The sequence below is a fragment of the Syzygium oleosum genome, unplaced genomic scaffold (assembly GCF_021117445.2).
Source record: "Syzygium oleosum isolate NSW1041296 unplaced genomic scaffold, Sole_v2.1 Sole_v2.01, whole genome shotgun sequence".
Lineage (NCBI taxonomy): Eukaryota > Viridiplantae > Streptophyta > Magnoliopsida > Myrtales > Myrtaceae > Syzygium > Syzygium oleosum.
This window is the reverse complement of record NW_026607485.1, coordinates 24295908-24432249: the sequence shown is the minus strand read 5'-3', so window position 1 is coordinate 24432249 and position 136342 is coordinate 24295908. Positions and strand designations below refer to the sequence as shown.

At 40.8% G+C, this 136342-nt stretch overlaps 11 protein-coding genes, 2 non-coding genes and 2 pseudogenes across 15 annotated transcripts; 8 read left to right on the top strand and 7 right to left on the bottom strand.

The window, feature by feature from the left end:
* Positions 1-1700: 1700 nt before the first annotated feature.
* On the bottom strand, positions 1701-1806 carry LOC115676276 (U6 spliceosomal RNA). Its single transcript, XR_004005132.1, has one exon. It is a non-coding gene; the product is annotated as a U6 spliceosomal RNA (small nuclear RNA).
* A 3080-nt stretch (positions 1807-4886) lies between these two features.
* LOC115676168 (uncharacterized) lies at positions 4887-23197 on the top strand. The gene is made up of 6 exons (XM_056309700.1): positions 4887-4975; positions 21201-21372; positions 21474-21605; positions 21757-21816; positions 22082-22289; positions 22828-23197. The coding sequence occupies exons 2-6, from the start codon at positions 21202-21204 to the stop codon at positions 23106-23108; spliced, it is 852 nt and encodes a 283-aa protein (XP_056165675.1). The 5' UTR covers positions 4887-4975; position 21201; the 3' UTR covers positions 23109-23197.
* Positions 14261-14366, bottom strand: LOC115664839 (U6 spliceosomal RNA). Its single transcript, XR_004003645.1, has one exon. It is a non-coding gene; the product is annotated as a U6 spliceosomal RNA (small nuclear RNA).
* Positions 23075-25966, bottom strand: LOC130137732 (arabinosyltransferase RRA2-like; annotated as a pseudogene).
* A 198-nt stretch (positions 25967-26164) lies between these two features.
* LOC115676217 (pentatricopeptide repeat-containing protein At4g21300-like) lies at positions 26165-27812 on the bottom strand (annotated as a pseudogene).
* A 12225-nt stretch (positions 27813-40037) lies between these two features.
* Positions 40038-42673, top strand: LOC115676016 (GDSL esterase/lipase At4g28780-like). Its single transcript, XM_030598857.2, has 5 exons — positions 40038-40346; positions 40828-40955; positions 41528-41770; positions 41906-42161; positions 42273-42673. The coding sequence occupies exons 1-5, from the start codon at positions 40097-40099 to the stop codon at positions 42503-42505; spliced, it is 1110 nt and encodes a 369-aa protein (XP_030454717.1). The 5' UTR covers positions 40038-40096; the 3' UTR covers positions 42506-42673.
* A 1957-nt stretch (positions 42674-44630) lies between these two features.
* Positions 44631-52345, top strand: LOC115676272 (uncharacterized). 2 transcript variants are annotated; one of them, XM_030599154.2, is made up of 17 exons: positions 44631-44834; positions 44955-45057; positions 45307-45372; positions 45478-45594; positions 45684-45757; positions 45949-46051; positions 46208-46250; positions 46686-46748; positions 48840-49066; positions 49986-50106; positions 50192-50295; positions 50461-50574; positions 50651-50821; positions 50907-51050; positions 51139-51284; positions 51640-51900; positions 52010-52345. In XM_030599154.2, the coding sequence occupies exons 1-16, from the start codon at positions 44771-44773 to the stop codon at positions 51789-51791; spliced, it is 1812 nt and encodes a 603-aa protein (XP_030455014.1). In that variant the 5' UTR covers positions 44631-44770; the 3' UTR covers positions 51792-51900; positions 52010-52345. The 2 variants fall into 2 exon arrangements, with proteins under 2 accessions (XP_030455014.1, XP_030455013.1); XM_030599153.2 differs by having other exon boundaries at positions 51994-52345.
* A 2081-nt stretch (positions 52346-54426) lies between these two features.
* On the top strand, positions 54427-66773 carry LOC115676271 (CLIP-associated protein-like). The gene is made up of 21 exons (XM_056313301.1): positions 54427-54949; positions 56247-56402; positions 56489-56551; positions 57610-57678; positions 57863-58028; positions 58380-58541; positions 59353-59450; positions 60321-60395; positions 60473-60541; positions 60636-60721; positions 60858-60975; positions 61056-61154; positions 61244-61598; positions 61718-63480; positions 63606-63707; positions 64286-64390; positions 64531-64605; positions 64689-64757; positions 64874-64942; positions 65653-65754; positions 66365-66773. The coding sequence occupies exons 1-21, from the start codon at positions 54617-54619 to the stop codon at positions 66524-66526; spliced, it is 4296 nt and encodes a 1431-aa protein (XP_056169276.1). The 5' UTR covers positions 54427-54616; the 3' UTR covers positions 66527-66773.
* A 19723-nt stretch (positions 66774-86496) lies between these two features.
* LOC115676220 (two-component response regulator 24-like) lies at positions 86497-86999 on the top strand. The gene is made up of 2 exons (XM_030599100.2): positions 86497-86727; positions 86823-86999. Exons 1-2 carry the CDS (start codon positions 86497-86499, stop codon positions 86997-86999), a joined length of 408 nt encoding a protein of 135 aa, XP_030454960.1.
* A 4279-nt stretch (positions 87000-91278) lies between these two features.
* LOC115675978 (transcription factor PIF1-like) lies at positions 91279-95265 on the top strand. Of its 2 annotated transcripts, none has more exons than XM_056309060.1 (9): positions 91279-91528; positions 91658-91735; positions 91830-92532; positions 92741-92842; positions 92933-92998; positions 93133-93198; positions 93754-94122; positions 94486-94583; positions 95131-95265. In XM_056309060.1, the coding sequence occupies exons 2-7, from the start codon at positions 91680-91682 to the stop codon at positions 94120-94122; spliced, it is 1362 nt and encodes a 453-aa protein (XP_056165035.1). In that variant the 5' UTR covers positions 91279-91528; positions 91658-91679; the 3' UTR covers positions 94486-94583; positions 95131-95265. The 2 variants fall into 2 exon arrangements, with proteins under 2 accessions (XP_056165035.1, XP_056165057.1); XM_056309082.1 differs by having other exon boundaries at positions 94697-95224.
* Positions 95266-99395: 4130 nt separating this feature from the next.
* LOC115676221 (transcription factor PIF1-like) lies at positions 99396-101794 on the top strand. Its single transcript, XM_056308215.1, has 7 exons — positions 99396-99487; positions 99621-99885; positions 100248-100346; positions 100482-100565; positions 100668-100733; positions 100868-100954; positions 101510-101794. The coding sequence occupies exons 1-7, from the start codon at positions 99396-99398 to the stop codon at positions 101792-101794; spliced, it is 978 nt and encodes a 325-aa protein (XP_056164190.1).
* Positions 101795-103602: 1808 nt separating this feature from the next.
* Positions 103603-108813, bottom strand: LOC115676063 (26S proteasome regulatory subunit 4 homolog A). The gene is made up of 6 exons (XM_030598922.2): positions 108249-108813; positions 107284-107529; positions 106315-106484; positions 106006-106222; positions 105749-105889; positions 103603-103866 (listed from the first exon to the last, which is right to left on the bottom strand). Exons 1-6 carry the CDS (start codon positions 108723-108725, stop codon positions 103783-103785), a joined length of 1335 nt encoding a protein of 444 aa, XP_030454782.1. The 5' UTR covers positions 108726-108813; the 3' UTR covers positions 103603-103782.
* A 5649-nt stretch (positions 108814-114462) lies between these two features.
* On the bottom strand, positions 114463-115232 carry LOC115676029 (glycine-rich protein 5-like). The gene has a single exon (XM_030598877.2). It carries the CDS (start codon positions 115175-115177, stop codon positions 114728-114730), a length of 450 nt encoding a protein of 149 aa, XP_030454737.1. The 5' UTR covers positions 115178-115232; the 3' UTR covers positions 114463-114727.
* An 11704-nt stretch (positions 115233-126936) lies between these two features.
* Positions 126937-130031, top strand: LOC115676222 (B3 domain-containing transcription factor ABI3). The gene is made up of 6 exons (XM_056315131.1): positions 126937-128789; positions 128873-128965; positions 129171-129271; positions 129390-129436; positions 129645-129721; positions 129859-130031. Exons 1-6 carry the CDS (start codon positions 126972-126974, stop codon positions 129967-129969), a joined length of 2247 nt encoding a protein of 748 aa, XP_056171106.1. The 5' UTR covers positions 126937-126971; the 3' UTR covers positions 129970-130031.
* Positions 130032-131888: 1857 nt separating this feature from the next.
* Positions 131889-136030, bottom strand: LOC115675987 (LRR receptor-like serine/threonine-protein kinase RGI2). Its single transcript, XM_030598817.2, has 2 exons — positions 132925-136030; positions 131889-132592 (listed from the first exon to the last, which is right to left on the bottom strand). The coding sequence occupies exons 1-2, from the start codon at positions 135869-135871 to the stop codon at positions 132063-132065; spliced, it is 3477 nt and encodes a 1158-aa protein (XP_030454677.1). The 5' UTR covers positions 135872-136030; the 3' UTR covers positions 131889-132062.
* Between the last annotated feature and the right edge of the window lie 312 nt (positions 136031-136342).

Sequence of the window (136342 nt, the reverse complement as noted above, 5' to 3'; positions counted from 1 at the left end):
TTTCGAAGTTTATCAGCGTGATCCTTTAAGATATGGGAGTGTTGATCCCATTGAAGGAACTTAAACACACTTCAATGAAATGGACTTGTTCATGAGGAGACAAGATGTGTTTTCTGTAAGAAGCATGCAGCAGAAGCCCGATAGCTTCACTCGGGGAGATCACCAAGGAGGAGCCCAAGTTCAAGCCCATCAACGTATCCAGTTGTATTCACCTTCACTCAAAAACTTAAACTAATGAATTATAGGCCAACTAAGATTTTTATTAACTGCTCAACACCACACCAATTCTCCGATATGGGACTTTAGACTCGTGTATTTCAACAATCTCCTACTCACGTGTGAGCTCAGTGTTAGGTATGCTCCCTCTTCAACCGATAGTTTTTATCTCGCGTCAGACCATCTCGCATCACCAGACCAACTGTCCATAGTTTCTTCTCGTCAAACCAACCGTGATGGCAATTTTCACTCGAAACAAGCATCGATCGTGAAATTTCTTTCGAAACAAGAATCGATCGTGAAATTTCTTTCTTGAAATATTCACCAATCAACCATTGGCTCTAATACCATTTGTAGGGAGCACGCAACAGAAGCCCGATACCTCCCAATACCTTCACCTAGGGAAATCGCCATGAAAGAGCTCAAGTCCGAGCCCGTCAACGTATCCAGTTGGACTTACCTTCACTCAAAAGCTTAATCCAATGAGTTGTGGGCCAATTAGGATATATTAACAGCTCAACACCACACCAATTCTCCGATGTGGCACTTCTCTATCACAACTTACACGTGTATTTCAACATTTTCAATGCTGAATGGGCTTCTAAAGAGGACCAAACCGGCTACTTTCACCATCATCAGTATGGCGTTTGTGACTAGACTAAAGAGTTTCAAAGCCACCTCATAGACACAGAAGACGAACAGACATCTCAGTTCGATTAGCATCTAATAACTTTCTTCAAAAACGAACCACAATTTCGTCATGTGGGTCAACACTAGCCCCCTTTGAAGATATAGTCACGTCTCTTCTAATAAGCAAGTCATCTCAAGCATACCCTAACTAAAACCATCCTTAAACCCTAACACAAACGAAATAAGCAAATATCATCCTCCACTTATTTTTTCGTGCTAACTGCTACAACAAAGCAGGTGAACTAATCTAATTGGATTAGATCAGAAAATTATTGAAACGAAGTATAAAGATTTAAAGAAAAAGGATTTTCATTAAAATCACCTTTTCAAACATGTTAATCTATAAAGATATGACAGGAAAATAAACGCCAATTCTAGATCTCCAGGGAGTAGAATCGAAGTTTCTTTAGAAGGTCAACTCCAATAATCCCACGTTTCTCTTCAGCTAAACAAGTCATATTTTATAACCGCCTCAAATATTAAGACCTATAAATAAGTAAAACAACAAAATTATTAAACCATGATAATATCTTCTAAATTTTGGTGGCATGTATCACGATCATGCAAGGGAAACAATGGATACACAAACAAAAATAAAACAAGAACGATTAAATCCAATTCCGTGATATTGAATAATCTTTGATATTCATTGAAGCATAATAAAAAAGAATAATCTATATAACTGATTACTTATACATAAGGTGAAAGGGGTGGCAAAGAGGTAAATTTTGTGAAATTCAGAATAACTCTAAACATATGAAATTTTACAAAAAATACACCGGGAAAGTATAAAAAAAAATTTAGACCATTTCTCAATTTGTGTGTGTCATCCTTGCGTAGGGCAACGTGAATCTTCTTTATATCGTTCCAATTTTATCGGATGTCTACGAAGAAATGGCCTCTCTCTCGCCTCGCTTGGGGATATAAACTGAGGTGTATGCATGTTCTTGGTCGACGTGGGACTCATCCTAGCTTCTGCATGTAGAAAGCTGGGCCATAGAAGCTTTCATGAATTTTTTATTCATATAGGGCCCACATTAATACACCCAAAGTTAGGACATGTGGTCCAAGCAGCTTTCACATTTAAAAAAGATTTGACTACGGCGTTGGGCTTAGCACAACAAATAATCAACTTAAAAAATAGGATGATTCTTTGCTATCTACTTAAATTAAAAGGCTAGCGAGGATATTTTGCTTGCAAAGAGAGATATGTAATCGCTTGGATAAGTTTATCTTTTTGGTAGATTTGGATTTTAAGTTTTTGATTTATTGCCATAAATGCGTGGACACTTAGACATGCATGTTAGGAAATAAAGTCAACAAGATGTCGCATGAATAGCTTTCTTCAAAGAAAAGAGGCACTGATTGATGGGTAATCGGCTTTTATCGAGTGTAATCAAGTCTCCAAACTCAATTATGTGGTTTGCAAAAGTAAGGCAACCTCTTACGCCTTACTTGGCTCCCGACCGACTTAGTAGAGGTGTAATAATTAATGAATGAGAGGAACGGTCATCTTACCTGTGATGGAAACACATTGACCATTGATTTCAAATGGATGAATACAAATAAGGTGACTAGGTAATAACTACTAAGGTAAATGGGTGGGATAATTGTCCAAAAAGTGCTAAACCTTTTGTCCGGCAGTCAATTCAGTTATAAATATTTCAATTGTGCTAATTAATTATAAATCTTTTGACGATTTGTTAATTTAGTCCTAAACATTTTTTGTGTCAATTTAGTCCTAAACCTTTTGAAGATTTACCAATTTTGTTATAAACCTATTATTTGGATATTTGGCCATAAGGACTGCATTGACAAATCATCAACAAGTTTAGGATCAAATTAGCATTGTTGAAAATTTTGGACTGAATTGATATACGTACAATAAATTTATGGCTTTTTGAACAATTTTCCCGTAAATGTATGATATAGAATAGTAATATGAATATAATATGCGAGCTAAAGATATAACTAGAAGGGTTGAAAAGCTGAAGTTTAAATGCAACACATAACGTATAATTCTGATTAAAGTCCTCCAAGTCCAAACCAAGGTGATAATTTATGTTCAACATACGAATCCTCAGTGTATGACGGTCCGAAACTCACTTGATGATTCTTTAGATCGTTAACAATGGATGTTCTTCAGAAAATTCATGGATATTGTGCCACGACACCACCCTCTCCAATTGAATTCTCCACGATGAAGAAAATCTTTATAACATTTATGAAGCAACCGAAGAGACAAGCGATGATTAAACACTTTGTTGTTTCTTTACTAATTTTGAATCTCTCTCTTTTTTCCCTTTATATCTCAAAGGCATAACCATAATTAACCAGCTATTTAGAGGGAACCGACACGGTAATTCACTATCATGGCCCTTAACTTAAAAATCTAGTTCCCTGGTCCAAGAATCGAACTCACAATCATTGGTTCCTGAATCGAAAATATGAAAACGCTCATGCAACTGGGTCAAATTTTTTAGGGTATTTCGAATCTCTCTCTATTTTGAAAAGGTCATGCAAGAGGAAAAAGTGAGAAAGGTCATTGATGAAGAGATAAAAGAGTGATCAAGAAAAATGATACTTGATTGGCATTTTGCAACTCTTGGCAAGGATCGCAATGCGCAAGCCTTTCTGTACAAAGTGGGTGTTTAAGTAGAAGAAGAATCCCAAGATAGAAGTTGAGAGGTTTGAAAGGAAGATTAGTCGCCAAAGGCTGTAGCCAATGGCCCGAGATCAACTACGGTGAGGGTTTTGCTTTGGTTGTTCATTTAGCAGACATTAAATCGATCATTCTACTTGCAGCTTAACATAAGCCGGTGATTTTTCAAATGGATGTGAAATCGGCTTTCTTGTTAGGAATCTTAAATACGCAATTTGTCTATGGTCCTACCATAGATTATTGGCAGAGAAACCGTGTTTGATTGTGTGTTGTCCCAGCTATATGACAGCCCAAAAGATTGAGGGGACTAGAGGTGACACGCTTTGAGTAAGCTTCGTAAGTTGGTGAGGTCAATTCTTTGTGGTTTGTTCCAAGATTTTTGCGCTTTCAGCCTATAAAACTATGGCCTTGTTAAATGTATCATTATATAGTTGCAGCCTATGAGGTGACCCGGGAAAGTGTGATCCTTTTATCATATTTCGTGAATCGAGTAAAATCAACAAGTTTATTTTATTTAATTTTATGTAATTATTATTTGAATAAACGAAATCATCTAAGCATGTCAACTTGAAATCGGAGTAAATTTATTATGAATTCGAGTTCTTGTAAGAGATAAAAATGAGATGGGCCGCGTATGAATCCAGTTCAAGAGCACTTACACGTAGATAAAGGGCAAACCACCGCTGGATGTAATTATTTCACACACCAACGGTGGACATAATGATAATTTCTATACTATATGCGGACTGGACGTTTAGTTACGGCAACGTGTCATTTGCACAGAACTTGGTCCGATTAAGAAAATACATATTTCTACGAAATAAGGGGAACCAAAATTAAAGAAAAAGAGATTTTGTTGCCTTTTAATCATAGCGACAACGCATGTGTTTTTAATGCAAAGGGGGATAATTATGCGTGGTTTCGTGGTAGGTCGCCAATGATAACTACTAGATTCTAATTTGAAAACTACAGTGTGCGCTAGTTCTTCGTTTCCTTTCTTTCTTTTCTGTTGAGCAAAAAAAAAAAAAAGAAGAACTAATATTATTCATGATCAGACAAGCGCGAAAGATACACGACCAATCTAGTCTAATCAAACAATAGAGTGACGAGAGGAATGGGTATGGGAATCGGAGGGCTCAGAATGTTCGCACCTGAGAAAAGAACGGCGGGATAGGGGGTCAACGGGTCGGGTCGGGTTTTAAATATACCCGACCCGAAATACTGCACATGCGTGCTTGACCGGGACTGACCCGACCCGACCCGAACAAATATATGGGCCCCGAAGCATCCCCGTCTTCCCAAGCGAATTCGACTCTTTTCCATAGAAGCTGTGATATGCTACTCCACTACGCACGCCGCTTGGTTCGCACAGCCTTCTTCTCTGTCCCGCGATTTCTCTCCAGCAAGGTTTGCATCTATTCTCCCTTCCTTCTCCTCCTCGTCCCTCTGTTATTTCAGCCTTGGTTTGGTTGATTTCGTTTCGACTTTCTCTGTTGCTGTTGAAGAGGGCTAGGGTTACTGGTTTATGTTCTTCGGTGTTTGTCTATCTTTTGGATGGAATTCTATTTTATACTCTCCCCCTCTCAATGGGTTAACGGTTCTCGTCATACGTAATGTGTTTTTAACGAGTGTTCTCAAGTTACATTGTGTTAAATATGTCAGAAATGACTCATTTGTGCCCGCGTTGGTTTGCGCTCAGTTCCTTTCACGAGAGTTCTTGGGTTCAAATTCGCCCATTGGTGATTTAAGTGGGGGTCGTGGCGGTGGGAAGCTGCACTAGCCCGGACTAGTCGGGCATCATCACTGATTTGAGCCTTAGCTCGCTAGCCGCGAAACACCTTGGTTATCCAAAATATATATATATGTTGGTTATCCAACAGCACCTGATCATCACGTAGACTCAAGCATGTCTTTCATCAAATTCTTTGTTTGATTTCCTTTCTTTTGATCAATTATTTATGAGAAACAGCAACTGGCTCATCCCCTCTTCAGCATTCCAGGATTCCTCTACATTATATAATGCTATCATTGTGACGGAAGCTTTCATAAAACCCTATATTTATCCCACAAGAGACATTCGACATTGGTTTTAGAAGACACGACTGAGATGTGCATGCTCGCACGTACACATGGCTGAGCACGCGCAGAGAGAGTCCATTGACAAAAAGAAAGCAGATATCGATTGGAAACTATACTGAATAGCTATTTAATTCGACTGTTTACAATACAATCAAACACCAAAATTTCGACTCAGCTAAGGAGGGACCATATCAAGCAGACTCCCATACCCAGAATCAAGTAAAAAGTCAAAATTGTAAAGTGACACCAAACTTTTAAAAGAATAATAAGTAAAAGACGAAAGTCGCTTTCCAAATAAATCTGGACCTTCTTTTGTCGTAACCTTTAAAAATATCATGCATCCCACTCGAAAACATAAGCACACAGAGAGTTTAGCTCGCGAGATTGATGATTAGTTCTATGCAAACCATTCTAGCAAACACAGTCATGTAATGGTCGCTCAAACAATTAGACAGAATTGTACTTTTGTTTCGCTTTGACTGGTCTTATGAGACTGATGTGGGCGACGAGAGGAGATTACTGGACAGAAGTATAGTAAATTGTTCTTGATTATTCTCTAAAATTTGCTCATCAAACATGTTATTTTCGCGAAGGTGTGAAAAGCAGTAGAACATACCGAAAACTTAACTAAAAGTTATAGTTTACTTCCATGTAACTCAGTAAGTTAAGTTACATGGTCTTGAGTTCGAGTCATTATGAGGACCACCTTGTTTTAAGATTATTCATACGGACCAAGAAATTGAGATTAGAGGGGGCGAGACAATGAATTTCAGTTAAATACCATGCATAGTTCTTTTTGAAAAAAATGTTATCCAAAAAATAATTTTTTGGATCCAAGGAAGTGAGGCCCACCACTAGATCAACCACTATATACGTGGCTTTGATTAAACCTGATCATGAGCCTAGTGGCAAGCTGACCTCATCCAAGCTTGGAAGCACGCTTTGGATGGGTTGGGACTAGACATGGCCACGGGCCGATTTTGGCCCGGAATCGGCCCATTGATCGGGCCCGCGGTTCGGAACCGGAACCGGCCCGTGGCCTACGGGCCCGGTTCCGATTCCAATAATTTTGGAACCGGCCTGGAACCGGCGGTTCCGGGCCTGGTTCCAAAAAAAAAAAATCTCTCCTTTGCCTTTTTTTCCACCTTTCCAACGCACTTTAGTCACGACCCCAGTTTCTAGAAAGCCCGATAAGGTTCAATTAACGCAGATAGAGGAAGAGAGAGAGAGACCCAGAGAGGGGGAGAGAGAGACCCATCAATCTTTTTGCGCTGTGCCCATTTGCTCCACGTTCAAGTAGAGCTCAGAGTTTGGGAGGAGAGCTCCTTGGGTACGACGGAGAAGAGAATGGCTTGAGCGAAGGAGTTGCGTGCTGCCTCGGCGGAGGGCGCGAAGGTCAAGGGAGTCCACAGTGACTCCCACCCCCACCCACGCCCACCTCCTCCGGTCCTCCTCCTCCAAATCCCTCCTTCCCCCCTCTCCCCTGCGCCTCCTCCAGTCCTCCCCTTTTCTCCTCCGCCCGCCCCCCGTCTTCCCAGATCTGACCCCCGCCGCCGTCGCCGCCGTCGCCCCCGCCCATGGCCGCAACCGCCGACGCCGACGCCCCCTCCTCCTCTCCCCTCGCTATCCTGCGCCTCCTCCCCTTTTCTCCTCCTCCCCCCTCGAACCGGAACCGCCCCCTTGTGGTTCCGGTTCCGGTTCATACATAGCCACGAACCGGAACCGCCGGTTCCTGAACCGTGGCCATGTCTAGTTGGGATAGTTAATCCACAAGCCAACCATGCCCGATCTTTAATGAAGAAAAATCAATATTTTTTAGAAAACGGACCGCACTTGAACGAGGACTTTTAGATTAGATAGGCTCGGTACTCAATTCGGGATACCAAGGGTCATTTGGTTGTCATGCTTTGGGTCAATTTCTCCAAATATAGAGCTTTATGGGCATTAGCAAACGAAATGGTCTCAGGAATTTGTCTCACTTTCCCGGGGAGGATAGAATGAGAATTTCACCAGTAGCTTCTCCAAGGTGGAATCCTCCTCGTAGAAGATAGAGAATAGTATCAAGCTTCCCTTCTGAAACAAGGGCTTAGGGAAAAAGAAGGCTTCTGGCACAAGGGGAGACTCGAGTCAACTTTCTGTCCTATTATAAATTGTCATCTCCAATTAATGCACGGACTCAGAGTTCCTCAAACACTCAAGTTCAAAACTATATCACTTGTCCTAGTTAATATGGAGCAATTTCAGGTGGGATTTAGATTCCTTCCGACTGAGGAAGAACTTATCAATCATCACCTTATGAGCAAGGTACTTGGCTACACCGATCATTGTGTCATCCCCGAGCTTGAGGATTTCTATGCATGGGATCCATGGGATTTACCTGGACTATATCCAGGTGAGTTTCATGCGCCTACTCTTTTCCCTTTAACTTAGGCATGTGCTGTAGTATTTATTGGGCAGTAATTATATATAGAAAAGTTGTTCATACACTATTTGCATTTTATAATGTTTTGATAAGTTGTCCTAAGTCTTTTGCCATGTATGAGTGCAGGAATATTGAATTTTCCATCGGATGGGTTAGACTGGTTCTTCTTCTGCCCTTCTCCTTACGTAGCCCAGAATAGCGAGCGCATCAAAAGGAAGACAAGGAGTGGTCAATGGAAGATCACTTGCCAAAGGGATCACATAAAAGCTCGAGACACCAAGGTTTTAATAGGCACCAAGAGGATTTTGGTATTTTACAAAGGTTGTGTCAAGACCGATTGGGTCATGCACGAATATCACCTAAATCCTGAACTTCTCGATGGATACTCCTCAACCTTCCAGGTTCTCCATTTGATCTATATATCTAAGATTTCTCTTTTATTTTTCATGTGCAAAATAAATTTGTGTGGAGTGAATTGATAGTGCATTAGGCCAGGCTTAAGAAAGTAGGATGATGGTTCTTAAGATTTCTCTTGTATTTTTCATGTGCAAAATAAATTTGTGTGGAGTGAATTAATAGTGCATTAGGCCAAGCTTAAAAAAGTAGGATGATGGTTCTTTTGAACTGTAATGTAATACCAATGGCTTTCAATAGGATGAGCCAATTAACTGGGTTGGTCCAGTTGGGGCGTTAGTGAATTTTCTGTTCAGGACTGGAGTCACTTGTTCAAATCTCGCCAATTTAGTGCTAGATTGCTTTGAGTTAAGGCAACTTGCATAGATCCAAAGGCCTGTACTTAATCGGTGCATGGGATACATAGTACTCCATAGGCTTGGGATGACTTTATACTCGCGTCCCTGGATTACAAAAAGAAAAGAGCGAGCCAATTAATTATTATCATTTTTTTTTTGTTTTGACCTTGTGACATATACTTTTACGGGTTCTCTTTTTCACTTACATTTCGTAGTGTATTCAAAGTGAAACTTTCAGAATATACTGACTAATCTTTGTTACAATAAAAATAAATATATATTTGCAGATACCATACATCCTCTGTCGCTTGAAGAGGAAACCAAGCGAAAGATTGGATACTTCCCCAAGTTTTGGAGAAGGTTCAAGTGTAACTGATAACACTCCAGTTGCTTCTCAACATGGGTCAACAGAGAACACAGATCAGGAGGTAAATAACTCAAGAGACCAAACCTCATTTCTGGGTTTTGCTTCCCTAAGTCTCACTGGTTTTGGTCAAATTAATGTTCCATGCACTGAGCATTAGCCGAATATTTCGGAGTAATTTGAGTCTTTTAACACGAAATTTTTTGTCCGACATCAGTCATCGCTTCAAGCAACTATGGAATCACTCCCTCCATTTCAGACGCTCGACAACAACCTACCGGACTACAACTCGAATACCTCTTTCAATCCGCAGCACTATGTATTCGGCGATGGCCAGGTAGGGTGCACATAGTCGCTTGTGGTGCATACTGATGGTTTTATCAATTCGTGAAACACAAACTAACCATTCACTAATTCCTAATTAAACTGATGATCACTACGTTTCGTATAGGGCAATGGTTTCTGGTGAGCCTTGGAACGTGAAGAATTACCACTATTAGCTCTTCAACGATGTGGCTTCGCAGGATACTGTTTTAGAAAATTAGTGAAGACTCCTCTCGAGCTCTTCAACAATGTGGCAGAGTTTTCATGTATTGTATTGAGTGTGAGTGAGCGCCCGCGCTTGTATATGTTTTGATAAGTATTGTACTGCATATTCTGTGATGGACTTGTGCCAATGAAATAGTTGGACTAAATTGCTGGTATGAAACTTCAGTTGATTGCGATATTGATCTTCCATTGCAACGGTTCGGGCATTTTGTGGTGATCCATGTCGGACTATGTCATATGTACTGGTTCGACTTGACACGGGAAGCTTTTATCTAAGTCGATTAGCTTCGCAAACTTGAAATATCCATTTATCAACATGTTGGAAAAGTTAATAATGTTGGCTACAGGGACGACAGGTAAGTGTATACACTTACATGCATTGATATCATTGCTCAAAGTATGCATTAGCATAAGATCCTAGAATCTTCTTCACTCAGGAAACACTCGAGCAACTTCATATCATGGCCTTCTGCTTACATACATAAAATTCTGGAGTCTGTCTTCATGAAGAAACTGGAAGCTTGTTTTATAAGCTTTCAAAATTTTCAACCAGATGGGTCCTATTAACAACGTTAATATGCGCAATGGACTTCGAAGAAGCTGTTGGAACAGTCGTGTGTCTTGAGCTTGCAGGAGTTTGCCTTCTTAAACAAGGCGAAAGAATATTACTTGTTCTTTGGATTTATGAACTGACCCACTTGGAAGTGTTTGGAGTCAACACTCTCAAGCAAAGCCAAGCGATGAGTAAACTCTGTTTCCTCTGCTTATTTCGCTAGTCCCATTCTCTACTCTTTACTTCTCTGTCTATAGCAGAATTGTCTGTGTGATGAAAAAGCATGGAAGACTCAAGAACTCGGAATTGAATGGTTTTGGCCAGGCTGTTACAGAGTAGCCGAAGGATGAGTAATTATTCAAACTCTAGCCTATAAATCCTCTTCTCATACAAAGATGGATGTCGAGTTACCAAAATCAGCATCACATACGACAGAGGTGTACACAACGAAGGTGTCTATTAATTGACCCTCAGACCGGGTAATAAGCTCTTAAAAGCTAGCACGGTCGGCCGAGTAGGTGACTAATCAGTTCGAGTGTTAACTGTTAAGGAGTAAAAGGAAATGCGTGAATTATAATTGTTATTCTGTTAATTTGCTTAAAGGAGAGACTCACAAAAAGTTATTGTATCCAATCATACATGTAACAAGCCCACCAACTCGCAATAAAGTAAGTGAATACATTGAGTAGGAAGCATCCTGGTAGGACCAGCAATGGGGTCTCAATCAACTCAACTTCCGGAGGAAGTTATGAGACTTGTGAATCAAGTTGAAGGGAAGAAAAAAGAAGAAGGTGGAATCCACCAAAAGGCCAGACAAAACAGGCATGACTTCAACTCAATGTGAGTGGAGTATAAATTCCCACCTCTTCTCTCGTAGGCGTGGATACCAAAGCTCTCTTACCAAAAGTTCAGAAACTTCATCTCTGCTGTGTTTCTGGCACAGAGAACATGAGATGGAAGACCATACAATGAAGCTGTGGAGTCTTCAACAACGGGGTTCGAAGTCGAAGCCCGCTATTGAAGAACTCGTCAATCATTACTTGAAAATGAAAGAACGCGCTGTGCATAAGTGCCCTGATCATTCCCCGTGTTTTATAGCAACACGTGGGCAAGGGTCATGCACGAATATCACCTAAAGCCGTTCGTCTGTATTATGCTTCAGGAGGCCAGGTAATCATTTTCGTTTTCTTCTTCATTCTTAGTTCTGTTCTTGTACAGGTAACAGCAAATCTTTGCTCAGCAATGAGGTCCCAGAGGCATATTTAGATTACTATGCACACGTTTTTGTGGTTCCATTTACAGTACTTCTTGTTTTCACCGTCATTGAATTGTTCAGCTCCCAATTAGGAGATTAGATTTTTATTCTTGACCACCTGAGCTATACTGGGTAGAAAAAACATTAGTTGTTAGCGATTGGTGTTTATGAGTGTTCCGATTCGATGGTTAACAATAGCGACAGCTAAGAACTTGATTTCTATGTCCTCCTTGGCTTTGTGGGCCAAGGTATAGACATTGAGTTTGGGATAATCAGATATTGCACTCTGTTGAACCTCTGTTGATTAAGATACAGTCAATTTGCATCTCAGTTCAACGAGGAATTATTTGTTGCTGCCTTTTGCTACTGTCTCATCATAATGTTGGGTTCTTCTATATCTTGAACAGGCAATTTGTTCTTAGCCTGCTGAAAGGAATACAAGATGAGAAGGCTGATAATTGCGTAGATATATGTAACTCCTCAACCAAGATAGTTCTAAAAATGTCAAGATGCTTCAAAGGACTTGATCCATGTATCTCTAATACGTGATTGAAGATATGTCAACAAGGCGATCCAAGTACCAGAGACACTTGCGAAGACATATGCTGCTTAGTTTTCATATGCTTATTGTGGAGAACAATGAGCTTTCTAATAGAGTAAAAAAAAACCTTCTTTCTTGTCAAGAAGGCATCTTCCCCAGTTGTATTTACCTTTGCTTTTTATCGCTCATCCGTTATCAACCCGAATTACAACATATCTCCAACACAATAAGCACGGATAGATGACAGTATATTTGCCTACAATATGCTAATCAATGTCTCATCTCCTCCAAGGATTATAAAGAAAGTATATATAAATCACAGGGTTTTAAGCTCAAACATTGATAAATGAAGACCCTTTTGCAAAAGCACAGAATCAATCATATGTTTCCTGGATGCTCGTCTTTATTACCTCAGTATGTCATAGTACCTTCTTTTCATCCCCTTTAAGCCATGAATATCTTATATTAGACTGAGGATATATCAAATTAAATATGGTTCAGTCCTTGTGCTTTGCGCTTGTTTTAGTAATGCCTGTAGCATAGTGTGTCTGCTATGTCCGTAACTGGGCGAACCGGCAGAACCTTAACTTGACATTGCAGACATTGCAATGTGACAGTGTCTGCAATGTTGTAGGCATGAAACATCCCGACATCCGTCATAATCTCAACTCGGCAATCCAGTCCAAATCGTGGTCGGTCAAAGGAGCAGTATCCTTCAAGCAGAGAGCGCCCTCCATGGGACTTTGGGCGAATCACAAGCCACAGAAGAGAAGGGGGAGAAGCCTCCTAACATCCTGCATCCGTCGAAATGGAAGTTGCCTACTTCTAGAGTCAATCGGGTGAGATAGAGTTTATGATTCCTCTTTCTTCTCCTGCTCACTGTATTATTGGATGTAATCTAAACCTTGCTTAATTGGATGCTGCCGATGCAATGGCTTGACGGCATATCTTGCACACAAAGGAAAGGCTCATGTGCAACCCCAGCTTCAGTCTACACTTGAGCAAGATATTGTTTAAACATGGTGGTGGGCAAAGCAATGTCTAATTAGATCGTTGTAACCATGTACCACCTAGGCACTAAAGATCATAACATCTCACAAGATCCTGATTTTGGGAACATCCAGCAAAATTCTCTCCCATCGATACGCACTTGGTCTTGCTACAAAGCAACATCAATCTTCCAAATATGTGATCTGACAGTAAACTCGATCCATTGAGCCGAGAATCAGATGTTTCGAAGTTTATCAGCGTGATCCTTTAAGATATGGAAGTGTTGATCCCATTGAAGGAACTTAAACACACTTCAATGAAATGGACTTGTTCATGAAGAGACAAGATGTGTCTTCAATGCTGAATGGGCTTCTAAAGAGCACCGAATGGGCTATTTTCACCTTCATCAGTATGGCGTTTGTGACTAGACTAAAGAGTTTCAAAGTCACCTTATAGACACAGAAGACGAACAGACATCCCAGTTCGATTAGCATCTAATAACTTTCTTCAGAAACGAACCACAATTTCGTCAGGTGGGTCAACACTAGCCCCCATTGAAGATATAGTCACGTCTCTTCTAATAAGCAAGTCATCTCAAGCATACCCTAACTAAAACCATCCTCAAACCCTAACACAAACGAAATAAGCAAATATCATCCTCCACTTATTTTTTCGTGCTAACTGCTACAACAAAGCACGTGAACTAATCTAATTGGATTAGAGATCGGAAAATTATTGAAACGAAGTATAAAGATTTTAAAAAAGGATTTTTATTAAAATCACCTTTTCGAACATGTTAATCTATAAAGATATGACAGGAAAATAAACGCCAACCCTGGATCTCTAGTGAGTAGAATCGAAGTTTCTTTAGAAGGTCGACTCAATCCCTCGTTTCTCCTCAGCTAAACAAGTCATATGTTATAACCTCCTCAAATATTAAGACCCATAAATAAGTAAAACAATAAAATAATTAAACCATAATAAAATTTTCTAAAAAATTTTGGTGGCATGTATCGCGATCATGCAAGGGAAACAACGGATACACAAACAAAAATAAAACGAGAACAATTAAGTCCGATTCCGTGATATTGAATAATCTTTGATATTCATTGAAGCATAATAAAAAAGAATAATCTATATGATTGATTACATATACTTAAAAAAAATACACCAAGAAAGTATGAAAAAAAGACTTCAATCATTTCTTGATTTGTGCGTGTCATCCTTGCGCATGAGCCATGCTAATCTTCTCTATATCGTCTCAATTTTATTGGATGCCTTCAGAAGTACAACCTGTCTTGCCTCATCTGGGGATATAAACTGAGGTGTATGTGTGTTTCTGGTCGCTGTGGGACTCATCCTAGCTTCTGTATGTAAAAAGCTGGGCCATAGAAGCTTTCATGAATTTCTTATTCATATAGGGCCCACATTAATACACCCAAAGTTAGGACATGTGGTCCAAGCAGCTTTCACATTTAAAAAAGATTTGATTATGGCGTTGGGCTTAGCACAACAAATAATCAACTTAAAAAATAGGATGATTCTTTGCTATCTACTTACATTAAAATGCTAGCGAGGATATTTTGCTTGCAAAGAGAGATATGTAATCGCTTGGATAAGTTTATCTTTATGGTAGATTTGGATTTTAAGTTTTTGATTTATTGCCATAAATGCATGGACATTTAGACATGCATGTTAGGAAATAAAGTCAACAAGATGTCGCATGAATAGCTTTCTTCAAAGAAAAGAGGCACTGATTGACGGGTAATGGGCTTTCATTGAGTGTAATCAAGTCTCCAAACTCAATTATGTGGTTTGCAAAAGTAAGGCGACCTCTTACACCTTACTTGGCTCCTGACCGGCTTAGTATAGGTGCAATAATTAATGAATGAGAGGAACGGTCCTCTTTCCTGCGATGGAAACACATTGACCATTGATTTCGAATGGATGAATACAAATAAGATGACTGGGGGTGCGCATGGCAACCATTCTGTGCCCAGAATCTGATTCTGGATAGAAATGATTTTTTTTTATTCCGTGCCTGGAAACAATTTCTAAGCATTTAAAGGCATTTGGTAACTACCCAAAATTTCTGTTCTTAGAATAGAAAAAGAACATAAATGTATTTGGTAACTATACAAAATTTCTTTTTATTAATAATATTTTGAATTTTTTAATATTTCTTTCTTTTTTTCTTTTTTTTTCCTTTTTTTTTCTTTCTTTCCCCTTCCTTTCTTGGCCATGGCCGGCCGCCGGCCCTGGCGACCGGCCACAGGCCAGGGCCGATGAGGGCGTCGCGGCCCTCGCCGGTCGCGACGGCGAGGTTGGCCTCGCCTTGGCTGAGCGAGGCCAACCTCGCCGTCGCCACCCAGGTCCGTTGCCATCCAGGCAATGGACCTGGGTGGCGACGGTTGGCAACGGACCTGGGTGGCGACGGTTGGCAACGGACCTGGGTGGCGACGGCAAGGTTGGCCTCACCTTGGCTGGGCGAGGCCTCGCCGTCATGGCCGCGAGCCGCCCTCGCCGGCCCTGGCCTATGGCCGGTGGCTAGCGGGTGGCGGGGCCGAAGAACAACAACAAACCAAAAAAAAGAAAAAAATCAAGAAGAATTAGTTCCGGAAAAATTGTTCCAGAATCGAGAAGCTACTTTTTTTTGCTTTTTGATTCTGTTCCAAAACTTATTATGGGCACAATTATTTGCAAAATTGTGCCCGGGCACAAAAAATTTAACAAACGGATTTCTGTTCCCAAACTGATTCTGGGAACAAAAGAACAAAATCAGTTACTATTTGGTAAGTTGCCAAACGCACCCTAGGTAATAACTACTAAGGTAAATGGATGGGATAATTGTCCAAAAAGTGCTAAACCTCTTGTCCGGCAATCAATTTTGTGCTAATCAATCATAAACCTTTTGACGATTTGCTAATTTAGTCCTAAACATTTTTTGTGTCAATTTAGTCCTAAACCTTTTGAATATTTGCCAATTTAGTCATAAACTTATTATTTGGATATTTGGTCAGAAGGATTACATTGACAAATCATCAACAAGTTTAGGATTAAATTGGCATGGTTGAAAATTTTGGACTGAATTGATATCCGTACAATAAGTTTAGAGCTTTTTGGACAATTTTCCCGTAAATGTATGATATAGAATAGTAATATGAACATAATATGCAAGCTAAAGATGTAACTAGAAGGGATGAAAAGCTGAAGTTTAAATGCAATACATAACGTATACTTCTGATTAAAGTCCTCCAAGTCCAAACCAAGGTGATAATTTATGTTCAACATACGAATCCTCAGTGTATGACGGTCCGAAACTCACTTGATGATTCTTTAGATCGTTAACAATGGATGTTCTTCAGAAAATTCATGGATATTGTGCCACGACACCACCCTCTCCAATTGAATTCTCCACGATGAAGAAAATCTTTATAACATTTATGAAGCAACCGAAGAGACAAGTGATGATTAAACACTTTGTTGTTTCTTTACTAATTTTGAATCTCTCTTTTTTTTTCCCTTTATAACTCAAAGGCATGACCATAATTAAACAGCTATTTAGGGTGAGAATGATAACATTTCTGTTCCAGAAACAATTCCTAGAACCAGGACAAGTTTCTGAGAAAAGAAACCCGTTTGATAACGACCAAAAATTTCTATTTCTAAAACAGAAACCCGTTTAATAACAGCATAAAATTTCTATTTTCTGGAACAGAAACTCGTTTGATAACAACACAAATTTCTATTTCTCTGAACAAAAATCCATTTTTTTAGAACCCCTTTTAGGGGTTAAACCCCTTTTAAGGTTTTTTAGGGCGTGAATGATAACCATTATGTTTCAGAAACAATTCCTGGAACAGAAATAGAATTTTCTATTTCTGTTCCCAGGACAAGTTTTCTGAGAAAAGAAACATGTTTGATAACAACAAAAAATTACTATTTCTAGAACAGAAACCCGTTTGATAACAGCATAAAATTTCTATTTTCTGGAACAGAAACCCGTTTGATAACAACACAAATTTATATTTCCCGAAACAAAAATCCATTTTTTTGGAACCCTTTTTGGGGCTTAAACCCTTATTAGGGTTTTTTAGGGGTTAAAACCCCTTTTAAATCCCTAAACTAAGGAGTCTTCAAAAATACCATTTGGGCACCTTAAAAAATTTAAATTTCACTCAAAGTGGGTGATCACAGGTATTCTAAGCCATCCTGTGAAATTTTTTATTTTTTGATTTTTTTTAAAAAAATTCACCAAATTTCCTATTTTCCAAAAATCTAACTTTTTTTATTTTCTGAAATTTTTTATGAATTTTTCTGGAATTTTTCAATTTTTATGGATTTTCTGAAATTTTTTTTGAGATTTTTAGAAATTTTCCGGATTTTCTAAATTTTTTATGAATTCTATGATTTTTTTGATTTTTTTTTATTTTTCTAATTTTTTTTAGAATTTCTTTTATTTTCCTGCTGGGAATGAACCGGACCGAACTAGTTCAAATCAGTCTAACCAGGTTAGACCGGGGCCAAATTTAGGAATATATGTGTTTTGAAGAGAGAAAACAGGTTCTTTTAGAAATGGCTTTCATTTCCCGTCCAGAAATAGAAAATCTTTTTTTTTTTTTGTTGATTTTTGGTCAAGAACCAGTTCTTGAACAAAAAGTTGATCCAGAAATAGAAAATGGAATTGCGTTATCAAACGGGTTTCTGTTCCAAATCTATTTTCGGGAACAGAAAACTAGTTCTTGATATAAACAGAATGGTTATCATTCGCGCCTTTAGGGGTTAAAACCCCTTTTAAATCCCTAAATTAAGGAGTCTTCAAAAATACCATATGGGCACCTCAAAAAATTTAAATTTCACTCAAAGTGGGTGGCTACGGGTATTCTAAACCATCCTATTAAGTTTTGAAAATTTTGATTTTTTGATTTTTTTTTGAAAAAATTCACCAAATTTCTTATTTTCCCGAAATCTGACTTTTTTTATTTTCTGGAAATTTTTATGAATTTTTCTGGAATTTTTCAATTTTTATGGATTTTCTGAATTTTTTTTAGAGTTTTAGAAATTTTCCGGATTTTCTAAATTTTTTATGAATTTTCTGAATTTTTTTATTTTTATTTTTTCTAATTTTTTTAGAATTTTTTTATTTTCCGGTCGGAAATGAACCGGACCGAACCGATTCGAATCGGTCTAACCAGGTCAGACCGGGGCCAAATTTAGGAAGAGATGTGTTTTGAAGAGAGAAGACGGGTTCTTTTAGAAATGGTTTTCATTTCTCGTCCATAAATAGAAAAACCTTTTTTTTTTATTCTGATTTTTTGTTCAGAACCAGTTCGGGAACAAAAAGTTGTTCTAGAAAAAATGGAATTGCGTTACCAAACGGGTTTCTGTTCCAAACCTGTTTCCGGGAACAGAAAACTAGTTTTATACAGAAACAGAATAGTTATCATTTGCGCCCTTAGAAGGAACCGACACGGTAATTCACCACCATGGCACTTAACTTAAAAATCGAGTTCCCTGGTCCAAGAATCGAACTCACAATCATCGGTTCCTGAATCGAAAATATGAAAACGCTCATGCAATTGGGTCAAATTTTTTAGGGTATTTCGAATCTCTCTCTATTTTGAAAAGGTCATGCAAGAGGAAAAAGTGAGAAAGGTCATGGATGAAGAGATAAAAGAGTGATCAAGAAATATGATACTTGAATGGGATTTAGCGATTCTTGGCAAAGATTGCAATGCGCAAGCCTTTCTGAACGAAGTGGGTGTTTAAGGAGAAGAAGAATCCCAAGATAGAAGTTGAGAGGTTTGAAAGCAAGATTGGTCGCCAAAGGCTGTAGCCAGTGGCCCGAGATCAACTACGGCGAGGGTTTTGCTTTGGTTGTTCATTTAGCAAACATTAAATCGATCATTCTACTTGCAGCTTAACATAAGCCGGTGATTTTTCAAATGGATGTGAAATCGGCTCTCTTGTTAGGAATCTTAAATACACAATTTGTCTATGGTCCTACCATATATTATTGGGAGAGAAACTGTGTTTGATTGTGTGCTGTCCCAGCTATATGACAGCCCAAAAGATTGAGGGGACTAGAGGTGACACGCTTTGAGTAAGCTTCGAAAGTTGGTGATGTCAATTCTTTGTGGTTTGTTCCAAGATTTTTGCGCTTTCAGCCTATAAAACTATGGCCTTGTTAAATGTATCATTATATAGTTGCAGCCTATGAGGTGACCCAGGAAAGTGTGATCCTTTTATCATATTTCGTGAATCGAGTAAAATCAACAAGTTTATTTTATTTAATTTTATGTAATTATTATTTGAATAAACGAAATCATCTAAGCATGTCAACTCGAAATATGTATATATAATATCCGGAGTAAATTTATTATGAATTCAAGTTCTCGTGAGAGATAAAAATGAGATGGGCCGCGTATGAATCCAGTTCAAGACCACTTACATGTAGATAAAGGGCAAACCACCACTAGATGCAATTTTTTCATACACCAACAGTGGACTTAATGACAAATTTCATACTATATGCGGACTGGACGTTTAGTTACGGCAATGTGTCATTTGCACAACACTCGTTCTGATCAAGAAAATACATATTTCTACGAAATAAGGGGAACCAACATTAAAGAAAAAGAGATTTTGTTGCCTTTTAATCATAGCGACTACGTATGTGTTTTTAATGCAAAGGGGGATAATTATGCGTGGGTTTCGTGGTAGGTCGCCAATGATAACTACTAGATTCTAATTTGAAAACTATAGTGTGCCCTATTTCTTCGTTTCCTTTCTTTCTTTTTTGTTGAGCCAAAAAAAAAAAAGAAGAACTAATATATTCATGATCGGACAAGCGCAAAAGATACACGACCAATCGAGTCTAATCAAACAATGGAGTGACGAGAGGCATGGGTATGGGAATCGGAGGGCTCAGACTGTTCGCACCTGAGAAAAGAACGGCGGGATAGGGTGTCAACGGGTCGGGTCGGGTTTTAAAGACACCCGATCCGAAATACTACACATGCGTGCTTGACCCGGACTGACCCGACCCGAACAAATATATGGGCCCCGAAGCATCCCGTCTTCCCAAACGCATTCGACTCTTTTCCATCGAAGCTGTGATATACTACTACGCACGCCGCTTGGTTCGCACAGCCTTCTTCTCTGTCCCGCGATTTCTCTCCAGCAAGGTGTCCATCCATTCTCCCTTCCTCTTCCTCCTCCTCCTCCTCCTCCTCGTCTCTCTGTTATTTCAACTTTGGTTTGGTTGATTTCGTTTCGATTTTCTCTGTTGCTGTTGAAGAGGGCTAGGGTTACTGGTTACTGGTTTCTGTTCTTCAGTGTTTGTCGATCTTTTGGATGGAATTCTATTTTATACTCTCTCTCTCTCTCAATGGGTTAACGGTTCTCGTCATACGTAATGTGTTTTTAACGAGTATTCTCAAGTTACATTGTGTTGAATATGTCGGAAATGAGAATGAGCTTTTCGTGCGCAGAGTTTCGGTGTTTCTGAGTGAGCTCCTCCCTTTAGAGGTAGATGCAGGGGGCTCTTTAACTTTTGTTTAATGTATGTTAGATGACCCCTAGAAAGGACTTCTGGTACATGTGGAGTTAAATTTTTGCCAGTAAAATAAAACTGTTTGATGCTTTTCTTCCTTCTTCTCCTCGTCTCTCTATTATTTCAGCTTTGGATTCATTGATTTCGTTTCGATTTTTCTGTTTCTCGTTTGAAGAGGGCTAGGGGAGAGACTGACCAGGCTGGTCTTTGATAAGTTCCTAATAGTAATTCGCTTTGAAGCATCTAGTGATGATTGGATTATGGTTGTATGCTCATGTCTTGAACTTCTTCTTTTTTTTCTTTGAATTGGATATGTTTTGAGTTATGAAAGAGGCATCGCATGTTTCGATATTTCTTTGAAAAGTAAAAAGTGCTGTTTAGAGCGTGTTTGTTGCGTAAATCCGGATTGATCGTTTGCTGGCTTTGCTTATTTGAAATTGTAAAGTTTCTTATCAAATAGTGTGAGTTGATTATTGCTGAATGGTTTCCGGAATGCTTACGTATTGATTTTTTGACCTGGAATGTAATTTGCTGAACTTTCTTCATCTTGCGAATTCTTGTTTTCCTGGCAGGATGTCGGCATTTACACGCGTGATTCGAGTGGGGATCAAAGCGGAGAATTGTCTGACGAGGTATCGAGCATTGAGAGCACATTCAACTTCGAGCTCATCATCCGACGAAGAGTTTTCTCAGCTGGTGAAGTCAAACGGCGTTGGTGGGCATCGATTAGACACGTGCTTATTGGTATATTACGTTTCACCCGTGATTTTTCTTGTTATAATCAAGAGGATAACATGCTTGCCGATGAGTATTTTTCTATACATTATTTTTGTTTTCTGATACAGGAGAAGATTCTAGAAGCTCGAGCCTTCCCACCTAATCAAGCGAAGGCGATAGCTTCTGTTGTTTTCGAAATATGGAACCACACCCTTGAAAATCTGGATGACACCTTTGTCAAACGAGAAGAAATTGAGACGGTAAATCCTGTTTGGTCTGTTTTTCCTGCATGCAGTTTTGATAGAATTGATTGCATGACAACAGGACAGCCTTGGGGCGATAGTGAAATTGAGCCACTTATGGTAGATGCTGATGGCTTGTAATCTTTTTTTCTCTATTTGTGCTTTGTAGATTGAGGAATCCTTTCAAGAAAGGCTTAGAGAGATAAAGAATCAATCCCAGGCTGAGCAGGTATGCACTGTGTTCTACCTTTCTGCCTTCATTTTGTGCTATGTGTATATAACAATTAGCAACGTAATTTTTTCGTCATACAAATTGGGAACTCAACAAAGCAGCAAGTTTTTTCATCTTTCTATTTGAGCTGAATTTAGTGTGAGGATATCGTGTCTGTTTCAAAATTTTGATTGGCTTACGTCTAAGGGACTTGTTGTAAATTTTCTTGCTATCAAGCATATCATGTCCTACAATGGCTACATTTTTGTGACATTCATTGCAGGAATATAATTTTTCGAGGGATTTCGATAAATTGGAGGAACTCAATCAAAATTTAGGTTCTACATTTGCCAAAACGCGTCAAAATTTGGAGGATATGAAGTCCGAAGTGAAGTTAGACGGGGACACGAAATTGACTGAAGCAAGGCATTATCTGATGAAACACTATGCCATTTTCACCATCTCGGTAGCTGCTCTTTGCATGGCTGCCGGTAATATTTTTAAGTAGAGCGCACTTTGGTTGACAAAAGAATTTCTTGTTAAAAGATTAGAATACTCCGAAATTGTTGGCTAATACTCAGCGAATGGAACATTAGTTTGATTGAAACCAGTGAGACTTAGTGAAACAAAACTCAGAAAAGAGGTTTGGTCCCTTTAGTTATTTACCTCCCGATGTGTATCTTGAACCTTCTCCACAACTTGGGGAAGTATCCAAGCTTTTACTTGGTTTCCTCTTCGAGCAACAGAGGATAAATATATAGTATCTGTGAGTACTTATTTTTAATGTAACAGAGATTAGTGACTATATAGTTCCTGTGGATATCTTTGCATTCTGATAGTTCTGGTTATTTGTAATTCTGGTTTTCGATATACGTTCTGTTCTTCCTTTCTCTTCCAGGTTTTACAGACACAAAGATGAGGTTTATATGGTGAATCACGGGCAAAATTCCCGTTTGCCTTTAGTAACGAGCAAATCACTTGCTATAGAATTTGAAAATCACCCTGACCGTTGCTTCTATTGTTTGCAAGGGGTTCTACAGGCTAATATATGTATCATAAACGTTGGGCCTACAACATTATATGTAGTATCTGGACGAGCGTATATTCCAACTTCATTGAAGACTGGAGAGAGAAATTTAACCTATTTGTCCTTAAACGAATCATTTGATGACTATAAAGTTCCTGTGGATAACCCAGCAACTTACACAACAATCTGTACAAGATCGTCGAAACTGTTGATTCCTAATGCTGTTGGGTTGGTTGTACTTTCACAAAGCAGATTCTGCCATATCGTGAATGGCAATTCTTAAGTTTACTGTACATAGAAACATGCACTGTCCAAGGTCATTCATACGCTGCCCAGGATCCACATATTAAACATTAGATGCACTTGATTATACACCTCCTCCTCTACTTTGAATCTCATTGATGGCTTCATTAGGCGAACGCCGTTCGCAGGCTTTTCAATGTGGAAATCCATCCGGGCCTCGAATATCTTCTTCACTTTGGCACCTGAAGAATGAGCAGTCAATGCTATGATTGGCGTGTGGATTAGATATTGTTTCTCCTCCTTTCTGATCTTTTTTGTTGCTTCATAACCATCCATTGCGGGCATCTCCACGAACACAGGAAATCAGTGAAATTAAATGAAATGTTGCTCTTCAAGGGTATAAAAAGCTGGGAAAGGAAGGACTTCCCTCAAGACGCTTAAGCATTCACATTTTGTACTTCACTTGAGCGAGGAATCAATGACTAAAGCAGGGCAATAAAGAACAAGGCCATCAGAGAAGGAGCTGGGCTCGGCGAAACTAAACAGACGCATTGAAGGTATAAGGGTTCATGACATTCTAACCCACCTTCTCACTTTTCAATTCTCTCCATCTCAAACGATGTTGTCCTATGTAGTATTATCATCGGCATCAGAAAGTCCTAGACTGAAGATGTGTTGACTTCAACTCCAGATGAATTACTACTCAGAAACAGAAGCAAAGGACTCCAGATCAGTAGATTTGACCCGAAAGGTTCACGCATAGCTCAGAGAGTTAAGAGGCTATTCATACAATCAGATGATTGAAAAAAACCAACATATCCCAACTACATAAACAACAGTTCCTAAGCTACTTGAAGATACAGCCCGTGAAAAATCGTAATATTCTCAGCAAAAAAGACGGATTGAAATCAATGAGGCCAACAGGAAAAGTTATCAAATCCAAATGGTATTTTGTCGATGCCCAACAAGTCAAGTTTCAGCGAAGAAGACAACAGGTGCTAAGAAGTATCTTTGAATACCAGAAGGACGTTTTACCAATCTGAACCATCAGGGAAGGGTTTTAGAGCATCTTCTTTACCATTAACATAGTATTCTACAACCGCCTTTGCGTGCAAAAGCTTGTTGGGATGGTAGTTCACACAAAAAATCACGGGTTTATTCTGAATGAGGCATCTTTCCTGAGAGTTTTAAAAAGGACCTTACTATTCATAAAGAGAAAAGTCCATCGTCCTCCTGGCAGCATGGAGACCATCATATCCATTATGTGAACGAAAAAAGAGTTCCTCGTTGAAAACCGCCTGGTCCCAGGCATTTTATCGAGAAAGCCTGGCAGCTACATGATCAGGGAGCTCAATTGAGGGGATTGTCGGTCTGATACAAAAGAAACAAGAATTATAAACCCAGATGCACATCGTATGAGCATATCTAGCCTAACCCATTCAAGGCTCGTCAAAGACATTATTAAATCCGTAAGCAGTCCTGTTGTCATGACCATCTGTCGTGGACTCCACATCTGAATCCCGATGAAGATGTCGAACGGGTTTTGCAAGTAGACTATGTCGACATCAGAGAGAAGAACACCATATCCCAACTGCAAACATTCTCTCAAAATGCGGAATTTCAATCCTGAAACAGCATGATTCCTCCTGTCCTTCGTACAGAATCAAAGCCTTCATCTGGATTTCATTTGTAGACAGGAACACTGTTTGACTTGCAGGACTCAGCAATATCTTCATCCAGAGCAACAACCAAATAATTAGGTATACCCACACTTTATGTTGGTGAACCAAACCTCCAACATTTCCTCACAAAGGAGTTGGCCAGGGCAACCATGAGCTCTCTATTAACTGCGACTTTCTCCAATATTTTTTGTTAATCTCGGATTTCACAGATTCATCAGGGACAACAGTGGGAGTGGTTCTTGAATCCTTAATAGTACCAAATGGCCCAGCTTTCTGCTGTTTTTTTATTTTTCTGGTCATAAGCTTTCTGCTGTTTACCCAGAGCAAGAACTTGCTCCTGAGCCTGATCTTTCCCCGGTTCAGCTAACTTAAGCTTTTCCATCAATTCCCTAAATTCCTTTCTCAGTTCAACATTCTTCTGCATAACAGCCGCGTACTCCAACATCAACATGTTCAATCGGTCAGATGATTCACAAGAGCTGGAAGAGGACCCTCCCTAGCAGGCAGACTATAAAATAAATCGCTTATGGCATTTGCAGGATATCCATGAAAAACAAGTTAATGCTCGTCATTCCATCAAATTTATCAACTCCATGTCCATTCAAGGCTCATGACTCACTCACAGCTCTCAGGCCCTCGTTCACATTATATTTGCTATATAAAGATAATTTTTTAGATGTATCAATGTTTAAATTACTTCCAGAATATTTGTTATATTAAGTCCTCTTGGCAAAGTCTTTGGAGCACATAAAACCCACATTAGAAACTACTTCTCAGTAACTTTAGAGTTCTCTTTTACAGAAGATAAGAATTGGTTCAAAAGCCAGTTTCAACCGGGTTTTACTCGAGAACCGGCCTGGTCATGCTGATTTCGGCCAATTCCCAGGTTGAACCGAGACAAATACTCATCCCTAGACAGCTTTTCTTTTAAAGACAGAATTTAAACAATATAATGGTCCCAGAGATGTATCCACTCAATCCGGGTTGGCCAGCAGACGTTGTCATAGGCGTATCGATAGGCCTCGATACTGTCCAAACCAATAGATGCTAACCTTTTCCGGCAGATTGCATATTCCTGCAGGAACTGGACAATTGCTGTTAAAAAGTGGCCTAAAAGAAATAAATCGATGATGTTCAGGAATGGTGACTTGCACAATCCTGCCAAAAGCAAATTTTATTGTAGAATAAGGTCTCCCTCGTTAGATGATGGCACCACATTGACATATACGTGTTATATGCCTCATATAATGCATTCCCAAGGTGACTATATAGTCAGGACTAACAATATAGCCCACGTACCCAAAATAAATCCTTCAAATTAACCGCAGTGCTGGAATTCTAACATAAAAAAGAACGCCACTTCCCACATTCATAAAATAAAATAAAAGAGACAACCTAATCAAACCAACTGTAGTTGACACCAAATCATCTTACAAATCTTATAACTTTCGAGACAACTTAGATTGTCATCTAATGGTTACTCTCCCACAGTAACAGGGTACGTAATTTAAATAAAATTAAGGGAGTGTCAGAGTAACCTATCCAAAAATGGAGTTTGCCATCTGCGTATTGTTTTTGAGAAAGAATGAGAGTACCTTTCCATTGGCTAATGTGAAAGCGCTTCCTTCAAACTGGTAATTTGTCATAGCAAACAAGCCTCCATAATTCTCTGTTCCAACTTATGTCGAATGAATCTGGCATAATGAAACCTTTTCGAGTGCATACATCCCCTGGTTTGTGGGTGCCTTGGAATGTACTGTTGAGTTACATAACCCTATTTTCTCAGATCTAACAGAAGAATTTCCGGCATTGAATAGATATGAGCAAATTGCAGGTGAGTATCATCAGCTGCAACAAATACATGGGTCATGTTATCAACCTCAATCCAACTGTGTCCGGCTACCCTTTTTACTCCTCTTTCTTTCATTTTACTTCGTGCACGAAGGACACCAGCCCAGTGGCCTGCACCAGCATGCAAATTGGAAAACAACACGTAGTATCCAGAATTATCAGGCTCCATTTCAAGAAGATGTCTTGAAGCTACTTCAGCGAGATCAACGTTGCCATATAAGCGACAGGCACCTAGCAATGTCCCCCAGACACCTGCATCCGGGGAAAATGGCATGCACTTTATGGTTTTAAAAGCTTCATCCAAGTGACCAGCTCGTCCTAATAGATCTACCATGCAGGCAAAATCCTCATCTTTGCTCGAATCCCGTACTTTTCTGTCGTGCAATGAGAAACCGTATTCCCTTATCAATTTGGCCTGCATGACCACAAGCAGATATTATAGTCAGAAATGTGACATCATCAGGCTGGCTACCGTTATTCATAAAACAGCAAGAGACATTCCCTTGGGAGACCATGGCTTCAATAAGCAGCAATCATACTATTCCATGAGACTTCATTCTTCTCATCCACCATGTCAAACACGGCAAGCAAATTCCAGGTGACCACATTTAGCATACATGTCTATGAGTGCAGTCTCCACATAAATATCATGGCAAAACAAACATCTTGTCATGTAGCCATCGATCTCCTTCCGGTGATAGAGTGAAGGTAAGATTGCACAAGCAGAGAGACCAGATGAAATGCTAACACAGTCATACTTCTGGTTTCCCGTTTTGGGAGAAGTTTGTGACCATTGAGTTGCAGAACACAACAACCTTCTCAGACAGCTCCTGTAGATTAGATGAGCAACATCGACTTGCTCACATTTTGCATACATATCTATAATCGCACTTAAAACAAAACATCTGCCATCAAGACCACTCTTGAGTATATCCATGCAATTCCTTCCCAAGTCTTACGAAAGCCAAACCAGCACAAGCTGGTAAAATGCTGGCCAGAGTTACTGAATTTGGATTTACTTTTCTATCAAGCAACAACCTAAATATTTGTATAGCATCTGATTTCATACCATTAAGCACATATCCAGAAATCATGGCTGTGTAGATGACTATATCATGACTGACTTTCTCTTGCTTAAACATCTTATATGCCAATTTCACATTGCGACACTTAAAGTAAACATCAATTGGTGCTTGCCTTCCGGTATGCATCCCAGACAAATTTGTCTTGCATTATATTCTCGGCAAGCAATATCACAAAACTTTTCATAGCTACCAAATTCATCATCAGGCCCCTTTCGACGCATTCATGGGGATTTTTGTGGACCAATGAAGCTATTGATGAACTTAGTTGGAAAACACATATCATTTAATTGTTATGATTCCCATTCTTTAGCATACATCTATACACACGTGCAAGCATGATGAAGAGAGTACCACACTATAGGATAAGATAGAAGAAGAATCAATGCACTAACTTTGGGAAATTGTCCAATTAGTTCTATACATATTTTATGGATATCAATTCAGTCATAAACTTTTCAATTTTGCCAATTTAGTCCTAAATTTTTACGTGAAATTCCAATGTAATTCTTCTGGTCAATTATCGCTGGAAATCGCTGACGTGGCAGTCCAGTCACTACTAGCCATCCTACGTGGCACACCGCCTCATGAGCAATTTCTGGTGAAAAATTGGCTGGAAAGACTGGATTGGAATTTCATGCGAAAGGTTTATGACTAAATTGACAAAATTATAAAGTTTAGAACTGCATTGGTATCCGTAAAATAAGTTTATGATTGATTGGACAATTTTCCCTTTGGACAGGAGAGAATTTTACAGCTCTAGTTCAAAAATAGTAAAAAGACTTAAGACATACAGAGAAGGTCATCTGATTTGTGATGGAAACACATTGACCATTGATTTCCAATATAGAGACAATGACTAGGTAATGACTAGCGAGGCAAATGTATGATAAATAGAATACTGATATGAATATAATATGTGATCTAAAGACATAACTAGAAGGGATGAAAAACTGAAATACAAATGCAATACATTACTTATACTTTTGATTAAAGGCCTCCAAGTACAAACCAAGGTGATAATTATGTTCAACATACAAATCATCAATGTGCGACTTAAGGTCCGAATCTCAATTAATGATTTTTAAATTGTTAACAAGAGTGGGAAAAATACCAAAAAGTCCTAAAATTATTGCAATTGTGCCAATTTAGTTCTACACGAGAAAATTATTCACAAAGTCTTAAACCTATTGTACTTTTGCCAATTCAGTCCTAAACCTTAAATTTTATCAATTGAGTCATAAATCATTTCATTCCGACAAAAAAAAAGAGTCATAAACATTTTTATGTTTGCCAATTTAGTCCATTTGACCAATTTTGGCGTGAAATCGCTAATGTAGATGCTGGCCGTCCTATATGACACGACTGATGTTAACGTGAATATTTTTTAATAATTTTTTTAATTTTAATTTTTTTTCTTTTTTTCCCTTTTCTCTTCTTTTCTTTTTTTCTTTTTCTTTTTTACTTTTCCCTTATTCCCTCTGCCAGGCCTTATCGATGGCCGACGGTGGTCGCCAGCCCCCTGAGGCTAGCGGAGGTCGCTGACCATCGACGAGGCCCATTAGTGGCTGGCGAAGGGAAAAAGAAAAGAAAAAAAGGAAATAAATAAATAAAAATGAAAAATATTAAAATATTATAAAAAAATTTCCCATGTTAGTGTCGGCATTGCCATGTAGGACGGCCGGCATCCATGTCAGCGATTTCTGACCAAAATTGATTGGATGAACTCAATTGGCAAATTATCAAAAGGTTTATGATTCAATTGGTAAAATTGAAAGGTTTATGACTGAATTGGTAAAAGTGTAATAAGTGAAAAAAATTTCGGACAATTTTCCCAATTGTACACCTTTCAATTGTGCCAATTAAGTTATAAACATTTTGACAATTTATCAATTTAGTCCTTTTGGCCAATTTTGGCCGAAAATTAGTGATGTGGACATCGGTCATACTACGTGGTACGGCCGATGTTGTCATGAAATTTTTTTGTTTTTTATTAATTCTTTTCTTTTCTTTTCTTTTCTTTTCTTTTATTATTAAGGGCCGGCAGGGGGCAGCTAGCCATCAGCTGAGGCCCGGCAACCCTTGACAGCCATGGGATGAGGGCTTGTGAGCCCTTGCCGACCGCAGGCAAGGGTCGTGAAGCCCTCCCTAGCAACGGGCAAGGGCTGCAAAACATGCAAGGGCAACGAGCCCTCGCCAACCACTGGGGGAGGGGTTGGGACCCTCACCAGCCCTAACAATAAATAAAATAAAAAACTTTCCACGTCAGCGTCAGCTGTGCCACGTAGGACAGCCGGTGTCCACATCATCAATTTCCAACCAAAATTAGCCGGATTGACCACATTGGCAAATTTGTTAAAGGTTTAGGACTAAATTAGTCAAATTGAAAATTGTATAACTAAATTGGCACAAATACAATAGGTTTAGGACATTTTGGTAATTTTCCCTAGGAAGAGTTCAAACTCTATTCACAGCACTTTATTACTCCGTTTGTTTCGCGGAAAATAAATAATTTAGAAAATATTTTTTTTCTAAAATCGATCTCTTGTATCGCTTACAAAAATGAATGAACGAAAAAATATTTTCACTGTCCACGAAAGTGTTTTAGACATAAATTACTGTCAATTATGAAAATATTTTTCATTAGCTAATTATTTCAAGACGATACGAGTAATCATTTGAGTCCTTCAACTTCTCTCACATTTTTTTGAACCCAAGCTCTCTTTCGTTTTGATTCCTTTTTTTGCACTCTTCGTTTTTTATTGCGACATGCCTTCGCACTTTCTTCTTATCGAACTTTGATACCCTCACGGTCCTCACCCTCACTCTCTTTTCCAAAACCCTACAACCAGCCCCCTACGTCTTTCACTCTTCTCCTGTATTTACATGGACAATGGATGTTCTTGGAAAAATTCGAGGATATTGTGCCCCGGCACCGCTCTCTCCGATGGGATTCTCCACGATGAAGAATATCATTAAGACATTTAAGAAGCAACCGAAGAGACAAGTGATGATTAAGCACTTATTTGTTTCTTTGCTAATTTCGAATCTCTCTCTCTCTTTAAACTCAGAGGTAGGACCATAATCAACCACTTATCTAGAGGGGAACCGACTTTACAACTCAACGCCATGGCCCTCGACTTAAAGATGAGTTCCCTGGTGCAGGTGTTAAACTCACAACCAATCGGTTCGTGAACCGAAAAGATGAAACTGCCCTTGTAATTGGGTCGATCCTAGGGTGGGTATTCCGAATCTCGCTTGATTTTAAAGAGTTCAATCGAGAGGAAAAGTGAGAAAAGTCGTTGATGAAGAGATTAAAATGCAACCGAGAACAACGATACTTGGTTGGCATTTAGCAACTCTTGGCAAGGATCGCAATACGCAAGCCTTTCCGCATGAAGTGGGTGTTCAAGGAGAAGAATAATCCCAAGATAAAGGGAGAATTACCAAAACAGTCACAAACCTATTGCAATTATGTCAATTGAGTCATAAATCTTTTTTTGTACCAATTGAGTCACAAACCTTTTTCATTTGTGCCAATTTACCCCATTCGGCCAATTTTGGCCGCCCGGTGCTGACATGGATGTTGGCTGTGTTACGTGGCGCGGGTGGCTCTGATGTGGAATACTTTTGATAATAATTATTTTTTGAATTATTTATTTATATTTTTCCTTTTTTTTTCTTTTCTTTCTCTTTCTTTTTTTACCTCCTTTGGCCGGAGGCAAGGGCCGGCAAGGTTGGCCCCACCAGCCGCTAGCGAGGCTTGCTGTCACGCCCCGAACCCCATCGAGCTCGTGGCATCCCTCCTTGGTCGAATTAGTGCGACGTCCTAGGAAACGCCGCCGACCCAAATCAACTCATCAGAGATATAGAACATCAGCGAAAGCTACAAACACCTAGACAATATTTAACTAGGGGTAAAAGGGAGAATAAATCACCAAACCACCAAGCATTTTATTGCACTGCGCTATATATAATATTCATTACAATCCATCACAACCAGCAACCAACCACTTCATTACACCCACTATATTCACATTATTCACTACAAACCATCGCAATCATCAAACCTCCACACTGACAACCGCCGATATCAAAAAGGGCTAGCGGCTTCGGATAGACTATCACTTACACCAAAAAGGGGCGTCTCCAAAATTGTCCAACCCCTAACTTCTTAGTAACCCCTATTCACCCTAGAGGGGGTCCACTCAGAGTCGGTCTCGTCGATGCTAGTCTGATCCTCTGAAGACTTGGACTCAGCATTGATATCGATCGGATTGTCTTTGTCTCCCGACTCCGCTGGAGCTTCGATCGGCTAAATGGTTTTAAATAAAACCATGAGAATACTTCTCAGCAAGCGAAACCCTAAACCCCACCTAGGCTAACACGTACCTCCAGCCAAAACCAAACATGACATCACCCAGTAAACACGTCATTCACACAATTGTACTTACATGGGCTTTTCATGCGTGCAACCTACACGTTAGCCACAATAACATAATTGCCAACCACATGCACAATCCCAATACATTTCACACACGAATTTCACTCAACTCGCTAGTGACCCGCGTAATGGTGCCGCCTCAGGTTCACTGCGACCAACTCATATTTTCCACTCATCTTGCCAATGACCCGCGTAATGGTACCGCCTCAGGTTCATTGCGACCATCTCATATTTTTCACTCATCTCGCCAGTGACCCGCGTAATGGTACCGCCTCAGGTTCACTGCGACCAACTCATAATCACAACACTTCGGGGCCCGCGAAATGGTACCGCCTCAGGCAATGTATCTTGCCCGCATAATGGTATCGCCTCAGGCTCAATATCCACCACCTACGACACAACCCGCGTAATGGTACCGCCTCAGGTTGGCCGTCCTCCGGTAATACCGGGCATCGTCCCGCATAATGGTACCGCACTGCCTCAGTACGGATCAATTCCCCGCGTAATGGTACCGCCTCAGGGATTTTCGTAGCCACACATACAACACCACACACAATTTCTCACTCATTCACTTGTTCAACACCAACATGCCATTATACTAGCCGATCAAGTTCGGCCCGTGCACGCACCAATCCACACACAATTCACATGCTCAATCAACACTCAATCGTGGTCAATTACTAATCAAATCAATTTAGCCCAGCGTGCATATAACGGCCCACATTTCAATCAATCAAGTCACAATTCAACGAACATACAAGGCCACTAACGGGCCCATAATCACAGCCACTATTGCAAGCATAAATTCAGCATTTCCAAGCTTAATTCAAGCCATAACAAGCACCATAATCCAGTCACAATACAACACACCAAACCGACACCATTTGTCCATAAATCAAGCCATATGCTCATCAATTCAATCCACAACGCCCAGCACTCAACTCAGCCCCAAATTAGTCCCGAAACATCACCAATTCATCCTCAATTCAGCCAATCCAATTAAATTCGCACGTGCACAATTAACCCGAATTTCTGCATTTTAGGCCAAATTCCGTCAATCACGGGTGTTGTACTCCTACCCACAACCCCCAAACCAACACACACTATATTTTAATCACCAATATACACCAATTCGGCCACAGGATGAACAGTAACTCGGCCACAACAGAAAATCACCATAACGGCGTATTTAGGCCCGTTTTTCGCGCAATAAGCCACAATAATCACTCGGGATCATTCCGATTACCTAACCAATCAATTCTAACCTCAAATCCACCTCAAAAATCATCACAATTTCTCCCAAAACACTCAGCCAAATCAGTCCAACCATTGTCCCACGATTAACCCCTAAAACTCACTAAAACGGCCCCGAACTAACCCGAAAATACCCGTTATCCTAGGCGAGGGTTAGGATATCACTTACTTGTTATTCCTACACGAAATTGAGGCCTCAACGGTGGCTGGACAGAGGGCAAACAGCAGCGGCAGCAGCGACTAGCGGTAAGGTTTACCAGCGACTCGCCGGCGGTCCCGAGCAGCGGCGATTGGCTGCTGGCTTTTCGCGGCTAGACAGAACAGATTGAGGATGGTGGTGGTGGTTTCGGTGAGAGAAAAACAGGGGAGAGAGACGGTGAGGCGGTGGTGCGGCGAGGACGCAGCTTCACAAGCGGACGGCGGTGATCCGGCTCGGCGGTTGCACGGCAGCGATGGGTGTGGCCGGCTGGCCACTTCACGGTGGGAGGGGGAGGGCTTGGCCGAGAGAGTGGTGAGGGAGAGAGATTAACGTGAGTGAGAGAGAGAATGAGGGGGAGAGAGAGAAAATGAGAGAAATAGGCTTAATTGGCCAATTATTGGTGTCTAATAGCCCTAGGAAATGACCATCCTACCCTCCTCTCTATTTCCAAATCGACGGCCACGATTCGATCTTATCCTAAGATCGACTGTCCAGATTAATCCTTGCCAAAAATATCTAGGGGCAAAATTGAAATTTCACAAAATTCCCAAGGGCAAAATTGTCCAAAAATTGTCATTTCTAAAGTGAGGGTGAAATGACCAAAATGCCCTTCTCTATTTACACTTGGCCTTAACAAAGTCCTAGGGGTAAAACGGTCATTTTTCCATTTCTAGCCATAATTCGAATTTTCTGAAGAATCCGGACAAATCTGAGGCTAACCAAGCTAATGACAACATCGTCCAATTATCCTATCATGACCTTTATTATTTCCGATGCCCAAACTTGGTTTCTAATTAATGATCAAATTTAATTTACGTAACTTGAGCGTGTCTCGAACTAACGGGTAGCTTTTGGGGAAATTTGCACATTTGACCCGTGGCCGATACTGAATCAAGCCACATTCAAGTTCACTCGGGTTGGGACGACTTCGAATGTCACTTAATTGCGAGGATCGATCACTAGTTCCGACGGGCACGATCGTTTGGTATAGGTTTGGGGTCATTCGTCAATTTATTTTGTGGTCAAGCGGAATCACCCGTGATTCACTCGTATGACAATGGCGAACTGATCCCTAATTATCCTTGGATCGGCCTACATTGGCTCAAAATGTCACCTCGACAATTTTCATGGTCGAAAGTCGTTTCACGATCGAGTTCTTTGGTCGCGCGAATTTAAATCCCTAATTAGCCTTTCCCTAACGGTTAGTATTCCCGAAGTGATCAATTCCGGGTGAGATTTAACTACAAGCACGTTCATAAAACCATTCATTTCATAAATTCCAAGTGGGTCGGATTTCAGAATGTCACACTTGCCCTTGCACAGCCATTGGCGTAAGCGAGGTCGACCTTGCCTAGCAACGGAGAAGTCGAGCCTCGCCAGGGTCGGGCGAGGCTTGCCCTCGCCAGTGGCCGGCAGGGCCAACCTCGCTGGCCCTCACCTTTAGCCTATCGCCGGACGACTAGAGTTTGAAGATGAAGAGAGGAAAAAAAAAAAGAAAGAGAAAGAAAAGAAAAAAGAGTGAAAAAATTAAATGAAATTCGAAAAATTAAATCGATCATTCTACTTGCAGCTCAACATGAGCCGATGATTTATCAAATGGATGCGAGATCGGCTTCCTTGAATGGGATCTTAAATATGCAAGAATCCAAATGTCGGGCAACAAATGGGACATGGCGTTAAGAAAGCGTTTGTAATTAAGAGGCAGAGTCCTATTTCCAAGCCACTAGTTTTCCTTTCTTCCTCTAGAGATATTGTAGAAGATCCTCCACTGGATAATACTGCATAAGCAGATAAATTGACCATGAAGAAAAAAAAGAAGACAAACAAAGAGCTCATTAATGCATCTATCCATATAATGCAGTATTTACTCTATGCGCGTACGGCATAGGAAGAGGACTCGCGGAGATGAAGGTGGTTTGCATGCATATTAAATGAAGGTTGTCTCCAGCTACGTACTTTACTAAGATGATATTATTAATTGGCCGAAATATGGGTTGGGCTTGGCGAGCCATTTCCCAGCAAGCACAGCAAACACAATACACGTTAAGCAATCAGCTCGTACGTTATATCAAAGTTTATTTTGAAGCATCCGTTCTGCTAATGATTTGACTCTTGTTATCAACATTGTGACATCCTAGAATAATATCTTGAAAGGAAGAGTTAAGTTTCTAGGGTTCCATTCATTTCGGGCTTTCCAAGGCACTTGGTATTCATAAGTTCATGACATCACATTCACCTGGAATCACTATATTGGGAATGGAATGATGATCGTATTAGACCAACCTAAAAAAAGGTATCTGAGCTTCGTAGATATACCATGATTAACTATCTCACTCCAATTTAATGGGTGATGGCAAAGTTGGTGGAGAAATAATTGGAAAGAGAAATCCTGTCCATTGATTAAATGCTATATGTACGTACATGTATCACTTCAACTGAGAAGCCGGTGCAGTCACCTGAGCGATGAATGAGACGCAGCACGCAAGAGAACCTGTGAGCTGCTGAGGTTGTTCCAAGTAATATCAATGGAGATTTTTATCTGTAAGTAGTGCTTGGACTTGTCATGCACAACAGGAAAGCTTAGGTACGCAAGATAGTTTTAGGGTTTCACCAGATATGTCTGATCGTTGACTTGCGATAAACTGATGAAATGGCATTCAAAGGTCGCAAATCGTGGGGTGTTCTGTTCTCTGCATATGGAGTCTAGGAATCAATAACTTCATATGTTTCTAGGCTGTCCGTCTTCATGTCTAGGGAGGCAAGTGTTGGAGCTATGTTTGATAAAGAGAGTTAAGATGTTGAGTTAATTTGGCTGTGTGTGGTTAACTTTATCATGCATAGAATGAGGAACACTCTTGATGAACATTACAATGCTGTTGATAGCTTTGACGGTCTCTTTGATAGTCTCGAGTAAAATGTTTGCTATAAACTATCTTCTGCAGATATGAGTAAATGTATTTATAGGAATGAGCATGCATAAAGAAATATGTAAAAATTTTGGGGGAGTGATGGTAGAGTGATCTTGATGACAATTTGAAACTTAACTTTAACGGGCTTGTAGCTAACTGGCTAGATTAATCCCCCTGCTTGTTTTATTCTCGAAGGGTACTAACTAATCCACTAAATAAACAAATGATGAAAGATGCAGATACATCACACTTCCACTTTCTGGAAAAAATGTAGTTCTAGCTTTCTCATTTAAGTCTTGCCACATGCACCTTCACTCTAGTATCATATCACCAAGCCTCCCTAATAAATGGAGATCACCTAGCTCTCTAGCTAGCGTGTTACTTTGTATTATTGGACCAATCGTTCTTCCCAAGATTTAAACTATTAGGAAACGGACCAACAATGTATTTATAACGAATGACTTAACACTTCCCCTAGTTCGTAAGTCAATCTTACGCGCGCAATTAAGAAGGGTTCTGAACATAATTATTTTAACAGGATAATCAGTAGAACATGAAAACAAGCAGAATAACAAAAATAACACAAAAGAGAATATTGAGGAGTGTCAATATGCTAATTCTTGACTACCATGTCATACGAACTGTTATACAAATTGTTAGACCAATGATTTTATAGCACATGACCTAGAATTTAGAGGGGCCCTGAGAGATCCAGCAGGCTAAAGGACAAAGAGGAAGGAAGTTTGGTGGTTTCATTTAATTTGAGAGAGGTCCATATCATGGAGTGCCCTGAAAGTGACATATTGGAATAGTGACTTGCTAATTCTTTCGCCCTGACAGTCTCGATCATGATAAGGACTTGTGCTAGTTTCTTGCTTTAAGAAAGGTGAAGAAAACAGCAAATTTGAACTCTCTCACCTCTCTCTCTCACCCTCTCCCTCCAAAAAGAAAAAGTAGCAGTTGGTCTACGTTGTGAGGGTTTTCTTTCGTGTTTAGGGTTTTTGTCGGTGGGTTATTTGCCTGTGTGAACGCACCAATGATGGATTAAAGCCCCTGGGGGAATTATACAGATCATGGTGCATGGACATGATCATCAGCATATTAGTAGATGTTTATATTACACGAACCAGAAAGCAAACGAAATACATATATGAGTATGGATGTACGTGTACTACCGGTAGGTGTATCGTCTTTAATAAGAGGTTGATGATTAAATGGTAAATGCAGGCATGACCTGAGAAAAATCTCGATGCAGTAATGTCAGAACCATAAATAATCTGTAAAATTAGTTGCTCAGTATATCTCTTTGTAGTTATTGTCTTTTGTTCATGTGTGCACTGTTATTTTCGTTCTCGTTACTATTTTTCGAAACCCAGTTGCCTAATTTTACGGTGATGAGGACATGTCAACTGCTGAGATAACTTTGCAAGCCCCCATTTTACTGTGACGACACCTGCACACGTTAGAACGTTGACAAGCAGTAGACATTAGTCCCTTCGTGCGGTTTCTCCGATCCTTCCGCGGCTTCTCTTGCCTAAATGATTATGATATCATGTGTATACATGTCACCTTATGCAATTTTACAATATCATATCAAAGTGATGTTCTTTACGCCCGCGTTTCAGTATACACATCGAGTTAGTTCATTCGAAACTTGATCAATATTAACATATATTTCCTCAACATGTCACGCGATTTAAAATGTTTCGCCGTAATGATATTGCCTTATAGTGACCAAATTATTTTCACATATATTCCAAATTCGATCAACGCAACCATCCCCCTCTTCCCTCCAAGAATTCGATGCTACGAGCATGAAGTTGTGCCCAGATCCTCAAACATGCCTACAAACCCATGAAGGTGTGGACTGCACATGAAACTGAGACCTTGAAATCATCATGCATGGAATTTCGAGAAGGGAAATTTTCACGAGCCATCTCCATTTATTGCAGGCTGTGCCCTTTTGGGCACTTTTAGGTGGAGATCTTGGGCCATCTTCAATAACTGCTTGTCCCATTCACTGTTGTGTGTTCTTATCCCTATCTCAGGAGCTGGTCGCAGTTGAACGAGTCAACTCCTCCATTATTGAGCCAAAAGATAAAAGATTATTTTGATTGTTTCGTCACTTCCAGGGCAGCAGGAAGCAAAACTGTCGCACCCCACCTCTCTGATACGATTCTTCAAATATAATGAATAGTTAGGAAAGTCGGAGACTAGGGTTTCACGGCTCAATAATTTTCTTGTATCGGCTTCTCACATGCATCTTCCATTTTGGTTACTCTGACCACATTTTAGTGTGTAAGTTAGCTTTTTAGCTCAAACCATCTGGACCCAAAAGCAGAATGGCATCGTAAAAGATGGCATCAATCCGATGAATGGAAATTGAAATTGAAATGTAACGCGACGTCGGCCCCGTAAGTCTCCCGCCGGAATTAGAAAAAGTCGGCATTTTCCTCCGCTCGTGATCTGGAGAGAGGAATATCCTCCGGTGAAGCATGTTGTCTAGTTTGGGGTTCGCTCGGTTGCTAACAGGGAGGTAATGCTGTACCGTGTCCTGCAAAACAATAAATCACTTGTCTATGGTCCTACCATATAATTATGGGGAGAGAAATTGGTGTTTGATTGTGTGTTGATCCCAGCTATATGACAGCCCAAAGGATTGCGGGGACCAGAGGTGACGCGCTTTAAGTAAGCTTCGTACGTTGTTTATTCCAAGATTTTTGCGCTTTCAGCCTATGAGCCTTGTTAAATGTACATTATTTATTTGCAGCCTATGAGGTTACTTAGCAAAGTGTGATCCTTTTATCATATTTCGTGAATCGAGTTAAATCAACAAGTTTATTTTATTTATTTTTATTTAATTACTGTTTGAATGAACGAAATCATCCAAACATGTCAACTCGAAATATGTGTGTGTATATATAATATCCGTAGTAAATTTATTATGAATTTGAGTTCTCGTAACACATAAAAATGAAATAGCAGGCGAAGTTTGAATCCAATTTAAGATCACTTACATGTAGATAAAGGGCAAACCACCACTAGATGCAATTATCTCGTACACTGACAGTGGACTTAATAATAATTTTCATACTATATGCGGACTAAACATTTAGTTACGGTGATGTGCCATTTGCACAGCACTCGGTCCGACCAAGAAAATACATATTTCTACGAAATAAGGGGAACCAAAATTAAAGAAAAAAAGATTTTGTTGCCTTTTAATCATAGTGATTGCGTATGTGTTTTTAATGCCAAGGGGGATAATTATGCGTGGTTTCGTGGTAGGTTGTCAATGATAACTACTATATTCTAATTTGAAAACTATAGTGTGCCCTAATTTTTAATTCTGCCTTTAGAGAGACCCACTCTCCCGCCATTAACGGTTGCGGATCTTTGCAATTTCTAGTACATATGAAATGGTCAAAGAACAAGAAGCCTCCCAAAATAGAAAAACCAGAATAGGAATTCACGAACTTAGCTTATATCTCGCATGATGATAAGATGGATCCTCCATAATCAGAAAAACCCTCTATAAAACCCCACGCACGCTCTCCTTTTCACACACACACCAGAGAGAGAGAGAGAGTAAGTCCCCTCCTCCATCATGTCTAGCCCACGGCTTAGTTCAGTGATTGCTTCCCTGGTCATACTATCCCTCAGCATTGTAGCACCACCACCGCGAGCGGAAGCGGCTCGAGCTTTCTTTGTGTTCGGGGACTCTCTCGTCGACAGCGGCAACAACAACTACTTGGTCACCATTGCGCGCGCCGACTCCCCCCCATATGGCATTGATTATCCGTCCCACCGGCCGACCGGCCGCTTCTCCAACGGCCTGAACTTACCCGACCTTATCAGTATGTCAATTTCCTGTACTCCGTGATTATGACTTCGTGCTCATAGATTTATGTAGGGTAGGGTTTTGCCTCTTCTTTTTCTGGAGCAAGGATATGCATGCTTAACAATTTGACAGTAACATATGCCGAGTGAAGAATTATATACTGCAGATGAAATATGGGCTTCAAGTTTATTAATTAGGATCACTAAACAAAGTGACTTGTTTGTAAGATTTGGATGGTCAATGAGAAGTCGTTATCGTCACTTGATAAAAGAAGCTTAAAGAGATTTGCTGAAGGTTCTTGTATGTGGTCACTGAGAAGAATGTGATTATGTGACAATTGGTTTGATAAGAATAATCAAAGAGTAACTTGTGAAGTCAGTTTACAAAAGAAGCTCAAATGATCAGATTTTCTTGCTCCATAATGACATTATTCCCAAGTAATTATTCTGCTTATTGTTTTAGCACTTGACATGTAAACAAATGGGATGTATATCTAGGTGAGAGTATCGGTTCAGAGCCGGCGCTGCCATACTTGAACCCGGAGCTCACCGGAGAGAAGCTACTCATTGGCGCCAACTTCGCGTCCGCGGGGATCGGGATCCTCAACGACACCGGCGTTCAGTTTGTATGGTTCTTCGATCCCCTAAAGAGCGAAAGATCTTGGTCATGTGGTGTTTCACCTATAAGTTCTTATTCTCTGTTTCTCTTTTCTCTCCTTTTTTTTTAGCATGACCAATTAATGAAGCAGTCCCCACAAGAAGAAGCAGGTAGACCTCCATTAAAATGGAGATCTGACAATGGAACATAAAGTGTCGACATCTATTAGGGTTTCTAACGTATATGGACAGCCAAACTATGAAACTTATAGTAATGGAGTAAAAATAAAATGATAATGGCTCGTGTTGAAAGGGACATGGTGGTCAACAAGCTTTAATTTCAGATGTTGATGCCCGCGCGCAACTAATTCATTTGGAAAAGTGAAATCAAAGAAATTAATCTAACTTTTAATGGCTAAAAAGAACATTATGACTCAATTACGTAGATTTATTACCATGCAATCATATCTTAAGTGTATATGTCGAGCATGTAATGCCATTAAGGGCGTGAGAATACGTACATTCCAGTTCAAAATGTGTCAATGCTGATTGAAATTTTAAGCTGTGATGTTCTTGTTGTTGATTTCTTATCATTGTGCAGCTTACCATAATAAGGATGTTCCAGCAATTCGCGAACTTCCAAGTGTACCAAGCGAGGCTCAGCGCGCTGATCGGAGCAGAGCCGGCGCAGCAGCTGGTGAACGAGGCGCTGGTGCTGATGACCCTCGGCGGCAACGACTTCGTCAACAACTACTTCCTCACGCCCATCACCCCGAGGCGGCGCCAGTTCTCCATCGAAGCCTTCTCCGACTACCTCATCTCCGAGTACAGAAATATCCTCCGGGTGAATTACCTAAATGATTTATTAAATCCTCTCTTCATCCTCTTCAAGGATTGAACAATCACCCCTTGACCAAATTTCTTGGCCAAGTCGTAGTAGGAGATGACAAATTTGTGCTTAATGTGACACTATCTGCAGAGACTGTACGACTTGGGAGCCCGCCGAGTGCTGGTGACGGGGACCGGGCCGTTGGGCTGCGTGCCGGCCGAGTTAGCCTCGCAAGGAAGCCGGAACGGGGAGTGCGCACCGGAGCCGCAACGAGCCGCCAACATATTCAACCCGGCGCTCGTCCAGATGCTCCGAGGACTGAACCAGGAGATCGGATCCGACGTCTTCATCATCGCTAATGCGTTCCAGATGAACATGGACTTCATCAACAACCCCCAACAATTTGGTTTGCCTCCGTTTTATGCTCCCTTTATGGCTCCTTAACCAGTTCGCGGCTTGTTCCGGTGCTGCTTGCATTACTCATTTGCCTATCCTGATTGCCAATTTCGGATCACAGGCTTTATTACATCCAAAGTGGCGTGCTGTGGACAAGGGCCTTACAACGGGCTGGGAGTATGTACCACCCTCTCGAACTTGTGTCCCGACCGGAGCGTGTACGCATTCTGGGACCCGTTCCACCCGACCGAGCGCGCGAACCGGATCATCGTCCGACAGATCCTGACCGGCTCGACCGACTACATGAGCCCGATGAACCTGAGCACCATCATGGCCTTGGACTCCAAGATCTGATCAATTGAAGTCTCTCGGGTAGCAGCATTACTTATTTCGGAGCAAGCAATCAGTCTCCAACTCTCAAGTGTCTTCTTATTGGAGTATGTACTTACCACATGTCAAGCGTAACATGATTTGCTGTGGTTCAGACTTTTCTGTTGTACTAAATTAGTCTCTCTTTTCTAATGAGTGATTATTAATTGTTTTCCTTTATCTTTGGAAGCATATATTTCTATATATACTATTGTTTCACTTGAAATTGGGAGTTGTCCCAAATAGTGAAAAACCTTTCACTAGAAGGTTGATCTTTTTTTGGTTTTTTATGGAACGCAATGGTGATTTTGTACAGGATTTCAATGGGTATAGCAAGAATTTAAGACGGTAAATGAAAGGAAAGGAATTTACAAGGAATTAAAGTTGATAAATTGAAAAGGTAAATAAGAAATTCGTTCATGATGATTGTTCTCTTTACAATTACACACTGCCTTTTGTAATCTACTAAACATAATCGCTCATAAGCAACTAATATTTTAAATGCGGTTACAATTTCATTTCCACTGGACTTCACTGTCAATCGGTATCTTGGCCTTCGGTATCTTTACTTTGCCTACTTTCTCCTTCTCCATGTATCCAACACTTAGCCAATTTTATCATGACTGGCTATATATAGGTCTTGTTATCAAAACGAGATGTTTGTCGACCATACACCACTGCACATCGATAACTTTGTTGCCTTGTCATCATTAAACATTGTTCGTAGTCATCAATGAATTTCACCATCGTTGATAACTACATTATATAATTGTTCATGACTATCACATCACTTGTTGATAGCGCTATCTCGATCTTATCACCGATACGTTGTCTATTATCACTTTCTCAACCCCTTTCGAATTTAATTGCTCCCTGATTGTAACTATTTTACCCATTTAATTTGGACAATTCGCTCCTCTGTACGAGTTTCTTTCATTTCAAATAGTGTGATTCTCTTTCCTTAATTTGGGAATTATTGATCAGAAAATTACTACTAACGATTATACACGACTCTCGTTAATTGGAAGGGATTTTGACCAAAAAAATTGGATGGAAATGCTGATGTGGCAATTGAATAGCCATTAAGTACTTACGTGGCAGCTGCCCATCACCAACCGTCCCTTCTACAAATTTGAAAGAAAAATTAGAGAAGATAAAGTTGAGGTTTCTAAAAATATGAAAAATTGGAATTTAAAATAAAGGAAAAACCATCTTGTGCTTGCTCCAACAAACAAACGGCGACGGCGTCATTGCCAGCCATGGGTGAGGGTGGCTAGACCCTTGTTTGGCTCGGGCAATGGTGGCAAGGCCCTCACCGGCAGCCGAATGCTCACCTCTGTCGCTTGTGAATGCCACCCACATCAACGGTGGAGGGAGTGCACCGCACGCGACAGAGAGGTTGAGTGAGACATGGACACGACCCTCGCCGGTATCGCTACTTGCCAGCAAGTGTTGCAAGCCGTCGGCAAACACCTGCAACGGTCACTCCTTCGTCGGTTGGGCCGTAGACCCATGGTGGCTAATGGTAACATTGGCAATGCCAAGACTAAATTGGATTTTCCCATCACGAGTCAACCGACGGCATTGACTGGACAGATTAAATTGATTTTAATTCAAAGAGAATATATCATATTGGTCAACATGAATAAAAAAAAAATTTAAGATGTCACCAAATAATAAAATTTATTAAGATCAAATTAATTTGAGCAAGAGTTGCTCTAGTATCTTTGACATTGTCCCAGAAAGAAAAAAGAAAAATGACATAAATGATTTATGAATTTTTGCTTAATATGTAATGCGGTTCTTAAACTTTTACTTAATGTGCAATATGGCCCCTAAACTTTTAATCTGTTTAATGTGATTTTTAAATTTTTGATATATGTTCAATTTCGTTCCTAAATTATATGAAGATGTTCAATATTATTCTTGATCCTGAATTAATAAAAATACGGCATTGAATATTTTTATATAATTTATTAATTAGATTAAATATATATAAAATTTATTTAAAATTTAAAAATTATACTGAATAAATTAAAAGTTTAAGTACTGCGTTGCAAGTTAAATCAAAATTTATGACCATTCGTGACATTGCCCAAAAGAAAACAAAGTCGGGCGCGTAAATCCATCGAAGCAGACGTTTCCCTCGAGCTCGAGCAGCCAATCTCACTCGCCTTCCTCGCTCCGCCTCCTCCTCCTCCTCCCGCGAATCGATCTCCGCCTCCTCCCCGCCGGAAGCCGCCGCCGAGCATGAGGTCAGCTCCGTCGCTCGTCTCTCTCTCCCTGGAAGCCGTCGAGAACGAGCTCCTTCGAGGTAGTATTCCTCCCTCGCGGTTCGGCAACCGCAGCCTCTGCCTCTGCCTCTGCCTGTCGCTGACACGGAGGGAGATGTTTCCTCGCTCTGATTCTGCTGTTTCGCCCGCGAAAATCTCAGGGGACGATCTCCTTCCGCACGTCTACGAGCTCCCGGCGCATCTGTTCGACACCCTGGTGGCTCGCTTGCCGCCGCTGAGCTTGCAGAAGCTGCAGAACGGGATGTGAGTGGGACTCGTCCTGTTTGCTCTGAAATCATTCCATTAGAGTCGATTTCGTTTTGCGATGCGTACATCTGACTCTGTGTGTGTGCGTGATGGCGGATTGCGCATTTTCGCGAATTGAGGAGACTAACTACCGTGGAGTTGAGTAGGAAATCTGTTAATTTTGCCGTGTCTTTCTTACCAATCGTGTTTTTCCTTGTTGACCGACCGTCTTTATTACAAGTTAGCTCGAAATTTTCTTTTGAGCAGGCCGAAATGGAAACGGGACGATTATGACGCGAATGATTGCTTCACGAATGGTAGAAAACGCGCGAGGTCTGTGAGAGTTTGTCGTGCCTTAATTTGAGTTTTATTAGAGAGCATCCTATTGGACGAGTCATTGTTCGAGAGAAGATATTGAATTCGAGTTTATTGCGATAGGAATGGGAGCTTCGACGATGCGTGGAGGTCATTGTTTAAGCGGCGCTGGGCGGAGCTCGTTGACCAGGTGCGACCAGCTGATTGGCAACAGGCTTACTGGGAGATGCACTTGCGGAAGTACGATGAGTAGTTTTGAATTTAGACATCGGGTGATATTTATCTTTCATCATCGTTTTGATTCTGTTGTTCTTCTTGTTGGAAATCAGTTGCATAGATGAAGCAGCGGAGGTTGCATTGCTCCCGTCCTTTGATGGGAAACTAGGCGAAATAAGAATTTCAGGTATATTTCCTGAGGTCCTTTGTATGTCTCAAATATATTTTTTTTGTCAAAGATGAAGCTTTGAAAGTGAGAATGAGAGTCTAAGACAGGCTTTGATACTTTATTCACAATGATAATTATTGGCCATCCATAAAATTCTTTTTTCTCAGCAGTATTTATTTTCTGCAATATGATATCTTTGTTCTCCACAGATGCTATGTTGAAATTTCTCGGGTACGAGGGGCAAACTGATGCTTTAACATCCAAGTACTCAAAACTTTATCAGCATTGCGAACGCTTTGGACACTACATTAGGTAATTTTCTATAAATTTGTATTGATACAATAATATCCCCTTGTTTATGTAACTGCCTACTTCTCATTCAGAGTCTGTATTGTAATCTATAATGAAACTGTTTTCCAGTGGACGTGAGCAACTTTGTTTCTGTTTTATCGTTTTGTTGTTCTGCAGATATCTTAGACTTCAAAATGTGCTATGCGTTGAAGAAACTTGTGTAAGTTACTCTAAAATGTTATTGTTTTGTTATGTTTATCACTTTGAAAATCTGTCATTTTGTGTAGCTAGATCTGTGAAGCATATTGAAGAGAATAAATTCCAGCACCTGAACATGAAGTTTAGCATAAATATGATATTGCGTGTACCTCAACTTACTAATTTCAATGCAGAGAAGCTAGATAACCTTTTATTGTTAATGTTATGTTTGGTCTGTTTTTAATGTGGCCTGAGCAGATAAAAAATTGCTCTATGCATGCTCTATCTTTTTAACCTCCAGAACGTGTGTGAATCCAAAACGATTTTTTGTTGGCCTGAAAACTTTTGAATGGCAAAGCAGTAAGCATCTTGGGTGAGTCAGTAAATGGTGGTCTGTTGGCCAAAGAGTTAAAAATTAATAAATGGTTAGTCTAACTTCAGTATTTCTTTTTTTCAGCATTTGTTGAAGAATTCTAGATTGGAAAGCTTGGTACTTCAGTGGATCAGAACGAAGGAGCATGTAAGTTACCCTTTCCTCTTCCCCCCAAACCCACCCCGCCACAACTACCCCCCCAATGACTAAAGGTGGACATACCCATGGACTGGACCTGTCCACATGATTCTCTTAGAAATCCTTCTAAGAAGAACCGGCAATGGGAGACAATTTAATATTTAAAGTAGAAGGTAGTGCAAGGCAGGCATGCAGGATAAGCCTTTTTGCATATCTTTGGCTGATGATTTTGAAGTAAGCCTAGGGGATACTGTGAATGTTGCATGTTGAACTAGTCATATGCAAACAACATCACGATACTTTTCAGACTTAAATTTTTGGGGTTCCTCTTTTATGCTTTCAGTTTCGGTTAGATTGCTTAATAAGGGGGTATTCGGGGAGGGTTTTGCCCCTAGTTTCTACTCTGGACTTTTAATCCAAATATTTCTTGGACTATATGAGTCAACAAAAAAGGATGACATATCATCGTATAACACTGGTTGATCTGAACTTTTATTGTTTCTTTTGCTGTATTGTGAAAGCCATAAAGTCAGCAAATGCAAGGGTTATATTTGCCAAACACTAATTTTAACAAAAGCCATTGCTAAAGCTAGAAGTCACGAGTCACGGCTAAAGCCAAAAAAACCCATTCTGGAAATGATGATGCCTTTTGCATTTATCTGCTCCTAGACTGACCATCTCTTCACTCACTCAAGCAGCTGCACAAGTAAGCCTGTATTACTGAAGATGGAACATTTCAACTCTGCTGCAACCCGTGGCATGATAGATCTAGCCTACTTTGATTAGGTGGCCGTACATTTTTTTGCACAATCCACTGTTTTTCTTCAGTGATATTTAGTTCTTGTAAGAGAAGAGCATGAGTCAAAGACTATTGATGATATTAATTGTGATGGTCATAAAATACTGAGAAGATTCTACTGAGACATTGCCAGGAAGAGGTAGTGTAGATCTGCGCTTTCTGCCAAAAGTGCTTCCTTTTGTTACCTGAAATCCCTGTTCAATAGGAGAGAGTCCTGGGCACTGGCCATTGGGGTCAAACCAAGTGTGAAGCTGTACAGTAAGTATAGATGGCATAAGGTTCACTTGCACTTCTTAGCAACTGATTGCAAACAAAGACACCGGATTGACATGAACATGGGGTAGCTGTGCTTCAATAGAGGTAGTGCATGTGAGGTGATGTTCAAAGTCATGTATAAAATACTTGGATAACTCGTCTTTGGCCAAATGCCAGAAAAAAGCACGAAGTAATACCCTCAATACAAAAAAAAACCCCGTTTTTCAAACGACCCAAAGAAAAGCACAAACTTTTGCTTGATGGACAAAAATGTCCATGAACTTATATCCTCAGGACAAAAATAACCTCACTTTTGGAACAATCTCAAAGAAACACAAACTTTTACTAAAGGGACAAAAATATCCATTTTTACCTTTTCTGGAAAAAAGGCTAATGCTGCATCTGCGTGGCTAACGGCTGTGATGTGTACAATAGACACGTCAACTGAGCAAATTGACACCTGTATTTTCAAACAAATTGGATGTAGTTTGAGTAGGGTTTCAATTCATTCTTAAGAGACAAATGATTTTATCTCCAATTCGAGTTCACAAATTGGATGCCTAAGACTTTTCCCCAAATTGAGCTTGCAAAATAGGATTTCATATCATCTATTTTGAGCTAATTTGTGGAGTTTGAGCAACTCGTGAAGTTCAATTAGCCACCTCAGATGCTTTTTTTGTTCAATTGAAAAGTGAGGTTGGTTTTGTCCCAAGAGTAGAAGCTCATGGATATTTTTGTCCCTCGAGCTGAAATTCTTGCTTTTTTTTTGTCGTTTGAAAAGTGGGGTTATTTTTTCCCTGAGGGGTTCATGCTTTTCTAACTCATAGTTGTCACGTCCTAAGAGCATTTCTCTTACTTTAATTATGTATGATCAATTCCATATTAACCAAAGTAGGTACATTTTAGTGAATTTTCTAGCTATGAATGAATGTTGGTTATGATATTAGTACTTTCAATTCGCTTCTTGTCATGGACAAAATATCAACCAAGCATTCTGCACACCCTTCTATTTTAGATGTGAAAGCTTACAAAACACGATTCTACAGGTTCATGGTTTATGCCAACTTCTGCTCCAGAACTCTGAAACATTGACATCCCTTGAATTTATTCACTGCAAACTTCCTTCAACTTCAGTGAGTTCAATATGTGCTTCGCTTCATGTTAAGGGAATGCAATCTCATGGAATAGTGCAATTCTCCGTTCACGCATCAAGCTTTCTCGACAGCAATTCGGTCTTTCCTTCTGAATTCTCGTCATTTCTTTCATGCGGAAGGTAATCTTTGTTTTGTGCTATAACCAACTTCTGATTGCACATTATCTTGCTTAGTCTCACTCTTCAATTGAAAACTTTACGTTATGGACTCTGTTGTGTTATTTTATTTTGTGCTATAAAGTAAATATTTAAAGAATCCCCAAGAAGTTATGAACCCATATAGTACAAGTAATACAAGAGAATTCACTGTGGATGTATAACAACTGCATGCAGCATGATTTTCACCTCATAATATTTAAGAGCTATTTACTAAGTGCCTGAAATCCAATATTAAGAACCTACGTATATGGAGTTTGTATTATGTGTTGTTCAGAAGAGATGGGCGTCATTGGGACAGTAATATTTGCATCTTGCAAATGTTGTGATCAATTTCTACTTTTTATTTCATCCTTTTATAGTGTGACAATGAGCAAATGACTGGATTACGTGTTCTACAGAGAGTTGAGTGTATTAGCTTAAAAACTTAATGGCTTATTTGTTTAAGATCCAGCAAAAGCAAAAAGTTCCCGCCAAAATTTAAAGTATTAGTTGAATTTAAAATTAATTTTGAAAAAAATCATATGTGAATCTACGTGTCAATATCCGTATGCTGTGAAAGTTTCAAGTGTTTAGGGTTTGAGCAAAGTCAAATTACGTGAGCTACAATATTTAATTTAAGCAAAAAGTAAAAGTCAACCAAGATAGACCCTTAAAGAAGTTGGCTTTCTTAGTCCTTGTACTACGGGACCTTGTGCGCCTTTTTCCACGAAATTCATGTTCTCCAGTTGATATGGCCGTCTATGTATCTGGGGAAGAGAGCTACTTCAGTATTTCAGAATATAGGAGGCATATACTGCTCTGTCAGATGCTTAGTGATTGTATTACCCAGTGAATTTTAACCCTTGATTCCTGATTTCGCTTTTGAAACTTTTGTTGTCAGGCACTTGTATTCACTGAGATTTTGTGACGCCCACCTGGATAGACACTCCGCTGGGTTGGTATTTACTACACTTCTTGATGCTTCATCTGACCTATCCATCCTTGATCTCTCTGATAATGAGGTGCATAATACGCAAATTTTTCTTTCCATCGTTTTTGTTTCTCAGGGAAAAAACTAACTTGAGATCAAATGTACTTTACTTGCAGATAGCAGGATGGCTTTCTAGTTTCACCTGGAAATATAAAGGGAGCGCGATCTCATCTATCGGAGCTAGCAAATCATTGGCTTCATTGTGTGTGCTCAATCTGAGGTATGACCCCGACCATATGCAGAATTAATGGTTTTAGATAAACAATCTGTACCCCTTTCTCTTATTATCCTTCTTGGGCTTGGATTTAGTAGGGGTGGAAGTGATAAAATCCTGGACACCGTACTTTTATTGTAGTTATTGTAATTTTGCTATCATTGCATTCAGGGGAAATAATCTTCACAGAGAAGATGCAGACAATCTTAGACATGCTCTTGCTCACATGCCTGCCTTGCAAACACTAGATTTAAGTGAGAATCCCATTGGGGATGATGGACTAAGGTCAGTACAAGTTTTACATCTTCACAGTTGTGGGGCATGGCTTGTTATTCGTCTTTGATAGTATTTTCCTCTGCAGACATCTAATTCCCTTTTTGGTTGAGGCATCTGGAAAAGGCTTTTTCTTGGTTGACTTAAGTCTGGAAAACTGCGAGCTTTCATCCGACGGAGTTATCGAATTCTTAAGTACCCTATCCACCTTAGATAAAACACTTGGTTCGCTCTCTATTTCAGATAATAGGCTTGGCAGGTACTTCTCTAGCCTTATAATTACTCTTTAACTCCTGAAGCTTATTTTTGTCTGGTTTATTAAATTTGGTCTTATGTCTGTTTAGCCATGTAGCAGAAGCCTTGCTAAAGTTATTGGGCACAGCAATTCCAGTACTTAATATAAGTGGTGTTGGATTGGATTCTTCTGGCTTTCAAGAGTTACAGAAAGTATCATGCAAATCTTTGAAGCTTGTCAAAATTGATATAAGGTTAACATTGAGCATGGGTTTTCCATTAAGCCTTTCTTATTGGTCATTCACTATGATTAAGATAAGTCATTTAATTTGCTTGGTATAGTAAAAATCGCGGTGGGATTGAATCTGCCAAATTTTTGTCAAAGCTTATCGAATGCGCGCCACAGCTCATTGCAGTCAATGCTGCGTATAATCTTATGCCTCCAGAGTCCCTCACAGTCATATGCTCAGCATTGAAAGTTGCGAAAGGTACTTTGTTCTAGTAATACCTTATAAATTCTTGAGTTGGTTCAATCTTCCTTTGGCTAATGTTGCGGTTTTCATTTAAGTAGTGTATATTTAATGGGTGTACTTATTGTTATGAAGTGTTTTACATCCTTCCCTTTTCTGGTGACTTCGAATGCTGAAGTAATCTTAGATGGAAATCTTGTAGAGATGAGGTACTCAGAATTTTTCAAACTTTAGTGAACTATAAGTTCTAGCAATCACATACTAAATTATGCCTTATACCCTGTCTTATTCAAATTGTGTTATGTATTATCTTTAATCTAATGTCTGTTCATATGTGGTGATACGATGACTTCACCATGCACTTGCGACATAGGTAATCTTGGGCTCTTGGACTTGAGAGGTAATAATTTGGACAAACTTGCCAATGATGCGAGCATGCTTGTTGATCTTCAACGGGATGGAAGACTTCGTATAGTTTTTGAATCGTCACCAACCTCAGACGCCCCTTATGATGATGATCCTTGACACTGTCTTGGAGCATTCGGAATGTGCAAAATCTTCTGATTCCACACACTTTGGGCTTGAAGATAGAACCTCTTCTCGTTACACATGCCCTGCCAAATGTGACAATTGGGTAAGGAACTCCATGCGTGTATGATTAATTTCGATACTCAGCTTTTGCTTGTGATTCTACCTGCTATCCATATGTCTCTGCCTTACCTTTCAGGTACTCTTGATTGCAGTTGAGAGCATCAGACTACATTTGGTCTTCATAGACTGGGAGGTCACCAGCCATCTCAAGTGGCATTGTCGTTTAGGGCTGTACAGAGCCTTTCGAACTTAAGGGGCACTGGGTTTTTATGGCCAATACAAGATTCGGGCAATTTTTTCTTCGCTGATGGAGTATGATTAGCCGATGTGCACGTACAATCTCACCAGCGTACATGTTTCTCCTTCAGACTGTGAGCTGTAGCTGGACTATCTTAGCTTTTGACTATCTGCTGTTGGAGTTTCTTTGGCACTTCTAACTCAGGGATCTAAGTAGGCGCCTATATGAAAACTTCGTCCAATTGCGCTAATTCTGTAAGATCTCTTGATCGAGAATTGTCTGGCCTAGCAGGAATCTCTCTCTGCTCCTAACAAAGGTTTTACAATTGGCCAACCCTGAATTTCTTCTTTTTCTTCTTTTTTCGTTAATCAGCCAACCTGTAAAGATCGATCTCTTCCTTTCTTTATACAATTCATAAATTTAAAAAAAAAAGGAAGAAAATAAATCGTTAAACGTCAGAATAGCAAAGCCCACCATGATGAAGCGAAAGCGAAAGCGACCACAACACTCGCTCCCCTTTTTCTCCTTTCCCCTTGAGCTTGTGTCCAAAAGCAGCAGTAGTTAAGAACTTAAGGTGGCTTTGTCGTGAAGCTAAGGGCCTCCCCCTTGTTTCTATTCTCCAGCAAATCATCGCCTCGTCCGAGCCTTATCCTCTCCTAATCCATCACATAAACGCACGATTCGTGCAAGTGACCCGTGAACTAACCACTTTAGTTATTATTGTCTGGTGCCGCATTGTCTGGTGCCGCATGTTTGTCGCCATGATTATTAGGTCTCAATGCGCCAATTTTTTCTTCTTTCGTCCATTTAACTCCATTCCAAAGCGAACTCGTTCCTTTTCTCGGTTGGGATTCAGACAGCGACGTAGATTAGGTGCATTCTTATCAATGTCAACCCCTCTCCTCTATTGTCCCTTTCCAACCTCGCAAAAAATTGGAAAAAAATTTGAGATGACTGTCCATCTTTGCAATTCGCCCTCATCTCTTGCCTAATGCTTCTATACATGCGGCATTTAATTCTTTAACGGAAAAATGACACAAACAGTCTCTGAACTTTGGCTCAATGTGCAATTTGATCTCTGAACTTTCAATTTGTTCAATGTAGTCCTTGAACTTTAACCCAATGTTCAATGTAGTTGTTGAACTTTCAATTTGTTAAATATGGTCCCTGAACTTTTGGTACAAGTTCAATATAGTCCCTAAATTTTATAAAAATATTCAATATAGTCCTTCCATTAATTCAAATTCAGGAACTATATTGTACATTTTCATATAGTTCAGACACTAAATTGAACATGTACCAAAAGTACATGGACCACATTGAACAAATTAAAAGTTCAGGGACCACATTGAACATTTAATTAAAGTTCAAGGACTACATTGAACAAATTGAAAATTAAAAGTTCAGGGACCACATTGAACATTTAATTAAAGTTCAAGGACTACATTGAACAAATTGAAAGTTCAGGGATCAAATTGCACATCAAATCAAAGTTTAGAGATTGTTTGTGTCATTATCCCTTTTTTAACATCCCAGTTTCTCTTGCATTGGATGATTGGAAGCCCACTCTCATTGATACAAAGACCCCATATTTGTTTTTATTTTTCACCTCATATGGTACAATGCAATCACTAGCCTTCTGTATTTTAACTCGTTTCTTTAACTTAAAAACCGTCCAAAGGAAATTAGGGGTAAATCGGGAATAGATAATGACTCGTGATTCACCGTAGTTTTTTTTTGGGTGCAAATTGACGTAATCATAAAGTTAGCTTGCAGCTCAAATTTTGGCGGGTTGAAAATAGAGACAAATTATGAATAACTAACAACTTGTGATTCGCGGGATTGTATTTTTCGTTTAAATTGACTCGAATTCGGCGGGCACGCATCATTCGAAACTCATAATGAAATCTCTGCGAAACCGCATCTCTTTTCGTCAACGTAGAACGGGTATAATTTGCTTGCAAAGTATATGTTTTGCTTATGTGTTTTTTGGCCAATGTGGTGCTCTGTGTGTGTGGGGTAGATCTTGATCTCCCCCTATTCGACGAGCTCCCCCCGCAGTCCCGTCCCACGCCCTCGTCGGTCGGGTCGCCCGGGCCCACCTCGCGCCGCACGTGACGAACCCGAGCCCCGACGAGGTCCGTCCTGGACCCGACTTGACAGCGACCGACGGGGTCCCCGCCGTGGCACGTTTCGTAAATAACTCCCATTTCGGGTGGCAATTTCATCCGCGCCTCCCTTCTCTCTCTCTCTCTCATGCACAGAGACACAACACACAGTAGTCACTGTCGCTTCTCCAAAGTTGAGCGTCAGCGTCACTCAGAAAAAAACTACTTTTTTTTTTTTTCTTCCTCCCACTGCAACACTCACCACCATCTCAACTTCTCTCTCTCTCTCTCTCTACATCGGAGAGCTCCGCTCCGAGCCAACAACCTCCGCCGCTCGATCCGCTTTCTCTCTCCTCGCCCCGCCCCGCCCCCCGCCTCCTCGTCGCCTCGCCCTCCCCGCCCGACCGGCCGAGATGGAGGAGGCCCTGGAGCTCGCGCGCGCCAAGGACCCGAAGGAGCGGCTGGCCGCCGTGGAGCGGCTGTACCAGCTCCTCGAGGCCTCCCGGAAGAGCCTCTCCGCCCCGGAGACGTCGTCGCTCGTCGGCTGCTGCCTGGATCTCCTCGGGGACGGCAACTTCCGGGTCTGCGAGGGCTCCCTCCAGGCCCTAGCCTCCGCCGCCGTCCTCTCCGGCGAGCACCTGAAGCTGCACCTGAACGCGCTCGTCCCCGCCGTCGTCGAGCGCCTCGGGGACGGCAAGCAGCCCGTGAGGGACGCCGCCCGGAGGCTGCTGCTCACGCTCATGGAGGTAACTGCCCCGTTCCGCTCGCTCGCCCGCCCGCTCGCGTGCGTGCGCTGTGTGAAATGCGAAGGCGGTGATGGGGATGCGCGTGTGGTGTTTGTTTTGTTGGAATGTTGATTGCTGGAGTGAAGATTTTGTGAAAATTCGGACCGTAGTAGTGCGCGGTAGTTTCTCGATTGAAGTTTTACCTATCAAAGAAATTCTTTGAAGTTCTCCCGGATTTTCTAAAATGTGGGTTCGTTCGTGAACAATCAGAGATGCTAATGGTTGATCTCCGTGTTGCTGATACTTGAGAATTATTGTTGTCGTGTGAGAAGTTCTAATTTTTAGCACTGTGCATCTTTTAACTTCAAATATCGTCTGTGTGACTCTTGGTCTTGGCCTTCTTTAATTAAGGCTGTTTAATAACCTGAAATGAAGTCAATGTACAAATCAAGCTTGGTTGACTTAGTTCTTAGACATTTCAGACGTTCCAGGGTTTAATTTGACCAAATTTTGCCTTGGGAACTTCTTTTTAACTCCTTTGTAGTGTTTTATTTTCCCCTGTAAGGAGAGGATTTTTAGAGATTTTTTTAGGAGCATTGGCAGCTCATTAGATGGGGAGTTCAAAGCAATCATCGTGCGTTACTTCAGCCTCAATTTATGCAAAGAGTGGAAACGACCTGTATATTTTTTAGGGTTCCTATGCCTGAACAGGATTTGCAAGGAGGAAACTTGAATTGGAGAACTGGTTCAGTTTGGTTCTCAGTTAACCAATTTGTTTTCTTATTATGTTCGTGTTAATTAAAACGTGTTAATTAAATATACATTTTCTTTTCCCACATCATCTATCATCCCTATTTCATGTGATATGTATGTTGCAACAAAAATGACTCAGTTTAGGCTAAACTGCTCAGTTCTTCTTATTTGTGTGGTTTCTTTGTCTGAAAACCTTAGATCAAGTTGGAGGAAAAGCATGAACGGGTATTTAATTTGCCCGAGAATTAGAACCGACCTTTTGGTTTGCATTGCTTATTTCCATTTGAATTCAGTTGTGCCTGGTTGTTTGCTCACTACTAGCTTAAACCAGGGCGAAATAGATAGGACCATGAAGTATATTTTCTATCTCTTCTTTCTAAATTTCCAGGAAATGCAAAGGGGAGTTCTCCTTCCTTATTGTAGGAAACGCAAGGGGACTTTAATATTTCTTTCCTTCTTCCTAGTATTTTTTTTTCCATGTTTTGGTGCCATTTAAACTCTAGTGATCTTTCACTTGTTTTTCTAGGTTTTGTCAAACTTGATCTTGGTTATGCATTTCCTGCAGGTTTCTTCGCCAACAATAATTGTTGAAAGGGCTGGGTCTTTTGCTTGGACTCACAAAAATTGGAGAGTCAGAGAAGAGTTTGCTCGGACTGTGACTTCTGCAATTGGTCTCTTTGCATCTACAGAGCTTCCTCTTCAGCGGGCCATCCTTCCGCCGGTATGCCCATTGACTCAACTTAGTTGGGAGAGTATAGAGATTTTTTCCTCCAAACTGGATTTATTAACGCTTCCTTTCATTTCTAGATTTTGCAAATGTTGAACGACCCAAATCATGGTGTTAGGGAAGCAGCTATATCATGCATTGAGGTCAGTGGCATCCTTGACACATTACTCCTTCAAGTCTTGTAAGATCTTTATGTGGAGTTATCTTAATTTGCTAAGAAGTCTCCTGTTTGACCTTGTATTTCCTCGTATTTCTTGTTTAGAGTTGTTTATGAAAAGCATCATATAGTTCAAACTTCATACAACTAACTATTTTTGGTAGTTGTGGGAGTGAATTAGTGTGATTGGTAAGCAGAAAATACTAAAACCAATGTGTTTGCATGGAAAAACTCATAATCTTGCAATAGCACTCGCAAATCCCTTTGCTTCGGTCAGCTGTAATAGAGTCAAGTTGGATCCATCTCACAGAGTAGTTGTTGGATTTGCATTTGAATTATAATATTTTGTTGCCAAACTCGGTGATATGCTCATCGCATAAAAAATCCTCAAATAGCTTTATCTCTGTTTATAAGTAACCTCTACTGTGATGGCAACATTTTTTTTTGTCAGTGGTATGACATTAAGGAGAGACACAATGCATCCGCTCCGGATGTTCTGTTCACACAGAAGTTGTTTAATGATAAGAGAAGCTGTATCTGTATTACTTTTGTTTAGCTCATAATTTTATCCTGGTCAGTGCTTGTAAGTCTGCTCAAGGATCAAAATCGGTGTTGAATTACTAGGCACAAGTGACATTAGTCAAGACTCCTCTTCCGCGAAAACTCATAATTGACCATTAAACATGTTTTTTAATTTTCTCCTGTCTCTTCCGTCATCCTGTGAATAATGGTTCCTTTCTCAAATAAAGCCTGGTGCTGGTTGACCTATTTTCTAATTCTTTGTTACGAGAAGCAAAAGTAAGTTTCAGCAGCTGTGATACTTGTATTCTGACGTCACTGTTCTGAAAGATAATTGATGCAACTTTTACGGAAAGCTTATACAGTTGTGTTTCTCTTATAAGATGGATGAGCCGTTCTAGGGAAGCAGCATGTTTTGCCTGTTGAACTTGAAATGGCATTTCTCTCTTGAGCTTTTTGATTTGTCTTTTAACTGGTTGCTGGACCACATTCATTGAGAAGGCTTTTTGTTTCCTCTCTTTCCAGGAGATGTATACACAGGCTGGGTCTCAGTTTCGTGATGAACTTCAACGGCATCATCTCCCTTCATCAATGGTGAGTATGTGCATATACTAATTAACAGATTTTATCATTCTGCTGTCTAGTTTAAACATTCTGATGAAGTGCAAAAAATATTGAGGGATTCCAGTCTTTTCTTTTATTTGATTGGATAACCAATATTTTTGCTTTTCAGAGAAAGGAACTTTTTGCTACCTTCTGATAGAAATTATGATTGCAGGTGAAAGAGATCAATGCAAGATTAGAGAAGCTCGAACCACAAATTCGTAATTCAAATGGACTTACGGGTAATTTTGCTGCCACAGATACAAAGCCTACAAGTCATAACCCTAAACGAAATAGTCCCAGGGCAAAGAGTTCTACTAGGGATATGTCTCTATTTGGAGGTTAGCATCTTCACTTTAATTCTTTCTATATATCTTTAAGTGTATGATCTATACTACAGTCCCCAAAGATATCTTTTCACCACATTCAAGGTAGAAGTAGAATGCTCTTCCATTCGATTGAATGTGTTTTTTTCCCCTTTCCTTGAGAGGTGGTGGGGGTTGGATGTATTATGTTTTGACATTTTGTTGGGAAAGTTAAGTATATTCGTGAAATATTGATGGACTTGTTCTTTGTGGTGTTCTGTACTTCTCTTCCAGTCCTACTCTGACCACGAAGCTTTTGACAAACTTTGTAAGATGTGCTTTCGGTTTAATCTTTCGGTGTTCTCTTTTCTGTTCTGTTCTGTGCAGGTGAAGGTGATGTCACAGTAAAACCCGCAGAACCAATTTCTGTATACTCAGAGAAAGAGCTGATAAGGGAATTTGAGAAGATTGCTTCTACCCTTGTACCGGATAAAGATTGGTCAGTTCGCATTGCTGCCATGCAAAGAATCGAAGCACTAGTTTTTGGAGGTTTTTACTCTCTCTCTCTCTCTCTCTCTTATGGGATTATGTCGTTCTCATCATTATGATAGTCGCAATTTTATGTTGATTTTTCAAAGAAACAAGTCTAATTACCACATTGAAAATAGATCCCATGCTTGCCACCTCGCTTGAAATGATAGATCCATGCCAAATGTGACTGAGATGGGTATAGATCTGGTGGCACAGTGGTACCTCCTAAAAGGGTGCTTCAGCATTTTAAAGGTGTTTAGTGAACACCTCAGAGCCAATGTTGCCCCCTCTTAGCTTTAGGGTGCTACAGTTTTAGGACATGTTGTCGAATGCATGCGCTGCACATCAGACTTCATTGCACAGCAACAACAGTTGTAAACAGACACTACAACAATTGCCAAAAGAAGCAGTTATAAATTTCCCTGTGAATATCTAGATGTCTGTTTGAATAATCTTTATCGAGATAAATCTGATTAATCAACAATGTGTTGGGGCAACCTTAGTTTACTGTTAGAACTCACAAAATCTTAATACTGTATACACGTGCTCTTCTCCTATCTTCCAATTACCAATTTTAATGTCTTTATAATCTAATCCTTATTTATATGTTTATTGATTATTTTACCTGATGATCCTTGACTTTGCTCATGAATGCAACTATTTTGGTGGTATTATCTGCTGAGGCCATAGTAATGTTACTAATGTACCCTTTATCTTATTTACTGGCCTTTTTGCAACGAAAGCCATTGTAGTGGTGGTATTATTTGCTGAAGCCTTACAAACCATGTTTTAATGTGAGTCTTTTTGTCATCAATCATACTTTTACCAGGTGCTGTTGAATATCCATGTTTCAAGGGACTTTTGAAGCAACTTGTGGGCCCTCTGAGCACACAATTGTCTGACAGAAGGTCCAGCATAGTGAAGCAGGTGCAACTTCATGGCTTAGTGCTGCCCTTTTTGTTTGTCTATTTTTCTTTACCACTGGTGGTTCTCGAATTATCCAATTAGAGGCTCCTAAGGCTGGTTCATGACTGGCGGATTGCCAAGCAGACTTGCTTTGGCTTTGATCTTAAGTTGGTCACTGAGGTGGCCCTTTATCTTGAAATTAAATCTGGGTTGTGGCAAGGTGGGCTCTTTTTTATCCACAAGTGCCTGCCAACAGTGCTTTGATTCTGGCTCATTGCCGCAAAACGTGTTTATTGGAGGATAACAAAAAAACGTGGTTGGTTTATTACAATAAAAGGACAAAGGCATGGTTTTTATTGAGATCTACTACCTTGCTTGAATCCCATTCCTGTCTCTGTGTCATGTTTATAATGACCAATAACAGATTTATTTGGCATGTTTTTTGTCCGCATCTGTTGCTTGTAAAACTTCTTACTTCTTCTATACTGTGGATTAAGGAAACAGTTGCCACAAATCTCTGGTGGTTGCCAACTTGCCGGAACTTCACATGCCAAGCAAACTGTGGCTTTTCAGATTCATCAATTGTAGGGATTTAGCTAGTCTTGCCCTGAAAATATGGGTAAAACAAGAGGACCTTAATTTGCTAGATCACTAGTAAAACTTTTTTTGTAGTCAACCGTCCTAGTAAGTAATGTAAATTAATCTTTATAAAAAATGTACTGTATATTAGCCTCTATGGTTGTATTTGGTGCTTTGAAGGCTGTTTCTACTTTGCTGGATCACTAGCAAAATTGCTTCTCTAATCAAACATTGCATCAAGTAATGTATTAAGTCTTTATAAAAAAGATACTGTTTATGAGCTGCTTTTTGGTTGTGTTATGTGCTTTGAAGGCATGCCACCTGCTATGCTTTTTATCTAAGGAGCTCCTGGGAGATTTTGAAGCCTGTGCCGAGTTGTTTATTCCAGTACGCACTAAACTCTCTTTAATTTTGGTCTTTTCATTTTCACTCTCCGTTTATTAATAATGTGTTATTCCCATCAGGTTCTTTTCAAGCTAGTTGTGATCACTGTCCTTGTTATTGCAGAGTCTGCTGATAATTGTATAAAAACGGTAAATTAACTCATCACCATGTTTAGCCAAAAGAAAAAGTTCAGATATTACTTATAACTTCATAATTCTTCACACTATATGCTTTTACCTACAGATGTTGCGTAACTGCAAGGTTTCACGTGTTCTTCCTCGCTTAGCCGACTCTGCAAAGAATGACCGAAATGCAGTACTTCGTGCAAGGTGCTAAAAAACTCTTTATGTTACGTAATTTTTTCTCATTGAATAACTTACTAGCAGGCGACAATGCATATTGTTCTGTGCCGAATATAATTGTTACTTCTTTTACATTGTTTCTTTTATGTTTGTTGAATGTCAGGTGTTGCGAATATGCACTGTTGGAATTGGAACAATGGCCTGATGCGCCAGAAATACAGCGATCTGCTGATCTTTTTGAGGATCTTATAAGATGTTGTGTCGCTGATGCAATGAGTGAGGTAAAGCTGTTTGAATATCTTTATATCTTTTAGCCTTTTCATTTCAGTTAAAATGTTAATTGATTTTTGAAATTTAATAGGTTCGATCCACAGCCAGAATGTGCTACAGAATGTTTTCAAAAACTTGGCCAGAGCGCTCCCGCCGCCTGTTTTTATCTTTTGATCCTGTGATTCAGAGGGTAAATGCTTCTTATGAACAGGGATATCCTTGGCCTATTTGTATTCTTTTTCCTCCATTTAGCTTTCTTTTATCCCTCCTTCTGTGCAGATAATAAATGAAGAAGATGGTGGCTTGCACAGGCGACATGCTTCTCCTTCGATTCGTGAGAGAAGTGCACATATGCCATCCACTCATACCTCTGGTCATACAAGTCTACCTGGATATGGAACTTCTGCTATTGTTGCAATGGATAGAACGTCTAGTTTGTCCTCAGGGACTTCTCTTTCTTCAGGGCTGCTTTTGTCACATTCAAAAGCAACAGGTAAAGGTGCCGAACGTAGTCTTGAAAGTGTGTTACATTCAAGCAAAGAGAAGGTCAGTGCCATTGAAAGCATGCTTAGAGGCTTGGATATATCTGATAAGCACAATCCATTGGCTCTTCGTTCATCTAGTCTGGATTTAGGTAAAGATGGACTCGAGTTATTTCTTCCAGTCTGTTGAAGTAAATATTCTTAGTTATTGGATGGATACTCTTGATTATTCGTAAGCAGTTGAATTTATCTCGTGTTGCCCCTAGTGCAGGAGTTGACCGTCCATCTTCTCGTGATCCGCCGTCTCCACATGCAATTCCAGCCTCCAACCAGAGCTCTTTAGCCTCAGATTCGGCTGCAGCAGTTATCGGCAGGGGTAGCAACCGAAATGGTGGCTTGGGTTTATCTGATATCATTTCTCAAATTCAAGCTTCCAAAGATTCTGTCAAGTCATCCTATCGTGGTAATGCGGTAACTGAGACTTTGTCAGCATTTTCTGCCTATTCAGCAAGGAGAACTTCAGAGAAGCTGCATGAAAGGGGTTCAATTGAGGAGAAAGGTGACATTAGGGAAGCTAGGCGATTGACAAATCTGCACATCGAGAGGCAATATATGGACACACCACACAGAGATGGAAGTTTGAGGGATTTACAGAGCAGTCATGTCCCTAACTTCCAGAGGCCGCTTTCGAGAAAGGCTGTGGTGGGAAGAATGTCTGCAAGCAGGAGGAGAAGCTTTGATGATAGCCAGCTAGCGCTGACTGATTTATCAAGTTATGTGGATGGTCCAGCATCTCTCAGCGATGCTCTTAGCGAGGGTCTCAGTTCAAGTTCTGACTGGTCTGCTAGAGTTGCTGCTTTTAGTTATATAAAGTCTCTGCTGCAGCAAGGACCAAGAGGTATTCAAGAAGTTGTCCAAAACTTTGAGAAAGTCATGAAGCTATTTTTCCAGCATTTGGATGATCCGCACCATAAAGTTGCACAGGCAGCTCTTTCCACTCTTGCTGACATCATTAAATCTTGCCGCAAACCCTTTGAGGGTTACATGGAAAGGATTGTACCACATGTTTTTTCGCGTTTAATTGACCCAAAAGAGTTAGTTCGGCAGCCTTGCTCAGCAACGCTAGAAATTTTGAGTAAGTCATACAGTACAGATTCCCTTCTACCTGCTTTCCTTCGATCACTCGATGAACAACGCTCTCCCAAGGCAAAATTGGCAGTGATAGAATTTGCCATCAATTCATTTAACAAGCATGTGGCAAACTCTGAAGGTTCTGGTAATATTGGTATATTAAAACTATGGCTTGCTAAGTTGACTCCCCTAGCCCATGATAAAAATACAAAGCTCAAGGAAGCAGCTATTTCTTGCCTCATATCAATTTACTCCCACTATGATTCGACCGCATTTCTCAATTTTGTCCTAAGTTTGTCTGTTGACGAACAGAATTCCTTGAGACGAGCTCTTAAACAGTACACTCCTCGTATTGAAGTTGATCTGATGAACTTTTTGCAAAGCAAGAGAGAGCGACAGCGTTCCAAGTCTGGTTATGATCCATCTGATGTTGTGGGCTCATCATCTGAAGATGGATATATTGGTCAGCAAAGGATGGGTAATTTCTTTGGCAGGTGTTCTGCTGGTTCCCTAGACAGTAATGGGGGCAGGAAGTGGAGTTCTATGCAAGATTCGTCCCTGCCTACTGGTGGGATTGTAGCATCTAATGAAACTCATGATAGCTTGTACCGTGACTTCTCTGATTCCAAGTCTGAAGACCTGAGCTGCACAATAAATCTCACTGACAATAATATAGATTCCCAGATTGGTCGGATTGAACATGTGTCTACCGTGAATCTAGAGGGCTGGTCCAGCCCACAGGTGGACATCAATGCTATGGGCAGTTCTGACCTTGGGGCTGCTGAAAACTTCAGTCCTGATGGTGAGACTTCAGCCGAGGCTGACCTCGACAATCGCAATTTCTCCGCTTCAAAAGTTAATGCATTGCCAGACGAGCCAAGTATTCCCCAAATTCTTCACCTGGTAAGATATCTTTTAGTTTCTAGTGGCTTTTAATGATGAGATTGTTTACTTTTGGAAACAGTACAATTAGAAGTGGGAAAATCAAATTCATCAAGGGTAATGAATCTAGAATCCTTCTATTGTAGATCGGTAACAGCAATGATGATGTTTCATCTTCAAATAGAAGAACTGGACTTCAGCAACTGGTTGAAATATCTCAGGCCAGTGATATTTCTATTTGGACAAAGGTATGCAATGACAAACCTCAGTCTCCCCCATTTTCGCGAGGCTTATGCCATGAATGTTCTTCCTTGTGCAGTACCCTAACATGGCATTGTAGTTAAGTAGAAACTTGGTGCCAATTCTGCCGTGTGTGTACTATGAAGTTTATATGATACTTGTCATTTGCCAATATCTTCAGAAGCTAATTGTTCTGTTATGGCTTGTTCCTTGAAAATGGTGACAGTTCTGTATCAGGATAATCCTACTAACTGTCAGAACTATGTAAAATGATGTTAATTGAAAAAAGAACACTGGTTAAAGGTCAACTGGTTTCTTTTTTGTGGAACAAGACAATCGATGTTTTTGGGTATCTTATATGCTTATTCCATTCGTTGTATATGTCAACCCGTCAAAGTATATCCGTTTTTCTCTCCTTGATAAAGTGGAATCTGCCATTTTCCGGAAGCTATTAAGTCATATTATTCTCTCATGGTTGAAATTTTTTCCATCAGGGAGGAGGACCTCATTTGAGAAAGTGTGGTTGGATTAATGTTGCAGCATGTTATTCTGTATGATGACTTATGGTAACGTGGCTTTTATGCAGTATTTCAATCAAATTTTGACAATTGTACTTGAGGTGCTGGATGATTCTGACTCCCTCATCCGTGAACTCGGTCTTTTGTCGATTGCTGAAATACTCCAGAATCAGGTGCGTTGTGTATCATTTTGCTTTTAAAATAGTACCGTGTCTTTAAATTTGTGTTGAAACTTTTCTTTACACAGATGCTTGCATGTGTTTTTCTCATAATTTTTGTCTGGGTAAATTCTACATTTCTCTTATGGTTCCAGAAAGATATGATAGAAGAGTCTATTGAGATTGTAATTGAAAAGCTGCTTCACGCTAATAAGGATGACGTTGCCAAGGTAATTTTTTTACTAGTCTTTCCGACCCTATATCATTAGCTTCCCTTGTATCCACCTTTTATATTTTATTTTTCTGCCTTTAGGTTTCAAATGAAGCTGAGCATTGCTTATCTATTGTATTGTCCAAGTATGATCCTTTCAGATGTCTAAGTGTACGTGCTCTCTCTCTCTCTCTCTGGAATTCTGGTACTCTTTTCTTTTAGAAAAGTGGAGGTTGCTAGTAGACTAATTTTTGAATTTGTTGGTGATGTGATTGTTTGATGAGCAGGTTATTGTTCCATTATTGGTTACTGAAGATGAGAAAATGCTTGTTACTTGCATAAATTGTTTGACGAAGGTACCTTGCTTTCTACTCTCAATCCAACCTTATATAGTACCTCCTCCCGTAAACAAAGCCTCCAACACCACACCCCCCAAACCAACCTCCCAAGGAAAAGTGGACAAAAGAAACAAAGAACATACAAAAAATTATTTGCTTATTGGACTTGATAATGTTGACGCATGCTTGTTTAGCTGTGTCAGTTGGGCTTATGTTGGCTCCCTCTGTTGTAGCAACTCTTTGCAAAGTACATGTTCTTTTGGATGGTTACTTATGAAACAAACTTATCAATCATAGACATAATTAGGATTTAGGAGCAGTTATGATGTCCAGACTGCTGGAACAGGTTCTTTCTTTGACTTTTTTGACCATCAGGGACTTTCTTTGGCAATTTTGATCATCTATATTCTTTTCGAAGCATATTCACGTAAAAAATTGTATGTGCTTCATCTTCAAAGTTGTCACTGGTTACTATTGCTTCAGTTCGGCTTAAGAGCAATTTAGTCATGTCCACCACCATGATGTAATCTACACTGAGTGCCTTCTAAAGCCGTTTACATAGTTTTTCACCCTTGGATGATCTTAGGCTGTACATTATCAAGATCCTTTAGTCCAGCCTAAAGGTCATCTTCTGTTTGTAAACCAGCCCTCTCCTTTCAATTTGAAGACATTTAACTTCCAACGCTCCTTATTTTTATCTAAAACAAAACTTCCTCTCCTATCTCCAGCTTGTGGGACGGCTATCACAAGAGGAGCTGATGGCTCAGTTGCCGTCATTTTTACCTGCTCTTTTTGAAGCATTCGGGAACCAGAGTGCTGACGTTCGCAAGGTAGCATTCTTAATGTTTTTATGACTGTATCTCTTAATACTTGGACTGTGGCTATTAAGCTCAGTGGAAAGGAAAAATTAAGTATGGGCTACAGAGTGTCTCATGATTGTTCTGCAAATATATGGATTGGGAAGGATGAAAATAATCCGCAAATATATATGCTTTGATTTTGGGCAATTGAGTCTTGGTCTGACTTTTATCTCTTTGGGATTGTATTCGAGTCTGTGATAGATATAATCTCTGTGATCTGTAGCAGGAGTGAAGATCCTACTTCAAGCTTTTGTACTATAATATGCACTTCCACATGTTTGCCTTCCTGCAAGTTTTTGCTGCATCGTTCCTTACCAATCTTGATGAATGTCATAGTTCTTTTCGATTATTTCTCTCTTTTGCTTGATGTGGAAGGACACATAAATAGAATAAATATGGTGTTAAGTCAATCTTAGATACTATATATCTGTTTGATCATCACGACATCTCTAAGGTAGATGTCTTTTTTGGCTCATTCTCATGCATTTTTTCATATCGTTGAGGTTGAGTAGATCACAACCTTCTACCGTTGCACTGTGTTTTACAATCTCAGCTCGGTTTTGTTTTTCTATTGGTGCAGACTGTAGTTTTCTGTCTGGTCGATATATATATCATGCTTGGGAAGGCATTCTTGCCATACTTGGAAGGCCTTAACAGTACACAATTGCGCTTGGTGACCATCTATGCTAATCGTATATCGCAAGCCAGGACAGGAACTGCCATAGACACTAATCATGTTTAGCTCTTCTTTTCTTTTTTTCTTTTTTGGGTGGGAAAGACAATGACCATGAGGTTCTATGGTTCATTGTTGTGTATTTTGTAAATTTGTGTGAAATGGGTTGTTGGTATATATATATTTTCGTACATATTGCTTTTACTTTTAATTTGTTTGGTTTTTTGTGAGTGATTGATTATGGTGGGAGAGATTGTAATTTTTATTTGGAGAGCAACACTTGAAACATGAAAAATAAATGTGATTTTGGAGGAAATTGTTTCTACAACTATCTCCTGTCATGGATCTTTGTTTCTTGTGGGCTTTTCCATGTAGCTCTCTGAGTTTAAGTTGTGTATTTGGATGTTGGCGTTTGAACATAGGAATGGATAGTTTTTCTCTGATGTAGTTGTTCATTAAAATCGGAGAGGAAATGCGCTTTTAGTTTCTATCTTGTTGCGATTTTCTGTCATTTTGAAAACCGAGTCTGCAAAAAAAGTCACGTACAACAGACTGTTCAATCAAGCTGCTTTGAGATATCAAAGCCATTGTCACTGCTTTTTGTGCGTGGCGATGTTAACCCCGGAAGCTTAAGTTTACCATGGGCTGCATAAAATTCCCGAACACCCTGTCCATGTCTAGTTTACCCCCAAACCGTTCAACTTAGCTGCTTTGAGAACTATGAGGCCATCGTCACAGGTTATATGCGTGGCCCTTCTCTCTGGTTTCTTCATTCTTTAATGCAGACCGTCGCTGCAAATGCTATGCTAATGGTAAAGCTTTATGTTAGTCGCGTAAACATCCCATCCTATGCTCCAACATAAAATCATCCTTGAAGACTTTCTATGTTGGCGATTTGAGTTCCCCGATCGACCAACGTCCAAGGGTTGTGGACACTGAAAAAGTCTGCAGCCTATGGTTAACAATGACCAGTGTTTAAACGTTCTTTTGTTTCCCATGTATGGCTTTGTCTGAGATATGGCTAAACTTCGGTTTGCGTCCTATAATCGGACAGTTCACCCATCAATCCATTGCTTACGACGGGGAAAGCCGGAGGGACGTTCGCAAATGGCAGTTGAGGCTATTTGCGACCTTTATAACGTTAGGTGCCCGGTCCTCTTAGTACCTAAAATAAAATCCCATTGACCCAGTTCTTTTTTCCTTAAACTATGTTCTAACCTTGGCTTACAATGTTTCCATCTTGAATATTTCTTCTTCCCGTTTGAACCGTAGTTGGATTCTGATCAAATATAGCCTGGAGAAGAGTCAATTCATTCGAAGCTGCTTAAACAAAGCGTGAACGTACAATCCACAGAAGGCTTCCCGTCTCGTCTATCCTTCTCTGCCCTCAGCCTGTCTTCGAGCTCTATCCCGATCGAATCACTATTGAGAGCATTGACCCAGAAAGGACGAAATCCTGTGGTGTTCTAGGAGCGGCAAATCAAACAAGAACTTGAAGAGCTTGCCTCTCCATTTTTTCCTGGACTATAACTGCGAGTAGGACCAACAGCGAATTTATTGAGCACATATGCCCCTTAACTAGAATCTAAGGCCAGGTGGTTCCTCCCTGCATTCTGGTAGTCGAGAAGCCCCTCTTGTTTAGGTTGTTCTTATTGCTTTGGTTTGTCTTACCGCAACAGGAGTCATGAAATGAATATCAGATTCATGTAATGGTAGAAAGGTTTCTCATTACTTAGCCGGAAAAATATGTGGCATATAATAGGGATGGGTACTAGAGTCGTGGAAACACCTCTTTCTTCCATATTTTGGACCTTAGCTGATCAATATGGCCTGGAAAAGAGTAAATTCCTCCAAAATTTTATGACATCGGCTCATGCCATTTGTTAGCGTCTAAAGTACATAATACAACATTTCCACTAAAAACCGAGGATAAGGTCACGGATGAATAAAATTTAATTTTAGTAGAGGAATGGTATATCATCATCTGGTAAAAATAGAATGTCAAACTCTTATTAACCTTATTAACAAAACGAACTACTTGTTACACTCCGCAATGCCCTTTTAACTCTCTCTTTTCTTTTCGTTGCTTTGTACCTATGTGCTTGCACTTACATCGCTCCTGTTCCAAGTCAACTCATTGATACCAATTATGCATGAAGTATCCGACCATCAGATCTATCTCCCTGTATTATAAAATAAACCTAATTTGTCTTTAACTTTGAACTTTTGCTAATAATGTCGATAAAGTCTATGCTAAAGGGCACACCACCAAACAAATGATAATTTAAAACGGCGAACAAAGCTCTCATCTTATTCCCTAAATTTCTCACAAATTGGGTAAATTAGATATCTCTCATGCTGTCATTGTTCGAACTAATTTCCCAACACAATCTAGACCACATTTTCTATAATCATCAGATTTCTTGCCATTTTTTGCTAGTTAATGCTGAGGCAAACATGCGAGTTTAAGCAAATAAACCCATATGAGAACTAAAAAGACACTATATCCAAGTGCTAGTAGCTCGATGGAGTAAAAGCATTGATCCTTTCAGCAAATAATGCTGCCAAAGAAAAAGAAAGTGAACCGAAAAGAAGAATGAATGACCCATATTGGAATATCACAAGTGATAAAAAGGGTCGGTAAATTGTACACTAAGGCGCGCTCCAAGTTGAGTTCATGTGACCTGTATTCGTTGTTCAGAAGAAATTACAAAAGGAAAAAAACAAAAAAAACTCTAATCCTCTTGCCTAAGCTCTAGGATGGAAAATGTTCCTGTCGGTTCACCCACAGTAACGTGGTGTTTTGGTGTTTCCAAGGGGTTTCGGATTTCAGACACTCGACTATGATACTTCTAAGGAATGTTCTGAGTCTTGACTATATTTTATGTTACTGCAAAAAAGGTCAAATAAACACCTTTCAGGAATATAATCCTGTGTGTTTATTTTAAATACCACCACCCTCCACAAATTTAGCAACTACTGAGCAGTGTTTCTTGAAGTTCATAATCCAACCGATTGATTCGTTCTTGTTTTTTCAAGTATCACTTGTGAACTGTCAATGAGCAACAGTCTCCAGTTTGAAGTTTGTGACAGGTCTGAAAGATTTTAGGAAGAAAACAATAGGGAAAAAAGATCTACGGAACACAACATGCACAGTCCTGATTTAAACATCAGAAACATGAATCGGCCAAAGTAAAAGCACGATCCACACTGCAAGAAGTCCCACTTAATGATTTCTTTACAACACACAATCCATTAGGCAGATCGCTTACCACAACCGATATGTCTTGGCTCATCTTATGCGCGTGTATTGGTTGCAAGATTTGCTTTAGCGTTGGAAGTTAGCTCACTGGATAGAATCAGATGGGTTCGTGAAGCTCTTTTTGATCATTCAGACTAAAAATTATCTGAGAACCTGAGTGAATTTCAACATGTAGAAAGAGTAGGTTCAAGTTTTGATACCATCTGATGGTCTAGCATAGATAGATATTATCTGATTATTTTCAAGTAGAATACACCAAGCAGCCGAGATTTATGAACCGATCATAAAGGCTTGAAGAAAGCATGTGAAGAAAATGGTCAGTCATAATCTTTCAAATGTCTACACATTAATCTGGCTACAGTATAAGATAGACCGCTTGGGTTAGTAACTCCGTACGCAGGGAATAGAATTTGCCTCATCTGACAAGCTATAGATGTGCACTAACTAGTACTTAAGCTGTTGAATATATGTCAAAACAATCAAAAATCTGCAAGAATGACTGTCCTAAGATAGTATCTTTGGTGTAAGTGTTAATGACTGTCCTAAGATAGTATCTTTGGTGTAAGTGTTCTATGACTGAAGTTAAACAAAAAGGACCCTTTTCGGGGAATTACCAAGAAAGGCACCTGAATCATCAATATATTGAAGTCATGAAAATCAACTAAACATGTTACTCTTAATATGCCTTATCATACTTTCCTTAGGTGCATCAACTTCTAATTATCCTCAGATTGTATAACCTGAAGTGTATGCAGTGAAAGTTAAATTTTCCCACAAAAAAAAGGTTGAAATTTGCCGCAGTGCATACATCAAGCAAAAAAATCCGGGAAACTGTTAAGTACTTAAAAACCCCGAACTTGCGAGGAAATCTCGGCTATTTACTTTGAATTGAGAAAATCTGGCTTCCGGATTTGGTCATTATAGCCAAAACCACTTGACCTTTTGTCTGCATAAATAGCTATCCCGGATTCTCCTTCTCTAGAAAGAATCGGTCTTTTACCGCCAAAGTCAGCAGTTTCCAGAAAATGCCAAGTCGGTTGGCCTATATAATGCCATACCGAGCACCTATACTGGCATCCACTCGAAATTTGAACAGTTTGACAGTAAGTAATCGTTATGCGTCAAGCGCATCTTTAGGAACAGTCACATGGTGCTTTCAATAGACTCTGTACATGTTCCTTTTTCCTCTTCTTTTCCTCCTTTTTGACGCATCTCCTGACAAATTATTCTGTGAGCTAGAAATGCTCGACCTTTGATCTACTGAACTCATGCTAGGTGTTTGAGAGGATAATGAATTGTTTCTATTATGTTTTTCAATGAATGAATTACAATATATATGCTTAACATAACGTAAAATCCTCTAAACACAATATTACAATTCTACCCTCCTTATCATATTTCTAACACTCCCTCTCAAGTTGAGGCGTAGATATCAAATAGTCCCAACTTGTTATATAGGAAGCTCACTCTATTCCCCTGTAGAGATTTAGTAAAAATATCCGTTGTTGATCCTCTGTCCTTGCATGTTGAAGAGTGATTTCCCCTTTCTGGATCTTTTCTCGTATAAAGTGACAGTCAACCTCAATGTGTTTGGTTCACTCATGAAAAATAGGATTGTTCGCAATATGGATAGCTGATTGATTATCACAATATAATGTTGATGGATCTGATGTTGACACACCAATTTCTGACAATAACATCCTTAACCAGAGCAATTCACCTATCACATGTGCCATAGCTCTATATTCTGCTTCAGTACTTGATCGAGAAACCACATGTTATTTCTTACTTTTCCAGGCAACTAAATTGCCTCCAAGAAATACGCAATACCCGGATGTAGATCTTCTATCAGTAGGGCATCCAGCCCAGTCTGCATCAGAGTATCTTGTAGTGTTCAGATGACCATGACTCTTAAAAAGTAATCATTTACCTGGTGTTCCCTTCAAGTACTTAATAATTTGCAGTACAGCATCCCAGCGAGTAATGCGAGGAGAACTCATAAACTGACTCACTACACTGATGGCAAAGGATATATCAGGTCTTGTGACATTGAGATAGTTCAATTTACCCACTAACCTTCGATATTTCATTGGATCATGTAATAGTTCTCCATGTTCTGTATCAAGCTTCACATTAGGCTCCATAGGTGTATCAACTGGTTTTGCTCCAAGAAATCCAACCTCATTAAGAATATCAATTACATATTTTCGTTATGATAAATTGATACCTGCCTGTGAATAGGCAACTTCAATCCCAAGAAAATATCGTAGACGTCCCAAATCTTTAGTATTGAATTCTGTATGTAGAAACTATTTAAGTGATTGGATACCATCTGAATCACTACCAGTGATAATGATATCATCCAATGTTTAAATAGACGTCCCAAGTCATTGCTCAGGGGGAGAATCTTTAAGGCCTTATGTAATTCAATACAAGGCCTTATGTAAACGACATACTAGATTCTCCCCCTGAGCAACAAACCCAGGTGGTTGCTCCATATAGACTTCTTCAGCTAAATCTCCATGTAAAAAGGCATTTTTGACGTCCAATTAATGAAGATGTCAGCCAAAGTGTGCTGCTAGGGAAATAAAAACACGAACAGATGGAATTTTGGCAACAGGTGAGAAAGTGTCATCATAATCAATACCATATATTTGAGTATATCCTTTGGCAACCAACCTAGCTTTCAATCGATTAAGGGTACCATCAAGGTGAATCTTAACAGTAAAAACCCAACGACAACCAACAGGTTGTTTCCCATTAGGTAAGTAAGTGAGTTGCCAAGTATGATTCTCAAGAAGTGCCTTCATTTCATCTTCCATGGCGTGCCGCCATCCAGGATGAGCAAGAGCTTCAGCAACACTGCTAGGTATAGAGATAGGGGACAAAGAAGAGACAAAGGTAGAAAAGGTAGGAGACGAACGATCATATGATAAGAAATTGGACATGGGATGATGAGTACAAAGACAAGAAGAAAGATCAGAATAATAAGCATAGCGATCCCTAGGATGACCAACACAAGATCTTGTACCTTTTCTAAGAGCAATGGGTTGATCAAGATCGGAGGATGGTGCGACAACTGGTGAAGGAACAGATGAATCAAATGTCTGTGGGACCTGTACCATCATGGTAGGAACTGCATTACGCCGATGATATGTGCGCTCAACAAACTGAAATCCTGTCGATGGTGCTGGAGGTACAGAGAGTGGAGGAAGTGCACAGAGGACACACTCACTACCGTCAGTAGCCACCGCAGGTACAAACTTAGTATCATAATAAGCATGATCCTCAAAGAAAGTTACATCAGCTGACACAAAAAGACGACGACGAGTAGGACTATAATATTTATAGCCCTTTTGAGTACGAGAATATCCTACAAAGACACATTTCTCGGCACGAGAATCTAACTTATCCAAGCCAGGAGTAAGACGATGAACAAAGCAAACACAACCAAAGACACGCAAAGGTAATGCAAAGGGGGGATGATCCGGATGTAAGATAGAAAATGGTGTCTCCCCCTGAAGAACAGAAGTTGGAAGGCGATTAATTAAGTAACAAGCTGTAAGTATAGCATGGCCCCAAAAATGTTTAGGGAGATGCATATGAAACATAAGACAACGAGCAACATCAAGGAGATGACGATTTTTGCGTTCGGCTACACCATTTTGCTGTGGAGTGTATGAACATGATGTTTGATGAATAATACCATGAGAATCAAGAAAAGATTTAAAACCAATAGTGGAGGCAAGATATTCTTTTGCATTATCTGATCGTAAAGTTTTAACAGAGATATTATACTGATTCAATACTTCATAATAGAATAGGCGAAAGCAATGAAAAATCTCAGTACGATTTTTTATTAAAAATAACCAAGTCATACGGGAAAAATCATTCACGAATGTAACAAAGTATCTGAAACCAAAAGTATCAGAAATACGACACGGACCCCACACATCTGAGTGAACTAACTCAAATGGACTAAAAACAGACTCTGAAAACGAGAAGGAAAAGATGCCCTATGATGTTTACCGAACTGACAAGCTTCACATTGAAATGAACTCACAGATATAGACTCTGGAAATAAACGTTGAAGAATGTTCGGTGGTGGATGACCAGCTCGATAATGCATGCGATACACATCAGATAATGTTCGCTTTCCAATGGCAGCAGCAACCATCTATTTATCAAGATAGTATAGGCCATTTGATTCATGTCCCCCACCAATCATCTGTCCAGTCCTCAGATTCTGAAAAACACAACGAGACGCAGAGAAGGATACTGAACAATTCAGTTCCTTGGTCAATGAGCTAACAAAAATCAAATTATATGGAGATTTGAGGTGTAAGACAGATGATAGAGAGAGAGAAGGACTTAATTGAGCAACTCCAGTACCATTTACATGAGATTGGGAACCATCGGCTAATGTAACAGAATTAGACACACTAGGAGATGTAGAATGAAAAGAAGACAGTAGCTTAAGGTTACCCGTAATATGATGAGTGGCTCCAGAGTCTATGACCTAGGAGTCTGATAATGTAGACATTAAACAAGATGAACAACCTTGGGAAGTCTGTGCCAAAGTTGCAGTGGGAGGTGAAGAGCCTGTCACCTGTTGAGAGCGAACCCATGCATCATATTCAGCTCGTGACAATGTAATGGTATCACCTGTACCATGCACGGTAGGAGGTTCTGGTGATGCTAATGCTGGAGAATCAACATATGCAACAACAGTAGGTCGGAGCTCAAGATGAAGATTGTAACAATAAGCCTCTGTATGGCCTGTTCTCTAACAATGGGTGCAATAGCGAGAGCCACAACCACCAATACTACCATCACGACCACCACGACTACCATCACGACCACCACGACTACCATTCAGAGCAAAACCTCGTCCACGACCCCTATAACCGCGACCTCGGGTTCCACGTCCAATAGTGCCATGAGAAACCATAACACTAGTCTCCAAAGCTGAGGTTGAAATCTTTTCAGTAGGCGTCGAACGAAGAGCCCGAGAGAAAACCTCATCTACTGTAGGAAGAGAGCTCTGAGAAGTAATTTGTTGACGCAATGAAGAATATTCAGATCCCAACGCCTTGAGAAATAGTATTACCCGAAGATCCTCTTGTCTTTTGGTAAGAGTGGCAGCATTGTCTGAAGCTGGAAGATAAGTGTCCAACTGTCTACATAAAGTCGTGAAACGAGCATAATATTCAAATAATGACTGATCTCCATGCTTAAGATCAAAGAGTGCCTCCCATGTATCACAAACTCGTGTCATGTTATTTTGTCCAGAATACATTAAGGCACATTTATCCCAAACCTCCTTAGCTGTGTTACATTGAATAAAATGAGGACTAATCTTCGAGTCCATGCTATTCCATAACAATGTACGTATCAAGGCATCACCAACAATCCAATCAGCAACCTTACTCTGATCTGATGGGACCTCAGACGTAAGATAATCCAGTTGTTTGGTAGCAGTAAGGTAAACCTCAATAGCTTTAGATCAGGATGCATAATCGGTACCATCCAACTTGACTGAAGTCAATTGTAAATGTGGTAATCCAGCAGAGGATGCAGCAGTAGCCATTAATAAGCTAAATATATGATTGAACCCACAAACAATGTCACAACAACTAAGTATTCAACTCCAATAACAGTCTCCAAAACACAATCAGCCAAACGTAATCACCAATATGAGGGTTCAATCGAATCACAACTAGTCATGATAATTCATGGAAAAATCATATAACCATCGAGTCAATGTTGAAGAGTTACCACATTCATAAGAGAGGACTGAATATTCCGATGTACTGTAGCTACTGGACAGTGGTCATCGCTGCATTGGATAATATAGCTCCTGTTCTGTTTTTTTTTTTATAGAAAAAACTAGCTACTGTTCATAGTAGCTGCACGACCAAAAATAGCGGTGCCTTCATCAGAACTTGAGCACAATACTTGGCGGAGGAATGCCAACCGATCAATAACCCAATACAATTATAAGTTTCCACGACCCACAAACACCACCAATTAAAAGACTCATCATTACCTAAAATTCACTTTAGCACAGTACCCATGAATCTCGAAAAGAGAGGAAGAAACCCTCTTAATTCCAAACTCTACCACTGCCGACAAGTATCCTCAGTGCACCACAACATCCAACACCCACAACATCCAGTGACATCCAGTGCAGTACTTTAACAAAAAGCGACTTCGGGTATTCATGTGCTGGGCAAAAGATTACGGACCTGGTGACAAATGGATCAGATTAATTCATGGGGACACGAAGAATCCAGCAACCACAGTTAGCGATGGCGAGGCAGTGCAAGCAGAGACAGCGAGCAGCGTCGCACGAGCAACGCGCAAGCAGCAGAAGAGCACGCGCGAGCGCGAGGTTCGCACAAGCAGAGCCCGATGGTCGAGCGCGCGAGGGCCGCATGAGGGTGGAGCCCGCTGCCACGGCCACAGCGACGATGGCCGACGGTTCCGGCGGCTAGACGACGGCGGCAAGTGGATTAGGGTTAGGAGCCGAGCTCTGATACCACGTTTGAGAGGATAATTAATTGTTTCTATTATGTTTTTCAATGAAGGAATTATAATATATATACTTAACATAACGAAAAACCCTCTAAACACAATATTACAATTCTACCCTCCTTGTCATATTTCTAACATAAGGAAATGTCTAGTACTTTTCTCAGTGAATGTTGAGTGGTCGCTAGAACTTATATTGGAGCAGCTATTGATGCATAACCTTTTTTTAAATCTCTCTTTTATGTTGTTTCATCAACTTATTTGGTTTAACAGTATCTAGGAAAAAAAGATCATGGCACGCAGTCAAGTTCATGTGGCAGGAAGAAATGCAAGAGTGAACAGGCAATCACTTGAGGACGGAGGTCGCCACGGGATTCCCAAGCTAGTTCTCAGGAACAGGTTCACTGCTCTTATGGTCGATCCGGTAACCACCTGCCGAGTTATACAGAGGCAAATGCTGGGAGGATGCACTCCATCAATTCATTTTGGGGGCAAATTATGACTTGATTGTTGTCGATGGGCATATGCCTGAAATCAATGGTGTTGAGGTAAAGAATGCGACCGAGTTTCTTACTATTGACCTTATTAGTTTTCTTGACATCAAACCAATTGTTTACTGGTAAGTATATGCTGATGTTTTAAGATTCTAAGAGATCCATATACCGACAATATGATTGTTCTAGGAACTTCATAAACTCAACAAAACTAGATCAACTGATTTAGCCGAACAAGAGCCACACTCCTCCCCATACTTTTTTTTTTCTTTTATGCACAATGCTAAAAACAAGAGAACAACATCATTGGATAGCATCTCTGTGGGCAATCAGACTGAAGTTGAACAAAGATCAGTTTAGGAAGATTATACTTTTGAAATGTAAGTTCCACTAACCAATTCAGCTCTAAATTTCCGCTTTCATCTTCATTTTCACTTACATATGCTGAGGCATCTAAGACTGCACCGATATGTTCTTGTGGCTGACTGTAAGGCGACTCAGGGAGATGGGCATCCAAAGCATGATCATTGGTGTGACATCTGGCTCCATCAGAACTGAGAGAACAGAAATGATGAATGTGGGAGCGAACGGCTGGGTCAAGAAGCTGCTGTGTCCAGACGTTTTGGCTTCAATCCTGGCCGTGATTGAAGGCCGGAGGACCTGTTAATGGGTGTTTGATGAACAAGTCTGGGGGCTCCATGGTCCTCGTTCTGTCTCTGAAGTTATGAACTAAGAGTCAGTCTTAATAGTCAGCATCTGCGTAGTCACAAGACCATTATGCATTGTGGCCATTGTTCGTGTCCATGTCAGGTTATGAAATAATGGAGTCCCCTCTTTGATATCTCTCCATTTCTGTCTGATTTCTAATTTGCATTGCCGTCCCAAATTGCTTTCCATTAATTTGCCCATTAACTTGGTGCCTACAGACTTTCAGTTCATTTACTGAGTGGACTTATCTCAAGATAAACTTCAAAAGCTGCACTTTTATTGAGTTCTTGTAGGCATCATAGATATTTTCATGCAATTTCCTGGAAAACTCGACGAGAAACAGTCAGGTCTGTTTGTGAGAATTATTAGACAATTTTTCCTTTTTGCCAAAACTCGACATATCACAATTCTGGTTGGTCAAGCCCTTAAATAGCAACAGAAGAGCACCCATGGTACACCACAATGCCAATGAGCTCAACATTCCTACATGTTCTGTGCTCGAGGAATGTATTTCTTTCATCCTGCATAGCCAGCACGATTGAACAGCCTTGTCGGACTTCAACTTTAACAACTCAGTGAAATAGGACTCACCTTGTAATCCACTCCTGCTAAAAGTTTAATGTTGTAGTTGCACACTTCACAAATGACATGGGAGGAACATAAGAGATAACATACCGATATGTCCACTCTATTTCCAATCAGACACCTTCAGATGCACATTATATCTCTAGGAGGTCAACATATAGTTCAATATCAACAATTTTGAACCTGAAATGCAAGTCTCCGACCAACAACAACCCTCGAGATTAATACCTTGCACTTCTATTATGGATAATGGGGAAGTTACTGTCTAAACTCAGTAAATTGCTGATGATAGTGGACTAAGCCAATTACAATTCAGAACCCATCTCATGCGAGTATGATTACCACTTAACATTTCAAAGCAGAATTGTTGTATTCTTTTTCATAATAAAACATTGTTTGTAAACGCTTCAAGAGGCTGATTATCTCAAACTGTTTCTTTTTTTCTTGGGACCATAATTGAATTTCACCCGAACTATTTCATTATTCAAGCTCAGTCATCTTTGAAATTTCAATGGTCTTGAATTCATCGTGTCTTATTTCGGTTGCTTCCTTCCTAATTTAAGCTGCTCTTAAAGGTTGACCTCACAAATAACATCATGCGAAACTTTGATTTGGCTTCATAAAAGCTTATTTGAGGAATAGCTACTTGTCGCAGTGATGTCGTAATTTAGGTCGATTGTGAACTTAGGCTATCTAAAATGTTCTATTTCGGTCCAGTAGAGTTAACATACGTTGGGCATTCACTTATGCAATTATTAGAACTCAAATCTTGTAGACCTTATCCAGCTTATTATCCTCAGACCCTCAGAAATGTTCTTCAATTTTACATTTAGCTTATTTGTTTCCAAACCACAAAGAAGCACCAAAATCTCAAGTCGTATATCGAGGATTGAACTAAAGCAAAAAATGTATATACTGAAAATAAATTTACAAACCAAGAATTTGTGGATGTAGTGAGGCATAAAAATCTGAAAAGAAAGATGACTCTTTTTTCTGTCTATATTTATCATGCTTTTCTTTGAAAGGTAACAGATCGAGTATGCATTTGAAAACGACATGTTGCCCATGTAGTGATTTCAAAAGGTATATTAAGAAGTTGCCTCTGAAAGAACTACTCGGTTGATGTCTGTTTCCATATAGGAAAATCAATGAGTTTTTAGAAAGAGAGGATCCAAGAGGATGCTATCGCAGATTGAATGCATCAGCGGACATGTGGTTTCTGTCCATTTCTGGCTGAATTCAACATTCATTTCGACTCGAAAAAGCCGCTTCATAATGAGTATAACCCAGGAGTGGAAACTATCCAATTCTTGGATTTCATGATATCGAACAAAATCCAAGTGATTTCATGATGTCCGGTTGTCTTCCTCGCTTTTATTTCAACCCTCCGCACAGAGGCCTTTATATAGGATTCCCATTTGTTTGACAGCGACAACCTCTCTAGTACATTACAACCACTGAAGTACATATCAAGAGGTTTAAAGCCCAGAAGAGAGAAAAAGATCCGGTACATAAATACATAGAAAGGGAATGCCGAAAAGTCAATCTCACGGAGTCCCTAGCCTGAATGGTGAGGTCACTGTGCTCGTGGTTGACGACAACAAGGTGAGCCAAATGATTCACCACCAGCTCCTGAACATCCTCGGAATTGAGAACCATGTTGTTGGAAATGGGAAAGAAGCGGTTGAGATTCACTCCTCGGGAAAGAAATTCGACCTCATTCTCATGGATAGGGACATGCCTGTTTTGAATGGCATAGAGGTACTGTCGACTTTCCTACGACTAAGAGCTAGATAAAGCCTAAGTTTTAAGCAAGAGCCATTAATTTTTTGGACAGTTAGGGAGATTTTTATTTTCGACTTTTAACAGGCGACAAGAAAACTGCGAGATATGGGCATTAGGAGCACGATCGCTGGTGTTTCGTCTCACTCATTGTCGAAAGAGAGGCAAGAATTCATTGAAGCAGGTCTTGATGACTATCACGAGAAGCCTTTGACGGTTGCTAAGCTCCTCTCTGTTGTCAGCAAGATCAAGTACAAGGCGTTAAACCTCGTGGCATTACTGATCAATCATTGTTCCTTTGAGATGCTACTGTTGTTAGATAGAATCTTCTGCATGAGAAATTGTAGCATTTTTTTCCTCTTATTTGGCTCAATGAAGAATTTTATGAGTCTTGCTGAAGTTTTCTTCTTTACTCTGTCTCTCCTGCTAAGATAGCATGATCCAGACTAAATCAAATGCTAGGGATATTAAAGCATTGCACTAACAATTCATCTACCAAGTGCGCAGCTGCAATTTTAAATAAGTTTTAGTAGGCATTATAGATATTTTCGTGCAATTTCCTGGAAAACTAGACAAAAAACGATGATGTCCCTTTGTGAGAATTGCTCATCGGACACCTGTTGCTAGACAAGTTTTCCTTTCTGGCGAAACTTAATATATCACCTTCTGGTTGGTCAAGCACTGTAATAGCAAAAGAAGAGCGCTCGACGAATTTTTTTCTCTTTCTGATGGAAAATTGAATAGTAGAATGGCACAGGACAATGAGCTCAAAGTTCTCCCATGTTGTGATGAGTATTGGCGGCAAAGAAATGACAAGTGTGGGAGTCCACAGCTGCATCGAGCAGCCGCTGCACCTATAAACTTTGGCTGCGATCCTGGTCCAGATTGACAACCAGCGGAACCGTTAATAGGTGTCTAATGAGCAATTCTGGGGCTCCACAGTCCTTAGTGTCTCTGAACTTGCGTATTGAGAGTCAGTCTCAATAATAAGCATAGATATAGTTAAGACACCCTTATGCATCAGTGTCCATGTCAGTTTAAGAAGTAAGGATTCCCCTCTGTTACATCTCTCCATTTCTATCTGATTCCAACTTTATATTGCCGTTCCAAACACTGCTTTTTGTTAATTCGCCCGCGAAGTTGGTACCTACAGACTTACCTTTCATTCACCAAGTGCACTTAAGTTGGACTGGAACAGCTGCGTTCTTATTAATTTCATGCAGATATTACAGATCTTTCATGCAACTTCCTGGAAAAATAGAGTATCCGTTTTGTCAAAACTCGACATATCACACCTTGTTTGGTCAGGTAGGGAGATTAAGGAGCGCCCGATGAACTTTGTTGAGCTCAATGTTCCTGCATGTTCTGTGCTCAAGGAAAAGATTTCTTTTCATCGCGCATAGCCAGCACGAGTACTGGAACAGTTGAACGGCCTCATTGCAAATTTACTTGAAATCAATCCCCATCAACATTAACAACTCAAGGAAATAGGACTCACCTTGTACTCTTTGCCTGCTATATATTTATGTTTCAGTTGTATACTTCATACATGACACGTGAGATAACGTACCGACATATCCTCTCTATTTCCGATCAGATACCTTCAGATGCACAATATATATTTCTAGGAGCTCGGTGTATTGTTCAATTCTACGGATTTGAACCCGAAATGCAAGTTTCCATCTGATCGCGACCCTTGAGATTAACGCCTCGTGCTTGTATCTGAAATATGGAGAAGTTACTGTAACTCAGCATATTGCTGATATTACTAGGACTAAGCCAATTATAGATCAGAACCCATCTGGTTCTGTATGATAGGTGAGATGTGATAAGCAGTTTTACTTGCAACTAAAATACCCTTCTTAACATTTCAAAGAAGAAAATTTGGATTATTTTTTTAATAAAATGTCGTTAGAAGATGCTTGAAAAAGGCTCATTACTTAAAACTGTTTCACCTGAATAGACCAGTGCTGATTACTTTCGCCTGAATAAATGCAATATTTAAGCTAGATTTTCGTTTTGTTGGTGATTGAGTAAATCCTTTTCTCGTCAATTTGTGAATTAAGTAAAAGAATGGAGGCTAAGTCTTGGAAAATTTTAGCCAATAATTAGGCTGTCTATGCAGTTCGAAAATTTAGCTGAAACTAAATCTACTAGAGAATCTATTCACGCAAGATTAAAGTTTTAACAATAGGTTGTTCATTTCATATGTATTTAATGAAGAAAAGATTTCCAAAATGCAATCATGAAATGTCATTTCCTTCTATCAAATTCTTCATCCAGAAAAAGAAAGACATTCTTTCAAGAATCATATTTTTCATCTGTTAAACATGCACTCTCTGCACCCGGTTCCAATATAAATTCCAGGATATGAAAGATGCCTGACTAGACATTAATGCATTTCAAATGTCTTCATTTTAAGGTTGACCTCACAACATAATAATGCGAAAATTTGAATCGGTTTTGTAAGAGCTTTATGGATGGTAACTTTGCAACTGCTACATACCGCAGCGATGCCGTAATTTAGTTTAGAGTGACATTATGTCATCTAAACATTTTTATTTCCGAGCAGTGGAGTTAACATCCTTCGACATTCACTAATGCAGTCGTAGGAGATTAAATTCTTATGGATCTCATATAATCTAACTAAGGTCGGACCTCTTAGGAATTTTCTCTAATTTTACATGTGGTTTTTGATATTTGTTTCCGAACTATACAGAAGCACCGATATCTTGAGGAATTTATTGGGATCGATCGAAAGCAAGTGTAGGAATATCTTAATGAACCCACAAGTCTAGAATATTCTGATGTGGTGGGGCAAAAAGGAAAACTGCAAAGACAGATGGCTCTTTTTCTGTCTATATTAGAAAATCTGATCATTTATTTCTTTGAAAGGTAACATATCATGTATGTACTTGAAAACGATACCCTGCACATGTAAACATTTCTAAAGGTATATTAAAAAGTAGCCTCTGAAGAACAACTCTGGTGTACGTTTCCATTCAAAAAAGTAGGGAACTCAATGTCGAATCGATGTTCATAGAAAGAGGGATCACTAAGAGGATGTCAGTGCAGATTTTATGCATCAACCGAAGTGATTTCTGTCCATTTCTGGCTGAATTCGACATTCATTGCTCAACAAGAAGAAGCCGCTTCTTAATGAGTATGACCAGAAATGGAAAAGATCCAATTCATGGATTTCATGATATCTTACAAAATCCAAGCGATTTCATCGTATCTGGTTCTCTTCCTCACTAATTAATCTCAACCGACCTTACACAGGGGCCTTTTTATAGACCTCTAATTTGTTTGATATTGACAAACTCATTAGTCATTACAACCACTGCAGTACGCGGAGTTAATCCTGAGGTCCAATACAGTGGTACATAGAAAGGGAATGCCGACAAGTCAATTGCACGGTGTCTCTAGCCCAAAGAGCGAGGTCACTGCGCTCGTGGTCGATGACGACAAGGTTAGCCAAATGATTCACCACAAGCTCCTGAACATCCTTGGAATCGAGAACGATGTTGTCGTGAATGGGAAAGAAGCGGTTGACATCCACCTGTCTGGGAAGAAATTCAACCTCATTCTCATGGACAGGGACATGCCCGTCATGAATGGCATAGAGGTACTATTGACTTTCCTATGATCTAACTAAGAGCTAAAGAAAACCTAAGCTTGAAGCAAGGAAAAAGCCATTGGAAATTTTATGTTTTGGTTTTTGACAGGCAACAAAGAAACTGCGAGATATGGGCATTAGGAGCACCATTGCAGGCGTTTCGTCTCACTCATCCTCAAAAGAAAAACAAGAATTTATTGAAGCTGGTCTTGATGTCTATCATGAGAAGCCTTTGTCAGTTGCTAAGCTCCTCTCTGTTGTCAGTAACATGGAGCAGAAGGGATAGCGTGAACTTGCGCAGCATTACCAAATCAACCGTCGTTCCTTTGAGATGTTAATGATGTCAGATTGTATGTACTGCATAGAAAAGTGTAGCATTTTTTTCCATTCTCATATGGTTCAGTGAAGAATTTTATAGGCATGCTGAAGTTTTCCTTTTTTGCTCTGCCTCTCCTGTAAGAGAGCATGATCATGACTCATCACATGCTAAGGCTTTGTACAAAAACTTATAACAAATCTTAAACAGATGTTCAAATAAGTTGAAACCAGATACAAAGTGGTTAGCTCATTTGAATGACCAATGTCTACGAACTTATCAGATTGCTTAGTCAATAAGTCTTGCTAAATTTAAGGTTCTTCCATCACAGTAGTTCTTTTATAAGTGACATGATGTCGGTTCTTCACATGATTGTGCAAGAAAATGAGACTTGATTTGATTACGGACTCATAATTTTATAGTGTACTTATATGACGGATTTGACACAACCAATGAGCTGTGGACATGTGTCCTTGGTCGCCCGGTGGGAATAGAGCCGGCGCCCTACAGGTTACCCCATTGGCAGTACTAACCCGATCAGATGCATCAGGATGACCCCGTTGGCGTGGCACCAGTTGAAACCCTCGTCTTAAGTTGATCCCATTGGAGGGGGTGGCAGTCTAACCTCCACCCAAAAGCCGGGCGCCTATTGGTCCACTACAGTGGCCTAACTGTCGCCCCAACCCATCTGACAGGTCAACGTGACGCGTGTCTTTTCTACCCATAAGGGGTATATACCCATCTAAAAGGTAAGTCCACCTGTAAATACATCTCGCCATGCCCAGGCACGCATAAGCCAGTTCTGTCCTCTAAATACTGAGTCTATTCCTCCCGTTCTTTGCACTTCCCGACTTAAGTATCGGAAGGCCAATCCGGGTCACACGGCATGCCTTAACCTGTTATCTGTGGGTGCATGTCGAATCCTCGATCAGAGCCTGGGCTGCCTTCAAAAGGACCAGATTGAACTTCAACATGCATGAGATTCAAAAAGAAACTTCACCGTGTACGACGATACTTCTTGCAAAGACGAGTGTCCCAAGCATTTTATTTTCTAAAAATTAAAAGCAAGATTTATGATGTCCATACGTTATATGTACACCAGGATCTGTCATTACAAATCTCCTCGGAATTTGATTCTATTATTGATAACAGCCAACTCAAGTTGGATGTGGTTTCAGTGGTGTTGATTATTTTGTGTTCATTTAATTGTAATGATGCATTAGGAGGCTCTGTGTTGTAGACACCCCAATGTTCTTTTGTTGGTGATTAACTTAATCCTTTTCGCTGCAATTGTGAGTTTAGTATAGGAAAGGAGGCTAACTATGGAAGTTCAGCGCATAATTAACCTGTCTGATCCAGTACATAAACTTTGCGGGAACAAAATCCAACAGAAAATCTATTCATGTAAGATTAGAGTCTTAACTATAGGCTGTTCATTTCTTAAGCATCGAATGGAGAAAAAGTTTCCATAATGCATTGAGGAATTGTGGCTTCCTTTTAATTTTTCTCTCATCAAGAAAAAGAAAGGCATTCCTTCAGAGGTCAAATTCTTCTGCTGTCAGCCTGACACACAAGTTATCTGCACCTGGTTCTCAAATTAATTACAGGATATGGAAGATGAGCGACTTAGATGAAAAGTTTCTATTTCCAATGTCTTGAATTCATTGTGTCTTCACATTTCAGTTGCTTGCTTTCTAATATAAGCTCAGGCTCTAGTTTCACCTGGCAATGAAACGGCATGCAAAAATTTTGATTTGGCTCGTATAACGTTTGCGAATGGTGCTTGTGGAACTGCTATTTGTTGCAGCAATGTCGTTATTTAAGTTAACCATGACCTTCAGTCATCTACAATCTTCTATATTTGTGCAGTAGACGGTAGAGTTAACATCCTTTGACATTCACTTATGCAACTATTTCACTTATGCAACTATTAGAGATTTCTTTCTTGTAGATCTTATATCACCTAAGCACCGTCAGACCTCAGAAATTTTCTTCAATTTTACATTTGGCTTCTGATATTTGTTTCCAAACCATACAGAAGCAACGAAATCTCGAGGTTTATATTGTAGATTTGAGACAAGCATGAAATGTCACACAGAAAATAAAGTTGCAAGCCTTACACATGGATGTAGTGAGGAAAAAAACGATCCGAAAAGAAAGATGACTCCTTTTTCTATGTCTATATTACCAAATCTGATCATGATTTTCTTTGAAAAGTAATAATAGATCGTGTATGAATTTGAAAACAATATGCCGCACATGTAAACATTTAAAAAGTCATATGATAAAGTTGCCTCTAAAAGAAGAACGCGGTGTCTATTTTTATTAGAAAAAGTAGGAAAACTGATGTCACATTGATAAGTTCATAGAAAGAGGGATCACAGGACGTCGCCAGTGCAGATTGAATGTGTCAGCTGAAGTGCGATTTCTAACCATTTGCAGCCAAATTCGACATCCATTCCACAACATGAAAAAGCCGCAATATCCGCTTCTGTGGCTATTAACCAGAAATGGAAAAGATCCGATTCATATCCAACGAAATCCAAGTGATTTCATGATATCCAACGAAATCCAAGTGATTTCATCATATCTGGTTATCTAATTTCAACCACCTCACACACAGGTCTATTTATAGGACTCCCATTTGTTTGTCAGTAACAGACTCACCAGCCATTACGACCACTGAAGTATATAAACATAGTCCTGAGGTTCAAAACCTGGAAAAGAGAAGAAAACCGAATGTCGACAAGTCAAGCACTCAGCGTCACTAGCCTGAAGGGCGAGGTCACTGCGCTCGTGGTCGACGACGATAAGGTGAGCCAAGTGATTCACCACCATCTCCTGAACATCCTCGGAATCGAGAACCATGTTGTCGGCAATGGGAAAGAAGCGGTTGAGATCCACCTATCAGGGAAGAAATTCAACCTCATTCTCATGGACAGGGACATGCCTGTCATGAATGGCATAGAGGTACTATTAACTTTTCCTATGATGTAAGAGCTAAGCAAACTAAGCTTGAAACCAAGCAAGAGCCATTGGACATTTTACGTTGTGGGTTTTGACAGGCGACGAAGAAACTGAGAGATATGGGCATTAGGAGCACAATTGCTGGTGTTTCATCTCACTCAGTATCACAAGAGAGGCAAGCATTCATCGAAGCAGGTCTTGATGACTATCATGAGAAGCCTTTGTCAGTTGCTAAACTCCTCTCTGTTGTCAGCAAAATCATGCACAAGGCATAGCATGAACTCTCACCGCGTTACCGATAAATCATTGTTACTTTGAGAGTTACTGGATGATGTGGTTTGAATGTACTGCATAATAAAGAGTAGCAATTTTGTTTTCATTTGGTTCAAGAACTAATTTATCAGTCGTGCTGTAAGTTTCTCTTATTTGCACTGTTTCTCCTGGTTAAGAGAGCATGATCATCACTTATGTAATGCTAGGGATATTCAAAAGAGACTTACAATTCTATGAACATGCAATGACACTCATTGCACATGAATCACTCGTCAGAACATCTCCCATCCAATACGAGACTCGAGATGTCATGGGATAATAGGTAGCGAACGAAACCTTCATAAAGAAGAATGATACGTAGCTAAAATCTTAACAGCGACTTTTTAAAATAGCAATTTCAGTCTTTTCTCCTGCGTAATCATTGATATTCAAGAAAAGAAAAACTTCCCATTTGAGTTTGTCCCTTATAAAACTTGTCCTGAATCGAATTTTAAAAAGAATTATGAAATTATGCAACGAGTATATAAAAGTCAGTACAGGCACGGTTTAACATAGACACCCTTTTTTTTTGGGAATCTGATACTAGCAATCCCACCATAAATTAATTATTTTTTGCTTTTGTTTTCTGAACAAAAATATAATATTTTATTAGGGGATTCTAAAATTATATATCTATTCTTCTTCTGATGGGACCACTTGCTAGGTCTGATATTTTTTTATTAATTAAAGGGTCCTAATAATGTCCGGCAAGTCCACATTTGAAGCTAACTTCTAATAATTAATTGGACACTAATAACAACAATAACAATAATATTAATAATAATTGAATTGACTCCTAGATTGGTCCTAAGTAAGACATTAAACTGCTTCATCTGAAATTTCGCACGAATCTCGACATCCCTTAAACGTAAAATATATAAGAAATAGAGCCGGGTACTAGGCTCAATAAAGATTCAATCAACTTGGGGTGCTAGGTGTGCGGACACCGGCATTTATCAGCCCGTCAAGTATATGTACTTGGAAAAGTGAAGCGGTCCTAACTGGAAGCTTTGCTTTTCATACTGTGGTGAGATACATCTCAGTAACCACCGTCAAAGATTCACGGCAAGCCTGGGTTGCCTAATGACTCTTAGATATTTGTGGCCTGTCACTTTCTATCAGCATCACTTCTTTTTTGGGACTTTGTCTTTGTGCGCCAAATGAGTGGAATGTTGTCCGCAAACACTTAGATTGTGTTCGTTTGCGGTAGAATATTTTTTCAGAAAATATTTTTCGCGTTTTTCGATGTTCGGGGGTGAAAAATATTTTTCGTGGAAAACATTTTTCTTCCTCACCCCAAATCCTTCATTGTTTTGAGGAAAATGATTTTCTCTTTTCACAAAGAGGAAGTCATTTTCCCCAAAATTGAAGGTAAAATTGCCCATGAGAGGGAAAATAGTTTCCCATGGGAGAGGAAGTTGATCGCCGGTCACCACCGTTGGCTGGCCGCGGTCTTGGCCGCCGCCGCCCCGCCGCCGCCCGACCGCCGCCGGTCGCCGGCGAAGCCGCCGCCGCCGGCGCCGCCGCTCGCGCCGCGCCGCCGCCGCCGCCGCCCGCCGCCGCCGCCCGCCACGGTGCGCGGTGAAAAATATTTTCCGAAACTTTTTCATATTGGTCGCCGAACACCGAAAAATTATGTTCCGGGAAAATATTTTCCAGGAGAATGACTTCCGGGAAAATATTTTCCAAAAAGAGAATATTTTCCGCCAAATGAACGGAGCCTTAATGGCCAATTGTCAACGTTTGTCCCCGACATGCAACGCTTGGCATATGCGTAGATCTTCTTCATATACGGACAGTCGACATCTCTTTGGAGTCTCTTCTTGGCGTGGAGTTATTTCCGCACATATCTTCATCCGATCGAAACCATCGGTGACAGGTCAAACCCGAATGGAATTTCAAAGAACGTTCGGAAATTCACATCCCCATATTACCGGATCAAACGGATCGATAACCATTTACCCACTATCTCGATTTCCCGCATCGCGTATAATTCATATTTTGAAAACCTAACTTTCAATATATCATATCGACGAGTGTCTTTAGGTACCCTTAAAGCGTACTTACTAACAAAATCATCCCATAAAACTTTCTTAATCGGGTGCTTAACTTCGGTCGTCTTTGGACACGTGTCGATGGAATCCACCATGAACTCAACGACAAAATATAATGGCATTTTATCATGCAAGTGCAAGTGAGGGTTGATGGTCCAAAAGGAGGCGCATGGAGGATAGAGGGACGGATAGACCTTATCCCCAACTTGTCATCCAAGCAGGCATTTGTCACGACCCAGCAGCACCAAACCAAACCAAAGCCAGCTGCTACAAAACCAGCCAACAGAAATCTCTCTCTAAAGAGAAATCAATAAACGACGTCGTTCAATGGATGATGCGATGGACGTAGTCGAAACGCCTCTTGGTGAAATCTAATACCGCGTTGTCGAGTTAATTTTAGCAACAATGGCATCCCCAAAAGTCATAGTAGAAAGTATAAATGTTGCTAACAATTTGTCGAAGCAAGGTACCACAACATTCAAATGTCCGATGAGGGAGTGCCATTTCAATTCATGAGCTTCTTGTCTATCGATAATTTGTCACAGACTTATGTTACCGATTTGTTGCGAAGTAGTGCAATTCCTAATTTTGAGATAAAATATGAAAATTGCTTTGTCGATTTACAATAAAATGACGAAATATCTTCCATGGCTTTCGATTGAGGTTCTTTATATCCTTTTCGATTATGGACATTATTCCTCTGCTCATGATTGGACAAATCATGTCTTTAATTAGTAGGTTACAAATTATGGACACCGCCCTCATGCAAATGTAACTAAGTATAAAACATTAACGATATTCAATCAGAAGACTAACATGATGAAGTTTCTTCCAATGAGGAAGGGACAAGAAAATGGTCCCATCATTTTCACGTATTTTTAAGTGATTGGTGAGATACTATAATTTAATGATAAATACAGTTAAAATGTCATTATGCATGAACAAATTATCTATGGGCATGCTCGTAGCCCGTGCGCGCGGGGCAAATGGGTAAGTCTGTTGAGAAAGAAAAAAATGGGTGGTTCTACAAGGTAATAGTGTCAATTATTTATTTATTTTTTTGGCTTTTTATGATTTAATATAAGTATAATTTAAGATACCCAATAAGTAAGATAAAACCCAATTTTTTCCTTAAATTTATTTAGACCCAACGTGCGTGCTGCGCGCCACATACACGTTTTATTGCGCCAGTATTGCTCATTAAACCTTCTCAAATAATGAACGATTCTCTCGTTAAATAGATGTTGTAATTATTTTCTTATTTCTTGTTTCGTAGTTGTCTAACCACGTTTGGATTGTCAAATCACGGTGCAAATTCGACGAGGTTGGTTTTCACTTTTCAGTACAATACGAGGGAAATAGCCCATGAATTTATTTAAATTTAGGGTTAATATCGTGAAAAATCCTAAATTGATACACTTGTGACAATTTTATTTCGAACTAATTTTTTTATCACCAAAAACCCCAAACTGGTACACCTGTGACAAATTTATCCTGAACTATTTTTTTTTACCACCAAAAATCCAACATTGGTACACTTATGACAATTTTAATCAGAACTAATTTTTTGACCACCAAAAACCCAAAACTGGTACATCTGTGATAATTTTACGCCCAATTAATTTTTTTGCCACTAAAAACCTCAAACTGGTACATTTGTGACAAATTTACCCTCCGTTAGTGTCCGTTAAATTGGATTAATATCATGAAAAATCACAAATTAGTAAACTTGTGACAAATAGAGGGGTAAAACCCCAAACTGGTACACCCGTCAACTATCTCGTGTCATCAAACTTAGCAATTTGACAGTAAAATTTAACAGAAACTAACGGAAGATAAATTTGTCACAGGTGTTCCACTTTGGAGTTAGTTTATGATAAAATTATCACATGTGTACCAGTGTAGAGTTTTTTGTGGTAAAAAAAATAGTTCGAGATAAAATTATCACAGGTGTACCAGTTTGGAGATTTTTGTAATCAAAAAAATAATTTGAGGTAAATTTATCACAGATGTATCAGTTTAGAATTTTTTTGTAGTATTAACCCTTAGATTTATCCAGGCTATTATCATAACTTTAGTTTCGAAATAATGAAGACAGAAAGATACCAAAAACAAATACAAAAAAAAAAAAAAAAGATATGTCTGTAGATGGAAAAGACACAGAATAGAGAAAACTCGAAGGAAGAGAGAACAGAAGAGTATAGTGGTACGGATGTTTCGGCCGTACCCAGTAATACCAAATCTGGATACTGCGTGCGTAAAAACAAGCTGAAAGAGTTGCCATTTATAGCTCGCGAGCTTCAATTCTCTTCTCTTCATCCCCACTTCCAACTTCACCGGTATCTTACACACTACAGAGACTCCATCTCCATCTCCATCTCCATCTCCATCTCGTACGCACGTACCCAAAGAGACGGCTTCGGTTCTTGCTGTGCGAGGTATGGGTCGCCGTCACGTCTCTCTCTCTCTGTGTCTCTGTGTCTCTCTGTTTTTCCAATCTTTGTGTCCAACTCGCTTTCACTCGCGCTGGAAGTCGCGGAGTCCCATCACTGTCTCGCCATTTGCAGTTGCAGGTAACACGGAGAGACGATGAGCGTGCTCGTCCCCGACGGCGGCGAGGACTTCTCGGTACCCTTCTCAACGAGGTTAGCCATGAGAGCAAGATGGGTTCTCTTCTTGGTTCTTTCTTTCCATCTGGATTGGAAGAGAACTGAAGGGTGCTTGGTTATGAATTCGCAGGGTCGAAGATGAGATCATGGAGCTGCTCTGGGAAGACGGGCGGCTCGTCGTTCAGAGCCTCGTCGTTCAGAACCAGAGGCCGGCCAAGGCGCGAGCCGGGACCGGGGCGGGCGGCGGAGGGTCCCGCGAGGGGGAACGCCAGCGACACCGTCGCCCCTTCATCCAGGAAGACGAGGTGGACTCGTGGCTACAGTACCCCTTCGACATCTTCGACGGCGGCGGCTTCGGCTCCGACCTCCCGTGCTCGCCCACGCCCTGCGTCACTTCGATCTCCGACGCCGATTGCGACTTCGGAACCGCCGATTCCCGCGAGGTTACGAGCGAGAACGGCGCGTCGGAGGGCTCCGCGCTCGTTCCGAAGGCAGCGACGGGGGAATTGAGTCCGCCGGTCTCGAATGAGCTGACTGCGGCGGAGCCGAACGGGACTGCACCTCCCGCGAGCTCGGGAGGCGTGAGAGGTGACATGAGGCGGGAGAGGGCTAGCGGCGCGGCGGTGGATGCTCCGACAGGCGGCGGCGGCGGCGTCGGTGAGGAGGGGGTGGCTCGTGATGAGACGATGGTGACGTCACGGCCAGTCGGGTCCACCACAACCGGCACAGGGCGGCTAGCTCCGGCGGGGGCGGCATCACAGCTGGGTATGCAGAGGGAGAAGAGGAAGCGCGAAGGGAGAGAGGCAGGGGACGTTGAGTGGCTCCGTGACGAGGTACTTGCGAGTCTCGTTTAGATATTCGGTCTTCTTGGCCAGAGATCATATTAGATTTTTGAACGTAGTGGTAAAGTCACGACACTTTTAATTTTTACTTCTTGGTTGGCCAGAAACACCAGCATGTTTCAAGGGTGTTTTCCATGCCTAGGATGTTTTCTCCTTCGAATATTCATCTTTTTTGTGGTTGTGTTCCATGCTTTTGCAGAAGGACGTCCGTTTTAAATCTGCTAATGCAAAGGAGCGAGCTGCTAAATCAACCCCTGCAAAAAGATCTCGTCGTGCAAATGTCCACAATCTGTCGGAGAGGGTCTGTGCTACTGCCCCTTTTAGATAATGATGGCAGCTGTTTCTTTCGAGTCTCTAGTTTGCTTGACATGTGTATTTGATTCATCTGCAGAGACGCAGAGACAGAATCAGTAGCAAGATGAGGGCCTTGCAAGAACTTATTCCTCAGTGCACCAAGGTTGTTGTGTTACACAGATCAGTTCTTATCTAAGATTTTTGTATGTTCAACTACCATTTCTGATGGTGATGCTTGTGTTCCCTCTCTGTGGTGAGCATTTTGCTGATACAAATTTACCTCTCCCTGTTTTTCAGGCTGATAAAGCGTCATTGCTGGATGAAGCAATCGAGTACTTGAAGTCGCTTCAATTGCAAGTGCAGGTAGAGTCTCCACAATTGCTTTTTAGATGGTCCTGCTATCTAACTATGAACTAAATAAGCTGCATGTGGACATTTCTTCTGAAGAAGCTCGTGGTATCTCCCTCACTGCATAAAGTTTAGACCAGAGATACTTGTGCTGGTAGAATTACCTCAGAGAAACAAATGGGTACAGTCATTAAGCATTGTCTTGCAAAATTGATGTAGGGTACTATTCATTTAGTACATGATGCTCAAATGTAAGAAGTAAAAGGGGCTAACACAAGTCTGTTCAGCGTGGATTCTTCTTTTAAATTCCTCTCTTAAGTGCGCATTCTACATCCATCTTTTTGAATTTTTAAATCATTCTTAGGGGCCTGGTATATTGATCCTATTAGACTGAGCCTGAGCTCATCTCAAATAAATTATTCAATACTTTCCGGACTAGAACACACTTGTTAATCTTTGAAATACTGTCTTGAATGGAGTAGATTTTTCATTTGTGCGAAGCTTAGTTTACAACACTGCATCATCATTTTTGAGCCTGATACTGACTTCACAAACAAATAATTCTTTCAGATGATGTCCATGGGGTGCGGTGTGGTCCCTGTAGTATTTCCTGGTGCACAAGCCTACATGCCATGCATGAACATGGGCACTACGACGGATGCAGGCATGAATCGCCCCATGATGCTATTTCCTAACATCTTGACTAGTTCGATGATGCAACCGTCAACTTATGGTGCTCACTTGGGCCCTGGGTTCCCTGTTTCAACCTTTAGCATGCAGCAAGAAACTCCTAGTCAATTCAGAACACCATCACCTAGTCACTTGGATCCAACATTAAGCTCACAGATGATTCATAATCTGAGCCATCAATTTCCTGCAAATTCCAGTTCCTTTCAGCAGCAGTTTGGCCTTTATTATATGCAACGACCACCACAATAGGTACTTTCTCAGTCCCTCAATGATTGGAATTTATATGCAATGCGGGAATAAACTGTCTCCCGTTATCATGTTACAATACTTTCTTTGCTTCAAAGAGGAAGTCATCATTCTGATTTGCTTATTTATTCTAAATGTCTTCAGTAAAGCAAAATGTTTTATAAGAAAAACCAATAGCAGCGGCCTCTTGAAGGTGGAGAACATACTTCTTGCTACTTGTTTCACTGTAGCATTTATTCAGTCTTGAGAGCACGTACTACTGAGGCTGAACTGTTATAAGAATGCATATTAGCTTTTGGTTGTCTACGCTTATATTAAGTTAATGCGCTCGGGAATTTGATTGTATTTGGTTGCTGTTCTTCTCAGATTGACATAGACAGTCGCATATCAAAGAGAACAGGACCGAGTTATGATCCAGCCTGGTGGTGCCAAGCCAAAGTAGGAGCGGAGGAGGTCAGTATCAGGTCAGCTAACTCAATCTTCTTTCCCAATCAACTTCAAATGTTTGGACCAGTTTGTAGTTCTGAGTTTAGAAAGTTTGTTCTCGGATCAAACTCCATAAAGGATCATTGATCAGAGCCTGCATTGTGAAGTTGTGAACTGTGATTATCATGTCGGTGCATGCTGCTGATCCACAAGTTGAAAAACTCTATTTTTCATGAGTAATTACTTAGAAGGAGAAGAATAGAGGTCAAAGTGAGTTTATTTGAGGCAAAGTGAGTTGCTTGCGGATTTATCGATATCAATACATTGGGGGTGCTTTTTTTTTTCATTGTGGGATTGATAAGGGCTGATATCGTCTCTGAAACATTAGAACAATGCTCTGCTCTTACTTCTATAGTAGGTGCCTGATTAGGAGAAAGGAGGCCTTCCTCAATTGATTAGTTCTCTGTCGTTTCTTGGTGTAGTTATAAAGTCAATTGAACTCGGCATCAATAACGTGTCCGTCGTTTTTTGCAATCTTCGATTCGACCCGAGTCACTGAATTTAAAATTTTGTGCCTCCTTATAGGCTCGGCGCCATTAAGCTCGGCTATCCATGCATTCTCACCTCATGTTGACGGTGAAAGACCGGCCCAAAGGAGATTCCTGGCTAATTCAGCTAACTGTTGTGTACGATCAATGAAATATAGTTCAGTGTTCTCTCGTACGATCAATGATAATATAAGTTCAGTGCTCTCTCTCTCTCTCTCTCTCTCTCTCTCTCTCTCTCTCTCTCTCTCTCATGCATAAAGCAGAGGGTCATGAGCACAATTGTCTCTACCTTTAATTTCCTTGTCATGTACTTTTCTGTCCAAAGTCAACAAAGGAGCCTTCGCAACCTTTTATCGATTCACTTCGATCCATATTCTTAAAGGTATCTCATTGTCGACTTTGAAAGGTATCTCATTGTCGACTTTTCGGTGAAACGGTTAGTATGTCAAACTGAACTCAGTGTGTTATGCCAAAGGAAAATAAATCATATCTATGTAGTTTGACACCACAAAACGATTGACTATTTAAATCGACGAGTAGCAAGCTCAGTTGATGAGAGCAAAACTTAGTCAAAGCAGAAGTGATTAATAAATAAAGCAATCAATAACTTAAAGGAATTCGTTAGCTCATCAATAGAGTCATTGATAGCAAACAGTGCAAAGATTATCGATGAAAGCCATACCAGTGGACAACTTGAAGAGATCATTAATGTACCACCGATAGTGTCATCGATAGTTTTTTTAACTTTGGGTCGAAGTCATCGATAGTTAACTATTGCAGATCTTGCTAAGTTGTGAAGCAAAGTCATTTACGAACAAAACAAAGGTTTGTCTACACGTCAATTGAATACAAAGACGGTGGATCTATACCACCAAATGGCTGCTAGGTTGTCATGGTTATACTTAGAAATTTGTAACTTCTTCTGAATAATCATTGTTAGATGATAGAGATTTGTGGCTAGAATCTCGAGCATAGATGTTTATCAACAGTAGATAGTACTAAAAAGTTATTTGTGAATTCAATAACTGCTTGTAAATTACTGTCCCTAGTGGGGTATAAATGTTAAATTGTAAATGGTCGCAATCAATCACAAAACATTCTGTTCTTCGCATATTTATTTTCTTCTTTAAATTTCTTGCAAATTTACCTTCTAGCACTTTAAATTTCCCATATCCTTTACCCTTTCTGCACCCTTTAATTTACAGTACATGCATTTCAATTCATTTGCTTTTACAGCCATTTACATTCCTATCCAAAATCAACAAAGAACCATTTTTTTTCCCAAAACATTCATGGATTCCATCCTTTTTGAAAATTTTCACTTTCTAGTGAAATATTTCTTTTGGCACACCCGGTGGGACTACTTTTGTTGATTCGAGGAGATTGCAATGGCCAGATAAATATTTTATGGATATTTGTTGCACAAAATTGCTGTGGGCTCTCCTTGACAGTAGCGTGTTCGTCTGCCTCTTTCTTCCAATAGCTCCACTGAAGTCTTAAATGCAAGGAAAAAAAAAGAAAGAAAATCAAACAAATGATGTTTCAAAATTATTTACTGCCGCCCGGAGCTAAAATTCTAAGTGCGGTGGAAGTATACATAGATAAATCAAAGCGGAATTTTCACACATGATTGAGACGAGGTCTCGATATTGCTGGATCAAACGAATCGATAATCATTTACTCGCTATCTCATTTTACGAGGAAATTTGTATGGATATTTCTCGTATTATGTGTAGTTAATATTTTGAGATAGTGTCTTCAATCGCCTCCGAACCACGCTTAATTTTAAATAATTCCATTTTTGAAGCATTGAGTATACCTTTCACGAAAGCACTCGGCACATTAAAAATTATAAGATGTTCTTAATCTGATTGCTTAACTAGTGTCTCTGGACGCATATTAACAAAATCGTAGGTAAGCTCTTCGACGAAAAATATAATTCATTTTTTCACGCACTTGTTGGAAGCAGGAGCTGAGTTTGATCGTCAAAAGGGTCCAAAAGAAGTGGCATGGAGGAGAGAGAGAGAGGGACAGACCATACCCCAAATTCCAAGTATCGGGTCATCGACAAGTGCATACATCGCAACCCATTAAGCCAAAAAGGCACCAAAGACAGTAGCAGCTACAAAGCAGCCACAAGAAATATCTCTAAAGAGAAATTAATTAACGACCTTATTCTATGAATGATGCGATGGATGTAATCGAACAACGTCTCTGCGAAATCCAATTTTTGCGTTGTTCGGTTAATTTTAGCGATAGCGGCGTCCCAAAAAATCATTAGATAGACTGTAACTATTGCTAGAAAATATGTCAAAGGAAGGTACCGCGATATTCAACATCCGATAAGGGAATGTCATTTCAATTTATGAGCTTTTTGTCTGCCGTGCCACGAGATGGGGTAACTCGTCGATAATTTGTAGTGGAGTTATGTTGTTAATTTGTTGTGACATCTATGCGATATAGTGCAATTCTTAGTTTTAAGATGAAATGTTATAATTCGCAACGCCTCTCATTGATTTACAGTGAAATGATGATACTATTCAATAATCTCTTCCATGGCACTCGATTGAAGTGCTTCATGTCCTTTGCATATGGACTTCATTTCCTCCGTCTAACATTGGAGAAATCGTGTCTTTGAATAGCACGCTACGAATTATGGACATCCCTCACATGCAAACTTAACTAAATACAAGCATCAACGATATTCATCATATAACTTATCAATCAGAAAACTAATACGGCCAAGTTTCCTCCAACGAGGAACGGATAAATACATAATCCTATCATTTCATGTGTATTAATCTAATTCTAAATACCGTTAAAATGTCCTTATGCATAAACCAATTATGCATAATTAAGGACATGTGTTTGCTTGCGCACAAATGGGCAAGTTTGTTGACGAAGAAAATGGGTAGTTGTGCAAGGAAGTGGGATGTAAGTGGGAAGTTACTAAGAGTGTTAATTAGGTTTTTTTTTTTTGTCTTTCTATGATTTAATATAGGAAAAATTAAAGAATTCCCCAAGAGAGAGACCAAATCCATTCTTTTTCTTAATATTAACTTAGACCTGATGTGTGATGTGCGCGCCATTTATGTTAGATTGGGCCGGCGATGCTCATAAATTATTCGCAACTTTGAAATAGCTCTCTCATGCAACTAGTGTATTAGCTTTTCTTTTTTCCTTTAAATTGCCTAATTACATTTTGATAACCAAATGATCCTGCAAATTCAGTGAATGATGGTTCTCACTTTTCAGTACCATATATGATGAAAAATAGTCCATGAATTCGTTCAAAACTGTTTGACCAAAAAGAAGAATTCATTTAAAATTGATTCAAAGTCATTACCATAATTCAGTTTTGAAATAATAACTCTCTCTCTCAAATTGAAAGAATAGGATTACCAAATCTTGATACTGCCGGCGAAAAAACTTGTTATTTCATCGGCTGTGCACGAAACGAGTTTATCTCTTCCTTTGAACGTGAACTCCCAAAGATCTCTCTCTCTCTCTCTCTCTCTCTCTCTCTCTCTCTCTCTCTCTCTCTCTCTCTCTCTCTCAAGGAAAGGAGAGAGCAGTATAGATACAGATGTTTGAGCAGTGCACAGTATTGCAACCGTAGACAACAAACCAAAATCTTGATACTGCGTGCGAAACCATCTCGTCGGCTACGTACAAGACAAAAAGCTACTTTATGGCTGGGAACTCCCAAAGATCTATCCCAAAGGAAAGAGTAGCACAGACACAGATGTTTTGGCCGTACACAGTATACCAAGTCTTGATACCGCGGGCGAAAAGCTCGTTGTTATATCTCATCAAGCTGTGTACCCGACAAGTTTACGCCTTTTCTGCATGGGAACTCCCAAAGATTGCTGCAGAGAGAGCTGCCATTTATAGCATAGCTCGCGAGCTTCACACCCTCTCTTCAACACCACTTCGATTTCCCAGTTTCTGCACAGCACAGAGACTCCAGAGAGGTCATCATCGCTGGTTACATTTCCATCCATTTCTTGCGTACCCACAGAGAGGAATTCGATTCTTGCGGTGCGAGGCATGAGTGGGTATCACCTCTCCCCCTCTCTCTCTCTCTCAATTAGAATATTTAAATAACAAATCACGTATTCATCTAATAACTTAAATTTTAGAACAGTTCACGGTGATCTTACCAAACCTCGCATTCTCTGTGTTTCAATCTTTTGTCCAACTCGCTTTCACTCACGCTCCAAGTCATAGAGTCCCATCACTCACCGAAGTGTATGTTCCACTTTCAGCCTCGCCCATTGCGGTGGCAGATAACACACAGAGATGATGAGTGCGCCCGTCCCTCACTTCCAGATTGACGACGGCGACGAATTCTCAGTTCCATACTCGACGAATCTAGCCATGCAAGCACATCGGTTCTCTCAGGAGTTTCTTTCTGAATTCGAAGAAAACTGGAGTGCTTCCACTGCGCGTACATTCCCGTGATGATGGTGTTTTTCCAAAGTCAAACGTTGTTGTTCAGCATCTTGTATGACTATGAATTCTCAGGGTCGAAGATGAGATCATGGAGCTGCTCTGGCAAGACAAACGCCAGAGACCGGCCAAGCCACGATCTCCGCCGTATGTGTGCGAGGACGCCGCGATAGCAGCAGGCGGCCGTGAGGAGGGGGTGGCAAGTCATGAGATGACGGTGACGTCATCGCCCGTCGGCTCCACCACAGCTGGCATGGGGGGGCTAGCTCCGACGAGCGCGGCGTCACAGCTTCGCATGCAGACGGAGAAGAGGAAGGACGGCGAGTGGCTCAGTGACAAGGTACTTGCGAGTCTCGTTTAGGTTTTTGGTCCCTTCTTGTATCAGTCGGCACGATCACTTCAGCTTATGTCTATTAGAAAGTTGGAACCTCACGAAATTATAGAATTTCCATTCGATGTCCTCGTTAAAGGTGATAGCGAGTGAGTTGCTAATGTATGGATTGGATTACTTGAGCTTCACTTACACTTAAGTAACTATGCTTTCTCAACAAAGCCTTGATGATGAGTATCAACCCTAACGCCTTGAGAAATTTTCCTGGTCTCCCAATTCCCCGGTCTTGACTAGCACTGACTAGAAACACAAATATGTTTCTCGCTTTCAAATATTCATTGGTTTTTCCTTTTGTGTTCTATGCTGAGAAGGACGTTTCTTTTAAATCCGCTAATGCAAAGGAGCAAGTTGCTAAATCAACCCCTGCAAAAAGATCTCGCAGTGCAAATGACCACAATCTGTTGGAGATGGTCCGTACTACTCCTAGGGGTAATTGGTTCCAGGGCCTGGAATCCTTTAGGAACCAGCCCGGACCTGAATTGGGCTGATTCCAGGTCAACCCGAGAACCCCTATCAAACTTTAAGTGATATAACTGTTATTTTAGGAAAATATGCCTATGAACAATCTGTGGCATAGTGGTTGGGACCGGTTCCCCAATGTTTTGCTCAGAAACATATCCGGTCTCCATGTGAATTGATCACCCTAGCAATTACCACTTTTAGATAATGATAGCAGCTGTATTTTCAAGACTCTAGTTTGCTTAACCGGTATATATTTGATTCATCTGCAGAGACGTAGAGACAGAATAAATGGAAAAATGAGGGCCTTGCAACAACTTATTCCTCAATCCACCAAGGTTGTTCTTTCAGACAGATCAGTTCTTATCTAAGAATGTTGTAGATTTAACTACCACTTCTGGTTGTGATCCGTATGTTCCCGCTCTGTTATTAGCATTTTACTCCTGGAAATTTGGCTCTCCCTTCTTTTCAGGCTGATGAAGCATCATTGCTGGATGAAGCGATTGAGTACTTGAAGTCACTTCAATTGCAAGTGCAGTCACTTCAATCGGAAGTGCAGGTAGAGTCTCCAAGTGCTCTTTAGATGATCCTGATATTTAACTTAGAACTAAGTAAGCTGCATGTGAACATTTTTTTCTGAAGCTCATGATATCTCCCTCACTGCACAAAGTTTAGACCAGAGTACTTATGCTAGCAGAATAATCTCAGATAGACAAATGGGTACAGTCATTAGGCATTGGCTTGCAAAATTTATGTAGGATTATTATTCATTTAGTACATGCTGCTAAAATGGTAAGCAGTAGAAGGAGCTAACAGAAGTCTGTTTACCGTGAATTCTTTTTTTTAAATTACACTCTCAAAGGGCGCATCCTACATTCATCTTTTTGAATTAATAAATCATTTTTAGGAGCCTGGTATTTAATCTTATTAAAGTGAGCCTGAGCTCATCTAGAATAAATTATCAAATACTTTCCTGGACTAGAGCACTCTTGTCAATCTCTGAGATATTGGCATAAATGGAGTATATTTCTCATTTCTGTTAAGCTTAGTTTACAACACTGCATCATCTTTCTTGAGTCTGATACTGACTTCACAAAACAAACACTTCAACCAGATGATGTCCATGGGGTGTGGCTTGGTCCCTGTTGTATTTCCTGGTTTACAACCCTACATGCCATGCATGAACATGGGCACTGCAATAGATGCAGGCATGAATCGCTCCAGGATGCTATTTCCTAACGTCTTGGCTGGTTCGATGACGCAACCGTCACCTAATGGTGCTCAATTGGGCCCTGGGTTCCCCATTCCAACCTTTAGCACGCAGCAAGAAACTCCTGATCAATTAGGAACACCATCACCGAATCTTTTGGATCTGATCATTAAGCTCACAGATGATTAAAAATCTGAGCCAGCAATTTTCCGCAAATGCCAATTCCTATCAGCAGCATCTGGGCCTTCCTTATATGCAGCAACCAGAACAAAAGGTACTTTCTAAGTCCTTTGACGCTAGGAACTTATATGCGATGCGGTAATACACTGTTTACCGCTTTCATGCTACAATACTTTCTTTGCTTCAGAGAGGAAGTCATCATTCCGGTTTGCTTATTTATTCTGAATGTCTTCAGCAAAGCAAAATATTTGATAAAAAAAAAACCAATAACAGCAGCCTCTTGAAGGTGGAGAAGATAGTTTTTACTACTTGATTCACTGTAACATTAGTTCCGCCTTAAGCCTGAATAAGCCTGAGAGCACGTACTAGTTACTACCTGGACCAGCATAAGAACACATTTTAACTTTTAATTTGTCTACGCTAATCTTAATTTAATGCACTCGGGAGTTTGATTGTACTTGGTTGCTCTTCTCAGATTGACATTAAGAGTTGCTTACTACTGTGAACAGGACCAACTGATGATCCAGCCAGGCGCTGCCAAGCCAAAGTAGGAGCAGAGGAGTGTTGGACATTGTGATCCATTTTCTCTACACTAAATCTAGAAACTACTAGTTGAATCCTGAAGACTCTCACGTGAAGACAAGCAAAGAGAAGTTCAGAAGAATCCAAAAAAAAATACATATCTAGTCCTCGGCAGCAAAGGAAGTGTGTAGAGAACACTAGGGTTTGTATCAAAATAATCTTCAGCTTGCAGAAAAATAACAGCACTATGTCGGTAATGTTGCTCTATAAATAGAGCTTGTACTCATTGAGGTTTAGACCTCCACCAAGTGTGGGGGGAGCATGACACTCCTCCACCAACACCTCCTCCACTATAAACTAATGAAATTATCATTGTTCCATAAACCTTGCTTATATTCCTCAAAGTATCCTAAGTTTGTCCATTCCTCTACATTAACAAGACCAGACACACATCAAAATACAAACCATCATCCACATCATATCCATGTTTCCGTGCACAATCAAATTTTCAATATGGTATTAGAGCTCCAAAATTCTAACAAGGAGGCCAGTTTCGTGTAAGATAACTCATCTCCTTTCCTAATCAACTTCAATGTTTTGAGCAAGTTTGAAGTTCTGCGAGTTTAGAAAAGGAACTTAAAATACAATTCTCAAATGAAACTCCGTAAATGATCACTGATCAGACCTCGTAAATGACCATTGATCCGACCTTGCAACGCGAAGTTGTGAACTGTGATTATCATATCGGTGCATGCTCCTGATCAACGGTTTAATAAAAACTTATTTTAATGATAGAGGTCAGAGTGAGTTTGTTTGGGAGAAAAAGAGTCGCTACGGGATTTATCGGTATCAATACATTTGGGATGCCCTTTTTTTGGGGTTTCTTGATTGATACGGTCTGCCATCCTACTAGAAACCGACGGTTTGTTTTTTATTCTATTTTAGGTCTGCCTGATTACAAGAAACGAGGCCCTACCTCAGTGGTGGGAGAAGTTTACCGCGTCAAATCGAACTCGGTGTTGGATTATGCCAAAGGGACGAGATGTCACGTCCGTGGTTTTCTTGTAATGTTCAATTCGACCTGAGTCACTGAGGTGGTATAAGTTTTGTGGTAGACGACACTCCTGGATAACTCAGCTAACAACAGGTGAAGTCAATGAAACATAGTCCAGCATTCGCCCTTTTACGATCAACGAACAACGCGCCTCTTATATGATCAGCACTCTCTCTAGCATCTATCTCTAGTAAAATAATGAATGGCACTTGTTATCAACCACAAGAAAAAGCGGCGGGGCTTAAATCACATCCAGGGGAATTATAGGATATAAGGAGGAAAACATCAATAACTGGTTTTTTCTCCGGAAAAAGTGAGCACATTACAAACAAAAGGACCATCCATCATCTGAGGACTAAACTTGAAACAAACAGTATAAATTACAGAATTGTCGATCCCAGAAATGAGTGAACTCAGACTCTCACATGTAAAGTCCTTCCGGAACCCCTTCTTTCTTCTTGAACATAACCTTCTCCTTTGCCTTCTTGAAATCCGAATGTGTCACCTGAAACGTGAGAGTTGCCGCATTAGATTCACCCGACCATACATAACCAATTTTAGGAAGTCCCGCGAACATGTCCCATCTCACTTATTACCAAACCCGCCTGAACTGTAAACTGCAAGCAATTCTACTTGAAGGCGAATTCAACATTATCGGCTCAACATATTGGCATCATAAATACTTGAAAATTGACAAGCTTTGGCAAGGAACATTAACAACTCAACAAGATCAAATGCTGTCACAATCCTGATAATATTCCAACAAAGAGTTAAACTATGACCAGTATGGTGAAAATTCAGAGACAATCTGAACTTGGCCAAGATCCTTGGTGGCTTAAAAGCAATCAATCAAGACAAAAATGCGTGAAGTTATTTTCATCAAAGTCGAGTCATCGAGGGCTTGTTAAATAGATGAGAAACAATGGGAAAACTTTTTGCTGAGCTGATGAAAATAATGCTAGAGAACATGGATTAAACAACATATTAATACAAAAAGGCAAAAAAAAAACAGATTCTAAATTGCGTAATTATACTCAGAAAAGCAAGAGCTCAGTATGTGACAAATCAGGAAAATGGCCACGTATAGATGTAGCCAAACCACAGAACCAGTTCTGACATATGACATATCAAGGGGGGACATCACCCAACAAGTGAAGTCCAGCCAGTTGCCACATACATTGGGGACAACAAGGCTGATGTAAGGCAGCACTTGATGAAAATTACAAAAGATAAGGGCACTCCATCTAGTTTCCTTACAAGATCTCCCTAACCCAATATCCTCCTCGAGGGCCTGACAAATCCCTACTAAACTTCTCTAGTCAAACTTCTTTTCACACCAAACATATTATGACCTCTTTAGAAGCTTAACCACATTTTCCATGGAGCTCTAGTGCCATTACAACCCCACGTAAGAAACTAATCATCAAAAAGAAGATGTTCACAAAAGATTGCTTATACTTAGTATTATAAACCTTTTCTAGGTTAAGAATGTCGTTTTGTTTCCCATTATACAGATCACTAAAGAAGATGCTAAATGTGAGAAAAACAACCATTTTTGAGAGACTATAGGTCTTCGAATACTTGGCAGAACACAAACATAAAGCAAAAACTCAAATTTGGAAGCCACCACTAAAAAGTCCAAAACACTCTTAGATTCACATTAACTGAAGAAAGAGGTAGTCCTTAAGATTATACCAAGGAACATGAACTGTTCCCTCCCAATGTGGAACCCCCCGCTTATTCAGTGTATACCTACCAAATGAGAACTCTCTTCCTCTATCTTCTTTTGAATGCCTCACAGCGAAAAAAATAAAAGAATGGCTCTTTAATTTGTTGTCCCATGAAATTTTGTGGGGGACAAAAATGGACATTTCTAGTTCGATGTGTGCCCAGAGAAGATGATCTTCTTGGAATTAGAAGCAAAGTTTGCAACACTAATTCGTAAGAAAGATGATTCATTCAACTACCACAATTCCTAGCTTTTCTTTTATTCTGTGAAATTGATGACTTAAAACCTATATAAATGTAAGTTCTTTTCCTTTATGCACCATTTATACTGCCTTGGCTGCACAGGGTTAATTCGCTGAGCTGGGTCCCCCAGACAAACAAGACAGGATCCAATTTAACTGGAAAGCAGTATAATCGGGAAGTAGGAGATACTAAGGCTCCCCTCACCCCCATCCCACCCAACCAAAAAAATGACAAAAAATGTGGGATGGGGGACAGAGGGATGACTGCTAATGATACCAAAATAAATAAACCTCATTTAAGCAAATAGAATATGCCAGGTTAGGAAAAAGACACTAAGGACCCACATACAAAGATAAGCAGAGGATGCAATTCCCTGTTAAAGAAGCCTATTTGGGAATGAGGAGAATAAGACTTACCTTCATACGACGCTCTCTTAAAGCAAGCAAGCCAGCTTCGGTACAAATTGCCTTTATGTCAGCACCAGAGAATTCATCCTTGGTCATCACAAATTCTTCCAAGTTGACATCATCAGCCAAAGTCATTCTTGATGTGTGTATCTGCAGAATGACAAGAGCAAGGACTCTCACTCGAACAATAAAATAAAATGAAACCAATCTACACGACAAACAACACGCTCAAGTTCAGCATGCTTTAAAATTTACATGCCAAGTACCTGAAAAATACGTCTTCTGGTCTTGATATCAGGCAAAGGAAATTCAATTTTCCGATCAATACGACCAGGACGCAGCAAAGCTGGATCTAGACTCTCGATTCTGTTTGTCGCTAAAATAACTTTAACATCTCCTCTAGAATCAAAACCATCCAACTGGTTCAACAATTCCAACATAGTCCTCTGAATTTCACGTTCACCACCAGAGTGTGCATCATACCTGCCATGCATATCAATATAAGATACAGACTCACAAATTAAAGCACAACTCAAAACAACATCCTTCAAGACACAAGAAGAGCCTCTTTTTACCTCTTTGTACCAACTGCATCAATTTCATCAATGAAGACAATCGAAGGTGAGAGATCATCAGCAACTCTAAAGAGCTCCCTCACTAACTTTGGACCGTCTCCCAAGTACTTTTGAATCAACTCACTCCCAACAACACGCAAGAATGTTGCTGATGTTGAGTTAGCAACAGCCTAGAAGCCCAAACATGATTTTTAGAAGGTAAAACTTCACAAAACTTCACTTATAGAATAAAAATTCACTTCAGCAATACTGGAATTCATGATTACAATAATCATATTAAGCAGGAAAATGAGGCCATATGCAAGGACAAGTGAATACAAATATGAGGTACCCACTCATATATCACGAATTACCAAACAGGAGTGTGGATTAGAAATCAAGAATGTTTGGCATTCTGGAGTTGTCCTGGGCCTCCTAGCACCTATTGTTGACCAATAACTATTCCAACAGGCGATCCCTTGACTGACGCTCTAACACTCTCATGCTTCTGTCTTTCCTTCTTAAGATGCGTCTCCTTATGTTGTCTCATTATCAATTAACAGAAGCAATTTAAAAAGGGAAGTGTTAATGATGGCTAAGAAGTTTCATCCTCAGATCAAGAACATGGTTGTTGTAAATTAGCTGGTATAATGATTCATACTTTGGTTTCTTGTAGAAAGGCATCATGACTGAAGGGAAACAAGGTTCCCAAATTCATAAGCCAAATGAATAACAGGATTCAGCACCAAGATAATGCAGTACACAATGCTACCATCAAGAAAATAAGATGGTCACACTAAACAAAAGAACATCATAATGAGTACATGATAGACATGATAGGGTTACGAGACAACAATAACAAGTTCTTTCGAAGTGTGAAGGTTCAATGCAAGAACAAAGCTGTTCCGTAGTAAATATTGCTTTCAGACATTATATGGATCCTCCCAACAAAATCTTTTTGAGTGTAGTGGAATAGCTTGTGTAATATACCTTTGCCAGCAAAGTTTTCCCAGTTCCAGGCTCTCCATATAGTATAACTCCCTTTGGAGGCTTAATACCAATGTCTTCATAAAGCTCAGGATGGGTAAGAGGGAGCTCAACAGCTTCCTTTATCTCTTGAATCTGAGCATCCAAACCACCTATATCTGCATAAGACTCCAAAGGAGCCTTTTCAACCTTCATTACAGACACCATGGGATCAACTTCATCTTGAAGAAGCCCAACCACAGAAAGCACCTGATTGAGACAGTAATGACATCAAGTCAAATCCACAGATTAAGGCATCTATAAAATATGCGTCCAAAAGAATATATTCCATCCTATTTAGTGTAACGGCACACGAAGCTATATCATGATTCAGTAATCTATCCAGTATATTGCCGGGGTGTACAGTTGATGGGCCCTGAAGAAGTTAAAGCCATGCCAACTGCTATCACAAACCAAAAGAAAAGGTAAAAGCTACATGTAGAATTTGGCGTGAAACCAATATAGGGGCTTCAAGAACCCTAACATTTCGTCCTCAGGCCATAACAGGGATACTCGCGCATATGCTCATGGACATTAAACAAGTCTGTTAACACACGGAAGTGACCACTCTGTCGTAAGGAATTCGCACTTCATCTGGAATCCCCACAGACCACCATGACTAATACAGCTGATGCGCACCTTACACCTTCTCACATTCCACTATGCAATCTAAAAGCTATTAACCAGTTTCCTACCCAGATAACAGCTCCTCAAGACTACTCTTAATTTGCCCAAAGTTTTGAACCAATCGAAGAATAACATCTTCCGAACCTAATAACACCACGATCGAATCCAAACGACGAATCTTTAAGAAAACCCTACTCTTTTCATACGCATTCCTCAATAAATAACATAATTCACTCAGCAAATCAATCCAAATCGCATAGAACTGCAAATACTTCCCACAAAAAGCCCTAGAATTCACAAACCTTATTATGCATCAGAATGGCGCATCCAGGCTCCAGCTGGTCCTTATCCACGAAACTCAAAATACTGACGTAGTACTCCGGCCCCACCGACGACGAAACGATCGCGTGGTTCTCGTCGATCAACTCCTCCAGATTCCCCACGCTCATCGGCGACCCCCTGAGATCGTCGACCTTCGACCGGTCCTCCTCGGCCTTCTCCTCCTGCGGCTTGAGCCGCTCCTGGTTCGCGACGAACTCCTCCTCCATGAGCAGGTAGTCCTTGATCCGCTCCAGCTTCAGCAGCCGGAGCTTGCACTTGGTCAGCGGGGTGACGGTCGGGAGCCTCGCGGCGGCCTCGGGCCCCTTCTGCTTCCGCTGCTTCCGGCCGACGCGCGACGGCGGGGCCGCCGGCTCGAACTTCTTCTCCTTCTTATCGGAGCCGTCCTGCTTGCGGTCGCCGGACTGGCGGTTGAGACCTCCCGGAGTCCCCTGTCCCATGGCTGCCGGCGGGTTTTCTGGCGTGAGATTGGGGGGGCGAAATCAAGGTTTTCACAGAGAGAGAGAGGAGGAGGCGATTTTGGTCAGGAGCTGGCTTTGGGAACAAGTTATATATCTGCTTTCGAGTAGAGAGAGAGAGAGACGGTGTGTGTGTGAGTTTGAAGAAAGACAATGGGCCGGGCTTTGAAGAGTTGTTGGGCTGGGCTGGGCTGGGCTGGGCTGTGCTGGTCTTGTCTGGGCTGGGCTAGGTTGCTGTGGATATGTAGTGGGCCTGTGTCTATTTGGTGCAATTTTATGTTTTTTTTTAATAATATGATTCTCGTTTTGTTTTAAGATTAACCGTGAGATTTAGTAGGATTAGTAACGTATGTTGAGAATTTTATTACGAGCTAATCTCTCTTTGTTTTGGGATAATAGGGGTTGCGAATCCGAATCTTTGGGTCGCACGAGCTACCCTGCCTCTGATTAATTATCCGGCGTGCATTTGATTTTTACTAATATACGACTCGGTTCCGAGACAAATCATTTCGTGCTATATTGTCTATGGTGGATAGCGTAATGTCTATAGGTTTGCTATTAACATAGCTATTGGAGCACCCACGTTTTACCATTATTTATCTACGAAGCAACTCCATGAATGCTTACAAGTCGTTTGATATAGGGGTGATCAGTTCTTGGGTGCTCTGATTCCCACCCAGGAATCGAGAACCGGACCTATAGGCGGGTTCCTGGTCCACCTAGTCTTGGAACTGGGCTAGAGTTCGGTCATGGTTCCAGTTGCGCAGCAAATTGAGAAATTCATGCGAGCTCTTGGAAACTATCTTGGTGTTACAGTGCATGCTTGTGTTGGTGGAACCAGTGTTCGTGAAGACCAAAGAATCCTTTCTACTTTCTAGTGGGGTTTATGTTGTAGTTGCTACTCAAGGACGTGTTTTTGACATGCTCCGAAGACAGTCCCTTCGTCCTGATCACACCAAGATGTTTGTGTTAGATGAGGCAGATGAAATGCTTTCACGTGGTTTCACGGATCAGGTGCATTTTGAACCTGCAATATTGTGGTGGCTACCGTCCTCCTCGACGTTGTTGAATCAAACTTCACTAAAGGTAGTGAAAGTGGTCCGCTACATAAGAAGCACGCTCCATTTTACCATCGTCTCCAAGTGCTTCGCGAAGGAAAAGGCAGACATAAATTTAATAGGAATAGGAGATGGCCAAGGTCTAATGTGATCTGGGCCGCGACTCGATCATCCTCGCTTTGGCTCCTCGTTCACCTAACTCTTGGCTCAACATACCCTGCACTGCACACCACAAACAAGAAAGCCCCCATGGAGTTTTGGGACTCTCTAACGCTCGAGCTCAAAAGAAGTGAAATTGGCAGAGTAATGGCTGATATATCTTAAAATGTCTCGTACCTCAAACGATAGATTTTACGGTTATTGATTCTTACTTTCATAGCTTGGAGTTCCCCAAGTTTCAGAGATCTAAAATCATGGAGTTATCTCCCCAAAACGTGCGTGTATCATCAATGGGATTATTTTTTACTCTTATTGGGTTATGTGTAAAACTGATGCTATCAGTAGATTTTCCACATTAGTCACTTTTTGAAGCAGCTCGTTGTGACAGATTTTGTTGTGGGGTGAAATTTTGAGGGAGAATTCAAAACAAAAAAAGTACTTGAGTTTTCATCAATTATCAATTACCCTCACTCTATTTTCAGAAATACAAGTTTGTCCCTTCACTTTAGCAAACTTGTGCAATTATTTAGTTTCAGATTTTCTTAAAACATGTTCCCAGAACACTTATTGAGCAATCAAATAAATAAAAATTACAATTTTCAATGCACTAGCTGCTTTTTTTAGTATGCTATATCGATCAATATATACGAAACAAGATATTTAATATTAAATGTCTAACTAGTGCTTTAAGGATGATTGTTAACAAAACTGTTATTTCTCTTCCATAAAATAAATCCCAAATTTTGTCGCACCAATCAACACACAAATCCTAAATCATAAAACCAAAATCTTAAGCCCCTAGTTCAATCGCCATAACCCCGGCCGTCATCACCCGATGCCATCGCCTTCAGCCCCTTGCCCTACCACCGTCGCCTCCCCCTCCTCCCTCAATAGCCCATTGCCAACACTACCCTCACACGACCCGCTCCTCTGTCGAAAATACCTCTATTTGAGGTCACTTACAGCGTCACCTCTTAGCAGTAGTTGAACTAGTTGAGAGAGCAACAGCTACAGGGACATCAATATGAGGCCACCCATGGCATCATGACCTCACTCCAAGGTTGCAAACATGGTGGCCCTTATCGAGACTAAACATTGAGAGAGAGAGAGAGAGAGAGAGAGAGAGAGTCATTTCAATTGGCTAGGTTGAGGAAGGAAACTTGCATTTTCATAGATAGTGGAGATTGGTCTTGAGCAGGACCTTAAAAGGCTCAAGAAGAAATAGGAGAAGGAGTTTCTTAGTATGATGGAGGGATCTTTTTGTAAGCTCTCTCCGTCTTTCAGACCTTTCCTCGGAAGAAAAACAACACAAGAGAGGGATAGGGAGTTCCAAGGTAGACCGGCCACCGAGTCGAGGCATTGTAGACTTGATAGGTGGCAACACCCTACTGTGATGAGGTAAACCTTACTAAACACCAAAGATCCACGGCATTTTCAATTGGTTGGGTTGAGGAAAGAAACTTGCATTTTCATACATACTGGAGGTAAATTAACGAAAATATGGGTATGTTTTCCGTTTCTTTTCCCTAATTGTTAGTTTTTCAGTTTCGAGCTTCGTGAATTTATCTAAAGAAAACTAGAAAATGTTGTATGATAAAAACACATCCAGCTCCAACTTCCAATTAAGAACAGACCATCTACACAGGAGGTAGTTGATATCTTTCTTTAGTTATGAACAATCACGACAAGATAACTTTTTTAGGTCTTGTCTTGGACAGGACCTGAATATCTCCTGCCGAATTATGATTCACTATCGCTGCCCATGCACATAAGAAAAATTTTAAAAATTAAAATCTATACATGGGTGGTAAGTTGATCTACAAAGAAAAATCGCACACCTAGGTATTATAACTATTTAATTATTAACTCCAGCTTCAAATATATCTTATGCAAAGCAGGAACAAGAGTATTACATATTTCTCCAGCTTTTGCTGTTCAAGCTGAGTACACCTTCCCAATCAGATTAAAGACAAGCTTGACCCATGTTCGATTTGAAAGAAGAACCCTTTATTTTGGTGCAAAAGCCCTCGTGATTTGAAAGATCGCGATCACCCGGAACCACGTTCTTTGTAATTTCAGGACCACCAAGGAAAGATCAAAGGTGGGGGCATGTGGAGTACGGGATAATTACCAAAAATAGTCCTAAATCTATCGTGCAGATGCTGATTCATTCTTAAACCTCTTAATTTGGCCAATTTAGTCCTAAACTTTTGTACGATCTGCCAACGTAGTCTTTTCAGCCAATTTTGGCCAGCAATAGTTGATGTGGACGCCGTCCATTCTACATGACACAGCCGGCGCTGATATGGCCAATTTTGCAATCATCTTTTATATGTATTTTTTCTTTTTTCTTTTCTTTATTTCTTTTTTACTGTGGCTGAGTGAGTCTACAATGATTTTAAAAAATTGCAAAAATTGTCCACCTCAGTTCCAACCGTGCCACATAAAACAGTTGGCGCCTACATCAGCGATTTCCAACCGAAATTGGCCGGATGAACTACATTGGGCAAATTGTCAAAAAATTTATGACTGAATTAGCACAAATACAATAAGTTTATTGACCTTATTGGGCAACTTTTCCTACATGAGCTAGCACGAGGTTAATGAGCTCATTCAATAGGACCTGACACTCGGTGTAAATTGGCCATGCATGGAAGAGTCCTGGTGCGTTCATTGCTCAACCTATATGCATTAATCAACAGTGGGTCACGTATAGCCTGCTCTCTTCATTTACTTCCATTCCATGCACATCAAAACTCTCATCTAACTTGGATCCAACCACACGAGAAAGTGTGCCCCTCCTCCCTTTGGTTGGTGTTTTGGACCATTGGTAGCTTTGAATGTTTCGGTTATTCATTTTACCCGAAAAAGGACACCTCTTATATCACTCTTTACTTATAAAGAGAGAATCCTAGGGGCGAACATTCGCATAAAGATGCCTTGTAAATTCCAAAACACTGTTTTTCTCGTGTTATGTACGATTAATATATTGAAAATGAAAAAAATTTCTTTATTAAATATGGCTAGACACATGTTACCAACATTGATTGATTATAAGTTCCTCAAAGTTGTTTATCGAGTATTGTTATTGAAATCTCTTACTACATAACACGGCAAAGTCTAGTCGAGTTTTTGAACCGTTGGAGTGCACACAAAATGAAGTGATATTGTCGATCGCTTGACACATTTCAGCAAGCATTTGGCTTCTTTTAGCATTTTGCATTTCAACTTGACACATTGAAGTAATCCCGTCAATCACTTGATAGCTTGACACGACATTAAGATATCTTGTCGCAGATATACAAACTCGACTTTAAATATGGGCGTAATCCATATTTGTAATCCACCAATTTAAAAGGTTAGTTGGGAAAAATGTGCCCAAACATAGCCCTTTGATTTCTCTAGGTTATTACATGACAATTGCATAATGCATGAATATGTGGTATAATTGACGGTATGCCACATCTTGACGAGCCTTTCATCTACCCTTAGAAAGGTAGACTCGTAGCTATAGCTAGTCTTCCTATTATCCAAATACCCAAAATAGCGGAAAGTCTCAAAAAAACATGGAGATCTCGAGATTTGATGTAGATCATCTATCCGTTCAATGAGTATTTATGGGTCGAAACTTAGACAGGTTTTTGATAGTTTCCTTTCATAGAGTTAACTTTTCCAAATATATACATATACAGTTCAAATAAAAAAAAGAAATAGGAATTTTAACTTACTTCTCTTATATGAGTATCCAATTTTTTGTTAGATATCTCATCCTTGCTTGGGAGATATCGTTAGTTTATGGGAATTTAAGGATATAAAAACTTATTAATTACTCTCTTGTCATGTTACTTACTCTTCTTGGTTATCTCTTTCTCTCTTTTGTTGCCATGGGAGAGGAACTTATCATCGAGAGAGAGATTGAAGAAAGGGACTCGAGTGGACCATTAGGGTTTGATGAATATACACGGGAAAAGCGGAGATGTGTTAGGATTAACATGGAGGGAATTCGAGAAGCAGACAGACATTATTCTTTCCCTTATATTAGGTAATAGGTATATATGTAGATTTGTACACATAGTTCGTTGTCATTGCTATGAAGCTTTGACCCATATGCAATTCCTTGACGTACATGATGGACCACTTTTGGCTTATAGCACTTCCTGATATATACATATGTATATATATTTGTGTTTGTTAGTTATCAAAGGCAAAGGATAGCTTGTGTCTCTTATAATGATAACTTTTCTGTCTTGTTTTGCCACTTTAGATATGGAACCCTACCTGAGGAATTGCATGAGCACATAGTTTGTATTCAATTCCTAATGAACGACCCTATTAGGAACTTTACTTGGTTAAACTTCTTGCATGCACTATTTTTTTACTCGACTTAGTACGATATTTAGTGTGTGTATAATTCCGTCCCACCCATTCAAATCACGTACTCAACTTAAATCTTGTGTCCGTCGTATGCCAAATGAAAACACAAATAACAAAGAAAGTGAATGTAAAGGCAAAAATATAGAAAATTGCATTGCCAATAACATCATGAAAGACATGCTAGTGAGTTGCATGGTACATTTTCGTGCGGAAACCCCACGATGAAACGAGAGAATGAGAAGTACAATCTGAAGAACAAGTCAACGGACACGACACAAACACATTTCTCACGCACACTCAAAACATAGAAACACGTGAACAAAGACACCGGGAAATGAGTCTCCTACATGATTTTTGGACACTCTAGGGTTTCATGAAAATATCACAATAAGCTTATGGATGTACGCCCCCTCCAATTCCACCTCCAACGCCGCCGCCGACTCCACCGCCCAATCCCCCAACGCCACCACCAGCAGCGCCGCCCAAACCACCGATCCCACCGCCTACCCCACCCAAACCACCAGCTCCACTGCCGACCCCATCCAAACCACCAACACCGCCTCCTATTCCGGTCACCCCACCCACGAGGGTGCCGGTTCCTCCTATACCGGCTCCAATCCCAGCTCCACCGGCCGGCCCCGTGATCCCACCGATCCCTCCAACTCCGCCGTACACCGGAACTCCACCACCAGCTCCAGCACCGCCGACCCCAGCAAAACCACCGACTCCACCATACGTGAGGAAGTTCTTCTGGTCATTGAGGCCAGCACCGCTAGGCACATTTCTAGCCGTAGCTTGCACCACTACGAGAGCAAGAACCAACATAACACAGTGCCTTGCCATACTCTCTCACTCACTCTCTCTCTCTCAATACACACTTCAGCTTCTTGCTACAAGTACTCGTGTGGCATAGAGCGAGATCGGGTTTGTTCTTTTAAAGGCATATGCGAGCGGTGAGAGACAGTTGCTGGCAGTAAATGGGGGATTAAATGCGGAGCTCGGGGTTTTGGTGTCTGTCCTAACTGAGAGAGTACTTGAGTCGCAGTGCTAGTAAAACCCGAGAACTTATAAATGCGAAGGCATCGTAAAAGTTCAATCGTTTAAGCACGTTTTAACGTTCAAAACCGGCTCTTTACCATCTGGAATTCATCGATGAGTTATCAAAGCACGGCCAATCGGGAAGTGGTGGGTAGAGGAAGGAGAGGGAGTAGGTTCTGTGGCAAACGGTGCGCCAGTGAGATCGATGTCAGAAACAGCAGCAGGGGCATTTGATGCTGATGGAGAACACATCATCCGCCAGTGTGAGTTGTGAGTGGTGGCTCAGAATTTTGAAACCCTAGCTACTGTACATTTGGTACGTGCGAGGGGGAGCGAGAGCTGAGAGAGGAAAGTGTTACTATTTTGCCTGTAAGAAAAATTGATTTGGGCAGTGTTTCTGCAACTGGGTGGTTGTTTTTCATCTGGAGGGGGTTGAGTTCGTTGTATAATTACGTCCGAGGATTGGCTTCGCCTGTTCTTTACTAAGTGCGGCTAATCGACAAAAGGCATCCCCGTACGCCCCTTTCCGTGTCTTCGGCCGGTCTACAGCAGAAAAAGCAAAGAACCCTTCCTCTGACGAAAACCTACTGACGCCATATGTATATAGAATGTTGGAGCCCCTTTTGGGACGTCCAAAATTAAAGTCCTTCGCTTTTCTCTTTCGGCATCAGAGCTAAGTCCTAGTCTTGATCCTGGTGAAACTTGAATATTTACGAAATCACCACCGTTCCATAGGAAATAGATAAAGTAAATTAACGGCCCTTATCTTGGTTGAATTCTACCGATGGAACTTCAATAAATATTTGGTCACCAACTCACCTCATCCAATTTGTTTCAGGTTTTATACATGAGTTTCAAACTCGAAACATAATTTAACAAAATTATATCTTTCTTCTTGGAGAATGTACATCGACACTAAACAATAATTAATTCCTTACGTGATATCCCATGTTGTTCACAAACTCTTACGTGATAAGAAGTGGTAATTCTTTACAGCGGCGAGATGAATAGAGAAATATATCAGGCCAAAAGACCATGCAATCCATTTCACAACCTTGAGCAAAACTAATGGAGAAATATATTATGCCTCTTTCTCTCTCTCTCTCTCTCTCTCTCTCTCTCTCTCTCTCTCTCTCTCTCTTTTCTGATATTTGAGATAAATAGACTTCACAAAATTACTTTATTTCACTTTTTTGAATAAGTTTTTGAACTTGACTATACCTTATGAAAGTATGAAAACTTGATTGTACTTTCTTATAAGATTTAAGATTTCTCGTATACATATGTTTATTTTTTGTTTCTATAAAGGATGCATTGTGCCACGACCACTTTTCAACTAATTTTTTCAGAGAACTAACATTACATACACCGTGGTGTCTTGCCAAGATCACATGGCATTAATGTGGTACCAACATGATGCAACATCATCTCTAACTAAGACTAAAAACTAGAGTAGGCAACACTCTCCAATCTGCCGATAGGGGCTAAGTGGCCCTCTACTATTGAGTCATGTGACCTGATCATCATCGGGGCACTTCTACACACTAAGAATTTCAATGAAAATTTTGTAAAGTGTTTGTGAGGTATGGCATTTTGTATAGGAAGTACCAAAAAATACACTAGGATACGAGGGTTTTGGGACGGTGGATCAGTTTTTCAAGGGACCATTGAAGCCCCCCTCCCCTCAGAATTAAAATTAGTGCATTTAGCGATTGAAAAACTAAAATGGACTGATTTGATTGCACTCACTTAGCACCAATAAAATTTATCCTGGAACGAACTAACTTACATCCTCATGAAGTTTTGCTTGCACAAGAAGACTGCAAACTTTCAACAGGAAGAAGGAAAAGTTTCCTGATGATAGGGTTTTAAGTTAAAGCAATGAAATGACTTGTTCCTAGCTTGTCCTTAAGAACATTGGTCACATAGTGGAGTGGTCCTATGCTTACTCGGATTTTCATAAATCCTCGATTAGGTAAATTGACATATGTTCATTCATTTGCGTGACCATTTACACCTGAAAGTACCCAACCCTAATGGAGAATACCACCCCTCTCTCCATCTCCCTTCTCTCTCTTATTGCATTCTGTTCAGACAATACAGAAGCTGCCAGTCAACAGCGACCTTCATACCCTTCTTCCCACGTCGTCGCTCCTCTTCTCACGTCTCTCTCTCTCTCTCTCTCTCTCTCTCTCTCTCTCTCTCTCTCTCTCTCTCTCTCTCTCTCTCTCTCTCTCTCTCTCTCTCCTTGAATCCAACCACATCCGTCTCATCGGTCAACAAAAGGAGGTGGCCAAACGTAGTCTCTTTGACACGGGAGACCAGACCAAGAGACGACCAGATCTTGTCTTTAGTGGCGCGGGAGAGATGTAGAGAGAGAGAGAGAGAGAGAGAGAGAGAGAGAGAGAGAGAGATCCTCGTTGGGCTGAGGCTCAAAGCAGTGGGCTAGAGGCAAAAGTGGCTGGAGGTGGGCTTCTGCAAAGGCCAATTTACAACACACAGCAGGCACACACAGAGACAGAGACAGAGAGAGGTGGTCAATCACCAATTGCCTTTTATTTCTTACTTAAATTCAATTCTGCAGTTCACACATGACTTTTATTTCATTCGAAAACTCCAGAAACTTTCATGGCATTCAAAACGTGGATACGGATACCCACATATGACTTTTCATAATTTTTCTGAAAATTCGAACTTTTATAATTATTTTTTTACGGGAAAGCAAGAAATAGTTTTTACTTATATTTTTAAGTGCTAACAAAGAGACTCATTAGAAAAAGTGTTAACAAAGAGGCCCTCCATATTAGAGGTGATCGGTTTCTAGGTGAGCCAATGAAACTGATGGCATGTTCATTTTTTTTTATTTATTTGTCATTAATGTCCAAGATGAAATTAAAGATGTTATTGAAGATTTATGTATTTTTACAATCAGTGAGTAACATGTAATAACTATTGTGTTTTGATTTGTTCATGTCATTTTACTTACGTGCATATGTAAACGTAGTCGCTCCAGCCTTGAAGAGCCTTCCTTTGTGAAGTGGGAGATAGATTAGGATTTTTTTCTAAGATTTTTAAGAAATTATAAAAAAATTGGTCCGATTCGAGTGAGCAATTCCACGCCTGAAAATGGGAATCGGACCGAAATTCATCGGTTCCAAAAATTGGAACTGGTGCTCCCGGGAACCGCCCAAAATCAGTCGGTCAAGGCTGTTCCTTTTGCTCGCCCCTACACCATATATCCATAAACTTCAGGGAAAATTTCGTTTTGGTACCCAAAGTGGGGGCATTTTCTCAATTTGGTACCCAAAGTGGACATAGTCTCAAATTGATAGCCAAAGTGCCAATTCAGTCTCAATTTGGTACCCAAAGTGCCCATTCAGTCTCAATTTGGTACCTGAGTTCGCCGGCCGGTCAAATGCTCACCATGAGAAGAAATTTCTTTTTCGAAGCAGATTTTTTTTACTTTTTAATTTTTTTCTTTCTTTTTTCCATTTTTGTTTTTTTCTTTTCCTTTTCCTTTTCCTTTTCCTTTTCCTTTTCTTTTTTTTTTCCTCTCTTCCCTCCGCCGGCCATAACCGTGGCCGGCGGAGGTCGCCCTCGTCGGGCGAGGGCGGCCCTCGCCCGCCCAGGTGAGGGCCAACCCTTGCCAGATCCGGCGAGGGCGAGGGTTGCCCTCGCCGGATCTTGCGAGGGTCGCCCTCGCTGCGTCGGCGAGGCCAACCCTCGCCGATCCGGCGAGGGCGAGGTTGCCCTCGCCGGATCTTGCGAGGTCGCCCTCGCTGCGTCGGCGAGGGCCAACCTCGCCGGATCCGGCGAGGGCGAGGGTGCCCTCGCCGGATCTTGCGAGGATCGCCCGGCTGCGTCGGGCGGGCCGCCGCCCGGGCGGCGAGGGCCGACCTCGCGGATCCGGCGAGGGCGAGGTTGCCCTCGCCGGATCTCGGCGAGGGTCGCCCGCCGACGCCGGCGAGGGCGGCCGTCGCCCGGGCTGGCGGCGAGAGAGAAGTCGATGAAGATGGTGCTGGACTCGCTGGCCTTCATCGCATCGAGTCCATGTCCGCACCGGAACGATGACTTCTCCTTCTACACAGCGGTTTCCTTCTGAGGGTTTGGAACGGAGGAAGAAGGTCCGGCAAGGGTCGGCCCTCGCCCGACGCAGGCGAGGGCAACCCTCGCCCGACGTCGGCGAGGGCGACCCTCGCCAGATCTGGCGAGGGTCGGCCCTCGCTGGCCCAGGCGAGGGCGGCCCTCGCTCGCCCAGGCGAGGGTGGCCCTCGCCCGACGCCGGCGGAGGGAAGAGAGGAAAAAAAAAAGAAAAGGAAAAGGATAAGAAAAAAAATAGAAAAAGGAAAAAAGAAAAAAAAAGTAAAAAGTAAAAAAAATACTGTTCCGGTAGCCGGAGCAGTAAATTTCTTCTTGGCCGAGGTGAGCATTTGACCGGCCGGCGAACCCAGACCAAATTGAGACTGAATAGGCACTTTGGGTACCAATTTGAGACTATGTCCACTTTAGGTACCAAATTGAGAAAAGGCCCCCACTTTGGGTACCAAAACGAAATTTTCCCTAAACTTCACAAGGTGGAGCAGGAAAACAAAGCCATAACATGCACACAAAAAAAAGTACTTGCCACATGAAAAGGCTAGTCATTTAGCTTTCTAGAATTACAGAATTTTATGGTTCCATTATCTACTATTCGATATACAGTCTCTTTCTGCTAAGAATAATATCGATGAACTTTATAAGATTTGATATGCTAAATGATGTATAATTGTAGTAAATGTTTATTCATGGGCCTGCCCCATAAGAAGACGAAGGACGCCTTGTCCTCAGCATCCCAATACCAATTCTCTTTTGGGTCAAAGCCCAATAACAATTCTGAGCATTTTTTATCCCCTGTTGAATGTATATTGCCAAAATCCAATCGAAACGTTGTTCTTTTCCTAGGATGAAAATGACAACAAAGGTTTCACAAAAGCCGAGGAAATCAGATAAAGAAAGACAGCAAAGCAATGAAGACAGGAAAAGACGCCATTCGCTTTCGAAACCCAATTGGTTGAAGGTCTCTTCGATGCATGCACGGGGTACAAAACCCAACAGTGTTATCTGGTCGGACGAGAGCCTGAGAGGAGCGGATGATTTTAGTAGACTCGAATGTCCTATGACAAGCGAGGTGTCGCGACCCGATTTAATGAAGACAGGGAGTCATCACAGAGGTAAGAGGATATGGACAAGGAGCAGCTCTTGGCAAGTTTTTAGGATAGCGAATGGAACAAGAATTAATCGAATTATGCATTGAACATAGAGAGAGTGATTCTAAGATAGTGTGTGAAAACTAGAATTAACTCATGAAGGCGCATTTTGACATAATGGCAAACTTTGCCTCGAAACTCCATAGTTAAGCGAGTTTAGGCTAAAGCACTATCAAAATGGATGACCTCCTGGAAAAATATCTACATGTACGCCAAAGAACAAAATTATGAGACTCAGTATGAGATAGGCTTAATGCCTCGAATAAGTTAATTCAGGGATATCACACAAGAAGTTCCTCACTCGAGGAGTGTCAAATCACTTGAAACCGCCGTAAATCGAGCAAAACATAGTCAATGAGGGAGAGTTTTCATTGTTTCATACATGGAAGTCCCGAAATTCAAAGATGCCTAAGTCGAGGAGCTTGAAAGTCCAAAAGGTTGAAGTAGTGAAGTATTGACGTCTAGATATGCATCAAATGAAAAATGAACTAATGAGATATCTATTGTGAGAGAGTTACGATGATTAACGAACACAACCGTGGTGTTAGAAATATTGACTATGGATAAATTATTGTCTGTCTGAAAGCACTGGCCACAACTTCGATAAATTGCGTTAATGAACAAATTGCAATGTTTCTTGACTCGGAATATCATCTTTAATGAACTTTGATTAGAAAAAAATGCGACACTGGAAAACCCAAAAACGAATTTTTTTACCATCAAAAACTCCAAACCGGTACACTTGTGATAGATTTACCTTAAACTAATCTTTTGATCACCAAATATCCCAAATCGGTACACATGTGACAAATTTACCCTACGTTAAATTGGATACATGCATGTCATAGACGGAAGGTAAAATCCTAAACTAGTACACTTGTCAACTGTCACGAGTCAAAAAAAAATTGTCACGTGTCATCTAACTTAAAAATTTGAAGGGTAAAATTGTTACAGGTGTATTGGCTTAGGGTTTTTCATCATCAAGTTTAAGTAAAAATTTTTTATAAGTGTACTAACTCGAGATTTAGGCCAAAATTCTTCTGGAACAATTTTGGGAACATAGAAGATCGAATTATGACGCGACGCACTTAAATTCGCATATCGACAAATTTATTTTGGTTCAAAAGTATATCGACATAGATTAGCACGATGTGAACCAGTCATACGCCTTGTCGAAACCAAAACCAGGACACGCCGTACCATCCCGCCCAAGTCGATATGAATTTTCGAACACGACTATCACGTGCCACGCCTCGAAGCAACCGGCCGGCGACACGTGGCGCCATTCAGCGAAGGTGCCTGTGAGATCTTCCCGGTGCTCCCGGGGTGAGGCTATCAAACCTCCCGCGGGCGACAGCACGACAGCGTTCGAGGGAGCGAAAGAGCTCGAGCGCGTTCATTGGCGGGATTCGAAGAAGAAGAAGAAGAGGAGGGTTGGGTGGGGGGAAGCGACGTCAGAGATGGCACGACACGTAAGGGCGTTGCAGCGGAACGGTAGTGCCCCACCGCTTAATCCCACGAATCATGACAGAAGAAAACCCAGAAACCAGACCAGGCTGAGGTTTAATGTCGTGCTAGTCCTCCTCCGATTGGAGCGAGTCGGTCCACCTCCTATTTTTTACGTGGAAATTCGGAGAATACGGGGGAAAAGGATGGCCAGAAAATGTAAAAACTTATCTCGAGGATAATTAATGCAGCTTCTGCAGCTAAGCATGCATGGTCCCAAACCTCTTAGGAAACAACCGGTTAAAGAAAGTTCATTATTTTCAATACGCTGGCTCGTGACATGTGCAATTAATGTATTTGAAATGAAGATATCTCACTTTATGGATGTGAATTGACAGGAGTTTGAGGTACGCTTGCTGACAAGACCGTATTTTATAGCATGATTTGATTACACCGATCGAACCTGTGCGTTATGATCGAACTTGAAACTTGAAATTCGAAACCAAGGGTATCCTAGGAGGTGAGTTTTTTTGGAGGGATTGAGAACTCGATTAACTCTATTTTTCTAGTCATCTCGGCATGAGTGACAGCTGGTGAGCCATGTAGAAAGTGGCCTGCGAAATCCGATTTCTCGTGCTCTTAGGAAATCACGACCATAAATATAAACGTTATTATCATTAAATCGAGTGACGTGAGCGTTTAACAAAATTGACGTTAAAGCAGTGGAACGTTATGGGTTATGGGTGGGTGCGTCGAGGCCCTTTGACCTATATTGGCTTTGTGTGCCCGCCTTTCCTGGGTAAAAAAGGAACCTCAATCACCGTTGATTCAGCTAGCGAATAAAAACAATAAGATAATGTAAAATCTGCATATATTAAATGCTCGTGAGGTTCTTGTTAAGTATATTTCATTTATAATAATTCAATTTTAAAATTCCTAGTATGCATAACACGAGGGTAATCAGGGCGTTGGAAACGGTAAAATTTCCTTAATTGATTGCTTAACAAGTGTCTTTAGGACACTCTTTCACAAAATATCATATGGTTCTTATTAAGGAGTTCCCCAAGTGCACTTAACAAGAGCTAAAAAAAATCGTTGTTTCACAACATACAATATCCAATTTCTCAAGCTCTTAGAAAATTACTACCGTATATATAAACATTATTATCATCAATCATGTGATGTGAGCTTGTAACTAAATCGACATTGAAAGTGTTGGAACGTTATGGGTTATGGCAGGTGGGTTAAGGCCCTTTGATTTATATTGGCTTTGCATGCCCTCCTTTCCCCGGGTAAAAGGGGACCCCAATTACCATCAAATTAGAAAAAAGAAAAAGCAATTAACACCGATCACGTAAAATCTAAATATATTAAAAGGGTATTGTTAATGAGTGCCCGTAAGGTTCTTATTAAATATATTTATTTGTAATAATTTGCTTTTCAAAATTCTGATTGTTCATAACATGAGAGTAATCCATGCGTTAAAGTATGTAAAATTTCTTTAATCGATTGCTTAATAAGTGCCCTTAGGACACAATTTTACAAAATCTATCATATGGATCTTATTAAGGAGTGCCCCAAGGGCACTTAACTAGAGTTAAAAAAAAAAAACAAAAAGTTCACAATATAAATTAGAAAATATTAAATAATGAAATTACTTATCTTTTCCCTCACGTCGTAGGTGAAAATACAAGTTTGAAAATATGCTCAATGCTTGCTTGTTATCAATTTACTCGTTAGGTAGCGCATGATAACCATTCTGGTTCTGTCCAGAACTGATTTTCTGTTCCCCGAAATAGCTTTGGACCAGAAACCCGTTTGGTAACGCAATTCCATTTTTCTATTTCTGGAATAACTTTTTGTTTCATAACCGATTCTGAACCAGAAATCAGAACAAAAAAAAAGTAAGTTTTCTATTTCTAGACCAAAAATGAGAATCATTTCTGAGAGAACTCTTTCTTCAAAACACATGTTCATCTGGAAGTAACGATCTTTGAGGTGGGAAAAAAAAGTAAAAAATCAAAAATTTTAAAACTTCACAGAATAGTTTAGAATCTGTGGCTACTCACTTTGACCGAAATTTTCATTTTTTTAGGTGCCGAAAAAAATACAAATAAAAATTTCAAAATTTCACAAAATGGCTTAGAATACCTATGGCTACCCACTTTGAGTGAAATTTAATTTTTTTAGATGCCAAAAAAAATAAAAAATAATAAAAAAATCTAAAATTTAAAAATTTCACAGAATGTCTTAGAATACCTGTGGCCACCCAATTTGAGCGAAATTTAATTTTTTTTAGGTGTCGAAAAAAATTAAAAAAAGCAAAAAATAAAAAATTTCAAAACTTCACGGAATGGCTTAGAATATCTGTGGCCATCCACTTTGAGCGAAATTTAAATTTTTTTAGGTGCCGAAAAAAATAAAAAAATAAAAAATTTCAAAACTTCACAGTATGGCTTAGATTACTTGTGGCCATCCACTTTCAGCGAAATTTAAATTTTTTTAGGTGCCAAAAAAAATAAAAAAATAAAAAAATTCAAAACTTCACAGAATTGCTTAGAATACCTGTGACCACCCATTTTGAGCGAAATTTAATTTTTTTAGGTGCCGGAAAAAAATAAAAATATGCAAAAAAGCAAAAATTTCAAAACTTCACGGAATGGCTTAGAATACATGTGGCCATCCACTTTGAGTGAAATTTAATTTTCTTTAGGTGCCGAAAAAAAATTAAAAAATAAAATAAATAAAAAATACCATTTGGGCACCTAAAAAAAATTAAATTTCACTCAAAGTGGGTGGCTAGAGGCATTCTAAGTCATTCTGTGAAGTTTTAAAATTTTTAAAATTTTTTTATATTTTTATATTTTTTTCGGGACCTAAAAAAATTTAAATTTCACTCAAAGTGGGTGGCTAGAGGCATTCTAAGTCATTCTGTGAAGTTTTAAATTTTTAAAATTTTTTATGTTTTTATTTTTTTTTTCAGCATCTAAAAAAATTAAAATTTCACTCAAAGTGGGTGGCCACAGATATTCTAAGTCATTCTGTAAAGTTTTGAAATGTTTGATTTTTTGCTTTTTTTTCCACCTCAAAAAATTAAAATTTCACTCAAAGTGGGTGGCCACAGGTATTCTAAACTATTTTGTGAAGTTTTGAAATTTTTGAGTTTTTGAATTTTTTTGGGCACCTTAAAAAAATTAAATTTCACTTAAAGTGGGTGGACACGTGTATTCTAAACTATTCTGTGAAGTTTTGAAATTTTTGATTTTTGATTTTTTTTGGGCACCTAAAAAAATTAAAATTTCACTAAAAGTGGATGGCCACAGGTAGTTTAAGCCATTCTATGAAGTTTTGAAATTTTTGATTTTTTTTGAAAAAATTCAACAAATTTCCTATTTTCCCAAAATCTGAATTTTTTTATTTTTTGGAAATTGTGATGAATTTTTCTAGAATTTTTCAATTTTTTTTGGATTTTTTGAATTTTTTTGAGATTTTTAGGAATTTTTTGGATTTTCTAATTATTTTTATTCCATTTATAAAAAAAATGGATTTTTGTTTCTGGAAATAGAATTTTGTGTTGTTTATCAAACGGATTTTTGTTTCAGGAAATAGAAATTTTGTGCTGTTTATCAAACGGGTTTCTTTTCTCAGAAACTCATCCTAGAACCAGAAATAGAAAAATCTATTTCTGTTTCAGGAACTCATTCTGGTACAGAATGGTTATCATTCGCTACCTTAATAACCAGATCAGAAAAGATATAATAAACGTTGAGAGAGCTAAATATCACATCTCGTCTTTCTTGTTCTCTTTTTCTCTCTCTGTCGCTCAATGTGAACGGGATTCCAGAAGCTCCTCAAAACGTGGTTCCAAACAAAAAACGGAGCACGTTCGTAAAAGCAAAAATATAAAAATGACGAGCAAGTCACTCTTGTTTTTCCACGTTTTACATTTTTGAAAGGACTGATCGCACCGCTATGCGCAACCATCCAGTGACGAACGTATGGCGAGTGGCACAAAATCCGGAGTGTGAGTCGAGGAAGTATCGGCACCATTTCCATCTTTTGCATTTTCTGTTCCTTTTGTTTTTTTCCTCTTTTCGCTTCCTTCTCTCTCTCCGAGTCCCCATAAACTGTCTTCTTCTTCTTCTTCTTCGTCTTCTCATCCTCTCTCTCTCTCTCTCTCTCGTCAAAGAACACCCTCTTAAACTTAAAAGTCTCGGAGAAAAAAGTCCACTTGAGGATCCTTATCGTAAGCCCGAAGAGAGGTTAGAGACTGAACCGAACCTTCTAGTTCTCTTGTGATGGTTGCAGTGAGTTCTGTATAGTATTTAAGCAAGTGGGACTCTCACCAAATAGATTGTAGCTTCATATGTTTTTGTGTTGGAAAAGATTTCGATCTCTTCTGTGGATAACTTGCTGGTCTCATTTTCTGCTGTGCGTGGTTTGCTCAGAATTGGAGTGATGAGAGGTCGCTTTCTTCGATGATCTTTGTGGGTTCTGTATTTTATTAAGTGATTATTTTATATAAGTTTGTGTTTGTGTGTGTGTGTGTGTGTGTGTGTGGCTGGGTGGGTGGGTGGGGGGTGTTGATGGACCAGATGGTTTATGTTGCTTCTCTGAGTTGAGATTCTGATGGTCAGAAACAACTTGCCTCTCTTGCTTCCTTAATCAACTACATAATCTCAACTTGCCCTTATCCGGACAATGTACAAACCCTAACAACCTCCGTTTCTTTGTTCATCATCATCTTCTTCTTCTTTCCCCTTTTTTTCTTCTTCTTCTTCCCCTCTTGATCAGATCCAGCTCTTTGACATATGTGACGCAGAACCAACCAAAAAAGAAAAAAGAGGAAAAAAAAAAAAAGAAAAACAGAAACACAGATAGACCTGAGTTTGGGAAAAAAGAGTATCATGCAAGCGGAGCAATTCTACGGCGGAGATCGGAGATTCGACGATGCCCTTTTCGCTGTGCCGAAAGGCAAGCGCACGATGGAGGCGGAGCAGGTCGTCGTGAACAGCGGAGATCCCGGCAGAGAGATGTGGCTGGACAAGCAAGAAGAGGAAGAGGAGAATTTGCTCAACGTGAATGAGGCGGCCTCCGTCTTCTACTCCGACTTCCCTCTCCCGGACTTCCCGTGCATGTCGTCGTCCTCGTCTTCCTCCTCCACCCGCGCCCCCGTCAAGGCAACAACATACTCGTCGTCCTCCTCCTCCTCGGCGGCGTCGTCGTCGTCATCCTCAGCGGCCTCCTGGGCAGCCTTGAAGTCCGAGGACACCACCACAGACAACATCGAGAATAGGAAGAACAGTCGCAGGAGCGGCGATTGTGACAACAACAGCAACCGTTTTTTTCAACATGCAGGAGAAGCGGATGCCCCGTCTCAGGCGCTGTCCTCCACAGCGTCGATGGAGATCATCCTCGAGCCGCCTGTGGATCAGGCCTCCACGGATGCAGTGGGCTCATTCATTGATGCGATGGACACTTTTGGGTACATGGACTTGCTCGAGAGCAACGACTTCTTCGACCCAGCGTCGCTATTTCAGAGTGAAAACCTGCTGGAGGAGGAGTTCCTAACTAAAGAGCCTGAAGCCAAGCTGGCGGAGCAACAAAACTATCTGGCACAAGCGACCGCGGCCGAGGCGGACAGTGCGACTCGGACGGGTCCAGTCTCGGACGAGATGGGAGTGGTGTTGTTGGAGTGGCTCACGGAGAACAAAGACAACATTTCAGCTGATGATTTGAGGAGGATCAAGATCAAGAAAGCCACAGTGGAGACAGCAGCGAAGCGTTTAGGCGGTGGAAGAGACGCTATGAAGCAGCTGCTCAAGCTCATACTTCAGTGGGTCCAGACTAACCACCTCCACAAGAAGCGCTTGAAAGAATCAGCCTCAGTCTCAGCCTCTCAAGTACCCTACCAAAACCAAGAACCGTTTCACCACCACCAAAACCCTAACCCTAACTTGAGCTTTTCGCCAGAACCCAACGGCCTCCACCCCCCAAGTTTCCTCCACCAGCCGCAATGGATCGCGCCGCCGCCGCCTTATGTTGTGTGTCCAGCCCCAATGATGGAAGTGCCGCCGCCTCAACCCGGTTATGGCCCAGCACCTGGTTATATGGGTGATCCTGTGTATTGTCATGGAGCTCCTCCTGATCATTTAAGTGCAAACGCTTTTCCGCCCGAATACCATATGATCAGCTCGGCGCAGTCGTGGCCCATGTCACAGTTCTCGTTGGCCTCGCAGCCCTATGATTACCCGGAGAATTTTCACCAGCCACCACAGGCGCACGGTTTAAGGGGTTACCAGCATCATCAGTACCCGTTTCAGTACTATAATGGGAATGACCAGAGGCTGGTAAGATTAGGGTCCTCAGCAACAAAAGAGGCGAGGAAGAAGAGGATGGCAAGGCAGCGGCGGTTCTGCTCCCACCACCGGAGCAGCCACCACCACCACCAGAGCAACCAGCAGGGTAACCACCAGAGCATGGCGGTGGCAGCGGAGCAACATGCAAGGCTTGTGGGGGAGAACTGCGCCATTCCAGAAGCTGCTCATCCAGCTCATAACCACCCGGGAAGCTGGGTGTATTGGCCGTCCCCAGCTAATGCCGGCCCGGTGGCCGCGCCACCACCCCTTCTTGTGGTGGATCCGATGCAGGTGGCTCATCCAGCGGACCGGCCAGCCATGCGGCCCCAGAATTATCAGCGGCAGGTGGCGCCAGAGAGGAGGCAGGTGGGTCTATTTGATGGGTCATTTTTGCTAGATTAATTAATCTTAGAAGTTGATGAACAAGAAAATTATGCATTTTTTGTTAGGGTTGGAAGCCAGAGAACAATCTGAAGTTTCTTCTTCAGAAAGTGTTGAAACAGAGCGATGTGGGGAATCTAGGCCGGATTGTTTTGCCAAAGGTAGACACAACGATTCCCTTCTGAGAGATTTTTTTTTTTGCTCTTGCTTTGAGAGATTGAAGTGCACTCTTCTTGTGTTTGTTTTTAAAAAAAATTTGTTATTGTACATAGTACTATCAATGACAATTTTTTTAGCTGGTGATTGATTTATCAGTGATTAATGAGGAAAATAACGCTGTTCACGATATTGATATAAATTGATCAGAAAGAAGCCGAGACCCACCTGCCGGAGCTGGAGGCAAGGGACGGGATCTCCATACCCATGGAAGACATTGGGACCTCCAAAGTCTGGAACATGCGTTACAGGTTTCTTTTCTCTTTTTCAGTTTTTCGCCTTCTCTAAGATTCAACATTACCTTCGGATTTGACTGTGACATGTCACGCTTGTATGGTCTTCATTTCTGTTCCCTTATATTTTTTCCAGATTCTGGCCAAACAACAAAAGCAGGATGTATCTCCTCGAAAACACAGGTGAGTTTTTTTGGTCTATTTTTATTGTAAGCTACAAAATTTTAGTGTACAACACCTAATACATATGACGCACTGCTAACACAGTGTCACGCGTCCAATCAAATGTTTCTCGCTCATTGTTTGTCGATCTCGTGGTTTTTCCAAGATTTGTTCTGTGTTTGTAGAGCGCTCCGACGAATTCTTTTCTTTGTTCTTTGCATTCTTGCAGGAGATTTTGTGCGAGCAAATGGGCTCGAGGAAGGAGACTTCATAGTCATATATTCGGACGTCAAATGCGGCAAATACGTAGGGCATTTGTCTTTCTGCACTCGTGCTTCGTTTCATACGTTCTTCAACTTGCGTCGTTTCGCATGGATTCAGTTCATATTGCCGACGAAACTGAATTTGACTGATCTGACGTACGCGCGTGTTCTTTTATTCAGATGATACGAGGAGTGAAGGTACGGCAACCGGAGGGGACGAAGCTGGAGGCTCACAAGAGGCCCGAGAAGCCGCAGAGAAACGTGCATGCGTGCTCTTCGCATAAGAAGTAGGCCTCAAGCAAAACCAGAGCGTTTTATATATATATAAGTAATTAACAAGAAACAAGACCAAAAAAAAACCTCCTTTGACTCTCTCTCTGTCTGTCCGTCTGTCCTCCATGCACGAGGCTTGGTCGAAAAATGGAGGGCTCTGATCTTCTGGGGGGTAGGGGCTGTTGGGCGCGATCGTACGGTCGTGGATTGTCTGCAGAAGGTGGTGCAGAAAGGCCGACTAATTGCATGCAGAGAGAGAGAGAGAGGAGGGCGACGCTTTGGTTTCGGTGCGTGAGCGTGAGGAGTTACTATTGAAGCTCTTTTCTTTTCCTTTTCTTTTTCCTTTTGTTTCCTTTTTCTTTGTGAGGAAAAAAAAAAGAGTGGTGACATTTTAGGGTTTGAGAAGGTGCGTGCTGTGTTTTGATGGGAAAAACGCGGGGGTCTCGTGCCTTTCTCCATCGCCGTCGTTCTCGTCGTCGTATGTCGTTGTACTCTAATATTAAAGAGAATGTCGAATAAAAGAGCCATAGGTTTCTCTTGTTTTGTTGTATTAAGTTAAGTAACGTGTCTTTGGTTGTTCGAAAGGGTCACGCGTCACGCTCGAAATATTTTATTGTAAAGAATGTTACATTAGGGGTGATCGGTTCCCTATTTCACTGGTCCGGTTCCACCTTGGAATCGGAAACCGGACCGGGAGGACCGGTTCCCAATTTTGAGGACCGGGTCGTCCGGTTCAATGGAACCATTCAATTTTTTATATTAACATATTGATAGAAACAAATCTTAACATAATGACAGAAGCGAACATATTGACAGATGAGTGAAGAGTCAATGTAATGCAACAATAAAGGAAAAATGTTGTAAGTGGGTTTAGTTCATATTTTACTATTTTTTTTAAGAAATAAAAATTAAAATATATATGTAGTCGGTCCGATCCAGTCCTCCTTTGGAACCGGGAATAGGACCGACACTTCCAAGAATCAGACCACACTGGCCGGTCTGGTCCGGTCCAAACAGTCCATTTTGCACACCTCTATGATACATAGGAATCGAGATTGGTGGGTCCTAAATAATATAGGAGGTATGCTTAGTATATAATAAGTTGATCTCAACGGCGGAAGTCACATGATCCAACAACGGTTGAGATGATAATACAAAGAGCAACTTTCAATTGAAGTTACATAAGCTCATTCTCGAGCTATAACAAGAAAATAAAGGTAAAATACAATGTATATAGGTGTTACTGAACTAGCGAATGATCAAATATTGATCATGTAGTAGCTCAACCTACATGAACTTGGCCCATTGTTTCACGCATTTTGGAGCATTTGCACGAATTGGGCCGTTTGTTCACATCGAATCAATTTTGGGCCGGGCCGGATCCAGCTCAGTATGAGCTGCGATTGGAGGACTCGGGTTGTTTAATTTGGAAGAGAGAGAGAGAGGGGAACGAGATTACAAGTTGTCTTGACTTTTTAGTCAACTCGATGTGCCTCCAAGACTTCCAAGTCTAATTAGAATCAGGTCAAAACCAGGAGACATATGTAAGATGAGTACTCTTATTTCCCCCCGAAACCCGCTCCGATGGACGGGGACAGACCTCGAGGCGAACTCGGGATCGACCTTAATCATGTCACTCAAGCTCGTCCGTTCGATTACCCTTCGCGTTGGGCGGGCCTGCATGGATCGAGGCACCGACCCGGCCTATGAAGAGGTCCCTTTTAGGCTTAACTGGCCCATCTAGAAAATGGGGTTCTGCAGATTTGGCACACCATCATCAATTTCCTGGTGAATCAGAAACCGGTGAGTTTGATTAGCAAGAAATAAGGTCAGCAGACCATTTTGCAGCTGTGCATGGCAACGCAAGAGGAGAGGGAGACAGCACACCGAATTGTTGAAATAACTTGCAACGTTAAAGCTAATGGTTTAAGCCCAGATTATTCCTATATTCTGCACAACAATGCTCCGTAACAATCGATCATGATCATGCAAAAAAAACCATATCTTGAAAGAAACTCTCCAATTCTACAGGAACAAATTCTGCTCTCTCTCTCTCTCTCTCTCCCTCCCTCTCTGTTTTGATGAAACTGAGAACTGTTTTTCACTTTCGACTACTTAAATAATGTGTGCCCATGAGATGATGAGGAGTACAGGAGCGATGAAGCAGAGAAGCTAGCGGTGTTGCTGCTCCTGGCGTACGCTTCTTGTTGCCTCATTGTCACCGGTCTCTTCCTTGAACCATCGCCGTTGTCTTCATCATCACGTCCCTTCACAGTTGAAGTCCCGTGATGATTCCTGAGCATGTTGTCCACCTTCATGCTCTCCTCTCTCCCCTGCCTTATCTCCCCTATCAAAGCTGCCACGTCCTTCATTGTCGGCCGGTCGGTCGGGCTCGCGTTGACGCACAGCATCGCCACCCCCAGCGTCTGCAGCATCTCGTCAATCTCGGGCTGGGGCCGGGCCCTCAGGCTCGCATCGAGCACCACGGCTCCCCCTCTCCTCTGCCTCACCCAGTCCACGATGTGGAGGCCCTCGGGTATTGTCGGGTCGATCGGCTGCTTCCCCGTCAGCACTTCCAGCATTACGATCCCGAAGCTGTACACATCGCTCTTCTCTGTTATCTTCATCATGTACCCGTACTCTGCAGAGCGTGAACACAATTAAAGTGAGCATATTTCGGAATGTAACCTTGTGAAGAGCAATTTTCAAGCACAAGGGCATTTTACATCTTCTACTGCCATGGCTCTATCTACACTAAATTCGGGTCATCGAGCTGTAGGATTAACATTGCCTAAGCTCGAGAAATCTGTACTTATACTGATGACTCTCATAAACCAGTTACCTCTTCTAATACTTGTTATGACCCGAATTTACTATCTTCCTCGCCAGTTGTAATTTGTCGTGCAATAGATGCTGTTACTATGAAAAGAAATAATCAAAGCTAGACTCGGTTATTTTGATTCTTCAACTTACCTGGGGCGATATAACCGAAGGAGCCGGCGACAGTGGTAGAAGACCGAGCAAAATTCCCGTCACCTACCAGCTTGGCAAGCCCAAAATCAGCGATGTAAGGTTCAAATTCGGGACCGATCAGAATGTTGTTTGCCTTAATGTCTCTGTGCACAATTGGCGGGACGCAATCGTGGTGCAGATAGGCCAGGCCCTGAGCCGCCTCTAGGACGATTCGGTACCTGACGTCCCACTCCAAGCAATTGCCACTCCGTTCGTGTAGGAGGCTGCCCAAGTTCCCGTTCGGCATGTAATCATACAGAAGAAGCCTCGTGCTCCGATTCCAACAGCAACCTAAGAACCTTACGATGTTCTTGTGCCGGATCATGCCGAGAGTCCGGACTTCTGCAGAAAACGAGTCCCGAACACCCACTTCGGTGCCTACTTTGTCTGGACAACAATTGTATCCTGCCGCGAGAGTCATCGGCCAGAGCTTCTTCACTGCGACCACTTCCCCATTTTCCAACTGCGCGCGATAGACTATCCCCGAACATCCCTTTCCGACGACGTTTTCTTCAACCAGGCACTTGAGGACTTGCTCAACCGAAAAGTTCAGTTTCTGGAATGGAGTGAATTGCCAGGGCAATTTATCCCCTCCCATCTCAGAGTCATTGTCACTCCGACCGATCTTTTGCACTCTTATCACTGCAAACACCCCAAACACTGCTAATGCGACAATTAAGGTGCTGAGCAATGCGATGGCCAGTTTGATCATCACCGACTGCTTGGAAGTCCGCCTATTATGCAAGGACAGCGCTGTTGCATCACCTAGAAAACATGCTTCTCTACCTCTAGGACACAATCCCGTGTTTCCAGCCAAATCAGTTGATGATAATTGTCGGAAGAGCTTCGTGTCCGGGAGATAACCAGTGAAGTTGTTGTATGAGATGTTCAGCGACACAAGGTTTTCCAGCCCAGAAAGTACCAACAAGTTGCCCCCGAGCCAATTGTGCGAGAGGTCAAGAACGGAGAGCTTGTTCAGACCAGATATTTCGGGCGGTATCATTCCTGACAGCGAATTCCAGCTCAAGTTCAAAGCGATCTCAAGAGATTTGATCTGGAACAGCTCGACAGGTATCATTCCCGAGAAGCCATTGCCACTGAGGTCGAGCAATTGGAGATTCGAACACCCTTTCAGCCAGGAGGGGATCGGCCCAGAGAGCGAGTTTTGCTGAAGAACGAGACTACTGAGCGAAGAAAGCTGACCGAAGCTTGGTGGAATCTGAGCCGTGAGTCTATTCAGGGAGACATCAAGCACCTGGAGCTTTGTCAGGGAAGACAGAGAGTTCGGCAAAGCGCCGCCAAGGCTGTTGTTGCTAAGGTTAAGCATCTGCAGAGCAGTACAGTTTCCGATTTCTTCAGGTATCGACCCCGTGAAATGGTTATCGGACAAGTCGAGAAAGCTGAGGTTATTTAGGAACCCAACTTCTTTTGGGATTTGTCCGCCAACCTTATTGCTCGCCAGGCGAAACCTAATGAGAGAGCCGCAATTACCAATCTCTGGAGGGAGGGAGCCTGAAATGTCATTTGAAATCAGGAGAATCTTGGTCAGATTCTGAAGCTGAAATAGCTCTGGAGGTAGGCTACCGGTGAGTGCATTATGGGACAAATCAAGAACTTCGAGGCTCTTGCAATCGGCCAATGTTGAAGGGATGCTTTCCTCGAGGCTGTTCTGCCAGGCGAAGAAAACTGTCAGCTTCGTCAACTTCCCAATTTCTCTCGGTATTGGACCCGATATTTGGTTCGTGTCCAGCTGAAGCTGCACAAGATTAGTAGCATTTGACAGCGAAACTGGGATCGAACCCGTTATGTTGTTATTACTCAGCATGAGCTCTTCAAGATAAGAGAGTTTCCCCAAAGACCAGGGTATGCTTCCAGAAAATGAGTTCAACGAGATGTCCATTATCACCAAGCTTTCACACCCGCCAATCTGCTCCGGGATCGTCCCATGGAAGCTGTTTTGCCAGAGCAACAGCTTCTCCAACTTCCTAAGCTTGCCTAACGTAGCTGGTAGCGAACCCGACAGGTCATTCTCATAGAGGAACAACTCGACGAGCTCTGAGCAGTTGCCTATTTCTGGGGGAATCTCGCCGGACAGCATAGTAGTGTACACTGACAGCGTCTCAAGCTGGCTCAGTTTGCCCACCGAAGCCGGGATCGATCCTGAAACCTTAGTGTCCGCTAAACCCAGCACCTTCAGGTTGAGGCACTCGCCCATCTCGTCTGGGATGTTCCCTGCAATGTCCTTGTTTCCTCCGGCCCGCAAAACTTCCAACTTCGACAACTTTCCGACTTCAACTGGAATATCTCCGCTCAAATAGTTATCGAAAACTACAAGATTCATGAGACTAGTGCAGTTGCCAATCTCTGCAGGAATCTCCCCGGCGAGCTGGTTAGAGTTCAAGATCAAATCCTGAAGATTCCGGAGCCTTCCGATGCTCGGGGGCATGCTTCCCACGAGGCTATTCGAGCTGACGTCGAGAGTGGCCAGTTCGGCGCAGTCCCCGATATCCGGCGGTATCGAGCCAGTGAGGTTAGCGCCGGATATGACGAGCTTCCGGAGGAAAGGGAGCGAGGAAAGGTTCGAAGGGAAGGGGAGCGCGAGGTCGACGGACTCGATGTTGATCTCGGTCACGAAGTTCTGCGGCGAGCAGGTGACGTAGGACCAACCGCACGGGTCGGCATCCGACGGGTTGTTCCAGCTCGCCAGGGCGGCGGGAGGCGGCGCGCGGGAGGAGCGAAGCCATGAATACAGCGTGAGGGCTTCACTGTTGTTTGAAGCCCAAGCAAAGGTGGAGAAAAGTATTGGGAGGAGGAGGAGGAGGGGGAGGAGGAGGAGTTTAAACATATGATAATAGCTGCGGTGGCGGAGGAAGAGGCGGCTTCGGGTGGCGAAACACTGCCTCAACATCGGGCGGAGGTCGTTGTAGGGGTTCAAGGCTCACCTCGGCATCGGCTTTGCCGAAGCTTATCTCCTCAAAATCCCCAAATATGGCTCTTCTTGGTTTTGCATTGGGTCTCTCTCACCTCTCTCTCACGCACGCTCTAACGTGTCTCTTGAAACCCTCGTCTTGGTACTGCATTATTTAGTGACACCACGGCCACAGTTACTTTTAGGGCAAGCAAGAAAAGAAGAGATGATTAAAAAGAAAAGGGGTCAAAATAATGGACAAGTTAAAAAAATCGCTTGCCTCGAGGTTCTGCAATTCTTGCTGTAGGTTTTACTCTTTTCCTCTTAAAGATTAAACTATTGCACCATAGCTCTTGCTGGCATTACTCATTAGCATTAGGCACCATGTGTTCGTGCATTGTTTTCCTCAACCACTGTCTGTTAGGTCTTTTTCTTCTTTTTGAATACAGGTCTCGCCTTTGAAGTTTGAAG

Bases quoted from the DNA above. Each gene is read 5' to 3' on its own strand.
- LOC115676168 (XM_056309700.1), top strand. From the start codon at position 21,202: ATGTCGGCATTTACACGCGTGATTCGAGTGGGGATCAAAGCGGAGAAT. The intron at 21,373-21,473 runs GTATATTACGTT...TTTCTGATACAG, and splicing joins GATTAGACACGTGCTTATTG to GAGAAGATTCTAGAAGCTCG. The intron at 22,290-22,827 runs GTAATATTTTTA...ATTGTTTGCAAG, and splicing joins TGCTCTTTGCATGGCTGCCG to GGGTTCTACAGGCTAATATA.
- LOC115676016 (XM_030598857.2), top strand. From the start codon at position 40,097: ATGTCTAGCCCACGGCTTAGTTCAGTGATTGCTTCCCTGGTCATACTA. The intron at 40,347-40,827 runs GTATGTCAATTT...ATGTATATCTAG, and splicing joins GAACTTACCCGACCTTATCA to GTGAGAGTATCGGTTCAGAG. The intron at 42,162-42,272 runs GTTTGCCTCCGT...TTCGGATCACAG, and splicing joins CAACAACCCCCAACAATTTG to GCTTTATTACATCCAAAGTG.
- LOC115676272 (XM_030599154.2), top strand. From the start codon at position 44,771: ATGAGGTCAGCTCCGTCGCTCGTCTCTCTCTCCCTGGAAGCCGTCGAG. The intron at 44,835-44,954 runs GTAGTATTCCTC...CGAAAATCTCAG, and splicing joins CGAGAACGAGCTCCTTCGAG to GGGACGATCTCCTTCCGCAC. The intron at 45,373-45,477 runs GTCTGTGAGAGT...TTATTGCGATAG, and splicing joins AATGGTAGAAAACGCGCGAG to GAATGGGAGCTTCGACGATG.
- LOC115676271 (XM_056313301.1), top strand. From the start codon at position 54,617: ATGGAGGAGGCCCTGGAGCTCGCGCGCGCCAAGGACCCGAAGGAGCGG. The intron at 60,976-61,055 runs GTAAAGCTGTTT...GAAATTTAATAG, and splicing joins TCGCTGATGCAATGAGTGAG to GTTCGATCCACAGCCAGAAT. The intron at 64,391-64,530 runs GTGCGTTGTGTA...TTATGGTTCCAG, and splicing joins CTGAAATACTCCAGAATCAG to AAAGATATGATAGAAGAGTC.
- LOC115676220 (XM_030599100.2), top strand. From the start codon at position 86,497: ATGTCGACAAGTCAAGCACTCAGCGTCACTAGCCTGAAGGGCGAGGTC. The intron at 86,728-86,822 runs GTACTATTAACT...GGGTTTTGACAG, and splicing joins CTGTCATGAATGGCATAGAG to GCGACGAAGAAACTGAGAGA.
- LOC115675978 (XM_056309060.1), top strand. From the start codon at position 91,680: ATGAGCGTGCTCGTCCCCGACGGCGGCGAGGACTTCTCGGTACCCTTC. The intron at 91,736-91,829 runs GTTAGCCATGAG...ATGAATTCGCAG, and splicing joins TCGGTACCCTTCTCAACGAG to GGTCGAAGATGAGATCATGG. The intron at 93,199-93,753 runs GTAGAGTCTCCA...TAATTCTTTCAG, and splicing joins CGCTTCAATTGCAAGTGCAG to ATGATGTCCATGGGGTGCGG.
- LOC115676221 (XM_056308215.1), top strand. From the start codon at position 99,396: ATGATGAGTGCGCCCGTCCCTCACTTCCAGATTGACGACGGCGACGAA. The intron at 99,886-100,247 runs GTACTTGCGAGT...TATGCTGAGAAG, and splicing joins GCGAGTGGCTCAGTGACAAG to GACGTTTCTTTTAAATCCGC. The intron at 100,734-100,867 runs GTTGTTCTTTCA...CCTTCTTTTCAG, and splicing joins TTATTCCTCAATCCACCAAG to GCTGATGAAGCATCATTGCT.
- LOC115676063 (XM_030598922.2), bottom strand. From the start codon at position 108,725: ATGGGACAGGGGACTCCGGGAGGTCTCAACCGCCAGTCCGGCGACCGC. The intron at 107,530-108,248 runs GTTTGTGAATTC...TGTCTCAATCAG, and splicing joins CCATTCTGATGCATAATAAG to GTGCTTTCTGTGGTTGGGCT. The intron at 106,485-107,283 runs GTATATTACACA...TTGGGCTTCTAG, and splicing joins GGAAAACTTTGCTGGCAAAG to GCTGTTGCTAACTCAACATC.
- LOC115676029 (XM_030598877.2), bottom strand. From the start codon at position 115,177: ATGGCAAGGCACTGTGTTATGTTGGTTCTTGCTCTCGTAGTGGTGCAA.
- LOC115676222 (XM_056315131.1), top strand. From the start codon at position 126,972: ATGCAAGCGGAGCAATTCTACGGCGGAGATCGGAGATTCGACGATGCC. The intron at 129,437-129,644 runs GTGAGTTTTTTT...GCATTCTTGCAG, and splicing joins GTATCTCCTCGAAAACACAG to GAGATTTTGTGCGAGCAAAT. The intron at 129,722-129,858 runs GTAGGGCATTTG...TCTTTTATTCAG, and splicing joins ACGTCAAATGCGGCAAATAC to ATGATACGAGGAGTGAAGGT.
- LOC115675987 (XM_030598817.2), bottom strand. From the start codon at position 135,871: ATGTTGAGGCAGTGTTTCGCCACCCGAAGCCGCCTCTTCCTCCGCCAC. The intron at 132,593-132,924 runs GTAAGTTGAAGA...CACGCTCTGCAG, and splicing joins CTTCGGTTATATCGCCCCAG to AGTACGGGTACATGATGAAG.